The following is a 144,179-nucleotide window of genomic DNA, read 5'->3' on the forward strand; positions in this document are numbered from 1 at the left end:
TTGTATGTTTAAATGCATAATATATAACCAAAATCTTGCATTTATGTGAGTGGAAATTTACTTAGATTTAATTTAGAATCATTTATGTAGGTTTTTCTAAGGTTAGGACTAGTGGGTTCTTACATTTTGGTATCAGATTCATAGGTTTGAACTCTAGGGCGTTGTGTCCTCTACACTGATACTTAGTTTTCTTAACTTTTAAAATAACTAATAGGAAAACATGGTGCAAAAAAGGAACAAAGGTGGATCTAGCAATGATCCTAGTGAGAGGCTGGATCATTTTTTTGAGCTCCTTAGCCATCAAGACACCCAAATGAACATGGAACAATAAATGCAAAGGGTTCTTAATGAGAATTCTAGGAATGAGAAAGTTGCCAATGCACAACCTACTATTGAAGGACCTAGGATGGAAGAGGAATCCAACAAAGGGAGGATATCAAAATAACTAGAAAGGGATCTCAAGAAGGTGATTCCACCAAAATTTGATGAAAAAACCATAGGTGACAGAGCAGAGGCATGGATCATTGAGATGGAGAAGTATTTTGAGCTTAAGAATCTTTTTGATGAGACTAGAGCTATATAGGCTGCCTACCAAATTTCAAGAGAGACATATACTTGGTGGGATAATGAAAGAGCTCAGAACAACTTTCAACCTAGGGAACTCACATGGGACATTTTTCTCCAACTTTTTCAAAAAAGGTGGCTCCCATAATATTTATTTAACAGTAAGATAAACAAATTTCAGAAATTGGCTCAAGGAGACATGACGGTAATTCAATATTGGGAAAAGTTTTCTCACGCGTAAAAGCACAAAACTATGTCACATTTCAGGCCAACTTATCAGCACAATTGAATTTAAGTAATTCTAACTAAAAATTCATTCTATTCAAACATATGGTCTATAGAGATTCATTATAGCTATATTATATATGGGCCACAACTTTTCCCATTGGAATTGTCTACTAAATGTTTATTTTATACCACTTTTGGTCTAATTACCAAAACAAAATTATTTTTGAAAAAATCAATTTTTCAACAACTCCTACTCTTATAAACAATTTTTTTTTTGAAATGTAAAAAGACCCTTTTATAGATCTATAAGTATATTTGACAAAAAATATATCTTTTAATATTTAAATTAATTTTTATTTTATTGAATGTAGGTCATCAGCACTAAAATATAAGGGTGATTATCTTCTAAAGGAAAAATACTTAAATTTATTTAAAATTTTTGAAAAATATAAAAGCACAAAAGAGTCTATGTCAAGATGATATAATTGTTTTCTAATTTGGATAAATAATTAAGAAAAAAAGTGACACCAAATAAAAAGAGTTATATTTCAGTACACACAACTTTTCAAATTTATTGAAAAATATATAAATCATAAAAAATAGTTAAAAATATATTTTTGCACTAAAGTTTCAATTTGAAGAGAAAAAGGTAAAATTTACTATATAAAATGTGATGCCTCGTGTAACTTCAATTTAAGTATTTTATCAACAACTAAATTATAATGTTTACTTTATAAGAAAGTATATTCAAATATTTTTAAATTTTTTAAAAAAATTACGAGCATAAAATACACAAAAATATACATTTTATTAGTTTACATCATTTAAAAAGTCGAAACATATATTTCAGTTTTTAATGATTCAATTTAAAAAGTTGAATTAGCATTGGCCATTTTTTTATAAAAGTGTGACACGGCTTTGTTATTTTACCCTCGCCTACTGAAGTAGGTGCCACAATATCAAATGGATGAGAATTTCACGGTCTGCAAGTTCATATTGGGACTGAAACCAAAAATAGGAGTAGAGTTTGAAATGAATAGTCCTAAAACCATGGCAGCAAAACTTGAGAAGGCCATAATGCAAGAACGGAAATTGAAACAGATATATGAAGCTAGGAACAAAAACTCAGAATTCTAGAAGAGGAAGTTTCAAAACAACAATAATAAGGGTGGAACTCAACATATCAGGAACTTCAACAAGATCAACAATAGAGGAATTAATAATTACAGCAATAACAAGTACAACAACCAGAACAACAATGAGAAGGATAAGTCAAAATTTAAGCAAGGACCTAAAGGTGGATGCTTTTTATATGGAGGAAATCATTATGTCAATCAATGTGATCAATGCAAAACTGAAACAGGAGGGAAGAGGCAACCGCAACATCAAATTCATGCTGCAGTTGACAACCGTCAAGCAAACTTTCAATCTTCACCTATTCAATTTAATGGTAAACTTTTTGGTCATAAAGTCTCTATTCTCATAGATACAAGTGCTACTGAATTTTTTGTTGATCCTCATATTGTATCTAAGTTGAATATTAAGCCTAGTTATATGTCTAAACCTTGGAATGTTCAATATGGAAACCGGGTAGAGCGAAGAGTAGATCAATGTTTGGCATGCAGTAAATTACAACTTCCTAATAGAAATGAATCTCTATGTATCTCCTTTAAGAAGTTATGATGTCATTCTAGGAATCAATTGGTTGATTGAGCATAAGGCCACAATGAATTGTGAAGACAAACTTGTAACATGCCTTGATGATGTAGGCAACCAAGTGGAGATACAAGGAGTTAAGAAGCCTTTACAAATTAGGCAAATTAATGCAATGCAACTTAAGAGGGCACAAAGGAAGAGTTGTGAAATCTACACAGTGCACATCAAGGACTTGGAGGATGATAAAAAAATGGAGTTGATGCACATCCTATCCTCTGAGAGTATCAAGATGTCTTTCCTGAAGAATTGTCATGATTACCTCCCAAGAGGGAATTTTATTTTACTACTGAACTGCATCCAAGGACCGAACCTCAATCCAAGACACCTTATAGAATGGCAACCACTGAATTATATGAGTTAAAGGTACAATTACAAGAGTTAATGGATAAGAGCCTAATCAGACGAAGTGTATCACTATGGGGAGCACTAGTAATCTTTGTCAAGAAAAAGGATGGCACAATTTTCTTATACATTCATTACAAAATGTTGAACAAAGTCACCATCAAGAATAAGTACCCACTCCCTAGAATTGATGAGTTATTTGATCAGATGAAAGATGCAACAATATTCTCAAAAATTGATCTTAGATCAGGATATCCCCAACTTAGAATAAAAGATGAAGATATACACAAAACTGCCTTTCAAACTCACTATGGACATTATGATTTCGTAGTGTTTCTTTTCAGATTGACAAATGCACTAGCATCTTTCATGAACCTTATGAACAATATCTTTATGGATTGTTTGGATGACTTCGTCCTAATTTTTATATATGATATCCTCATTTACTCAAAATCTATAAAGGAGCATGAGAAGCACTTAAGCCTAGTTCTATAATGATTAAGGGAACATAAGCTCTATAGTAAATTGTCCAAGTGTACATTTTTCCAAAGCTTCGAAGACCCATTACCTAGGACATATCATTTCTGAAGATGGAGTTTTTGTTGATCTAGAAAAAATCAAGGCAATCATGGAATGGCCAGCTCTTTGAAATGTTTCTGAAGTCCGTAGCTTTATGGGGTTAGCTGGATATTATAGAAAATTTGTAGAAGGGTTCTCTAAAAATGTAGGTCCTATAACCGCACTTCAAAGAAAGGGAAGGAAATTCAATTGGATAGAAGAATGTGAGCAAGATTTCAACTTACTAAAACAAAAGTTGACCTCCTCACCTATATTCACTATACCTTATCCAAATGGACCATTCATAGTTATCACTAATGCCTCAGGAGAAGGAATAGGAGGAGTATTAATGTAGAATGCACAAGTGGTATCTTATGAGTCCATAAAATTGAAGCAACATGAAGTTATTTATGCACCACATGACTTGGAATTAGTTGCTATTGTCCATACTCTCCAAATATGGAGATACCATCTCTTGGGCAAGCCATTTGAGTAAAAGACTGACCATCATGGGTTGAGGTACATCTTTACCCAACCTAATCTAAATGCAAGGTAGAGAAGGTGGCTAGAATTTTTAAGTGAGTATGATTTTGGGATAAATTACATCAAGGGAAAAGAAAATTGATTGGTGGATGCCTTAAGCAGAAGTAAGCACTTAGCTGTAATAGCAACTACGAGAACTACCTTAAGACAACAGGTATTGAATAATCTCCACTAGGATGAATATTATGACTTAGTCAAGAGTGCCTTAGAAACTGATCCTTTCGACCATCATTTTGATGGATACACTTTTGAGCCAAATGGGCTCCTTATATACACGAGGAGGATGTATGTTCCTAACCAAGGAGGGTTAAGGTATTTGATCATGGAAGAAATGCACAATATTTCTTATTCTAGACACCCTGATGCAAATGAGATGGTTGAAAATATGGAACCCTTATATTTTTTGTCGAGACTTAAGAAGGATGTAATAGCCTATGTGAGGCAATGTTTTGAATACCAATGAGTCAAGGTTGAGCATATGCATCCGGTAGGGTTGTTGTTTCTGCATCATGTGCCAAATTACAAATGGCAAGCGATAAGTATAGATTTTATTCAGGGATTACCTATGTCCAAGAATAAGCATGACATGATACTAGTTGTAGTAGACAAATTGAATAAAGTAGCTCATTTTATACCCGATAACCTTAAGGATGGATTAGTAGCTTTGGCACATAAATTTGTTAAGAAAATATTATGATTACATGGAGTACCTGAGACAATAATTTTAGATAGGGATGTGAGAATGACTTCCCAATTTTGGAACACTTTGAATGCAGCCTTAGGAATAAGGTTGAACTTTAGCATAGCCTACCATCCTCAAACAGATGGTCACACTGAAAGAGTAAATCAAGTAGTAGAGGACTTATTGAGGATGTACTATATGAATCAAAAGTGCAAGGATTTTCTTGCTTTAGTTAAGTTTGCATACAACAACTTCTATCACTCCTCTATAGGCATGTCACTGTGTGAATCTCTCTATGGGCGTAAGTGCAAAACACTTGTCAATTGGGATAGAGTGGAAGGCAGTTTTAGTTGGTCTTGAGTTGCTCAAGGAAATGAAAGAACAAATGGTTTCAGTAAAGGCTAGACTTAAAGAAGTAATTGATAGATAGAAGAGTTATGCAGATAAGAACATGACATTCCAATAGTTTTTCAGAAGGGGACAAAGTCTTTTTGAGGGTGAGACCTCGGAACAGTTCCATTTCTTTTGGGAAGTCCTCAAAATTGGCAGCTAGATATGTTGGACCTTTTGAAATTATGGAAGTAGTTAATCTTGTTGCTTACCGACTTGCCCTACCACCTGCTCTTGTCCGAATTCACAATATTTTTCATGTTTCTTTGCTTAAGCCCTATCATCCAAATTTTTCTCATATCCTTGATTGGTGTGCACTAACGACACAGAACCTTGGGGTGGTACTAGTGGACCCCACTCAGATTATTGATAGGCACGCTATTAAGTTACACAAGAGAGGGATCTTGCAATATAAGGTCCAGTGGGATCAATATTTAGAGGACAATGCTACATGGTAAGAAACAACTAGTTTGACTCTACTCCCAAAAACTCACATGTTTTTATTTTAAATCTTAATATTAAGTCTTTAAATTAATATTTTAAATTCATTTCTTGAAATGTCTTATTTAACATTTAAATTTAATATTTTATGTTTCAATTATCTAGTATTTTATGAATTTAAAATATTAATTTAATGACTAGTGCTTTGGGAAGCCAATTTGCAGCAACAAGCCACGCCTACCCTTTCTTTGTTATGTAGTTAGGATGGCCAGAAAAGGAGCATGATTTTTGTCTGAGGAAAGCCACCCATTCTCCTTTCCTCTCCTCTCTGTTTCAGACTCCCTTCACCAACTTGGCTTGACTGCAAGGTAATTTAGATAATTTTTTGTTTCTTATTCCCTTATTTCTCAAAGTCCTTTTCCTTTTATGGGATGCTATGTTGGCTAATCAATTATGTCATTACTTGATGGCTTACATAGTTTTTGCAAAGGAGTCAATTTTGGCAAAGACGAACTTGAATGCAAATAGAAAGCACTATGTCACCCCTATACAAATCTGGTGCAACCATGATCTGGTGGGTCCTCAAAGAGAACTGACCAAGTCATGCAGCAAGAGTAACATAACAGAAGAAACAATAAAACATTGAATGATTATAGAATCAGATTATATTATCATCATACATTCATCATAGAACATCTGGTACTCAACTGGTTACATGCAGGATAACATGTCAGATTGCAATCCACCTGAAACTCTCAGAGTCATATGGATCTCTAATCATGAATCTAGAATCTCATACTCATTGACTGCATACAAATGATCACATAAAACCATATATATACCCTCCAGAACATATCCGGGTCAGCCACAAAATATTATATTTACCAAGACAAGAAAATGAAACGTGTAAATAGGTTGGCCCCAAGAATGAAAGGAAATTCTTTGAAAAAGAACCACCAAGAAGTGCAGATCAACAGGTCAGTCGACCAAGGAGTTAGGAACATCTAGCAAGACCCAAAATAGATCTGCACACCAAGAAACCACTCTGGAAAAGAAGAAATCGCCAACTAGTAAGCCCAAAACCACTCCAGAACCTAGAAACAGTCAAACCGGAAGCAATATCTTGCCAGAAAAGAATCCAAATGGACTGAGAATTTGGAATTTAGCACAAGAACCAACCTAGAAACCGAAAATATAATTTTCAATGAAAAGAAAGAAACTACCAGAACATACTGACAGGAACACACAAAACTGCACATTGAACTGAACAAGAACTAAGCTAAAAGGAAATATTTTTGGTTGATGCAGGACTGCTCATAGACCGGGGATGCTCCTACATCAAAATCTAACACCCCAACCTTTCTTCATTTTTATTTACAATTTGGTTGAATTGGTCTATTATAACCATGCCTCCTTAATTTATAGAATTAACATGGTTTAATTTGTTAATTGTTGATTCATAGCTTATTATATTGATATGTAGGCTAAATCAATTTTCTAGCAGGAAAATTTAGTTTTGAATCTCTTCTTTTGGCAGTCATTTTTATGGATCAATTTGCACTAACGATGGGTGTCCAATCATTGTTTGTTGACATATTTCCTTATTTGATTCCATTCTTTGGAGTTTTAATGATAGGTTTATGCAGGACCTACTTTCAAGAAGGAGAGGTTATCGACCCTCTCATACTTGCCTAGGCCAATTTTATTCATGTCACCATTTTGGTACTTTTAGCCTTTAATTATCAATATGACTAACAATAATCAATTGGTTTAATATGAATATATTTATATTTAAATATGTGCGTTGTGATTATAAATTTTACATTCAGGGGGGATATGTCCCTATCTCCATCAATAAATCTGATTTTGTTTCTCATCAATTCTTAGATATAAGTACATAAGACTGTGGTTATTTATTTTAGACTCTTGGCATTAAATAATTTTCTATAACTGGGTATGATCAAGAAGTCATATATATATAAATGAATATCCTTGATTTATTTGGTCAATAGGACTAGTTTTCTACCAAAAACTAATTGGTCAGGTTATATATATATATATATATATCGTGATTATAAAATTTTATTATTACCTTATTTTCTAAGGAGTAGTATTATTGTATATCCAAGTTAAGTAATCATTCAATCGACTCTATATACATAAGATGTGTTTTCAAATGAATGAAATCTAATTTCCATAAATGGGTGTAAGTGAAAGAGAAGTAGAAAACATGATATAATAAAACATAAATTGCAAATATAATATATATATATATACCTAGGAGGGGTAATTTTTATCTTTGTCTATGAGGGATGTATTATGGACAAGGTGCTTGATTTTGGGTCAAACGGGGAAGGGTGTTTACACCTACCCCAAAAGGGTTAAAACTTGGCCAAGTTATTTATTTATCCATGCCATATTAGATGTAGATAAGTTCAACTAATTAGGTTGTTAGATGCCATGTCCAATTCTCAAAATTTGATGTCAGCTTGCTAGGACACTCTATCATGAGGGACAAGAGCTTGTCATGAGCACCAGGAAGTACAAGCTTCAATTGGTTGGGTAGATACAACGTCTGGGTTATTTATCTATCTTCCAGATCGCAGAAGGAGGTGAGTCTGAGGGAGAAGAAGACACTACATCCGAAGATAGAGTATTATGTATATCATTGTAAAATCTTATGTAAAATTGTATGATGTATTAATTTTTTCTTGTAATAGACCAATTTGGTCTCATAACTAAGCTAAGTAAGCTTTGTATGATCAAGTTGTGAAAGCTATGTAAAGGGGTCTATAAGGCCTACTGTCAAAAATGCGATAGGAAGTCACCAAGAAGATGTAACTAATGAAAGTAAGGAAAACTACTAACCAATAACCACTAACATGTGTCCTACTTGTGTAAGATTGTAGAATGTGTGTTTTCATGCTTAGTCTTCTTTCATTTCATGAATATTTTGTTGGGAAAATGGTGTCTCAACCTTGAATTTACATGAGGTTACTATTTATAGTAAGTTTTTATTTGAGCATGAAATGGTGTGAAATTCTCCCCGAAGCTTTTGGTTGGCTAGATAAGCATTTTGGTAAAGTTATGTCGCAAGATCACAACTAGTTTTGAAGATATTAAATTTTCTGTTGTGGATGGGTCTAATGAAAGGTTTAAATTTTATTTTGAGGACTTTAGAGGCCCCAAAAAACTTATAAAAGTGGGCGTAAATGGCGTATCAGTTGATGAGGCAATAGAGAACTTCACAAGCTTTTCGACGCTTCAAACGATTCGTCAATAAGATACGGTTCTCAAGTTATGGCCTCCAAAAGTTTGTACTCCTGAAATAGGAAATATAAAATGCAACAGACACATAAATGAGCTGCAAAAAGGGAGGGAAGTGTCAAGGGGCATCTAGAAGGGATATAAGGTCGGCTACACTTTATTGGGTGGTTTTAGCCCATGGTTTTGTAATACCATTTGACGGTTTCTTGTAATGTATCTCCTATAAATGAGGTGCATGAGATAGAGGTTGTGTGTAAGAGTCTTGTAGCTATTGAGTTACCTCTAAATCTTTGATTAGTGGTACTCATGCAAGGATCTTTCTCTGCAAGTATATTGTAATTTGTTTTGATTGCGGAATAATATATTGGACGGCTTTTGGAGTGTGGGGTTTTTCTCCCAAAAGGGTTTTCCCCATGTAAATCAATATGTTATGGTTTGAATTTTCTTATATCTATTTCTATTTTTTGTAATTGTTGTGATGATTTGTAAAAGGTTTTGCATTACCCTCCTCTCAAGGTTAGTGTAGGAAGTTGTTCCACTACTTAACTTCCTTACACGTTTCTTTAGGTTTGATGCATACTTTAAGTTCGCATTTATTATACGTATGAACCATTACATAAGCATTTCTCTTTGATGAGTTTCTTTGAAAGCATAATGCTCGGATTAGATGCTTGTCATATTTCATAGTTTTTCATATGCATTTCCTCCCTTTGGGGTGTTTTGTAGCGGATTATTTTGAAATTGTGACTAGTGGACCCCTTAAGTTAGCTAGATGGAAGTCGATTGATTTCTTAGATGTTGATCAAAGCATGAAATTAGATTTTGAGAATATTTTGGGGGATAGAATTGCATTTCTTTCTAATTCTAAGGATGAACTTTTTTGGACAAAGAATATTTCTGGTAAGTACACTGTTAAAGATTGTTACAACTCTCTTATGGTTGCTAAAGATTTATCATCTTGGCCTTATAATTTGTTTTGGCATTCAGCTTGTCTTCCTAAAGCTAGAGCCTTTGCTTGGTTGGCAGTTTAGGATAGAGTCCTTACAGGTATGAGACTAGACAGGCTTGGTATTACTGTTGTTTTCCCTTGTGTCCTTTGTAACAAAAATTTGGAATCTTCTTCACACCTATTCCTACATTGTGATTATGCTTATGAATGTTGGCAGTGGTTGTTTGAGAAGTTAAATATATCATTTGTTATTGATAAGGATCTCATTTCCCATTTTAGATTTTGGCCCTTTATGTTTGCCTCATCTTTTTATGCATGCCTTTGGATCATATCTCCATCTATTGTGATTTGGAATGTTTGGCTAGAGAGAAACAACAGGATATTTAAAAAAACAAGATCTCCTGTGTCTGAGGTTCTATTAAAAATTGAGTCTTCAATCTCTGAGGCTGCTTTGTAATTTATTTATAAGAATTTGGAAAATCTTACTTCTTTTTCGCACTGGGATAGTAGAGTTACTAGAGTTTGGAAGATGTTGTCATTTTTACCCTCTCATGGTTCAATTTTAAAAAAGAATGATGTAATAGGTAAGAGATGCTCTACTATATGGAAACCTCCTCCACAGGGGCACTTTAAACTGAATTTTGATGGGGCCTCTCGTTGTAACCCTGGGTCGGCTGGGGTAGGCATCATAATTTATGATCACGATGCAAATTTTATTCGAGCTAAGTGTCATGCTATTGGTTTTAAAACTAACAATTATGTAGAATTTCATGCTTTGTCTTTTGGATTGGATATGGCAATCTCTTTGGAAATTAAGGACTTAATAATTGAAGGTGATTCTATGGTGATTATTCAATGTGTTATGAAAAATTGAATTGTTGGAATTTGCAGTATATACTTGATCCCATTTTACAAAAATTAGAATTTTTTGAATCTTTCTTGGTATCCCATTGTTACAGAGAAGTTAATAAGATTGCGGATTATTTGACAAATTTAGCCATTGATAGCAATTCTAATCAGCGAGAGGTGGGTTTTGAGGAAATTCCTTCTAGGGGATGGGAAGGTTTGCAGCAATAGTTATATGATTTTCTTGAGTAATGTTGATGTAAAATTTTATGATGATAATTATTCCCACTTTCCCCTTTCATTTTAAGTATTCATGTTCATTGTCTGGAGGAGAGTTCGAGCTCATGGTATTTGATACAATAGTGTTTTTCCAAAGGTTTTTTGATACTTTCTTTTTTGGCAGGAAGGTTTTTGGCTCATGGGATTTGACATAGGGCTTTGGAAAATTTTGTCTTCTTCTATTGATAGCAGCTGTGGAGTCTACATTTGAAAATTATCTGATGGGTTTTTTGGCAAATTGTCATATGGGCTCTATGCAAAACTGATATTATATGTGTTGTGACCGCATTTTGTATGTGGTTTTGGGCGGGGTGCATAAACTGATCCGTTAGATACTATAGGTTTATTTTATGAGCTATGACCGGAGGTTTTCTTCCCAGGGTTCTTTCCTTTGGTACGCTGGAATAATCCACTTTTATTAAAAAATATATATATATGTGGTTATCTTTATTTTAACTTGTTTGTATTTATCTAAGTTGTCATTCCTTATTCATAACTTATGGATCTTACTTTGTATCATTCTTTCTATGAATGCACTCATATTAATGTCAGTTATTATTCGTATGTTTAAATGCATAATAGATAAGCAAAATCTTGCATTTATGTAAATAGAAATTTACTTAGATTTAATTTAGAATCATTTATGTAGGTTTTTCTAAGGTTAGGACTCGCGGGTCCTTGCACATAGATAGATGATAAATTATTTATCTATGAAATATAAAGGCAATTAAAGTTGCATCAGTAAATTCAAAAAATTATCCTTAGCTTTATTTGAAGATCAAAGAGATCTATTGTTTTATTTTGTATTTGATTCATTTTTTAATCTTACTATTATAAATAAAATTGTAGACACCTAAAAATGTCTCATCATTAACATGCTAATTATTCCTCTTTATTGATTAAATAATTCTTTAATTATTTAATTAATCTAATGTTTATTCTTCTAAACTAATTTAATCACCACATTTCATCATATCCTAATTATTCGATTTCTATCTTAATCAATTAATCATTTTACCCCCTTTCTTATAATTAAGTAAATATTTTATTTAATTAATTTTGAATTAATAATTTTAATTAAATAATCTTTATTATTTAATTAATTCAATTTCCTATAATTAAATAATTTCTTTAAGTTATTTAATTATCTAATTCATTCTTTACTAATTTAAAAATTCAAACATTCAAAAATCCCCAAATGCTAATTTTACTTAATTTCAATAAAATGTGCATTTCATTTCATTTTTTTGAAAATCCAAATTCAAATCAAATATAATTGAAATTTGAATTTCAAGTCAATTTCCTACAGCACATGTCAAAATCCTAACTAGCACTGACTTTCAGTTCAATTGTCAATCACCTTTTCTGACTAAGCAATCAAATCAATCGACTCCTCAGTTAATGAGCATTTAACTCCTCAATCAACTTTTCTAACTCCTTAATCATCTTTTTTGAACAAACTCGTCTATTCAGTTCACTACTCAATCTATCCAATTCACTGATCAATCAATTCAATCAACTCATCAATCAAATGAGTTCAACTCCCAATCAATTTTGTCTCTACGGATCTCAACTGTTGATCGATTTTGTTCTCAAATGCATCTCAACTATTCAATTCTTCTATGCAAAATCTACAAATTCGGTGTCATTCTCCCATTTTCAATATCCATTATCTTTGAAATTATTTTGTCCTTCTTATGTAGCATTCCCAGTGCAATAGTGAGAGCTAATCAACCATAATGATTGAGAAGAGAAATAGAAATCATAAATGGAATCAATGAGGGGGTTTTCAGATTAATTTCTATGTTTCATTGATTTTTGTTATTTATTTCATTGTCATTGTGAATTTAGTAATTAGATTTGAGTCTTGGTGGTTAACTCATTTGATCTAGTTTATTTATGCCTAATTTTCTTGTGATACATTTGGTGAACCCGACATGAACCTACAAACTACTAATTTGGTTTCAATTTCTTCCATTTTGTAGGAATTTTGTACGACTTTACGCATTTGTGCGCAAGATTTCGCATTTGAATGAACAATATTTTGCATACGTCCACATATTGTTTCACATTTGTTTAGATGGCATTTCACATTTGTTTGTCATGTGTTTCACATACATGATAGGTAAAAGTGGGTAAGGCCTATCAATCGATTTTTGTTATTTCTATTGTTGCTTGTCAAATGCAGATTTTAAATTATTTCTAGATTTAAGAAATTTTGTAGAATAGGTCAAGAAATAAATTTACAATTTCTTTAATCATATGGCCCGTAAAGTAAATATTAAGGTTGCAGGATCGTGACAATGAGAAGAACGCAGACAACTACAGAGATAATTTTAAAAAACCTTGTGAGAAAACCAATTGGTCAACGAATTGGATGAAGAAATCAAACACTTTCAATATATAAAATGTTCCTTCACATAAATTCAGAAGTATAAGATGATACCGGGCACATAATTAAGATTTTAACAAAAAACTATGAAAAATTAATCATCTATTTTGCAAGTTTTAAGTTACAAATTCTCATACAAGAAGCGATTTCACATCCATTTAGTCTCTATTTTGGATTCGTTCAAATAGTGTTTTGCATACGATCAGGTAGTATTTCACATAAGTTTAGTTAGTGTTTCACATGCATTTAGTTAGTGTTTCACATTTAGCTAGTAATTCTAATTTAGTTTTGTCTCTATTTTTTAGGTTTCTCTATTACTAATTGTCTATCTACAACATGTGGCAAAATTGGAATATAGCAGAGGTGTTTTGATCAGTCAAAAATAAAAATGAAACCTCAAACTATTAATTACTTTCTTGCAAAGGTATATTAAGTGTGTGTTTTCTTTTTTCTAGCATAGACAATCTCTCAATTGGTTCTTAAATTTAATCACTGTCTTTTGTGTCTGGCATGCTTGTGCTCATTAGTAGACCTACTGCTAAAACACACTATCCTCTACCCTTTCTTTCGTGGTCCTAGGTGCAAGAGAAAAGTGTTAGTGATGATCAAGTTTTTATTTTTTATGAGAGTCCACCTTCCAAGAAGCCATTAGGGTTGGTGAGAGGGAACGACCCAAGCAGTATTTCTTCAGCTTACTATATTTATTAACAAGTTAGGTGAAAACTATGACTACTTGGTGACGTTATCTACACCGAAGGTTCCCTCAGTATCCATATTCGTGTAAGATTCATAAAAATACTTTAACAAGGATTGGGAAAGACACTTAAGTGAGTCATCGTTGCATGGGTAGACACCAAATTATGTTGAAGTTCCTCCACTACAAACCAATTGGTTTTAGCAGCCAAAAATCCCTCTATTTTTTAGCAGAATAGGTTAGACCTTTAAAGTCATCCCACAATCTCGCAATTCATAATTGAGAAATAAAATTCCTTGAGATCTTTGGTTCTTTAGGAATTTGATGTTTGGTATGCCTGAGAAGTGAGTTCCATGGTGTGGGAGCTAGTGCTACCAAACTTCTATGCTATCCTGAATAAGTGTGACTCATATTTATTTCCACGGTGGAAATCAACCTTGTCTAGACAGCTTAGATACAATTTTGTGGTTGATTCTAATTCAAAAAATTCTTCGATTTCATCTAATTATGATAATCATACCTATGAGGCCTCACCATCTCTTTCCAATATGGAATCCATTTATGGTCCAAATTTTCACATTTTAGCTAAAAGTGGCTACAATGGGAATGGTTATACCACAAGTGAACAAGGGATTAGAGTTCTTTTATAAAAAAACATACATGAAACCTCATTTAGACTTGGATATAATCCTTCAAATCCCACCAAAGCATCTAAAAGGCTATCTCTCAATGTAAATGCCATATTTAGTAGTGATGAATATGATATGTTAAATGAAGTCCTTAATGATTTCATCTTGATTAGATAATCCTTTACATATCTCAACACTCATCTCACTCATAAGGAAATTGTGATGATTCGTAATTCCCTTTATGAATCTTCTCAAGAGGTTAATACAATTGAAAATCCCATTTATGATGCTTTATCTTCTCTTCATTCCAATACCCTCCCTTATAGAAATGAGGCCCTAATGAATTATATTTTTCCATCTCCTAAGGTTTATTTTATACATGAGGAAGTTTGTGTGCAAGAGGAACAAAACCTAGAGGCCTATTCTTTTCCTAAAGAGTATTTTGTTAATCAAGACATTCTAATACTTGTCATCTTATGCATGTTTTTACTTTCATTTATTTTAGAGCATTTAACATGGCATATTCAACTTCTTCCTCCAGTTTATTATATAATTAAATAACATTAGTGGCTATTATGTTGCTCCCCCTATGTGACATTATTAGCTTACCTATTGGGGGCTCATTGTCATTCATGGCGGTATAATTTCATGTGAAATCATACCTTGGTAGCAACATAAGAGCCTATTTTGTATCTCCTCTTGTTTCTATGTTGGGGAGAAAGAATGGTTTTCAACATCTCTCCTTAAGATTAAAACTTTCCCTTTGTGAAGTAGTGTCTTCTATAAGGATCTCTTATTGATTGTATAGGTGTATATCCATGTTGAGGATCCTCTCCCTCGTATTGGAACAAGTATCCCTGATGAGGATATTATCCTTGCCTTCTAAGTATGTATCCTCAATTGGGACCTCTTCCTTAATATTTTAAATATATAGACATTCATAAAACCCTTTCCATTTATTGAGTTGTATTTATGAACCCTTCTATATTGTGGATGTGAATATCTCTATTGGGATCTCATCCCTCTTGTAAGAAAATAAATCCCTAATGAGGATCACATGAGGATCTTTTCTTTATTTTAGAAGAGTGTTTTTCTTTATTATCTTACTTTGGAGGTTGTGTAATCCTTCCCCTTGTCTCCATACTTGGAGGGCATTTTTATTTTTTCTATCCTTTATAAGTGTCCACTTTTCCTTTGTTGAGTGTTTTTTGCTTACAATATGATGTTATTCCTTGTGTGAATTTTTTTTTTCCTCAAGGATTATCTCTTATGCAAGAGGTGTGCATCCTTGTGTACAACCTCTTCTTCACTTGGTGATGTTTATTTATTATAAACAAAACCCTCACTTTGGGTCAAAAGTGTGTTATCCTTTGTCAAGAATTTATTTCACCTAGCAATAGGGGGAAGGTAGGAATTATTGTTCTCCTTCCTTTTTTTTGGTCAATGATGTTATTTTTGTTCAAAAATCTCCTCTTGGAGGTATATGTCTTTAGAACAAAGATCTCTTCCTCCTTCTCCTAAGGATTCCCTTTACACTTGTTGCAAGATATTTCTTTTACAACTATCTTTTTCTTTCTTATAAGAGTAATGTCTCTTGAGCTTGGGTTTGGTGTTGAAGGTGTGTATTCTTGTTTATATCTTCCTTAAGACATCAACATAGGACTTTTTTGACATCTTAAGGGGGGGTAGGGGTAGGGGGGAGAATTGCATATTGTCCTCTTTATATTACATTTTGGTACTATATTTTGTATGTCTTATATGGGGTGTTCATTCTTGAAATCAGACCAACAAGTCTTATATGAGATGCTTCATGCCTGAAACCAGACATATTTTATCTTATACAAGTTGTTGCATGCTCAAAAGCAGACCAACAAGTCTTATATAAGATGCTTAACTCATAAAACTAGATAGCGGCACTTTAGCAAAATGAGTGGAACTAGCATAGCATAGCTTGTTAGACTATTCCAACTCTTCCTTCCTACATGGATCACCCAACACAATACAACTTTCTATCCCATGGAATCCATGTTTCTACTTTTTCTCCCTTAAAACAATAACATAACATGCTTTGGTAGTGTTGGATCATGGTTTATTGTATTTTCAATTGGTGTACGTCCTTGTTATTTCTATAAGTCCACTTGTGCTCTTGCAATAAAATGTTGAGAATGATATTAGTGGCTAAGACATTTTGATTATCGAAGTCTCTTCAACTAGTTCACTTGGAACTTTGTGTTTTAGTACTAATGTTGTTTGCTTTTTTTTACATTTCAAGGTTACTTACATGGATTGATAGTATTCTATGCTTAGGGGCTTAATCATCCCTCAACATAATCCTATCCCTAGTTTGTCTTGCTCTTAGATTCTCTACCTTTTTATTTCTACTTTACTAAGAGTATGACCATATGATCATACTCTGCTAAAGTGGGGGCTAAATATAGTGTTGTAAATTGTAAACCTTTATTAGTTTATCCAATTTCACTCTCCTAGCACCTATTTTAGTATTTCCCTTTCCTCTATGCATTATGGGACTTTTATTGATTTAAATTAATATTATGGATCTTATTACATCATCACACTCTTATTTGGGCCCTTGATTCTAGGTGTGCCCTTTATCATTTTATCTTGATTTATCCTTAATCTTACCCTAATTTCAACTCTCAAATCATATTTCGCATACCTGTGCATTATGGTTTGAGCCACTAAGTTGGATTCAGCATTGGAATCCCATTATCTCGCATCTCTAGAAATTTGCAAAAGCATTGATAGGACTAAGTTGTTGGGCTATCTAGTCTTGTAGTTTTTTCCCTGAATTTTAGGAGGATAATTTGGCAGTCTAATCTAATTCAAAACCCACTCTGTGCAAAAATATATCAAATCTAAGTCAGCCTAATAATGAATCTAATTATGAAATCCCTATATAAGGCATCTCTCTCAATTAATTTTCAACATTACATCTTATGCTAACACTACCATGAATTCAAGAGCAACTCTTCTTCTTCAAGAGTAGATCTGATTCAAGGAGCAACAATTTACATCAAGGCATCTTCATATTATGTTTCAATTATGATTTCATGATGGATTTTATGTGACTTATTATGTTATTACATCAACACATGGAGGACTTGTCCTGAGATCATTGAATCACCTATTGAAGGTATAATCATTTAGATTCAAGAATTTCAATTCTAGATCTAGCCTTGCCCTCAAAAGGCAAGTTTTCCAATTCAATTTATATTTCAATTAGGGTTAACTCCAAACCTGGGGTTTGACCTAAGGAAAATCCCTATCCACAACACAATTTCCCTTCTTTTGATGTGTAGGTGGGAGATTCAAGAGTTGTGAAGGCAAAAAAGGATAGACGAGATAGAGACAAACTAAAATAGTTTTTGTAGAAATTCTAGAGATCTCTTAGGACCAGGGTGCTCACAGAGGACCGGGGTGAATTTTTCCCTGGTCCTGGGGATTTTTTTGATCACTAGTGATCTCAGTGTGTCTTGCAATTCTCAAAAAGACCTAATTTGTCTATGTTTGCAACTATAGGACTAGGGCGCCCAACTACCCAGTCCCGACAATTTTTCCCAAATTTTCAGGTGCAGGTTTTGATCCTCTTCTTCTTTCTAGATCTTTTTATGTGGCTTTGTGTAATATCTGTAGCATCATGTTTTCATCAATTTACTTCAATTTCTCAAATACTTGCCTAAGATTCAATTTTCATCCTTTCAACCACATTTTCCACTCAAACAAAAGGGCAATATGACTCCAATTATAATTCAACCCTCTTCCTAAAATAATTGAGGTTGGATCTTTTGTGTTCATCAATCTTCCTTGTATTGTTATGCATGTAAAAGTTAGGTCATTTCCTAGTTTACAAAGTATGACTTATGAAACCCTAATTTTTCCCTTCATTGCAAAGGTTTAAAGACCATCTGAGGGCCTATCCAAGTTTGGATCCCAAGAAACCAAACCAAGTTTCTTGTACCCTATCTATCATTTTTAAACTCCATGTCTATTAACATATATAGTGGATCTAAGTTTTGTAAGCACCATGATGTTCAATAGGATGATTTTTTCTAAAATTTTCAAATATAATATTTGAGTGTTAAGGGCGTACTATACCAGTCACTATTCTAAAAGTATGATCTCAATTCTAGTCATAAGGCCACTTCTATTGATACATATTTCAATGGCTATATGTCACATTTCTTGTCCCATGCACTTTAGAATTTTTGCATCGGGTTACTATCATGTTGTCATAGTCACAACTGCACAATGATAGCCTTAATAATGACACACCATATTTCTATCCAATATTGGATTTAACACTTTTGTATATAGTCATTTCAGTCTTTTACCACTTCTATTAGCCTATTATACTCCAACTAATGAACTAAGGATAATGTTTCTAACCGTCATTATCATTTTATTAGCTTAGCTAATCTGTAATGCTTAAAATCAACTCTAATATTAATTGGATTAGTATTTACTTTTTTCACAATTATGATTGTGGTCTATATTCCATATGCATAAGAAAAGTAAACAAACTTATTAATTTTAACAATACATATGGTATTTTAAATTCTTTTTGACTATATTCTTTTCTTTAGTATGTTTGATTTGACTATCACATGATCAAGAATCAATTTTAGATGGTATTGCATTCTTTTTGCAGCCCTAACACAATATTTATGAGTTGTTGCCCTAGTTAGTATCCTTGTTCCACCACAGAGGAATATCTCTTGACTCTTTCCTCTATTTTTTTTTAAATTGTAGGAAACACATTCCTATTTTTATGACTATATGATACTACTCATTGTGTAAGTTCTCAAGACAAGACACTCATTGTAAGGGAGCATGTTCCAATAAGCAACATCCATATTGATATATATGCATCATTTTAATTAGTATGAGCAAATAAACTTCCATGTTGATTGTTTGATTTTACTTTGGCATACATTATAAAAATAATTGCAAGCAAGTCAAGTGAGGGCAAATTATAACAGTAAAAATTGTATACCTTGCACTTTCTCCTTTATTTTAGACCATTTCTTGATTATTTCTTATGAAACAATAAAGTGTGGTTATTTCTATTGAAAGTTGGCACATCACCTAAACTTGTACCCATTTCCATTTGTAGTCCCTCCTAGGGGCTAGTCCTAATTATGAAATTTATGCATTCCTCACCTAACATTAGATTTGTGATTTGTTGGTTGCATTATTTGTAGAAATGACCTTATAGCTTGTAGATTTCAAATTAAAACTTAGGATCAACCTAGCCATTCTAGCTAGTCATTGTGTGTTGATTCAAAGCATGTAATATTTCATTTGTATCCTTTGGAGTTGTATTTATGAATGGACCATAGTTCATTTTAACAAACCTAGAATCCCCCATTTTTTTCCCGCCTTCTATCTACAACTCTCCCGCCTGCTTTGCATTTGAACATGTGTCCCTAGATGACCGCCCCCTCTGGGGAGGTCCCCCCTCCCCCACTGGACCCAACTCCCATTCCTACGGTTAGTGCACATGCTGCTGAGCCGGCTGCAGGGTCCCCACGGTCTGTAGACCATACGAAAGAAAATGTCAGCCTTCACACCCCTTCCACTTCACCAAGTCTGACTAAGACTGGCCTGAAAGGGGATGAAAGGAATATACCCCATCCTGAACTAGAAACTTCTATCGGACAAGAGGATGTGGATCTTGTGAAGGAGAATCCCAAGACTAGCTGGAAGAACGCCCTCCTTGGGTCAACAAAGTCGACCCCTGAAGATGTTGTGGCCACCTTCTCCAAAATGGATGACGGAATGGAGATCAAACTCTCAAACAACCTGATGGACAAAATCGCCTCTTCCCTTCACTTGGCAATAGTTTGTCATTTCTTCTCCTTCCGACCTTCTATTGACATGGTCAGGCGATAGGCAAAATCTCATTGGAAGCTTAAAGGAAGCTTGGAGGTTTCAACTATGCCGGGGGGACTCTTTCTATTCAAGTTCAACACTGACGAGGATCTGATCTATGTTCTGTCGGGATCTTGGTCTTATGGAAAGCATTTCCTAACCATGGCTAAATGGAAGCCTAGTTTTGACCCCTCTGTAGAACTAAACCACATGGCTCATGTCTAGGTTAGGCTTCCTGGACTCCCTCTGGAATTCTGGGATGAACAAATCTTCCACTGGATTGGAAACTCGTTTGGCAGCTTTGTTGCAGTGGACTTGATCACTCTCAACAAATCCAGGTTGGTGTATGCTCATTTTTGTGTCAATGTCACTATTAACAAGGCTCTCCCAAACTTTATCTCCCTAAAATCAAAATGGGGAAAATGGTCCCAGGCTATTGTGTACGAAAATGCCACCTTGTATTGCCAGAAATGCAATAACCAGGGGCATTTATATACTAATTGTAAAGCCCCCGTGGTTGCAGAACCCAAGCTCAAAAATAAAGCCATCTGGGCTGAACCCATCAACCCTGGTGACCCATCATCCTCGGCTCCCCTTGAGCTGACTACTGTGAATGAATTTTCTGAAGATTACCCACATAGAGCCAAGATCCTTGAGATCTTAAAATCCCCAGCAGACCCAGTCAAAAACTCAAGCGTTCCCCTAGAAGAGGGGGAGATCCTACAGGTGATAGCCCTCAACTCAGCCTTGGTCAAGCCTCTCTTGACTGAAAATAGCTTACCCACCTCTTCAACCCTTCTCTCCCCTGTAATAGGGGATAGAGATGCACACCCTGGAAACTCCCTGGTAACTCCACTGAAAGTGTCCCCCCTGAGCTCCCACCGAATGGATAATGAAGAATGGATAACCTAGAAGAAGAAAGTCAAGGCCAAGAAAGAAGATGTGGGGGGTAACGAAAAAAAAGTAGGCAGACCCTCAGAAAGAGTCCCGAGGCACAAGGTTATGGCAAGGGACATTGCAAAGGGCAGACAACTGACCCTAGATGGACTTAACAAAAGAAAGAAATGAAGTTCCTCTCTTGGAACATAAGGGGTCTGAACAAACCTCAGAAGTAGTTCGCCATAAAATAACTTATTCTCGAGATGAAAATTGACATTTGCCTCATTCAAGAAGTCAAGATGCCCTTTCAAACTTTTGTTGTGGATGCTGGTAAACTTTGGCCTAGAGTAGACTATCTGTATGTTGATGCCATGGGGGCTTCTGGGGGTATTGCTACCCTCTGGGATCCCATTAAATTGAAAGGCAAACTTTTCGCTAGCTCCCAAAATTTCCTAGCAGTTTCCCTTCATTATGCGGAACAATGGTAGCAGATGTTCAATATCTATGCTCCCAACTCAAGATCAGGGAGATGGCTCCTATGGGAGGAAATTTCTAATATCATTAGGACTAACCAGAAGGACCAGTTTATGCTTGCGGGAGATTTCAACTCCCCCCTCTACCCATCTGAAAAGTGTGGTGGTTTGGAAGATTTCTCTGACAGCATCGGTGACCTAGTCAGTTTAATCAATGCTACAAGCCTTATGGATATTGATCTGCAGGGTGCCCCCTTCACCTGGTCAAATAATAGGAAAGGCAAACATCTGATCCAAGTTAGGTTGGATAGATTCCTGATTTCCTCCAATTCAGACATTGGAAATAGCTCTTACCTAAAAACCCTCCCAAGGACTGCGTCTGACCGCAAACCCCTTCTTCTCCACTAGAATGATAGACCCTACCAAGGTTCCCCCCCCCTTTTGCTATGAGATCATGTGGGCCTCACACCCGGACTTCAGGGAAATGGTAAGATGTTGGTGGACCACCCCAATCCAAGGGACTACTATGTTTATAATTATGGAGAAACTAAAGTTAATTAGCAGGGAAGTCAAAGGGTAGAATAGGACCACTTTTGGAGATATCTTGAAAAGAAAGGAGGACCTGGGAGCCAGACTGGAACATCTTTAGAATAATATGGCTATCGGTAACCCCCAGACCCCATTTAAAAGGAGGAGGAAGATTACTGCAAGAGCTGGAAAGATACTCTCTCTAGGGAAGAAGTGTACTAGAAGCAGAGATCCAAGATCCAGTGGTTGAAAGAAGGGGACAAAAATTTTTCTTTCTTCCATAGATCAGCTTCTACCCACAAGAGGAGAAACTATATCAAAAGTGTTAAGGACGAAACTGGCTAGGAGATCTCTAAGGACTCTCTGCTGGGACAGAGTCCAGTGGACTTTTTCACTAGACTGTATGCGGATGGTGGAAGGGATTCTCCACTCCAAGACTGCCTTGTTAGTAAGCTGTTGATGGCCATCAATGAGGATGACAACCGACAACTTTTGGCTCCCATCTCAACTGATGAAGTTCACAGGGCTGTCTTTGCGATGGGAGCCTACAAGACACCAGGCCTAGATGGTTTCCCCCTGGTGTTCTTCTAGGACTTTTGGGACATTGTTAGTTACGATGTCACCAAAGTTGTTCAAGATTTCTTCAAAATGGGGAGGCTGCTAAAAAAGATCAACAACACCTTCATTGTCCTCATCCCCAAGACCACTACTCCCAGCTGCTTGAAGGAGTATCAGCCCATAAGCCTCTGCAATACCATTTATAAAATTCTCTCCAAGGTCCTTGTGAATAGGATTAAACCCTTCCTGGAAAAAATTATCAGTCTGTCTCAGAAAGGCTTCGTCTCAGGACGCCAAATTTTGGATGTTGCCATTGCAATGTACGTCCTGGAGACAACTGAGAGGGGGGGTGAATCAGTTGTCTAATAAATTCAAACCAAAATCTTATTAACTAACTTAATGCTTAATACCGGTAAGACAGTTAAGTATGCCGGTAAACAGTGTTAACAGAAAATTGCTATACCGGTAAGAATTAATGCATGAAACATAAACATAAAGTCATCCACAACACATGACACCAATATTTGTACGTGGAAACCCTGTAAGAGACCCATGCAGAAAGGCCAACAGCCTAGAGCTCACTGCTCAATCACAAATGGGAGTCACACTGACTACAGTTGGATGGTTAAATCCAATGAGAATGTACTGCACAAAATAGCATCTTCATATGCTGGATTCAGTACCAGTGTAATGCTGATATACTTCTACAAAAATCTAACTTCACCTTCAAATGATGTCTTCGTGTATATTACTACTTGATCTCGCATATACCCTTCCTTAAATCTTTTTCACATTCCACACTTGATCTTAGAAATAAGATCTTACATTTATACCATACCCTAAGACCAATTTTAGTAGGTCGGCTCTACAAGATATTACAATAAAAATATTTTACAAACAATACAATATCCGATGCAATAACCAATTGAACATGTCAGCTTAATGCATTTACAACAATAATAAATCAACTCCATAGTGTGCCATGCTGATCTGGAAAAGATAAACCTGTCGGTGTAACCCTAGATAACCTGGACCTATTTGCTGGTAAAAGCAAATATGCAAATGAGAATATACCAATGATTATTACTTCAAAGTAAAGTGTCCACATGATGTCTTCGACATTACCAAGTGTCTTCCATGTCAATGCAGGTATCGGTGAACATTATATCCTATCGGTTAACCATATACCGGTAACTGTTTGCATAGTTTACTATTTGCTGGTGAATGTTGTTGGATCTCCAAAGTAGGTGTATTTAGCAGGTGTTGACATCAATTACAAAACCCTACCCTATGGCCCCTACTATGCTCTAGACCTTTGTCCCTAATATTGATACTATTGGGTTTTTCTTTGTAAATCATACAGTAAGTCTAAATTATCCTTTGAAGGATGGGGAGGCCTATGGATATTTTAGTCCCTTCTCCAAGGTTACAAACTTCTCTCATTCCTCTTGTGTCCTCCCATGTATCTCCTTTTCCATAAGAGACTTTGCCATAGAAACCCTAAAGTAATTTGGACTGGCCATGTGTAGGAAAACTAAAATTTTGGGCTTTCCACCCCTAATGAAATAATTGACAAGTAACTTGTCTTGAATGTAATCCAAAAACTACAAGAACTCCAAAAACTAACTCTCATGTTGAGCCACTATGAAACCTTATTATGTAAATTGTGAAACTCATCTATGCATCTCTATCAAAAATATTTTGAAATAGAACACACTTTGAAGCACTCCAAAATGGTATCTGGAGAGGGTTTCCAATGTGAGTTGGTGCATTTTATCCTCCCAGTACCACAAGGTGGAAGAAAGTCCTCTAAAAAATTGCATTGAAAATTATGCCTTTAGGTTGCTCACATATAGATGCAGCCCAAAGCATAAGTCCAAGCTAAGTAACCAAGACTTATCCTCAACCCCATTTATGGATCTTAAAAATGTAGAGAATTGGAGATGAAGCAACTCTCGAATATGATCCTTTGGCTAATGATATGTGCTTGCTATAGTCTATACCTCTTATATTTATGCATGATGAGGCTAGGTAATGTGTATTGATCAATATTCTATCTCCTCTATGTGTATTTCCTAAATTCAAGGCTAACTCCTAATAAGCTCCCAAGATGCAAGTATATGCTCCTCTACTACAAGTGGATCCTCATGGCTTGTAAGATTTGAGGTCCATACTCGGGCTACTCATCTTGGTGAAAACTCTCAAAGTGATATGACCCTTCCTTCCATTTCCTACACCCTATTTTATAACCCACACCTCATAACCTTTACCTCACTTCCTATCATTATTACCTTTTATCTACCTTTCATATTCCCTATCTTAACCTCCTCCACTTTCCTACATCATATCCTAAACCTTAACCTCATACACATTTACTTTTACTTCACCTACCTAACCCCATTCCATCCTTCACGTCCTTTTATCTCCCCCCATTCACTTTCCTACCTTCTAAACCCCTAACATATCCTAACTTACTCTTTCACCATTACATCCTTCATCACTTACCTCCCTATCTTATCCTAACCCACACCTCATAACATTATACCTCTCAACTTCCATTTTATACCACCTTCCGAATGGTACACTTATGCTCCCTTCCAAAACACCGACAAAAAATAGCACTCGATCACTACATAGTGCTCTCACAGTTCTGTAGCAAGGATTTTCTATCACAACCATATATACTAGCATCCATAATTAGGATATATTTTTAATTTGGTTAAAAATAATTTTAACCTAAAAATAGATTTCTGGTCAAAAAAATTTCCTTTTAACCTAGGTTTTCAAAAATTATGGGGGAGTTGTTTTGGGAATGGTAAATTTTTGGGGATTCTTGGTTGGAATTTATTCTTGAGCTTGCAGGTTGGGCTCTTCATCAAATCACTTCCAGGATTGCACATGGAGGTAGGATTCTGGTTAATTTCCCTTGTTTTAAAGAAATCTACTAATTTGTTTTGGAAGAAATCTGTATGTGGTTTGGTTTAAAAATCTTTTCTATTTGTGGAATGGCAAGAGTTTAGTTAAATTTCAGAATTAAAACCCTCTTTGATTCCTTTTCCCACTTCCAAATCAGACTCTTATTTTCTCAAATTGATTTCAAAATCAAAATTTGGGGTTGGCTGTTCACAATAAAATTTTGTTAAAATTTCATTTGAATGCATTCAAATTTGAGCATTCTGGGTATGCTAGTAAATTTTTCCCAATTTTAGTTTGTTGGGATTGCTTTTTTTTTTTACAAAAAGATTGCATTATCTTTCTTCCTCTCTATCATATTCTAATTTTATGTTTTTGGGAATTCATTATTTTAACAAAAAAGGAAAAAGAGATATATATTTATAAATAAATCTTTGGTATTCTGGAAATGTATTTCTCAGAATTTTGTCTCAATCTAAGATTGTGTAGTACTTGGGGTTTTCTTTTTAATAAAAAAATAAATAATAAAAAATATATATATTAAATTTGGTTGCGGGGCTGTTTGGGAACCATGGCCCTCGACCCATGGTTGGGGAGATTCATGGCTTCCCTATACCATGGGGATAGGCCATGGCTATGAGGCCATGTCGTGGCCTCCACTCAATTGTGGCTGGGTGGAGACCACGACATGGTCTCCACAACCCTTCCCTTGGGGAAAGGGAGGCCCACGTGGGTGTCCACGTGAGTCTACCCAATATTCTTCTTTTTTTTGTTATTAAACAAAAAAATATATATTATAAATTAAGTTTTTAAATAGCATTTTTTTATCATTAAATTATTAATTAATGTATATATATATAAATATATATTAATTAATATTTAAGTTGTATATTTTTTTTATATATTTGCAAGGAAATATTATTTTGTTCGGAAAAAATGATTATCGATTTTAGTTTCTTTTTAAATTTATATTTCCATATTCTGGAAAGTATATTTTTGTTTTGCAAAAGATGAGATTAGAAAATTTATTTAGAAAAAAAATTGAAATGATGATTTTATTGGAAAAATAAATATCAATTTTAGTTAATAAATATAAATTAAATTATATCTTTGTATGTATAGCATATGAATATAATTATATTAATGGGATTTTGGTTTGAAAATTCATTGTGAAGTATTTATATTATTTTATGATGTAAATTGAATTATAGTTGAATTAGTAAACTGTGGGCGATATGTATCTTAACGAGGTAGAAAAATTGTAATCAATTTAGATCGATTAGAAAACTGGATCGATTTGTATTTTTAAGCGATATGGAAAAATGATTGTCATTTCAGACTTATGTCAATGCATTTTTAATTTTTTGTATTCGCATTTGATTTTAAAAATGGCAAGTCCTTGATTATGAGTATTGGATATGATGGTATGGTTATTTTATATTTGGTTATGTCCTTGATCTCGAGTATTGATTGTTTTCATGTGATTGTTTTGTATCTGGTCATGTCCTTATATGCGAGTGTTGGATGTTGTTATGTGGTTGACTGTAGTTGGTCATGTCTCTAGTTAGAGAATTGTTAGTTATTACACCTCATGTGAGGAATTGTTTGGCCAAGTGCATATTCCTACCATATTGAACTCTGTATCCTAGTCCTTGTGTTTACCTTGGTTTCGAGAGTTCGTTTGATTGTGGTTTAGTGTCATATGGGAGAGTGGCTTTTGAGTGGGGGTCGCGCCCAAAGTGGTAGCAGGGTAACCCATCGAAAGTGTGTCTAAATAAGTTATAACCTAATAGCATATTAGAGAGTTTAATAGATGAAAACACTAAGTAAGATAATTGTGCCTCACACATGGGATGAGTGCTAGTACAGACTCGTAATGCAGTGAGAAGGCCGAAAATGGCAAACCAACAACCTTGTCTTCACAAAAGGATGTGTTGGGTCCACATGAGACTTGGATGGGCTGGAGGTTCGGCAAAGGTTGCCAAGGTAACCCAGTAGATGGGGTTGGGACCTATGGAGGCCTGCTAGGGTGACCATACCAAGCTATGTGATGATACTCGTCCCTTATGTTCACTAGTGTGCAGTTTGTGTTGTCTTTGCTAGGAGCACTATTGTGGAGTCATATCTGGTTCTTTATGCCTTTGAGAGTACCTGATATTCATGATAGACCATGGGTTTCTTATCATGGGTTGCGAGGTCTTAGTCTCGTTGGTGCTCCAGTTGTTCTTTGTATTTGCTCCTTATCATGTTTTAGATGGATCCTTTTCTTCTTCTGGGAGCATTCATGTATCTTTTAACCGGTGTGGTCATATGTATTATTTGTTTATGTACGCCTTATTGGCAAGTTGTAATGGATGTGAACCTTAAGTATTCTTCACCCTATTATTTATTAGAGGGGCCTTGCATTTGAGAAGACCTAGAGATGTAGCCCATAAGGGGTGAACTCCAATATCAATTTGGTGTTATGTGGTGTTTGTGTTTATCTGGATCCTTTTTATTTTGCATGTGTGGAAGACATTATGGTTAAAATGTATAATGTGGATTAGATTATATTAATCTTAAATGTATGCATGAAGTTATTAAATGCAGTAAAATAGATCATGAAGATTGTAGGTTTAGTATAATGCAAGGTATTCATTAGCTTTTAATGGAAATAAAGTATGTATGGAAATTAAATGTATGGCATATCTTTTAATTTAAGAATGGATGTAATGTGTGGTTAAATTGCTATGGATGCACTTAATAAATGTTATCTATATTTTTAACCTATCAAATAAATTTAACCATTGTTTAAATATAATCATGTCATTAAGTTAATCAACTTAATTGGATTAATTAGCGTGAGTTGAGTTAAGTGTTGAACCAAGTAATCACGTTGAGAAATCCTTTAGGTGTTAGTTAAGTCTTCAATTGTGTAATCTAAACTTAATGTTAGCTCAATGTATCATTATTCTATTTTAACTTTTTAAAAAAAAAAATTTCACTCTATTCTTGTTTTTTAGTTTTATCCCTTTGGAGTTTCCTGGCAGGGCATTACAGGTTTTGTTTAAGGTGGTACCCTTTCATGATTACTTTTGCTTGGCTTTGGGTGGCGTGGTTGCTTGAGGTAAGTTGTTGGTATGGGTCATGTGTTGAGGTTCGTATGTCTTTAATGGTTTTTTGGTATTTGGATTTCGATGTGATGGCAGGCTTGTGTTGTTTTAATGATCTCTAGTGGCAAAGAGGTTGGAAAATTATGCTATGTCTTTTCAAATTATTTTTCATGGGCTCCTTGGCTCTATATATTATGAACTGTTATTCATTTTTTGTGGGTCTTTTTGTTTTTTGATGGTTGCTTGTAGTGAAAATTACAGAATCGTCTTGCCCACTAAACCCTATGATTTTTCAGGATAGCCATGCCTTCGATGATGAAAATCTTGGTAGGTTGTTTAATTTGCATCCTTCGAATGTTTCTCTTGCTATTCGTAAGGTGGTGGGCATGCAGTGGTTGGTGGAAAACACAAATGTTTTCTTTCTGAAGTGGCTTCTCGGTTTGTTACTATTTGCATGGATTTGCTTATGGATGTTGCTTTGGTTCGGGCATTATCAGACACATTCTTGCATTCCTCTTTCTATTCTGCTCTTGATTTGGATAGTGCTTTGTCTTCTTATCATTTTGACTTTGGTGACTTTCCTTATGGTGGTTTTTTATCTCTTCACCATCTACTATCTAAAGGTTGGCATGGTGAATTACTTTCTATAATTAGAGGAGGGTTGATTTCGGATAATTATGATGATACCGTGCTTGCATTTGAAGTCTTCTTAGATCATGTGTCGCCGGTTACTTTGTCTGCTGCATTGAATGTTTTTTACAGGATTGCACTTTCTTCTTGAGTCTATGGCTGCAGTTATGTCCCTCCCAAGCATTGTGGATTCTTTGCAGGTGATTACTCCTGACTATCATGGTACAAATGATTCATTTAATGATGTGGTCTCGTCTCCTCCAAATGAGGGACCTAGTGACTGGTTTCTTCGTCCTTGATGGTTTTCTTGCTTGGATCTCTTGATACTACCTGCAGAGGCCTTTTGTTCTTGGCCTCAGATCATTTGTGTATGGATTGGGTTGTGGTATTTTGTATTCAGGCTTGGGATTGGGCGATATTTTGTCTTGTTGGAGGGGTTTGGGGTTGAGTCACATACTCTCCTTCTACCATCATGCTATTATATGTATGGGTGGGTTTGGGTCTCTTGTACTCTTCAAATTGGGTTTTTGCATCTGCCTACAGCGATGTAATTTTGTTTATCTTTGCCTTCTTCTTTCCTATTGGTGCTCTTTGAACCGGGACTGTAAAAATTATATAATTAATAAAATTTAGTGGATTTTTTACCACTTTTATAAAAAAGAAAAAAAAAACATGAATAATTATTGAATGTATAATCGTATCACCATGTAATGAAGGATAAGATATCAAAGGTAAAAACGTCATGGTGTGTATCATTATCACTAGTCATGGAAATGAAATGTTCAAGATGAAGCTCATAAACTCATAAAAAGTGAACATGTTCAAGAAAGAAGGAGAAGCAATAACCAACTTTTTCAATGAAGAAAAATCACATACATGATAGAAAATCATTTCTATAGAGATGATCTCCCATTCATAGGATAAAAGGACACAAGAGCATCAAGGATGGAGAAATTATATGCCACATGTGATAAGAACACATCATAACTAGAAAGGGGTGCTTGAATAGAAGCAAAAGGAAAATATATAGGAGAAGCCATGATAAAATGATAACAATCAGGGAACACTACGGTGGACAAGTAGCAATCAAATATATATTAACAATCAAATACCCAAAACCTAATAAAAAAAAGTTATGAACAACCAACAAAAAGAGGGTTCAAACCCCTAATTAGATCTTTAATAAACAACAAACGATTGGAAAAATCATATTTGAAACCCTAATATAGAAGGAATAAACCCTAAGGCTAAACCTTAAGAAGTGCAATATTTTTAGGCTCACCGAATATGTAAAGAAAATAAAGTAATTTCTTATAACTAAAATTAAGTTTAAGGAATATGATAATCAATACAATTCAATTAACGTAATTTAAAGTTGTGACAAATTATGTTCTAAAATCTAAGAAATTGGAAATGGAATTACTTAACTAGTTATGATGATTGATGATTGATAATGTTTACAAACACCTTTGACGAGCCTACTAGTCATGATGATTCTATGTTGGCCATAGAAGACAATAAACAACTATGCAATTGATGCCTAAGGTGATGCAAGCAAATGAAGCAATTCAATGCTCTAGTTGTTGAATGCTCTATACAGATGCATCATGAATGCCTCTGGATACTCTTTAATGGATAATAATGGATTATGACATGTTCTTAAATAGAATATGCCTTAATATTCTTGTATATGAAATGTTTTGTACTTTAAGTTTAGCATATAATGACTAGTAAGGAGACAACATGGACCTTATTTTAAAATTGAATTTAAAAAGATGAAGATCAATTTCACGACACAAAATCTATCCAAATAATATATATAAATTAAAAATTGAAATTGATTTTAAAAAATATACATACATAGAATAGGATTAATATAAAAAAAACACCACTTATATAGTTATTGTATAAAAACAACCTAAATAAATTAACACAACATAAAAATAGAAAAAATAAAAAGTAAATAATTGTTGATACATAAGTTAGTATATTATATTAGTTTTATTTTTTCTCAAAATTTGTCTAAATTATTGATGTAATTTAGTTGTAGACATTCCATCATATTAATTATTTCAGTTGTAAATTACATCATATTAGATTATATGTATTTTCATATGGAATCTTTTGCTTTCCATAAAACTTACTATATTTTATGAAAAAATTATGTCTAGAGAAAGTCTCATGATTAAAACCCTCCCTCCACTAAGATTTCTTTAAATGCTTAGCATTATTTGATTCTTACTTATATCACCCATCTTTTTAAAAAAGTCCAATTAGATTTGGACAGCGACCCCCAACGAATTCGGTAGGCAACAAAGTCGGGAGGAAATAATTGAAGGCATCCTACCTAGGCCTATATCCTATATCATGTCAATTTGTAATTAATTTGTGTGATTTGATTGAAATAATTGAGGGAGATGAAAATACTTGGAACCGTGATATGTGTGAGTTACGCTGAAAAGGACGTGAGCAGAGAATAATAATAAGAATATGCTTTTGGAGATTCCATAGCGGTGGGGCCCGCCGCCTACCTCCACGCCCACCGTTTCATTTTCAGGAGGATAATTTTTTCCTCTTTTCCACACAAAAATAGGTTAAACTAATTAAGCAATAATGAACAAATCCCTTCCTAAGATATATTTATGTTGACCTAAATGAATCATAATAATGTGTTGAGAAGAAATATCTTTCTTTAATTTTGAGAAATTGAATATGTTTTTAAATAAAAATTTGATTGTATGATTGAGAGTTCATCAATGATCGAGAATATATTTCTCTTTGGTCAAATCCTTAAATCAATGAAAATAACTTTTTGAAAATGTAATAGATAACAAGGAGACATGTAATACACACCTAGATGTTGATGCAAGTAATGTAACAATACTTGATGTGATTATATTGATAAATATATCTTGAATGCTCTCATTAGATGTTCTTTAGGATTCTAGGTTTGTTTTTTATAATAAAAGCAGCCAAAAATGAGGGGGCTGACCCATAGGTACAATTAAGAGAACAGTGGCAGAACCATTGTTCGCATAAAATCAGCAAAGTAGCAGCCTTTTACCTCTATCAAAAACAAAAACCATATTATGAGAGTTTATCAGTGATAAAAAACTACCAATCAGAGTATAATTCGTATGCCATGCAGGGCTAAAAACAACAACATATAAACATAAGCCTAAATAGGGCTTGTCCAGCCCGCAACTACACAACCTAGACAAAAAAATCCTCCACATGCAGACAGTTAATTCTTTTTCCCTTGGCTCTTCTTAAGGAGCAACTTTCTAGCCCATTCCTTCGCGAGGAACTTGAACAGGGCTTTGTAGTCGTCGTCCTCCTTACCTTTCCCTTTGGTCGTGGTATCCTGCAACAGACACAGCGTAGTAGCCGAGCATCTCATGACATTCAGCGCGAACTTGGACACATCGTGCATCTTGGACTCCGTCGCCTCCAGTCTACTGGTAAGCACCTGCACATTATCAGAGAGGGCCTCTATCTTTTTCTCAAGCTCAGCCAGGTTAGGATCTTCTTCCTTCACGCTACTGGCCTCTTCAACAACCAGCATTTTTTCAATCCTGAAGGTCGGGGATGGGAAATTGGTTGGCTCCGGATTCATAAAGGAGACAAGGCTTTCAGAAATCCGGGTGGAGCTCATAGAATGGGGGGTCTGTTTGTGCTGGGTCAGTGGAATTTTGACATTCGAAATGCAGTTGCCCGTGTCATGCGAGGAGGAGGGGTCTCTCAGGGATTTCTCCAAGGGTTTAGAGGCCAATCTGCTAGAGCGACGGGGGGTGTTGGCTTCTTCAGTAATGTCCAAATCAGAGTCAATCTCTTGGATTTTGATTCTTTTAGGGGTTCTGACCTCCTCCAAAGAGTGATTCTTGGTTTTCTTGCTGGAGGATCCAAATTCCGGGCATCGAGGGCTTGAATCATTAATGGTCGGAGGTTGGGTCAAGGGGCTAACATTCTGCACAGAAATGGAATGGGGCGAGTAAAGGGCAAGGTGAAAGTTATATAGGTAGAGCATAAGGCCCTGGTGTAGGATGGAAAAATCTTTCCCTTTCTTCTTAGCTTCGGCTATATCTTTGATGTTAGCATCCATAGAATGCAGTAAAAAGAATAGAATGGAAATGAGGTCTTTGTTCCTCAGATGGTTCAGGAATGGGAGGTGGTAGTAGTAGAAAATGCCATACCTGCCCTCCAACGTAAAATACTTCATCATGATGTAGCAGACTTCATCCCACGAGTGAGGAAGCTCCTCCCTGTTGAAACCTCCAACCCTCTTGACAGGGTTCTCGCCTTTGCGGAAAAATTGGTTGAGGCTGGTAGAATCCGCAATGCGGCTCTGCTTTTTCCATTTTTTGCCTTCCATTGAAAGGCCCGTCGCTTGAGCAATGACCTCTTCGTTGATTTCGAAAGAGATTCCCCCCATGGTCACCCTTCTGTCCTCCCAAGAAGTCACAAATTGTTTGGAGAATCTCTCATCATTGTCCTTCATATTTTCCATGAATTTGTCAATACTGTCTTCAGTGCACACAAACCAAGCCGTCGATTTGGCTTTGAACTCATCCACTTTGTTGGGTTCCAATCTGAGCCTGTCCCCCCCCATTCTTGAATCCTCTAGTTTCACAGTTTGAGAATGACAAAAAACCAGAACACAAAGCCAAAGCAAACTCAAGACGGAATGGTTGAGAAGAGTGTGCCGGACTTGAAATAAATGGTCATAATAATCAGAGTGATTATTATCCCTTAAGATCTCATAGATATCGATGGCTGGAGATCTACTCAGAACATGCGAGCCTTTACTCGAGCCAATGTGAGTGACAGATCCCCAACGTCGCCTTTACCGTCGCCAGTTGGCTCCGTCCAGGTAATAATTAGAGGGTAATCATTCCCGATGTCAATACTTTCATCATAAATCCATCCCAAGTGATAGTGGTGACTCAGCCTGTCCTTGATACGCGGCCGTCTAGGGTAGAAATTGGCGGGATCTCCGCGCCAATTTAAAAATTGCAAAAAGGTTTCCTTTATCATTGAGCGGATGGGACAGTCCTTTCCTGGATAAAGGCCTTTTCCTTTTCCAAGATTTCCTTAATGGTGATTGGCAGTAGATTGGGGTCCCTCCAACATCGTAAGCCATTCTGCAACCTTCCTTCAGCCACCATGGAATCGGCGGCTCTGTTTCCTTCTCTGAAGATGTGGCATATAGTGAAGTCCTCCATTTTGACCAGAAAGCACCTGATGTCCCTCAGAATAGGTTCCACTCTCCATCCCGCTGAAGTGTTTCCTTTGGTAGACTCAATAATGATTTGAGAATCTCCTTTGATTTCTAGGTGTTTTATTCCTATGGAGTTAGCCATTTTCAGGCCCCAAAGGAGGGCCATTCCTTCAGCTTGAGTGATCGTATTATCCCTTAGGTTACCAGCATAGGCTGCAACCATGTTCCCTCGATGATCCTTGATGACTCCACCACCTGCCTGACAGTTGCATTGAGAAGAGCCATCAAAATTCAGTTTAAACCAGTGAAGCCTGGGGGTTGACCATCTAGTCATCCGTCTCTTAATCTTGGTGTTTTTGTTGAAGCGATCAAAGCCAGGGGGGAGCTTCCAGCAAACAGTGATTTTCTTGTTTGCCTCATCAGGAGGATAGGGGGGGGTTTTCCATTTTGTAACTTCAAGATTTTCAGTAATCATCTTAAAGCAAATGTGAGCCACAGAGTCTGGGGGGGTCTCAATGTCTCTAAAAACTCTGTTATTTCTTTCTTTCCACAAGGCCCAGCAGATGTGTGGTGGAATTTGTTTCCAAAGTTGAATGATGAGGGGATGATGGGAGGGAGGAGTCCAATCAAAAGCGAAATTTTTAATATTCTTCTAGAAGACCCAACAGAGACCGCATTTCTGAAGAGTAATAGACCAAATATGAGCTGCAAAGGGGCAGAGAACAAAAAGGTGGTCAATAGGTTCCTCATCAGCTTTACACAAACTGCATCTATTGGGGAGATGGAATCCCCTCTTTTTTAGGTTATCAAGCGTGAGGGTTTTACCATGCATGAGGGCCCACCAGAAGAAATTAATTTTAGGGATTACCTGAGGGTTCTAGATTTTCTTCTAGCATTCTGCGTCCACAGGGTACTTAAGGAGCCGATTGTAAGCAAATTTAACAGAGAAATAGCCCGATTGTGTCTCTTTCCAGATGAAGCTATCTTCATTCGAAGCTAGGGGGATTCTGGTTTTCAACAAAATGAGTTGTAGTTCATGAGTCAGGGGGACCAGATTAGGTCTATTGCTGCAGATGAGAACAATGTCCTTCCAGCCCCTCCCTGGGACCAAATAATCTGTAGCATAATCCCTTAGGATACCTTTAAGGTGAATCATGATTTGATGGAAACGAGTGTTGACCAAAGGCCTGTCCTCCGTCCAAAAATCCTCCCAGAATCTCACCTTTTTACCATCTCCTAGCTACCACTTCAAAAGTTCTCTAACCATCACTCTGTTCTTCAGGATGTTGTTCCACAACTTGGAACCTTGGGGAAGGTTAGTTGTATTCAAATTATAAAAGAAATGCTCTCGGCTCAAGTATTTAGCTTTGATGATGTTGCACCAGTCCGCCTCACCTTTAGCCAAGGTCCATCCAATCTTGGCAATTAGCGTCTTATTAAGGGCATTGATCTTTCTTATACCCAAACCTCCCAGAGATTTGGGTAGACACACAGTATCCCAATTGACCAGCACAAGGCATTTTTTTTCCTCTAAGCCAATATATAAAAAGTTTCTTTGGATTTTTTCAAGTTTTTCTCCCATGGTCCCTGATATTTTAAACATGGAGAGGAAGTACACCAGAATTCCCTGTAGGGAGGTTGCGAGAAGCTGGAGCTTCCTCGCACTACTGAGGAATTTCCCTTTCCATCCCGCAAGTTTTTTCTGCATTCATTCCAAGATAGAGTTCCAGAAGGTGGGGGTGACTTCCTTGACCGTGAGGGGGAGACCTAGGTAGGTCCCCAGGAGAGTTGCCACTTTGCATCTGAGGATGGAGAGAATTTTGAGTTGGAGGTCATTTGGAGTGTTGAAGAAGTAGAGATTACTCTTCTCATAGTTGATGCATTGTCCCGACCCCTTGGCGTAGTCCGCTAGTAGGATCTTCCATCCTTCAGCCTCCATGACAAAAGTCCTACCAAAAAGGAAAGTGTTATCCACGAACTGTTGAATATTTGAAGGGGGGAGCATGGAGGCCACTTTGAATCCTTGAAGCCTACCATTGGTGACCAGATGGGTCACATTTTTGTTTAAGACTTTAACTATCATGATAAACAGATAAGGGGATAAAGGATCACCCTGCTGGATACCTTTCTCAGCTTTGAAGCATCCCCTAGGAGTCCCATTAATCAGAACTGGGAATTGAACCGTGGTCACACATTCTCGAATCATATTCACCATTTTTTGGTTAAAGCCCAGTTTTAGAAGCACTTTGAAAATAAACTCCCAATTAACATTATCATAAGTTTTTGATATATCAAGTTTAAAGGCCATACCTAACAATTTGCTCCTATCCATGGAGTGGATTATCTCATGAGTTGCATGTTGGTATTTTGGTATGGTTTTTTCATTGATGTCAACACCTGCTAAATACACCTACTTTGGAGATCTAGCAACATTCACCGGCAAACAGTAAACTGTGCAAATAGTTACCAGTATATGGTTAACCGACAGGATATAATGTTCACCGGTACCTGCATTGACATGGAAGACACTTGGTAATGTCGAAGACATCATGTGGACACTTTACTTTGAAGTAATAATCATTGGTATATTCTCATTTGCATATTTGCTTTTACCAACAAATAGGTCCAGGTTATCTAGGGTTACATCGGCAGGTTTATCTTTTCCAGATCAGCATGGCACGCTATGGAGTTGATTTATTATTGTTGTAAATGCATTAAGCCGAAATGTTCAATTGGTTATTGCATCAGATATTGTATTGTTTGTAAAATATTTTTATTGTAATATCTTGTAGAGCCGACCTACTAAAATTGGTCTTAGGGTATGGTATAAATGTAAGATCTTATTTGTAAGATCAAGTGTGGAATGCAAAAAAGATTTAAGGAAGGGTATATGCGAGATCAAGCAGTAATATACACGAAGACATCATTTGAAGGTGAAGTTAGGTTTTTGTAGAAGCATATCAGCATTACACCGGTACTGAATCCAGCATATGAAGATGCTATTTTGTGCAGTACATTCTCATTGGATTTAACCATCCAACTGTAGTCAGTGTGACTCCCATTTGTGATTGAGCAGTGGGCTCTAGGCTATTGGCCTTTCTGCACGTGCAGACCCCTCTTTGTACACTTACTATTTGCAGTAGTATCATTTGATTGTGGGTAAGGTTTCCCACCGTGGTTTTTACCCTTACAGGGTTTCCACGTACAAATATTGGTGTCATGTGTTGTGAATGACTTTATGTTTATGTTTCATGCAATAATTCTTACCGGTATAGCAATTTTTTGTTAACATTGTTTACTGACATACTTAACTATCTTACCGGTATTAAGCATTAAGTTAGTTAATAAGATTTTGGTTTGAATTTATTAGACAACTGATTCACCCCCCCCCCCTCTCAGTTGTCTCCATGACCTACAGTTGGTATCAGAGCCTAGACCTCTTTTTGCAGAAGTTTAACAACTTGAGGAGATCCAATGTCTACTAATTATTTCAGAAAGGATAGTCCTAAACTTGATGGAACCAACTATGGGATATGGAAAATCAGAATGGAGACACATTTGAATTGCATTGGTAAAGACATTTGGGAAGTTACTAAGAATGGTTATACTGCTGCTGTAGCTGGTCAGACTGCTCCCATTACTTTAGCTAAAGATGAAGAAAATGATTGCAAAGCAAGAGAAGCACTTTTGAGCACATTATCAGATCAACAAATCATGGGATTATCAGATAGATCCACTGCAAAAGCTATTTGGGATCATTTAGAAACACTAAATGAAGGGGATTCCATATTCAAAATTGCAAAACTTGAAAGCTTCCGAGTCAGGTATGAACATCTGAAAATGGAAGAAGATGAAAGGATTTATGCTTTTATGGAAAGAGTAAATGAAATTCTTTTGGGTATCAAATGTTGTGGAGGAACCTTGAGTGAAGATGAGATTGTTTTAAAAATCTTAAGAGGTTTTCCACCGGCATATAAAATGAAGGTTACTGCTATAAATGAGTTGAGAACAATGCCTAATACATTAGTAACTAGGGATACATTGATTGGAAAACTTTCAGCTTTTGAAATTGAGGAATTTGGTCCTGTTGCTACTATAAAAACTGATTTGGCCTTCAAAGCATCAACATCATCTGCTCCATCTTTTGACAAATCAGACTGGAGAGCCTTTTATGCAAGAGAACTTGAAGAAACCAGGAAGGAGAATGAAGAGCTTGAAGAACTTGAAGCACTATTTGCAAGAAAAATGCCAAAAGGTCCAATTGGAAGTAAGTATGAAGGTAAAGCACCCTTTAAATGTTTCAACTGCAATAAGATTGGTCATATGGCTTCAAGATGCCCTGATAGACATGCTAGACTAAGAGAAGAAGATAGAAAGACATACAAACCTAATCCTGAATATCAGAGATACAGATTTAAGAAAAACAAAGATAAATCTTGTTACATTGTTGATGAAGGTGTGACTGATGATTCTGATGAGGATCCAGTAGACAATGGATGGGTCTTTGTTGCTATAACAGAAGATCAACCAGTACCTATTGCTCAATCGGTAGAACAAGCCCTAATAGCTAAAGTTGAATCAAAGGATGAATGGATTATTGATTCAGGATGCTCACATCACATGACTAGAGACAAAGGTAAATTCTTGAACTTTCAAGAATACAATGGAGGTTTAGTAAGATTCAGAGATGACAAAGCCTATTCAATCAAAGGTAAGGGTTCAATATCTCTTGATGGTAAACATAACATTGACAATGTCTACTATGTTGAAGGATTAAAACATAATCTTTTAAGTGTTGGTCAATTAGTTGAGAAAGGTTTTCAGTTACAATTTAAAAATGGAAAATGCAAAATCATGAATAGAACTGGTTTGGAAATTGCAACTGGTAATCAGACTAGAGGTAATATCTTTCATTTCAATAACAGTGAAAAAGCATGCTTAATTGCACATATAGATGAAAGTTGGCTATGGCATAAAAGACTGTCATGTAAATTTTGATTGCATGGTAAAAATCAATACTTCTAAGGCAGTTAGAGATCTACCTAAAATTGTGAAACCTCAGAATACAATTTGCAAGGAATGTCAATTTGGAAAATAGGTTAGAGCTAGTTTCAAAAGTATTTCAGAAAAATCCAATAATGCTCTTGATTTAATTCACACTGATTTATGTGGTCCAGCTAGAACTAAAAGTTTACAAGGTGATAGATATTTCATGCTAATTATTGATGATTATTCTAGAATGTGTTGGGTTACTTTTCTCAGAGAAAAATCAGAAGCACTTGGGAAGTTCAAGCTATTCAAAGCAATGGTTGAAAATGAAACCGATAAGAAAATTAAATGTTTAAGATCAGATCAAGGAGGAGAATTCACATCTAGAGATTTTAATACATTCTGTGAAGTAAATGGAATCAAAAGATAGTTATCAACACCTCGGACACCACAACAGGATGGAGTTGTTGAAAGGAAAAACAAAACTATTTTGGATGCAGCAAGAAGTATGTTATCAGAAGCAAATCTACCACATGTGTACTGGAGAGAGGTAGTAAGCACTGCTGTCTATACATTCAACAAAGTTCACATCAAAGGTGAAACCGGTAAGACCCCTCATGAACTATGGTTTGGTAATGCTCCTACTCTTAAGTATTTCAGAATTTTTGGAAGTAAATGTTATATTAGAAGAGATGAGTATATTGGCAAGTTTGATCCTAGAAGTGATGAAGGAATATTTCTTGGTTATTCATCTAAGAGTAAAGCTTATAGATGTTTTAATAAAAGATTACAAAAAATTGTTGAGAGTACAAATGTAAAGATTGATGAACAATTCAGAGGAACTTCAAGGTATATAGACTCTGAATCGGTAACAGAAATTATGACAAATGAACCAATAGTAAATCCACTGGTACAGAATGATGATCCAGTTATTCCCGTATCATCAGAGGATTCCACAGTAATTCAAGAACAACAACAGACTAAGACACCCCGGTATGTAAGACTGAATCATTCTGAAGATCAGATAATTGGAAGCAAATTTAAAGGAGTCATGACAAGAGGAAGATTGACGAATGAAGAGGTATGTCTTATTTCTCAAATTGAACCATTATCTATCAATGAGGCATGTGAAGATAAATTTTGGATTAAAGCTATGGAAGAAGAACTAGGACAAATTGAGAAAAATAATACTTGGACATTAGTTCCCCGACCTGAAAATAAAAATGTAATTGGAACCAAATGGGTATATAGAAACAAACTCAATGAAGATGGTAAGGTTGTCAGAAATAAAGCAAGACTAGTGTGTAAGGGATATTCTCAGAAAGAAGGAGTTGATTACAATGAAACCTTTGCACCGGTAACTAGAATTGAGGCAGTTAGATTATTCTTGGCCTTTGTAGCTCACAAGGATTACAAAGTTTATCAAATGGATATTAAATGTGCATTTTTGAATGGAGATCTTGAAGAGGAAGTCTATATTGAACAACCTAATGGATTTTCCTTGACAGATGACAATGATATGGTTTGTAGATTAAGAAAAGCTCTGTATGGATTAAAACAAGCTCCAAGAGCTTGGTATGCAAGATTGGATAAGTATCTTTTAAAGATTGGTTTTACTAAAGGAAATGTAGATAGCAATTTATATTACAAAGTAACTAATGATGACATCTTGATTATGGAAGTATTTGTTGATGATATAATCTTTGGAGGAGAAGATGGATTATGCAAAGAATTTTCTCTTAAAATGCAACATGAATTTGAAATGTCTATGATTGGAGAAATAAATTTTTTTTTAGGATTGTAGATTTTACAGACTGATAAAGGCATATTTTTGAGTCAATCTAAGTACTCGAAAGAACTACTCAAGAAATTTGGGATGGAGAACTCTAAACCGGTAAGCACACCTATGACTACAAATGACAAATTATCTCAAAGGGATGAATCTACACCTATTAATCCAACTAGATACAAATCTATGATAGGAGGTTTACTGTATTTGACACAAACCAGACCTGATATTATGAATGCAGTATGTATAGTTTCTAGATTTCAGAGTAATCCTAAGGAAAATCATGAATCAATAGTAAAAAGGATTTTCTGGTACTTACAAGGCACAACAAATCTTGGATTATGGTATCCTAAAGATGAAAATTTTGATCTATATGCATACACAGATGCAAATTGGGCAGGAGATGTGGATGATAGAAAAAGCACCACTGGAGGAGCATTCTTTCTTGGAAAGAGATTAGTTTCTTGGTTAAGTAAGAAACAGAGTTGTACATCTTCATCAACAGCAGAATCAGAATATGTTGCAGCAGCAACAAACTGTACACAGGTACTTTGGCTTAAGCAAATGTTGAAAGACATAAAGGTAAAATGCAAGGAACCTATTACTATATATCGTGATAACACTGCAGCAATTGATATATCTAAGAATCCAGTATTACATTCTAAAACAAAACATGTTTCTATCAAACTGAATTTTCTAAGGGAAAAAGTTGAAGAAAAGGAGATAAAACTAGGTTTATGTGAATACTAAAGAATAGCTTGCAGATATTTTCACAAAACCTTTGCCTAAGGAAAGTTTTGAGTATCTCAGAGATCAGCTTGGAGTCTTACCTCCACCGGTAGAGACTTAAACAGTTGATGATTGTCATCAACCGGTAGAATTAAATGGACAAATCTTTTATTCCTGTATTTGATGAGGAAGCTACTTCTCAGGGGGAGTAGTTGGTATATTGAATTGGTTGGTATTTTGTATGAACTTGACTTTTTGTGACTTTGGCATTTGATGTCAAAGGGGGAGAGATATATGGAAAAACATTAGGGAAAGATATATGGAAAAATGCATTATCTTTTTGAGGAGAGATTGGTATGAGAGTTTGGTACAAACACATATTACTCCCAGGGGGAGAAATGGAGATTGTTGATTTTTGTACTTGGCATTTCTATTTTGGCACTTTGATGGTTTTTCCATCTTGTGTTGCCATCAATGCCAAAGGGGGAGATTGTTGGTATTTTGGTAGTCACATGTGACCATCATTGACACAAGGATATTTTAGGTATGAGAGACTATAGGGCTATCAAGCTAGGTCTTCTTAAACATTAATTATGATGATAGTGTACCTCCTTAAACATTCCACCAACACCTAACTCAATACCAAACTCTTTCCCAATCTCGTTAATGGACTAATTAACTCAACTCACTGTGAAATTGTGATGGTCAATGCAAGGTTTAGGACATTAGTAATTAGGATCTTCCAATTATGGTGGGGCCTAGCCAACATAGGGTTATATGAGATAGGTGTAAGTTCAACAGTGATGTGTATTAGATTGTCATCAAAGTTTCCTGCTAGTGTTACTTTGTATCAGTATTAACCACTTATTGTCATGGGAATCAACTTATAGGCAACATAGATATTTATCATCAACCTCCTTTTTTTCACCAAAGGGATAAAAAATTATTAAACACAATGAGAATTACAGAGCAAGAAAGTAGATACATAACCTAATCTATTGTACATGTTAGAGGAGTGCCATCCCGTGAATATTAGGCCTTTTACATTCATGTAATGACCATTCTCATTGTAAATCAACTAAATCAAATTCCAAATTGCACAAATCTGTTAGAATAGTCAATGCAACTAGTCTAAAGTCTGAGACAAATGGAGTATCAGTACATCTTCCCTACAAATAAGATGTTCAAGGTCTCTTCAATACATTAGGAATTCAAATACACACTCAAGACAAAGTTACCATAAGCCAAAACACCAAAAAATTTCAAGAAAACAAAAATTTGTTGTTATTGCTTGTCCTAGTTCGTACACCAGCATTCTCTACCATACAAAGCATTACATCAACCATTTGATAAAAAACTCTTAATTTCTGACACACAAGGTCATGAAATTATTTATTGAACTTGCCTAAACTCTTGTAGTCTCCCTAAGCCATAAATTCCTATTACATCTTTTTGTTGGTCCTAAGGTCCTTACCATGCCCTTTAGGACAAATTACAAACTTATTACAATTTTCATCATTAAAGGCCATAATGGACCTTAAGACATTATAATTGATTGGCTCTTCACTCCTAAGAACTTCAAAAGTATTTAATGGTTTCATTGAGTCCTTTGGTCTTCCAAATGCACTTGCACCAACTTGAATTCTCCTTCAATACTTGATTGCTTGTTCACTTGGAATTGAATTGATTTTATAATTAAGAGATCACTTGAATTGTAGGTAGACCCCTCCAAATGACAGGGTAGGCTTCCTTTTATACCTAATATATGTCTTGAAAGCATTTTATCTCGATGTTATTAAATTAAAGTACTTTTTCTTCTATCTGGTATTGGTGGAGCAAAGGTTGCATTGCATTGACCTATGATACATATTTCTGTAGATACAACACAAGTTAAATGTATCCTAGGTCGATGCAAAGCAACCTCTACTCCAGAGATCACCAGAATATAGAGAAAGAACTTTAATTTAATGCCATCAAGATAAAAGGCTTTCAAGATAGATAAAATTTGAGTTTGATTGTCATCATTTACTTTGCCAAATTCTTCACACGTAACTCCTGAATCAATTTCCTACACACAAAATGACAAAAATATGTTTGTTGATGGGGGATTTCCTAGGTCAAATAGGTTTGAATATACCTTGAAGTGTGCAATATGGAAGGTTTGTATTCTTAATCTCCTGCCCATTTCTTAATTTAAAAGATTATATCTTTATTAAATATCTCCTCTATTTTTGGAGGTAGACATCTTTACGAAAAGATCTCTTCCTCCCTCTTTAAAATGATCCCTTTAGATCTAATATAAAAATGCTTAAAATTGAACATGATACCTAATCATACATAAAGTTTTTGAATTTTTTCTCACACATGAGGCAAGAAATGAGGGGTCATATTTTGGGTCCCAATCCCGAGTCTTGTCAATTTAGGATGTGACATGCTAAAGTGGGCATCAATGTCTCAAGATCAGATGGACCTTAAGTGATTGTCTCCCTTGCATATGATTTGTTTGGGTGATAAACTTCACCATTCTACTCACAAGAATTTTATTGTCTCAACTATAGGGAAACAAAAGGCTTCAAATAAAAAAATTGTACATGCAACTAAATCCATTGACTAATCAGAAGAACAAAATTAAGAAACGGTTCGATCATCTGAGAGATGTTGTAGACTTGCAACTCACCAGCTACTTAGTTTTTGTGGTTAAGAATTTTTTTTGTTTTGGTTATGGTTGTGGTGTTTGTAGGGAGACATTTACAAATTTATATCTATTTTCACTATTTAATGGTTTATGGGTTTGTAATGGTAATTTAATGTTCTTTCATATTTTTGTATATATTCTTTATAATAGCCTATTATATTGATTTGTTCTATTATGGATAATGGTGTGAGTCAGACGGCTTTGCCATCGATGCATGAAAGCATTGAACGAGTTCTACTTTTAAAAACTACATGAAACATTTTTAATTTATTTGTTTCAATGTTATTTGCAAAAAAGTTTATCAATGATGTTTCCTTTCTCCAAGAATTGTCTAGGATCTTTCCGTCAGATAATATGTAACATCGAATGACTAAATCTTTTCTTTAAAAATGCTTATTTTATTTAATTATTATCTGAGCGTGAATTAAAATTTATATCTGTACGAAAGCAAAACATACAAGCTGAAGAGTCATGTGCAAGCAAATTTCGTAAAAGAAAGCAAGCAGACATTATCTTGAATGACATGGAAACAAGTTCATCAGCTGCCTAGAAGAGAGCAATTGGAGAAAAGTAGAGCAAAGTGTTAAAGGGTCATAAATACATAGAGAGTATGCAATACAAACAAACAATGTCTAGAGTGTGTGATGTGATGTCTCTAATTTATGTCCGGAGGGGCTAACTAGTTTTGGAGTTCTTGTGAAACCTATTGGGCCATGCTTGGAGGAAATCAATGTGTTCATGCAAGGAGCACCTTTTTTCTATTTTGAGAATGATTTTTTTGCATCGAAGGATATTTGGAAGTCAATATCCAAAAATTTCTATAGTGCGGAACCAGTGTTGGCGGACTCGAAGTAATTTTTCAGCTTTCAAAAGACCAAGAGGTTATGTACACAATCTCCCAATAGAAGGGCAATTTCAAGCATTACCTCTCCCTCCCATGACTATTCAGGAAGAACTTCCTTAGACAAAGGACTATTGGTCTCCATGGGATCAAAGAAAAAAATTGAAGCATAGACTCTAGACGATGTGGTGCTGTCCTTCGTGAAGAACTCTGCACTATAATTGAATATTCATGAGGGAAACTACAAGATAGTGAAGAGAAATACATTCTTGAAAAGTGGGAAGAATGGATCTTGGTTTGGGTGGGGCCATGTCAGGTAGCTCCTCTAGAGGTTGACGAGATAGAAATCATATTAGGATTTGAAAAAGATCACACTCGTGGAACTTCGTGTGTGACTGATCGATTGTGCTGTTTGGGTAATGCATTCCAAATAGATATAGTTGCATACCATTTATCTATCTTGATTAAATACTTTTATCCTGATGGCATTAAATTAAAGTTCTTTCTCTTCTATCTGGTATTCATGGAGAAGAGGTTGATTTGCATCGACCTGACCTACCACCTATTGACCTCTTCTCCACCAATACTAGATAGAAGAGAAAGTACTTTAATTTAATGCCATCAGGATAAAAGGATTTAATCAAGACATATAAATGGTATGCAACTATATCTATTTGGAATGCATTACCCAAACAGTGCAATTGATTAGTCGCACACGAAATTCCACGAGTGTGATCTTTTTCAAATCATAATATGATTTCTATCTCATCAACCTCTAGAGGAGCCACCTAACTTGGGCCCACCCAAACCAAGATCCATTCTTCCCACTTTTCAAGAATGTATTTCTCTTCACTATCTAGCAGTTTCCCTCATGAATTTTCAATTATAGTGCAGAGTTCTTCACGAAGGACACCACCACATCATCTAGAGTCTATGCTTCAATTTTTTTATTTGATCCCATGGAGGCCAATAGTCCTTTTTCTGAGGAAGTGATTCCTAAATAGTCATGGGGGGGAGAGGTAATTCTTGAAATCGCCCTTCTATTGGGAGATTGTGTACATAACCTCTTGGTCTTCTGAAAGTTGAAAATTACTTTGAGTCTGCCAATTCTAGTTCCACACTATAGAAATTTTTGGATATTGACTTCCAAATATCCTTCGGTGCAAAAGCATCATTCTCATAATAGAAAAAAAGTGCTCCTTGCATGAACACATTGATTTCCTCCAAGCATGGCCCAATAGGTTTCACAGGAACTCCAAAACTAGTTAGTCCCTCCGGACATAAATTAGAGATGTCACATCACACACTCCACACATTGTTTGTTTGTATTGCATACTCTATGTATTTATCACCCTTTAACACTTTCCTCTAATTTTCTCCAATTGCTCTCTTCTAGGTAGCTGATGAGCTTGTTTCCATGTCATTCAAGATAATGCCTGCTTGCTTTCTTTTATGAAATTTGCTTGCACATGACTCTTCAGCTTGTATGTTTTGCTTCCATACAGATATAAATTTTAATTCACACTCAGATAATAATTAAATAAAATAAGCATTTGTAAAGAAAATCTTTAGTCATTTGATGCTACATATTATCTGATGGAAAGATCATAGACAATTATTGGAGACAGGAAACATCATTGATAATCATTTTTTGCAAATAACACTGAATCAAATAAATAGTAAATTTTTTATGCAATTTTTAAAAGTAGAACTCGTGCAATGCTTTCATGCACCGACGACAAAGCCATTTGATCCACATCATCTCTCACTATTGGAATTCTGACGACAACTAATGAAACATCCAAGAAGGATGCTGTATATTCGACATCACTTCCATGTCGGATAGTCGTCCAGGAGAAAACATAGCATCCGTCAGAATTCCGATGGTAATCCGCTGAAATTTGTGGCTAGGGGAGCAAATATAGCCATCGTCGGAGGAGTTCATAACACTGTTGGATGACCGACGCAAATGGCATCATTGGGAAGCCCGACGATGATTTTTCGACGATAAAGTTGGTCGGAAGTTTGATGTAGTGTCGTCGCAAGTCCGACAATTAGCCATCGAAAATTACGCCCAAATGTACAAGTGGGGTAAATTTGCTTCCTCTCGAACCTCTTCTATTTGATCAACTAGATTCCTTAGGAAAGAGGTCTCCATAGTTGAAGTAGGGTCTTGTACTTCATGATGAGGAGATTCAATGAGGATTGAAGGCGACATAGTTTGTATACCTTCATCAAGCCTTGGATCATCCCAGACGTCTACTGAATCTTCATCTTTCTCTTCTCTGGAAGTAGATTCTTCTTCTTTGTCCTTTGATCTTGATTTCTTCTTCCTTTGCCTGGGATCATCTCCGCATGTATTTTGAAGATTATTTCTTCTTGGAGGATCTTCTTCTCTACCACTTCCTTGAGTTTTCTGGTGAGAAGTAATATCTACAAATGGTGTTTGAGAAGGAACTGATGAAGTAGAACTATCTTGATGGTCACTTCTCCTTGGTGTCTCCTTTCGACTTGTTGGCTTTGTAGCAGTTATTTACGCTATCCTTTTTCTGACCCAAGCTTCTGACTTTTTAATCACAAAACTGGTTCTTTCTCTGATGTCTCTAACTTTGGGACCTGCCCAATTAATAGCACAAAGAGGTTGATCCTGGATCTTCTCAAAATAAAAGGGATCAATTAGATTCTATTCATCATCTTCTATGCCTTCAATAATCCATTCCATCTTGAAATCACAATTTGTTTCAAGGTGAATCTTGTCCAATCTCTTTTTCTAACTACAAATTCATCCTTGCAATCTTCCCATAAGTCTTCAATATTTGGGAAATGGAGGTATCATGGACCAAGTCTCAAACTATTCTTGATATATCCTTTACTATCAAAGGAAAATATCATCTGGTAGGTGTACAAATTGATTTTGGCTAGAGCCCTTTCCACCTACTCTGCTTTTGAGCTATACTTGCATTTATAATGACCAAGGCAAATCAGGAAAGTAACTCCTTTTTTCTTCCTATTTTTGCATTTCTTCTAGACTAACATCAGTTGTCTACAAAGCTTGATCAAGAAGAGCTTATCATCCACATACCTTGGTAACCTATAAGGATAGCCATCGAATCCTCCTACTCAGAGGTAGGTGAATCTTGGAAATTGAATGAAGCAAGTTTCGTACTTCTTTATCAGTGTTATTGATTCTTTTGATATCCTCATAGTTGTATTTCCTTGAAGTAGCCTCATTGATAGCATTGTAAAGGCATCATTCACTTGTCTAAAATGCATGAAGCTCTCCTCCAACTGCAACTGCTCGTAGTAGTCATAAATGTGTGTTTCCGGATTAATAATACTAGTTGTACTTAAACCTGGCCATGATCTGAAATTAGCAATTACATATACCAAATAAGAAAACATGTGAAAGCATTGACTTGTCTTAAAATGGATCAATTGATTGTGTATGTAATCACTAATAAGATGACCCCAGTCAATGAATTGTTTTCCTGCAGATATGTCTGTAATGAAAAGGTACATCCGCATTTTGAATTCAGTATAATAAGGTTGCCTGTTACTCTTTGAAGTAGGACTATCAGATGAAAGATCTCTTTAATAAAAAGAGAGTGATGAAGTGTCTTAGGCAGCTGAGATTGTCCTCCTCATGATGTTACCATCCATTCTCTGGCTAAGTTATTCAAATATTTGCTTCTATTGTCACTGAAATATTGGTATGCCTTTTGCTTATCGATGCAACTGAATTTTTCCTTGTATGGTAATCGGAGAACAATGGCAATGGAAATTCCATATAACTTAGCCATCAGATGTCCATCAGTAGTCCTTATGTATCTGGCATCAAGATTATATCCTCTTGCACATTCTTCTGCTAGTTGTGAACATTGCATTGCTATGGCAAAACAAGTTGCATCCACCAATCCAGTGTCAGCTATCTTGCAGTATAATTTTGATCTATCTCCTTTTGTTAGTGATTTTTAGATGTCCTGCAAGTTGATATGTCCTATTTTGGTGTCGAGAACTTGTGGAAGCATAGTGTCAATCATTGGAGCATATTCATAATCCTAATCTTTATACTTCATGAATTGAAAACACTTTTACTTCAATAAGATGTGCTTATGAGGAAATTTCTAAAGCCTTTTTGGTCCTCCTACAACCATCACAATTTTGGGCATATTTCATATATTCTTAAGATTTTATACTTCATTGTGTGTACATTACATGATTCAGTGCATAAGCATGATCACAAGAAACTAACATGAATATCTAAGATGAGACTTTGTGTTTGTTCAGAGCAGAATTTGGAAAACTTCACAAGGCATTTCTATGCTTCTATATTCAGTATGAAAATATACAGAGCACTTCTAACTATAGAAATTAATAGAATTCCTTCTTCATCATGCTCTAATGTGAATCAATGTGCTGGTTATATACTGCAGGTAATTTGAAATCTACATGTAGGAAAACCATTCTCCTTCATAATCTGGATGGACCAAGATCTAAGTCTTTGCCTTGTCTATCACAGCAGGCCGATGTTTCATTATTTATGCTTCAAACCATCACAGAGGTCAATGGCAGAGCTCATTCAACTACTTCTCACATGAGCCATGATTGAGTCTTGACCCAAGTGATAGAACAAGGTCACTCTAAGACCAAAGGAGAAGTTGTCGAATACCTTACAGATTACATTTAACCAAGCTTGCATCAAATAAAACCTTGAAGCACCGAGAGAAGATGTAAACACATCGACTGCAACTTCAAATCTGTAATGATTTTGTTTGCTTGAGAATTATGTCAAATCATTCAAGTGCATCTTGCATGGTTACACATTGTGCATGGATATCCATGGAGTAAACCAACTTTAGTGTTTGAACAAAAACACCTCACCATTACGTTGTTGGTTATAAACTCCCATTTTGGCCAGAGTAGAATGCTGGTAAAGGTTGTGGAACTCAGCTATGCATCTACAAATCTCATTTGCTTGAAGGTTTATGATTTTGTATGTCAACTACATTCATTTCATTTCATTCTTTGTGATAAAATCTTTGATGCCTTCTGTCAAACCATTGCACGAGTTATCAACTCCATATGTCTTTTATTGGTGTATAGCCTATAGTCTTTTTAGTGAAATCATTTCATGTTTTCCTTCAACAATACATGTACCATATCTACATCTCTATTTTAGCACAAACTGGAAGAATCTAAGAAACCTGCATGTTTCTCTCAGTCAAAAACATCGACATAAGCTGTTTAGAATCCAGAAAGAGCTAGATAGAGGAGCTTCGAAGCTATTTGGGAGTAGGTATAAAAACTAACTTCACATTAATGACTTCCTTATCACTTTCCACTTATCAAATCATCGATGCCAAGTGGAACTCAAACAAGCTGTTATCTCTTGAATTTTACCTAAGTTATCAAAGAAGACATAAATCAAGTGTATCGACTTCTTTATCAACCTAACCAACTTACCGATGAGTTTGGGTATATGCTCCAACTAGCTGCATAGAGATTTGGACATCTTAGAGTTTATTCTTGCTGATATGATATGACTGCAGCTTGAATAATTGACTTTCCTAAAATGTTGAATGAGAAGTTAGTTATAAAACTAACTCTGTATTTACTCTCCTTCCATCATGGTCCACATGCTATTTGCAATTCCAAATGGAGGTTAAGGCGAAACCAACGGAGGAGATTCCATTTTTCAAAAACTCTTTCAAGTTATTGATTACTTTATTACTTTGACCAACCGACCAATAACTAATAATTTTGCCATTATCCTTGATGAGTCGGTTAGAACTAGTCATTATTTGAGTTACTTGATCCATCAATGGTTTAGGGAGAAGCCACAAGTTTCCGGTGGAAACAAAAGAAAATATCTGGGCTACTTTTCATCAACTTGGTCAGCTTACTGATAAGATCGATTATATTCGCCAACTAGCATTGTCCACATCGACCCACCAAGAAATTTGCCGATTAAAGTGGATAATGGGATAATTGGAGTGTTTTAAACTAAGATCAACTTCATCATTATCATCTTGGAGATTGGTATGTTTATTGCAACTACCGGTTTGAGTGAAGAGATCTTTTAGCTAAATGGAACATTGGATACTAACTATACATATTGGCGAAAGTTCAACACTTTGCAAATTTAATAAGGCGCTAAGTGAGAAAAAGACATATCACCACTGTTTCTTGCAACTTCATATCGTCCCCTTTTTCCACTTTGGAACTTGTCAACTATGAGATTGATGAACACTCAAACACTTAAAATGTATCTGAAAAGAGCCTATCTCTAGTTCGTCAACCTTTACTTTATTCAAAACTAGTGTTAAACATTCATGAAGAATCAACCAACTGGTATATTTGAACAAAACATCTCGACTACTTTCCCTTAATCAATCATGATTTAAAAATGATACTCATGCAGTATTTATAACTTCACAATGACTTAAAATTTTAATTGTCGGACTCATGGGGCGAACAATTCAACATTGGAGGACAACTAAAATTTGTATGTAGGAGACTCTTATTAGGAGAAATACAAAACTTAAATTTCTCAAATTTTGCTATCGAGGTCAACAAGTTGCAACAAAATTCTATCTAGCCAATATTGTAGATGCCAAGAATGACAAGTTCTATTAGCATAAAAAACCACCATCGAATCTCCTTCAATCACAACATCTCTAATATTCAAGGAAATCAACAAGTCTAGACCAAAACAAAGTGCATGAAACTCTACAACATCATTTGTCCCATCTAGAATACATTTGCACCTAGCCTTGATAATTTTGAGACCATCATCAGTAACAACCGCACCAATGCTAGATTTACCTAGATTACCTCTCGAGGCACCATTGAAATTCAACTTGTACATAGATCTAGGGGGTGGCAACCATTTAGCCTCGTTTCTTTTTTTTTTAGAAACCACACTCCTAGAAATGGCACCCTGAGAGGGGAGTAAATGAAAAGCCTGCTAATGCCTCATAAGTCAGTTGTCCCAAGAGGAAAAATAACACTGATAATCCAATCCTTTATAAATATAAGACAATGTAATTTTTGAGATGAATTTTTCTATATGAAAAAGAACATCAACCAAGGAGGAAGATTTATTCCTAAAAAATCTATTCTTCCTCTCAAGCCAAACATTCCAAATCAGAATATGCCACGAACCATATTTATCTATAATTATTTAATTAGGAAAATAATACTTATTTTTCATTTATTAAATTGAGATGAAATGGAAATGGAATTTTAAGTAAAATTGGATGATAATGAAATGGAGATTTAAATGCAATGCAATGACTTAAATTGTTTCCCTTTTTGAAATGTAAATGCAATTGAATGATCAGTGTTATTTTTATTATTAAATTGGGGGTCATCATTGCTAATGAGCAATTGAGTGCAAGTGAAAGTAGGAATAGGTGAACACAAATGAAGATGAGAACATGGTTAGGTAGAGTTGCTTTAGCTCATGGACTTCGCTAGAGTAGATGGAATCTCACACACCACTTTAGAATAAATAGATATATCTATTGCATGATTTGATTTGATGATTTAATAAAATCTGAATTTTCACAAATGGCTACAAAAATGATATGTTTTATTTTAAAGTAAGTTTTACTTTTAAAGTATTAGATTTAATATGATTATTGATTGTATGTTTTTGTGTGCAGATATGTGTGAATGGATGAAATAATGTACTTATTTGTTTACTTGTATATATATATATAAATAATTATATGTGTGTGTGTGATTTTGAATATTGAGACGATCATATATATATATCTTAATCATGAAAGTTTATATATTATTTTATGTATTTATGTATTTATATACACACACACATATACATATATATATGTATATACATATATTGTATATGTATATATGTATATATATATATATATGTATATGTATACATATATACATATATATGTATACATATAAGTATATATATGTATACACACACACACACACACACACACACACACATGTTGGCAAATGCACACTCCAATGAGAAATTGTAGGTGATTGTAAGGTTGCCATCAATGACAATACCTTCAATCACCTACAATTTGTCATTGGTGTGTGCATTTGCCAACAATCTCCCCCTTTGGCATTGATGGCAATACTCGTGAGCAAAATCAAAACTATATATCCCCACCTCTTTCTGATACTCCACCAGTAGAAACCATTGACACACAACTAGCAATAGAGAGTATGGAGGCTCCTCATGAGGATACAAATCCTGAGTTTGAAATTTTGTACACTATGAACATAGACACCCAAGAGGTAAATATTGTGGTAGATAAGGAATCAACTAAAAAGATAGATGTGGAAATAGAGCCACTAGCTGAAAATGTTGAAATTGATAACATTAGAATTGGGGAACACCAACAAATGGAAGAATCAAATGATCCCCTGGACACTAGGAAGAAAAAGACCTTAGACGTGCATAATGTTGCACCTACTGAGCCACCGACAACTATAGAAACTGAAAAACCAACCGAGTCACCGACAGTAGACAGTGCAGAGGTGAATACAGAGAAACCGACAGTGCATATTGAGACTACATAAAAAAAACTGGCAGTTGAGAGCACAAAGAAACCCACTGAGGCATAGGTTGAGAAACAGGAACAAAAATAGTTAGAGTCACAAGTTCAAAAAGAGACAGTGCCCAAAGTGGAAATGCAAACTCAAACAGATCCTCCTGAAAAAGAGGAAAGCAAAGCTATCACTACAACCAATGGACAATAGATTGTAAAGTCAGTTGGACAGTCATCCGACACATCAATGGCTGAATTCCAACCAACAAATGTGATAGAGGTACTCTTGGACTAAATAAAGAAAATAATAGAGTGTAATGCACAAGCTTACAAAGATATAGATGACACATTACCAATTTTGAAAATGATAGCTCCAAAGTGTAACATAGATAATAAATATTCTTTGAAGCAATTAGACACGTTGTTTAAATATATAACCGACAATCTAGCTAATTACACTAGACCAAATAAATGAAGACACATTCAAAGAGTAAATGAATAAGGAGAAAGAAAAATTCTTTGAGGAAATAGTGAAGAAGAATAAGGAACAAATGGGAACCTTATTACTGGCATTAGGAGAAACAATTTTGGATTTCAAGAAACTGTACAAAGATACCTGCAAAACTGATATTTTGATAGAGGACATAGATTTGGAGATCAACAAAGCATAATAAGAAATTAACAATATTGCTGACAATTTAATAGGAACATCAGATCCATTTCTAGAAATTGAAAAGAACATTCTAGATCTTGAGGAAAAAATTGAGAAGTTAGAAAAAGGTAAAGAAAAGATAAAGGTTAAGGCAAAGGATTTAAAATGTAAACTAGGTCCTAAACTAGATTACCTCATTTCTTTGAGAAAAGAAATTTCTGAGGCTCTGGTTCCCAGACTTAAGACAAGACACCATAAGAGAAAATGCATATACTCACTAGTACAGTTTAGAGAACACAAGCGACATTAAAGGACAACAAAAGGTTCAGTGACAGTCAAAATTTTGCATTGGTAGACATCTATCAGATTGTAACCCACTGGTTACAAGGATCTAGGCAGGGACCACACTCCACTAACAGTGAATGACAACCTTTGTCATTGATTTCAAAGGGGGAGTAGTGGAGATGAGAAAAATGATCAGAAGAAAGATATCATCAGCTTAGGGGGAGCACACTTTTTGATAACACAGTCTTGGTAAGACAATTTTGGCAAATCATTTTTGGATAACATTTTTTTGATATACAGTTTTGATTTTTCTCATGAGTGTTGCCATCAATTCCAAAGGGGGAGATTGTTGGAAAATGTACACTCCAATGAGAAATTGTAGGTGATTGAAGGTATTGTCATTGATGGGAACCTTACAATCATATGATACTGGTAGGCCCCGACACCGACATCGAAAAGAAAGATTACCGACACCATGGCTGATAGGAATTTTGTATAAATGTATTTTGTATTTAATTGTAAAGACTTTTGTAAGTCGACTTGGCAGATTGTAATATGACTCATACTAATATGAGATCATTTAGAAGTACATAGAAGAAAAGGATTAATGCAGACCTAATATGCGAATTGTAAGGCAGATATTGGATAAGGGTTTATGTATATTGCAGAGCTTAAACCGGTACTGAATCTGGCATAGTAGATTCTGATCTAAAGCAATACAAGATATTGGATTTGTATAATCTATTTTGTAAGTCAGTGAGACTTCTTTTGTAATTGAGTAGTGAGCTCTAGGCACTTGGCCTTCCTGCATGTGCAGGACCCTATTGTAAACAGTAATATTCCCTTATTGGCCAGTAAGCGAATATTGTGGGTCACAAATCCCATCGAGGTTTTTCCCACACTAGATTTCCTCGTTAAAATATTGTATTATGGTGTGTCTTTCATGTTGTGGTTGTTATTCTTATTTATTGCATTAATTTTGATTTATCGATACACAGTTTTAGAATGCTTTTCATGTTATAATTCAAGAAAGTTCTTTTACCGGTCAGATACTGATTCAGCCCCCCCTCTCAGTATCTTTGGGAATCCTAACAATATACATATAATATATATTAATGGTAGCAAACTTATTAATAAGCTTATTTTTATAGAAAACAAACCGCATTGATAGCAGTGGGAGTTGATAGTAATATCAACTGCCCATGTAGAAAAAAGACATGTGAATGTAGGTGAATACCCCGTGTAACTTGTGCATGAATAAATGTAGTGGGAGTCAATGTGTAAGATCAACTAAGCATTTGCCTATCCTGTCGAATTCATGGAGTTCGAAGAAAATTATGACTGTATTGTTAACTAAGCCCATGTGGTAGGATTGAATACCCCATGCTATACAAATGCTTTGGGACTATTAGACGTGTTGCCCTGGTGGTATAACTAACAGTTGGAATAAGCACAAATCAAGGAAATTGTAGTTGGGAAATATAGCATAAATAATATTTTTGAGTTAAACACACAGAACGATGGTATTCAAATTTGGTTAGGAAGAAAGGTATAAAAAGGTATTCAGAAAGTGATATTTTTGGGCAGAGAAAGGCATCGAATTCATAGAACCAGAAGGAAATAGTGGTTTGTAGCAAAGGATAGGGTTGGAATACTGCAATATGCACCAGGAAATTGTACGATAATCACATGTTGGTCGTAATGAATTTCTGGTTTTGCAAATAAGTAATCTTGATTTTCAAAACATAGGTATTCTGTTGGTCAAATATGTATTTTCTGAGTGCAGTCGAATGATTCTGCATATATTATGAACGCATATAGATATATATATATATACATACATATATCAATATCTATAGACATATATATATCTATATACATATATGTATGTATGTACATATATATATGTATGTAGATATATGTACATGTATATGTATATACATATACATATATATATATTTAAATGTATATATACACACACACACACATATATATTCATTCTACTACACTCAAAAAATACATGTATATATATGTATATGTATATGTATGTTATATGTATATATACATATATATGTTTGTATATATATATGTATATGTATATATATATGTATATGCATACATATATATATATATACATGTATATGCATACATATATATATACATGTATATATATGTATATGTATATGCATATATATATGTTTGTATATATATATATATATGTATATATATACATGTATATATATGTATGTATATGTATATACATATACACACACATATGTATATATATACGTATATAGATACACACACACATATATATATACATACATATATATATGTATATACATATATATATGTATATACATATATATACATACATATATGTATATATATATATGTACATATATGTACATACATATATGTATATATATATATGTACATATATGTATATATATATATGTATATATATACATACATATATATATATCCAAATATATATATGTATATGTATATATATATACATATACATACATATATACATATATATATATACATACATATATACATATATATGTATATATATATACATATACATATATATATTTGGATATATATATATATGTATGTATATATATAAATCTATGTATATACATATATGTATATACATATATATACATATATGTATATACATATATATACATATATGTATGTATATATATATATACATATATGTATGTATATATATGTATATATATACATATGTATATATATATGTATATATATATATATATATATATATATATATATATATATATATATATATATATATATATAACCAGAAGACAACTGAGAAGGAGGGGTGAATCAGTTGTCAGAGATTACCAGAACATTTAGCAATTAAAACTTTAATACCAGAACCAAAAACATTAATACCAGAATGCTTAAACTAAATACCGAAATAGCAGGTTAACCAATTAAGCATAAACAATAATCAGAAAATAAATACCATCCACATCACATCGAGAATTATACATGGAAAACCTTGTAAAGGGAAAAACCACGGTGGGAAGCCTACCCACAATTATATAATACTTTTTTAGTAAGTATATGAATTAAAATTGAGGGGCTTGCACTTGCAGGAAGGCCAACAGCCTAGAACACACTTCTCATCACAAAAGGAGTCTCACTGACTACATAGAAATCCAGACTACAATTCGGAAGAATGAATGAGTTGCAAAGATAATATCTCCTATACCTGAGTATAGTTCTAGTTAAGCTCAATACCAGAGGACTAAATCCTCTTACATAAATCTAACTTGATCTCCAATGATCGACCAAATCCTCTGCCTAAATGGTATTACATTATTCACACATTACATCCCTTTGACCATAACCATGATGATCTACAATGAGATCTTACATCATACATATACAAACCCTTGACCATAAATAATTAGGTCGGCCACCAGACAATAAACCAATTACATAATTACAAAACATGTCAGCCTTAGACCAAACAAACAATATTCAACACATAAGACATCCCAAAAACACATCAAGAGGTCCTATCCACATGTTACCTTAAGCCAGTCCATAACCTAGATCAACCGAGACCCAACAAAAGGTCCACATGCTAAAGCAATAATCCAAATCTGCCAAGTCTCAACCATGATCACCAACAACATCCTGAATCTCCACTAGAAGCTGCACAAACACCACTTATGCATATCATCAAAGATCTTCATCAAATCTCTACTAGGATTAATTGATGACTGAGAGGGGGAGGTGAATCAATCAAAACAATTTATACACAATTCAAACATTCAAGCTGACCGGTCTACGTCTATCCTTCAAAATTAACTTAAGCATTGCATAAAACATGAAAGCAGAGAACATCAAAGAAAATAGATTTGCATGCACATATTGTTAGGCCCAATATGGAAAGCTAATGTACTGAGAGGGGAGGGGTGAATCAATACTTCAAATCTTTTCTTCAACAATAACTTTAATGTTAAGCATAAACTGAAAACTGTTGTAACATAGTATAATGCTAAAACAAATAAATAACAATCATACATGATTCACTCCACAACACATATATTTTGGTTACACAGAAACTCTTGGTTAGAGAGAAAAAATGCTGTGGGGATGACACCCACAACTTCACTACTGCAATAATAAAGGTTGCTCGATTAGAGCCACATGTTTAGCTATTTCTGATAGCTTACCTTGTTAGGAGTATCAAGATCTTTAGATCTACCTTGCTAAAGTATTTTACAACATTCTAAATGTTGCACCTGGTTAAAGGCTTTACAATTAATAGACTTTCTTAGAGTCTTTTACCCTATTAAAGGTTTCTCTTACAACTCAAAATATTACAATCAAAATCTTACAAAATATCTGCAACTTCACATCTGAAATGTTATAGCAGATTCTATGTGCTCAAAATGAAATTACCTTGCTTATAGCATACCTTGGTAAATCATAAATTAACTCGATAAACCTTTCTATTTACTCTGTTCCTTGATTGTTCTCTCAAATCCTTCTTAGTGACCTCTGTGTATCTCTATCAATCGTAACAGTCATAATATTCAGTTCTTTCCCATGATTTTTCTTTTCACATATGTCTTGCTTCACACACATATATTCTTGATCTTCAATTCATGCTATATAAATAGATCTCTTGTAACGGTGATCTTGTTCATGCTTCGATCTTACAAACATGATTCATTAAATGAATAACCATAGAAAATTATTTCATTGGATAGATGTCCTCAAAATCATACAAAATCTTAAGGTACAATTTCCTATGTGATAATGGTTCCCTGTTCCTCGATCTTGTAACACGTTTCCACATATGTGTCCAGGTTCAATGAATCTGGTAACACATTTTACTCGGTGTGTATTAACTCGGTATACCATCTTTGCTGCTTGGTAGTCATAGAACGTTACTCGGTAGACAGCTCGGTGTATACTAAACTTTGTGACTTGTAACTTCTGTAACCAACTGCTCTGTGCTTACCGACTGAATATTTCGGTAGTAATAACTGACTAGAGTATATAGAATGACTTTGGACATAAAACTAATGACAACTTAGTAAATAGTAACAATCTCCCCTTTTGACATTAGTTTTGAAATGTTTGACAAAACATCTTTCAAAGTCATAACTCAAAAATCTATGTACTTACAAAATTTGACTAAACTGACAATATATACAATTGTCAATAAAATAGTATACTCAGATATACTCCCCTTATCACTATACTGTACATAACTCTGATTATGCATGCGCTATGATCAATATTCTGTATTCACTGCTCAGTTCACTCCTCGGTGATCACTACTCCCCCTATCAAAATTATCTATATACTTGAATATGCTGATCTGCTCGGTATACTCCTCTTGTATATACTATACTCCCCCTTTTTGACAAACATCAAAACTAGTTAGCATTCAGTGGAGGCAATTGGTCAAAAATGGATTTATACTTTGTTCTTGCATCGGTGAGAGCGGCAGAGAGTGCATCCTTGACACTATCCATGAGTGAATTTTGAGATGTAATATCAACTAATAGTGAAATCAGACCATATAAAGCGCTCCCCTCTGGCTAAGTGGATAAGGAGGTAGCCTTGTTGATCTGTTCTTGGACAGAGGACAAGTGTGGAATGAATAAGGTTTGAAGAGTCATAATGTCCATCCGTATTTTATGCTCTTCATTCCTAAGTTCCAATTGTTGAGCCATAAGAGTTTGTAACTTGGTATAGAAATTTTGAATAGAATTTGGCTTAGTGGTCAATTTATTGGAGAGATCAGTGATCTCTTTCTCAATCACTTCTATTTTATTCTTGATATCTTTAATAAATAAAGAAAATGTACAGAGTTTCTGAAATAAATAAAGAATGTGCTTGATTTGAGGGGACAACTCAACAATAAATTTGACAAATTTTACTTTACCAATAGCAATGGCTTTCTGTACCTCTTCAATCATTTTTGCAGTGAGCTCTTTGTCCTTCAATTTGCTCAGGTATTCAAATGCGTCTACTCTAGATGCTTCTATTTTAGTGAGGAGTTCATCCAGTTGAATATGGATGGCTGCATCTTTTGTCACTGTAGCTTCAGGTAGCATTTCTGTTAATAGTGCTTTGACCTTCTGCAGTACTCTGTTTTTCTTTTGTATAGCCATTTGTTTCTCTTATTCTGCTTTGGCTTTGCATAGTTCACCGAATTCAATAAGTGCTTGCCCTTTTAATTTGGATATGTCTACATTCGGCAATACAATTGGTTTTGACAAATCTAACTTGAAACTATGCTTTTTCATATTTTTTTTCTTTAGAGGAGGAGGCTTTCACCGGTTGAACTAATACAATGGCTTGGGAGGCTTGTTCACCCTCGGTAGGTTGCTCGGTAGAGGCAACACTTTTGTCAATTTCTTTAGCCTCAGATGTAGCCTTCGGTGAATCCTTGCTCGAGATCTCAATTGTAACATTGTCAGTACTTGAAGGGGCTTGAGAAGTCTATTCCCCAGTGGTATGAGAAGTAGCTTCTCCTTTTGTAGACTAGTGACCCTCTTTTCCTTGTTTAGTATCCTGAGGTATCTCGGTTGAAACATGTTGACTTACTGGATGATAGGACTTGACTTGATCCAAAACTAACTCACTTGATACCAGTTTGGCATAAGCATTCCCTTCTATCATTTCCTGTTCCTGTACCTTGGTATCTATGACATATTCGTCAGGTTGTATAGTGTCAGCAGGATCTTGCTCGGTGATATCCACTATTTCAACTTCACTTTGCTCATCAGCACTCTTGATTCAAAAAAATTCTTGCCATTTTTCTTTTGTCTCTTTCTCTACTTCAAGATAAAGGCCATTCATCAGTTTCAAGGCTCTTTGCTTGACTAGGAAGTTTGTCTGGTAGTTTTTTAGATGTTCACTTATCTCATCTACTGACATGTCTGGAAAGAGATGTACCAGACTTCTTTCTCTCATCTTCTTTTATGAGTCCATAGCATATTTCCACTTGTTAGCAATGTGTAAGTACAATGCTTTCGGAAGAGAATTAGTTACTTCCAATGGGACTAATTGGAATTTAAGAAGTGTACATACAACTGACTCTTCTATTTGCCTCTTTTCTTCTTCTTCTGTTTGAGAGTCATATTTGACATACCTAAATGCTCCAAATCCACCATATTGTTTCAAATTGGCACAAAAACTATCAACACTATGTACATCTTCCTTTTTGCTTTTGACAATCTGAAATTTATTTTTGTCTTCAGATTCGGTGTCACTTGACTCTTTATTTAAAATGAGTCTCCGAGTAGACTTCTTATAAGTTTTTGTTACCTTGGGAACTGCAACATTTTTTCTGCTTCTTACTCGGTGATACTGCAGATGATCTAGTATTGGGGCGCTTCACTGGAGGAGTCGGTGATACCTGTGATGTATCTTGTTTCTTCCTTTCCAAAATTTTCCCTTTTGGCAACTCGGTGCTCAATGTAATAGCTACTTCTTGGGCTTCAGATTCCTCCTCGGTGATGACATGAACGCTCTTGTCAGGAGTGGAGGAAGAACCTTCTCCAAATTTCTCAGTTAATGCTTTAATCATTTTTGTTGCTTTCCTTGTAGCCTTTGGTACTACAATGCTCATTTTGACTTTTTCTTTAACTTCATCATATGTACCGTATCTGATCTTGGTAGCATGCCTTGGCAGTGCAAGAAAGGCATCTATCTACTACTGTGTAATGTCAAAATCAATCTCATAACCCATAGGCAACAAAGATTGAGTTCTCAGTTCTACCGCATTAACATAGCAGTAGTCGATGTCCACTTAAAAACATATATTGTCCTTATATTTTTCCACTAACTGGGGTGGTATCCCGTACCTGTTATGCATCTTTTCCTGAAACTTGCTAAAATAATCATCCATAATCTCATTGAAGTTATCACCTAGCTGTTTGATGAAGTCATTGATTTGATGGGTGATTGGTCGGTGTAGCTCCCAAACTACATTATCGACTAATGGAAAGAAATTCTCAAAATAGAAAAACATGCATACCAAAAGTGATCCAAACTTCAGTGTGTTTGCCGAGTTGTTCTTCTTCGGCTTCCTTATGGTGTTGAGATTTTCAAACAGATTTTTCAACAACACTTCGCATAGATCAATCTTCATACCTTTCTTCACAATTTTATAGGCTAAATCAACAACAACATAGGGTACACTATTTTCCCTTGCCGATTGAAAGAAACAATAACCTATGACTCTAATTGCAAACTTCAGCTCTGCATCTGTGACATTGTTCAGTTTCAGACCTCTGCAATCAGATTCAACTCTAGTTAAAGTGATCAATTCCTTCTATGAAATAATTTTCAGAGCTCGGGCATGGTCAAAAATAGGGTAACCGGTGATCAAGTGGATGATTTCCTTGGTGATCTTGAATGGTTGCTCCTCTAACCACATAAAGTCATCATGAACTCTGCTCAAAACAAATTTAACCCATTGGGGTTTGAAGACTCGTGGGTAGGTTAGGGCTTTGGTCAATCCATTGATTTTAATATGTTCAAACTTGCTATCCAGTTTTCCATCGGTACACAATTCATCATACGTGTCCTTGATCTCTGTGTGACCTAGTTCCTCAACATGACACTTAGTGAAGAATCTAACATCCTCAACTAATAAAACCCTATCTGGAATGAGTGAAAATGCAGTTTTATCATCCGGTTTAGATGCTACTTTGGGAGGTAGTGAGTATTTCAGTGAGGGCTTCTCAATGTTCTCAACAACAATGAGTTTTTGAATCTTAGGAGCCATTTCAAACTTTGGATAATCACTAACAAAAGAGCCTTAGGGTTTGAAAACTTTTCAACAGCAGACGCTTTCCACTTAGTAAATATAAAATAGATATTCACAACTGATATGATCAGTTAACTTGCTTGACAATGCGTTGTGATTGATATAAATACCTTGAATTTTTATTCGGAAGAGATTTGATCGCCTTTGAATCGCTTCACTCTACTTTCTGAAAACTTGGTAAGTGTAAAATGACCATGCAAAAGCTTTAAGTACACATTTTACCTTATTAGGCTCTGTACAGTTAGGTCAGAAAACATTAAATGCACATGGTTCCACTAAACCGATTTACCTTTTTTTTTGCTTTTACCGAGTAGCCAGACTTCCTGCATTTACCAACTTGACAGGCTTCCTGCATTTACCGACTTGACAGGCTTCCTGCATTTACCGACTTGACTAGTGCTCCAAAAGACTTGATAAAATTTCAAACTTGCTAATGCATCTTAGCTATGCAGATTTTGAATTAAGTACATGATAAAATAGGAACTGTTAAGATTTTAACCTTGAGAGAATGCAGTCCCTTCATACCTTTACTAATTAATTTGGAATAGATGCACCTAACTCGGTAGGTAAGGTGCTTTCTTCATTTGACACAATTTCCTTCTTTTTCCAAATCATCTGGAATTTGGTTTTTATTTCTTCAATATCTCCCCTAGGTTGATCTCTGCAATCTCTAGCCAAGTCTCCAACTTTGTGACAATGAAAACATGCCATACCAAGATTTCTCCATGATCTTTGGTTGTTCACTCCAAACCTTATAAAGCAGTTGACACTTATATGTCCATATCTTCCACAACATTCACACCATATCCTTTTATTAGAATCCCATGGTACTGTAGTATACTATCGGTTAAGATCTGCGTGAGTTCGGTAGCCTCTAGTATTTGCTCGGTGTGCAGACCACATATAGTTCTTCTACTTAAACCAACACTTCTTTGTACTATGTCCATATCTATTGCAGTTTTTACAAAACCCTTTGAATTTTGCCTTTTGATAGTTGCTAGCAGACTTTGTCCTACATTGGTTAGAAGTGTGACCATATTTATTGCAATTGTAACAATAACCATTGGACCTAGTGACATTTGGTTGCTTACCTTTTCTGATTTGGCACATGTTGGCAGTATGTCCTTGTTTTCCACAGTAGTTGCAAATAGGCTTATTTCCTTTGATGTTCTTCTTGCTTCCATCTTGTTTTGATGATTCTCCTCTCTCGGTAGTGTGGATTCCCTTCTTGGTAGAGTATTTTCCTTTGTAACCGAGTCCTGCATCTTTGTTGGGTCTTCTTGTAGTTAGTTGCTCATCCAACATCTTTGATGCTTCATAACTTTTTTTCAGTGTTTCTTTGGATTTCTTCTCTGTTTCAAGTTCATCGGTCAACCTTGATATTTCAAGTTTCAATGTTTGATTCTCATTTTCCTTTAGATTTGATTCATGATGTGCATAACCTAATTGATCAGATAGATTGTGTTGAATTCCAGTCATCCTTGTGATTTCATCATTCTTTTTAGACACTAATGCTTCAAGCTGTTGTTTTTCTCTTTCTGTATCTCTTATGTTATCCTCGATTGTCCTCAATGCATCAAGATTTTCAGTCATCTGTGTGCTGAAATGTTCATGTTCTCTTTTCATTTCTTTTAGCTGATCAGTCAGTGCTTTGTTCTTTTCTTTCAATGCTCCAATCATTTCTTCAGTCTCTTTAGATATACTGTTCTCAGATGATGTCTCAATTTGTTCCACCAGCTCTTGAGAGTCCTACAAATCATCAGACAATCTTCTTCTAACTTTCAATGATCTTTGCATTTGTTTCTGCATGTCTGCAATCACTTGATTAGCATGATCCAATTCATTTTGAAGATTCACAATTCTCTGAGATTTTTTGTAGCCTTCCATTGATAAGATCTTTCTCTTTAGGTAGTTGAACCCTTTTCCAAGATTAAAGCTCTGATACCAATTGTTAGGCCCAATATGGAAAGCTAATGTACTGAGAGGGGAGGGGTGAATCAATACTTCAAATATTTTCTTCAACAATAACTTTATTGTTAATCATAAACCGAAAACTGCTATAACATAATATAACGCTAAAACAAATAAATAAAAATCATACATGATTCACTCCATAACACATATATTTTGGTTACGTAGAAACTCTTGGTTAGAGAGAAAAACTATGGTGGGGATGACACCCACAACTTCACTACTACAATAATAAAGGTTGCTTGATTAGAGCTACATGTTTAGCTATTTCTGATAGCTTACCCTGTTAGGAGTATTAAGATCTTTAGATCTACCTTGCTAAAGGATTTTACAACACTTATTCTAAATGTTGCACCTGGTTAAAGGCTTTACAATTTATAGACTTTCTTAGAGTCTTTTACCCTATTAAAGTTTTCTCTTACAACTCAAAATATTACAATCAAAATCTTACAAAATATTTGCAACTTCACATCTGAAATGTTTTAGCAGATTCTATGTGCTCAAAATGAAATTACCTTGCTTATAGCATACCTCGGTAAATCATAAATTAACTCGGTAAACCTTTCTGTTTGATTTGTTCCTTGACTATTCTCTGAAATCCTTCTCGGTGACCTCTGTGTATCTCTATCAATCATAACAGTCATAACATTCAGTGCTTTCCCATGATTTTTCTTTTCACATATGTCTTGCTTCACACACATATATTCTTGATCCTCAATTCATTTTGTATAAATAGATCTCTTGTAACGGTGATCTTGTTCATGCTTTGATCTTACAAACATGATTCATTAAATGAATAACCATAGAAAATTATTTCATTGGATAGATGTCCTCAAAATCATACAAAATCTTAAGGTGCAATTTCCTATGTGATAATGGTTCCCTATTCCTCGATCTTGTAACACATTTCCACATATGTGTCCAGGTTCAATGAATCTGGTAATACATTTTACTCGGTGTGTATTAACTCAGTATACCATCTTTGCTGCTCGGTAGTCATATAACATTACTCGGTAGACAACTCGATGTATACTAAACTTTGTGACTTGTAACTTCTGTAACCGACTGCTCTGTGCTTACCGACTGAATATTTCGGTAGTAATAACCAACTAGAGTATATAGAATGACTTTGGACATAAAACTAATGACAACTTAGTAAATAGTAACACAAATAAGCATCACATAACACTAGCAATTATATGTGGAAACCCTCAGTTAGAGAGATAAAAGCATGGTGGGGATAACCAACAACCTCTTTTACTGTTGTGAAAAAGAGTGCCCTATTAAGAGCTTGCAACCAGTTCTTTCTGAGAAAATCACCCTGTTAGAAGTGATTGGTATTTGGTTAAGAATGCCTTAGAACCTATTAAAATTCACCTTGCTAGAGGATTTTATAACTTCATATCTGAAGTGACTCAGTTAAGAGATTTGCATAAAGAGTCGGTTAAGGTCCACCTTGTTAAGGGATTTACAATACTACAATTGTTAGAAGGCAACAAAGATGAATGATTTGTCTCATGACACTACCTCTATCTCATAGATCCGCTTTGCATACTCTGTTCAACTTATCAGTGTCGGCTTCACCGATTCATACCTGTATCTTCTATACTCTATTTTGCTCCCCCTATTTACATTCACACAAATCTTTTTCACTTTGACAATAACATAATCAGAATGAATTATGTGAATATATTAGCCTTTAGTTCTGTCGCCAAATTTGCCTCCAAAAATCAGATTCAAAATTATGTTACCGCGCCTTAAATTACTCTCATTCCAGGAATATTGGTCAAGACAGTCGTTCATGTAGATAAGTCTATTGATTGAAAAGAGAAGACTGTCGGTTCAACTAGATGTTATTTGGGTCTATCAGTTGAGACTCCTATATTGCTAGTTGTCGCTTATGTACTGGTCAAATTCTACTTAACCAGTTACCTCATGTATATCGGTCTACTCACTACTTAGTTAGTTACCTCTTGTATACCAGTCTACTTACTGCTTAGCCAATTAATAGCCGGTTAACCTTTTTATACCATTCTAGTCACTACTTAGCCGGTTAACCCTTATATACTGGTCTACTCATTGCCGATAGGAATAATGACTCTTGTTCTTCACCGGTTATGCTTTACTTCTTTACCAATGAATTGTGGGGACTTAGAAGATGATGTTGCCAACAATGACAACCATTTCACCGGTCATACAAAATGCATCATAATGTCAACAAGATCTGCCGGTGAAACCCTCGCCGATACCACAAGCCAAGCTTCCAAGAAAACATGATAGCATCCGATCGCCAGAGTAAAACCAACTTATTGAATATGAACATGAGTATCAAGAATAAGACAATTGCATAACCAAACTATACTAGAGCATACCGGATCGTGTTAGAACCAAACCAACTAGAAATCACTCATCCTACCGAGACTAGAAGGGTGCTAGTAAAGCATCCAAAATAGCTAGTGTTGACATCAATGACAAAACATCAATGCAACACATAATCAATTCCTCCAAATGGCCAACAATCTCCCCCTTTGGCATTGATAGAAACACTAGATGTGAAAAACATCTAAGTACTAAGAAATTCCAAATAAGTCTCCCCTAATGGAAGACAACCAACAATCTCCCACATAAAGATATAGCAATGAAGTTCTGAAACAAAGACCAAACTACCCTTGTGAATGATATCTCAATAAAGCTCTAAATTACACATATATCTCTCCCCCTAATGTATACAACTCCCTTTTTCTTTTTCACATCAGTATCTCTCCCCCTTTGACATCAATGCTAGAAATATGACATAAATATCAAAGTAAAAACATAAACCACTAAAACACGAAGCTGACTACTCCCCCTGAGCAGTAGCGTCCCCACATTAGTGTCGAAATGAAAAATATCTCCAATAATATATACCGTACTGATGCCAAAAAGAATTAATTAGTTCTCTGCCAGAGGGGCGAAAACCCCTAACCTGTCTCTCAGGTACTCAAAAGGTTATTTAGGCAAAGGTTTAGTGAATATATCCACAATCTGCTCTTTAGTGTTCACATAAACCAATGCGACTTCATTTTCTTCCACCTTCTCCTTCAAAATGTTATACTTGATAGATATGTGCTTTGTCTTAGAATAAAATATCAAATTATTTGATTTGTCAATAGTAGTAGAGTTATAACAATGAATAACTACCAGTCCAATGCAATGCACTTTGATATCCTTCAACACTTGCTTCATCCATAAAACTTGTGTACAGTTAGTAGCAGCAACAACATACTCAGCTTCAACAGTAGATAAAGAAGTACATGACTATTTCTTGCTGATCCATGAAACTAACTTCTTTCCAAGAAAGAAAGCTCCACCAGAAGTAATTTTCTAGTCATCAACATCTCTAGCCCAATCAACATCTGTATATGCACATAAAGTAAAGTCATCATCCTTAGGGTACCACAAATGATATTCTGATGTACCTTGCAAGTATCTAAAAATCCTTTTCACCGCACTTTCATGATTTTATCTAGGATCACTTGGAAATCTATATGGAATACAAACAACATTCATTATGTCAGGCCTAGTTCGAGTCAAGTAAAGCAGACCACCAATCATAGATTTGTATCTAGTAGGATTTACCAGTGCAGAAGCATCTTTTCTTGTTAATTTCTCACTTGTAATCATAGGAGTACTTACTGGTTTAGAATCTCGCATACCATATTTCTTCAACAATACCGTAGCATACTTAGTTTGATAGATGAAAATACCTTTGTCAGTCTGAGTAATCTGTAAACCTTAGAAAAATTTCATTTCTCCAATCATAGACATTTCAAATTCTTTCTCCATATTCTTAGAAAATTCCATACACAACTGATCTTCACCTCCAAAAATAATGTCATCAACAAATACTTCAAGAATTAGTATATCATCACCAGTGATCTTATAATATAAATTACAGTCAGCATTATCCTTAGTAGAGCCAAGATTCAAAATATATTTATCCAACCTTGCATACCAAGCTCTAGGTGCATGTTTCAATCCATATAAAGCTTTCCTTAACCTACAAACCATGTTTGTATCATCTGAAAGTGAAAAACCATCAGGTTTCTCAATATAAACTTCCCCATCAAGATCCCCATTAAAAAATGCACACTTAAATCCATCTGATAAACCTTGTAGTTCTTATGGGTAGCATAGGCAGTAAATAATCTTACAGCTTCAATCCTAGCTACGAGTGCAAAAGTTTCTCCATAATCAATTCCTTCCTTCTGAGAATATCCTTTACAAACCAATCTAGTCTTATTCCTTACAACTTGACCATCCTCATTTAATTTATTCCTAAAAAACCATTTAGTTCCAATAACATTCTTATTTTTAGGCTGAGGAACCAAAGTCCATGTGTTATTCTTCTCAATCTGATCTAATTCTTATTCCATAGCTTTCAACCAATATTTATCTTTAAATGCTTCAATCACTGATACTGGTTCAACTTGAGAAATTAAACATTCCTCATTAGTTTCTAGTCTTGTTCTTGTCATCACTCCATTGTTCTTATCCCCAATGATATGATCTACTGAATGAATTAATCTCACATACCTAGGAGTCCTCTAAATCCTTGTTCCTCTTCCCAGTTCTTCAGTTACTGTTGAATTTTTTGAAACTGCTGGAGTAACTGGTTCAACACTCTATTCTGGTAAAGGTGCTACCGGTTCATATATAATCATTTCCACCACTGATTCCTTCTCATAAACTCTAATTTGACCTCTATTCAACACATCCACCTTGACATTAGCACTCTCCACAATTTTGTGCAATCTCTTGTTATAACATCTATATGCTTTCTTTTCATTAGAATAACCAAGAAATATGCCTTCATCACATCTAGGAATAAATTTGCCAATAATATCATCTCTCCTGATATAACATTTACTACCAAATATTTTGAAATACTTAACTGTAGGTGTATTGCTAAACCATAATTCATAAGGTGTCTTACCGATTTCTCCTTTGATATGTACTTTGTCGAATGTATAAATCGTTGTGCTCACTACTTCTCTCTAGTAGATATGAGGTAGACTAGCTTCCATCATCATTGTTCTAGCAGCATCCAAGATAGTTCTATTCTTCCTTTCCACAACTCCATTCTATTGAGGTGTCCGAGGAGTAGAAAATTGTCTCCTTATACCATGCTTCTCACAAAAGTTATTAAACTCACCGGATGTGAATTATCCACCATGATCTGACCTCAAACATTTAATCTTCAATTATGTCTCAGTTTCCACTTTAGCTTTAAAGATTCAAAAAATTTCAAAAGCCTCAAATTTCTCCCTTAGAAAAGTAACCCACATCATTCTAGAATAATCATCAATGATTAGCATGAAATATCTATCACCTTGAAAACTTTTAATTGTAATAGGGCCACACAAATCAGTATGAATAAGATCAAGAACATTATTAGATTTATCTTGTATACTCCCAAAAGAGGTTCTGACCTATTTACCCATTTGACATTCTTTACATACCGGATTATAGGGCTTCACAATCTTAGGTATATCTCTAACTACCTTAGTTGAACTAATATTTAAAATGCAATCAAAATTCACATGACATAACCTCTTATGCCATAGCCAACTTTCATCAATTTGTGCAATCAAACATTTCTTCTCACCAAAATTCAAATGATATATTACCTTTTGTCTATGTACTGGTTGCAATCTCCAAACCAGATTTGTTAATGATTTTGCATTTTCTATCCTTGAACTATAATTGAAATCCCTTATCCACAAATTGTCCTACACTCAAAAGATTATGCTTCAAACCTTCAACAAAATAAACATTGTCAGTATTATTCTTACCATCCAATGATATAGTTCCTTTTCCTTTGATCGTACATGCTTTATCATCTCCAAATCTAACCAAACCACCATCAAATTCTTGCAAAGATAAAAAATTCCCTTTATCTCTAGTCATATGATGTGAACATCCACTGTCAATTACCCATTCATCATTGTCTTCAATTTTAGCAGTAAGTGCCTTCTCTTTAGGTACATTGATATGGAGAATGCTAGGGAAGTGCTCAAAAGGCCAATTTTGGTCAAGAGGTTCAATTTGTTACCCAAAAACTTGTTTGAGTCTACTATATGTGTTTACAAAATCATTCTTGTGGTTATAGTGCCAAGCACTTCATGTATCACTTCCCTAACAACCTCCCCTTTTGGTGATGGCTCACACCCATGCTCAAATCTACTCAAATCTCTCACTCCACCCATCTACACATTCTCAATCTCTATTCTTTGGGCATTCAAACCTCTATTTTAGAGTGAATTAGGAGTGTTCTACATGGACAAGTAGGGGCAGCAAGGTTTTATTCAATTTTTAATGCTCACAATTTAGTTTAAGGTCCATAGCCTTGGCTTACTCAACTCACCAACCAAGGGTCAAAGGGGATACACACTATCCAAGGACCTATATGCCATTAGTTTCACTATTATAGGTTGCTCTCACAAAGTTCCAAGGGTCCCCAAGTCCTCTTTGCAATCGGGTTCATAAAATTTGTGTGTTATGCAGTCAAAGGGCTACTAGCCTGTGGAGGGTTAATTGCCACTTTTTTGCTTGTCTTGCTTAATGATGGTTAAAGCCTTCCACAAACTTGGTTTGGATAGTGGTTTGGAGGTATTTTCCAACATATTTTCATGGTTTAGGCCTCTGTTAGTGCAAAATGAGGATTGTCCACTATTTGTGGCATAATTGTAGGGTTTTGGAGGGTTTTGAAGTGTAATCACTGGGTTTGCATTCTTATGCACCACTACAAGTGCCTAGATCTTCATAAGACCTCTGACATGTCTTCAACATGTTTCCCCTACCTCTTCCATACAATCATTTTTCCAAACACTTGGCAAACAAGTGAAAAATTAGTAAAATTGTCACTGTCACAGTGAAAACTGTCCCTTTACCAGTCAATCTGCTGCTACCTCTTTGGTCCTGCATGACAAGGAGTTTGAACTGGAAAGTATAATTCCATGAGGTCTATAAAACATTGATTAACTCTCCTATTACATAGCCTTCATAGTTACAAGGCTTGGATCATGCTTTGAAGCATTCCATGAGCATTTTGACAAATATAATTCACAAAAACAGTGAACTCATTGTTTTGCTTACAAGAAGAGAATGAATAAATGGAAAAATCTATTCTAACACATAAAGATGATGTTTAACATCCTTGGCCATATTTCCATACCTCTATCCCATTCATTTGTTCACTCCAAATTGCTTTTGGGTGCAAATCTTGAGTTTTTATTCATGCTACTAGGTAAGCAATCAACACTTGCCTAGTATTCGCTCAAGTCCTTCTTCCAACCACACTTTTGGCACAAAAATAGAGAATATGTATAGTATATACATGAATTCCAACTTTACTGAATCCATTATGTGGGATCCCAGACCTGGATGAGTCAAGTGGTGGCATTTTGGAACTCCAAACCCCTGGCAGGGCAGTGAGCACACAGAAGTAAAACTATTTTGTGCAAACCAATTACCAAAGGAAACCAATACAAAAATAAACTAGAGATAATTATAAAACTATTATGCACACTTCCCAAAGGTATAGTATGGACTATGGAGCTACAGTACTGACTGTTTCACAAAGGAAGGAAAAACTAGTCATAAAAGCCAAAATTTCATGATTTTATTAAAAAGCTCTTGCTCATAAATTCACCAACCCTTCCTAAGGAAAAGGGAGGCCTTTTATAGTTTCTCTAGTTGGTTATCAAGCCTTAGTATGGACATGAGGCTTCCATGACTTCATTTTGCAAGAAAAACCCAAAAATGATAACTTTGACAACTTTTCAAACCAAATGACAACATTTCTTGCTCAATGAGGCATTTTGACAATCTAACCTTTTCAACTTGTCTAAATAACTTTGAAATGCCTAAAAACACTTATCAAACATGTTTCAATGCTTTGGAAAGCATTAGAAGACCTTTTTGGCAATTTTGGACATTTTTGCCAAAAATTGTCAATTCAAAGCCTAAAAGGCAACACTTGATCTCTTGAGCCAAAAATGAAATCAAAACCACACAACAAGATACATAACAACCTAAAATAGCATTATCAAATTGAAACAAGACATTACAAACATGGAATAATAAAATACTCAAAAAGGAGAGTTTGACTCCACTAGGTGCTCTTGCACCATACATTCTCTTCCAATGCTGTAACATCTTCCTTGATAGCCAAGAAAACCCATTCCTTTCCATTGCTGGAACCACTAGTAGAGTCTTTTGTCGGTTCATCATTAGAGTCAGTAATACCTTCCTGATCTGCTATGGAACATGAGTTGTCTATGTCCTTCTTGTACTTGTACTTGTACTTATTCTGATATCTAGGGTTGAGCTTAAAAGAACTTCTAACTCTTTCTTCAAATCTTGAATTCCTTTCAGGAAATCTAGATGCAAAATGACCAATCTTATTACATGCAAAACATTTAAAAGGTTCTTTTCCTTCATACTTATTTCCTATCGGTCCTTTAGGTACTCTTCTAGCAAATAGTGCTTCAATTTTCTCAAACTCATCATCTTCTCTCTTCATATCATCCAATTCCTTTGCATATAAAGCTTTCCAATCTTGCTAACCGATTGTTGATGCAGATGCATGAAAAATAGTTTAAGTCTTCATAGCTTGAGAAGGTCCAAATTATTCAAGCTCAAAAGAAGATAATTTCCCAACCAAGGTATCTCTGTTGACAGATGTATTAGCCATTGTTCTCAACTCATTAATAACAGTAGCCTTCATCTTGTAAGCCAATGGTAGGGCTCTCAGAACTTCAAAAACAATTTCATCTTCACTCAAAGTTCCACCACAACATTGAATTCCCATAAAAATCTCATTTACCCTTTCCATGAATACAATAATCCTTTCATCTTCTTCCATTTTCAAGTTTTCATATCTCACCCAGTAACCATCAAGTTTAGCAATCTTCACTGTAGGGTCACCTTCATTAAGAGTCTCCAACTTATCCCATATAGCCTTTCTAGATGATTTGTCAGTTAATCTCATTATTTTCTAATCAAAAATTTCACACAAGAGGGCTTCTATTGCTCTGCAATCATTCTCAAGCTCCTTATCTAGGTTTGCCGAAGCAGGTGTGGTGGTGCGAAAAGCGAGATCGGGTGATTAGGACCTAATCCCACTTTTGCCAACACATTGGGAATATGAAAGAGCCTACGGAGATAGATCACTTTGGCTACTTCTTGTGTGAGAGAGAGATCCAAGGATTATCTCTTAGGGTTTCTATTCCTCTTGTTGCAAATGATGAGAAAAACTAGGGTTTGAATGATCAACTAGACTAGGAGATAAAGAATGAAGCACACATGAAATCAGAATTGCATAAACTTGCAGATCTGAAACTGAGATACTAAAAGCATGAAAGGGGGAGGATTATGGATGTGTACCTAATGTTTTAAATTGAACAAAATTGACCTGAACTAGGGTGCCATGCCACTGTCCTATTTCTGCAGGCAGGAGGCTGTAACTGAAAAACAACAAATCTGATGACCTAAAGCGACAACTTGCTAAAAATCACTAAAAAGAAGAGGGACCATGGCACCACGCCACTGTCCTAGGTAGGACCAAGGTTCCACGTCTGTGTCCTAGGCAGATTAGAATAGATCTAATGATTCTGGGTGGTTCCTGTGCCTTTTGTTGAGCTGAAAGTGCCTCAAGGTACCTGTTTCTGCACCTCCAATTGAAAAGGGAAGGTTTGGGTGGCTATATGGGGTTTTTACTTAGTCAAACCCCTGTGTTGGTGATTTAAAACTCCACAAATACCTGATAATATACTAAAAATGTGTGTGCTAGAACCTTGTGTGTATGCAAGATCCTAAATGATAAGAAACTAGAGCTACCCAAGCGCATGAGAGTAAACCCTAAATGTAAATGTGAATGTAAATAATAATGCTTCAAAACAAATATTCTAAATTATCTAAAGCATGAAGGTAAATATGCAAATTTATCTAAAGAAGCTCATACAAAGACATGAAAATAACATGAAATCATACCAATCCCTAAGGGAGAGATATTGCCACTAGATCTCCTATTACTCTTCAATGTCTTCAAGGCTCTTAATTGATGATGAATACTTGACAAATGCTTGATGATTGTTGATTAATGTTGTTGAAGACTCCACATAGGCTTCTCTTTCACTACATAGAAGGCTCCTTATGCTTTCTTTGTTGAAAAACTCCCTTAGATTAGATAGATCTTCATTGCCTTCAAATGAAGAAAGAGAGCTCTTATGTATGAAACCCTAGATCTTAATTTTGACTTAATTCTATCTCTAGGCCGACCTAGGAATTGAATTTCCCACCAATCTTTTGGGTTAAGCATTATAATATCATAGAATTGAGCTCCCAAATTTTCGAGAAAAAAGGCGAGGACTGTGGCGGGAATGCACATGGTCTGACCAACTTTTCACCAAATTTTCAGGGCCATTAGATATGATGATTTTAGAGTGAACCCCAAAGTTACAACTGATTTCAAGGTGTTTTGATATGCAAAATTGGGCCTTGAAGGTCAAAATTGGACATAATTAGGGTTTATGAATAAATGATTTATTGGAGGAATAAAATAAAAAGGGGCACACTTAGGGTAAAGGGCCCAATTTTATAATGTGAGGAGTGATGAAATATGACTTTAGATTTAATTAAATTAATTCATTAAATGCTTAAAGGGAAATAATAATGCAAGATGCAAACACACTAAAGCAGGTGCTAACCTAAGTGTGAAATTGTACCACCCTTGCAAGGGTGTATAATTTACAACACTACAGGAGGATTGCCAGATGCTGGATTATAAGGTGTAACACCATTATGCGTGATCTCCCAAATCTCTTTGCCAAGACATCTCAAATGAGTCTCCATGTGAATCTTCCATACTGTGTAATTTTTTCCATCAAGCCTAGGAATAATCTCTCTGAAAGATAGCTCCAGATGAACTAGATGAACTTGAACTATTAGTCACCATAGGATCTTCCTCAAGCAGTTAAGATTTATACAGAGAGGACCAAAGCTCTGATACCAATTGTTAGACAATTCAAATAATTGGAAGACAACTAAGGGGGGGGTTAGTTTTCATAGATTACCCAGAACATTTAGCAATTAAAACTTTAATATTGGAACCCAAAACATTAATACCAGAACCCTTAAACCAAATACCAGAATAGCAATTAAACCAATTAAGCATAAACAATAATCAGAGAATAAATACCATCCACATGACACCAAGATTTATATGTGGAAAACTTGGTAAAGGGAAAAACCATGGTGGGAAGCCTACCCATAGTCAGATAATACTTCTGTAGTAAGTATGTTAATTACAATTGAGGGGCTTGTACTTGCAGGAAGGCCAATAGCCTAGAGAGCACTGCTCATCACATAATGAGTCTCACTGACTACATATAAATCCAGACTATAATCGGGAAGAATGAATGAACTGCAAAGATAACATCTCCTATGCCTGAGTACAGTTCCGGTTAAGCTTAATATTGGGGGGATAAATCCTCTTACACAAACCCAAATCGATCTCCAATGATCGACCAAATCCTCTGCCTAAATGATATTAAATTATTCGCACATTACATCCCTTTGACCATAACCCTGATGATCTACAATGAGATCTTACATCATATATATACAAAACCTCGACCATAAACAATCAGGTCGGCCACTAGATAATAAACCAATTACATAATTACAAAACATGTCGGCCTTAGACCAAACAAACAATATTCAACATATAAGACATCCCAAAAACACATCGAGAGGTCCTATCCACACGTTGCATTAAGCCACTCCATAACCTAGATCAACTAGGACCCAATATAGGTCCACACGCTAAAGAAATAATCCAAATCCGCCAAGTCTCAAACATGATCACCAACAACATCCTGAATCTCCACCAGAAGCTGCACAAACACCACTTATGCATATCATCAAAGATCTTCATCAAAGATCTATCGGTGAACCCCTCATTGATACCACAAGTCAAGCTTCCAAGAAAACAAGATAGCATCTGATCGCCAGACCAAAACCAACTTATTGAATATGATCACGAGTATCAAGAATAAGCCAATTCCATAACCAAACTATACCGGATCATGTCGGAACCAAACCAACTAGAAACCACTCATCCTATCGGGACCAGAAGGTTTCTAGTAAAGCATCCAAAACAACTAGTGTTGACATCAATAACAAAACATCAATGCAACATATAATCAATTTCTCTAAATGGCCAACAATATGCATGTTCATAATCATATGCAGAAAGCTATTCAGTAAATTTGTTTATCTATACACACAAATAGATGTATTTATATGCAAAAAATCTTTGTGTAAAAACAATTTTCACTATATATATACTTATACATGTTCATAATCATATAAAGAAAGCTATTCAGTAAATTTGTTTATCTATACATATGAATAGATGTATTTATATGCAGAAATCTCTATGTAAAAATAGAGTTTTCACTGTGAATAAAATTTAAAAGGGACTTATATATACATATTTATATAATGTCAGATTGTAGAAAAACATGAAACTGAGGATAAGTATTTTCAGACTTATGCAAATAAATAACTTTTCCAGAATATACTTACTGTAACTTTTCTTGTTCAATTTACCTTTGAAAGATGAATGATCATAGCCTAATTGTCTTTATTTTATGATGAAATTCACAGTGTTACAACATGATATGTATATAAAAATTTGTACATATACATATAGATATGAAAATATATTCCTTATACTATATGAAATGGATCTCTTGTACGATGTTTATATGTTATTAGACTTTAAACTAAAAAGAGAACAACTTCTAAAACTTTGTGAGAATTAGACTATTTTTGGAATCCTATGATAAACACAAAGAAACAAAAAAAAAATAGCTTTCACATTAATTATATTCATTTGTATAACAAACTTAGAAACGGATTACGGATTTGACTTTCTTTAAAATAAAAAAACTGAACATAGAAGATATTGATAAACTCGGAGTATTTGCATGATAAACATACACTCATAATTCTTATGAAATTATATGATTTTAAAGAATGTGTGCTCATATTGTTTTTTTTATAATCTGTTTATATGAAAAATGTGCATACATGTATTACAACTTCTAATTTTAAATTCTTTCCCTTGTATTACTTGAAAAGATAGAAGCGGAAGATTGTTTTCTTATTAGATATAATTGGGTTTTTTAATGAAAGATTGTTTCTTCTATATCTATTTAACAAAATATTGTCTTCTTTATATTCATTTTTGGATATCATACAAACATTAGGAAATATAGGTATGTTTGTGTTGTGGGGAAAGCTACCTTCTGGGATGGGTGCCGAATGTGGAATTATAGAAAGAATAGTTTGCTTTTCCAAACTATATTTTATTGCTATGCATGGCATTATACTCGGTCGAGTAACTTATTGACCATTGAAATAGATGGATATATTTATTTACACTCTCTACCATATCCTTGATTGATCTTGCTTGTTTCTTAATGGAATTAGAAAATTGAAAATGCATGTATCATTCTAGGCATGCACTAGATTCCATCTTGTCTATTGAATTCTTTTTGCTAAGCAATTCGTGGAGGGTCAGGTATTCTAAATTGATTAGGAATTTTGGGGAAGTGTAAGCTTCAAGGTTGGGTGGAAAAAGCACCTGAATCTTGTTCTCATCTTCATTCTAAGGATTGAATTGAAGATAGCTTTGCATTGAATATCAACGGATGCATCTCATTCTTTACTTTGTATTATTCTTGATTTTTGAACTTAAGGCATTTGAAAGGCCTAAGTATTGTATGTAGATTTGAATGATGCATAGAATGAATGAAATATAATGAATGACTATTTGTAGAAATAATTTATATTTTCTTATTGAATAAATAATCTTTATCTCTTTATAGAAATCTCGTGTTTATTGTGATATCATTGGAATGATAATTTAGAGTTAAGGATGGAATAGTGGAAGTAAATAGACTTATTAAGGGGATTATGAGTTTATTTAAGAATAAAGAGTATTTCATGTTATTATTGAATTTAGAATGTTTTATGTCTTTACATTTTGGTATCAGAGCTCTAGGTTGATAACACTAGGGCCTATGAGCCACTTCACAAATTAAAACTTGAGCATAACAACTTTTTTGTTGAAATTCATAGAAATTGTGCGAACAAAGAAAATGACTCACAAATCCTTTGCAGGAAATGCACAATACCTATGAGTCAAGAAGGATCCCGTAGATTTTTCAAGATTTGTTGATGGTAACCACTCTAGAGGAGGAGGATGGTAAAGTGAGGAGAAAATTTTCCCTCCTATAAAGGAACAAGATCATGACATTTCAAATGAAGGGAAAAAGAAACCAACTCCTGAACCAAAGAGGAAAGAAATAACTAATCATGCTGATAAGGGAAAGCGAATCTCACCTACTGAATTTCATGGAAACAAGACTAGTCTTACTATCCCTATCAAGGAGATGAAAGAAAATGAAGAATATCTATATGAGAATCTTCCTTTTGAGTCGATTGTAATTAGTTCAGATGAGTCAAAAGGATGTACCACATTGACTCCATGAGTAGAGATATAAATTTATGTGATATCATTTATGAACAATCGATAATTAAAGTCATTATTTTATAAATAAGCATGGTGGTATAATAGGTGGAAGAAGAGTATCCCTTAGACTTAGTGCTTTTGATAAAATGGACACATACCTTGAATGATAGTCCCCTGAGTGGGAGATGACCACTTCTAAGTATGTTTCTTATAAAAACATAGCTATAGTTGAGACCTTATTGATATAACAATGATAGCTATCATAAGAACCTAGATGCATTGGATGCTTGATTTATTAAACTATGTTCCTAGACTAGTATTATTATAACTTGTTTCTTGTGAAAAATATGAATACTATTCTATTATACTCTATGTCTATAGTAGGTGTTATATGGAAATATTATATGGATAGAAATTATTGATATTATGGAGGAAACCTTCATAGGACTTTGTCTTCTTTTCTGTGCTCAGGTTTTGTGGTCCTTGTTGACACAGTTGTGAAACCATTGGTAGTATGTTTGATATTCTCTCTATCACACTTTGGAAAGGATACCCCAAGGTGTTGTGACACTCTCTCAAATGTGCCTACTCTTAGTCACACAGTTCATGTGATATGTATCTAGTTTGATGCTTTATTTGGTTATTGACGAATTCTTTGATTTTTTATTTTTGGGATTGGCTTTGACTTCTTAAGCCAATCATATTTTTTTTTGTAAGAAGACGAGTCACCAATTTTCTATCTCTATTTTGTGGCCCTTGGTCACACTTGACTTATTGTTTCATTATGCGCATTTTATAATTTACCATTGAAATTGATCATTTTTTTTTCTTAATCCTTATGGTGGCTAACCTAATGTTTATAATTCTTAGTGTTTTCCGATTTGCATATTGCATTAATTCCCTATCATATTCATAGTGAACCCCTGATAGAATGTACAAGGGAGTTGAAGTCAGAGAGTGTGTCAAGAATAGTTGCCTGTGTTAGTTAGAACAAAAATACCATGTATGTTTATAACTTCTACTTTGAGTGACTTCAATATGTGAAACAAAGTGTAGGCCTCACAAACGTATGCATATAATATATATATATATATATATATATATATATATATATATATATATATATGATGGCCAAATTTGTTTTAGTTCATAAAATTATGTGTTCTTACTTTCCTTGGTTTTACTATCAAGATCATATGATCTTGTATTTGCATCATTTTGTTAATTAAATAAGAGTTGGTGGTGGAGTCTTGAACATCAAAGTACATGTGATTTTTGGCATGAAGGCACACTTTGAGTAGTTGAGTATAAGGTTGTGCTAGTAATTGTACGACACATGTTATTGTGTTAAGATTCTATATTATTATGATTTCCTTGTTAATTAAAGGTGTACTTAGTAGTTTCAAAATCTTTACGGGTTGTTAAAAGTCAAGGACTGAAGCAGAGTTAGTAGGTTGGAATATTTGGAATTAGAAGAAAGTTGAATGATAGATTCTCTTAGACAATATTTATCTACCATAGTTAATTTAAGGTCAAACTTGAGATATCAATTGTCGCAGAATCCCTTGGAAGAGAAAAATTACCTAAGGGTAAAGTAAGCCTTGGAGTTAGATTTTTTAGATCATTAGTTTGATGGATATGAGTTGGAACTTGATGGTACTTTGAGATACCAAAGGAGGATTCGCATTCCTGAAGGCATAAATTTGAGGAAGTTAAAATTGCATAAGGTACACAATGCACCTAATTCAGAACATTCGGGAGTGACAAAGATGGTAGCTGAATTGAGAATTTTTTATTTTGGCCTAAAACTTAGGAAAGAAGTGATTGATTATGTGGCACAGTGTTTGCAATATCAACGAGTGAAAGCTGAGCATGTTCATCCAACAAGAATTTTGTATCAACATCACATACCTGAGCATAAGTGGTAAGAAATCAATATGGATTTTATCCAAGGATTGCCTTTGAGTAAGAACAAGCACGATACCATTTTGGTTATTTTTGTTAGATTGACAAAAGTTGCACATTTTGTTAGGATTCCTAAAGATACTGAGCGGGGGAGGGGTGAATCAGTATCTTGCACGGTTAACAGATTTTCTGACCTTATTAAATAAATTGCATTCCAAAACAGTGTACCGGTAAACAATAATTAATGCAGTAAATAGGAACACTAAGCACAACATAGAAATCACACCATAACACAATATTTTTAATGAGGAAACCCAGTGTGGGAAAAACCTTGGTGGGATTTGTGACCCACAAAATTCACTCACTAGCCAATGAATGGATATTACTTACAATAGGGTCTTGCACATGCAGGAAAACCAACTGCCTAAAGCTCACTGCTTAATTACAAAAAGAAGTCACACTGACTTACAAAATGGATTATGCAAATCCAATATAATGTACTGCTTTAGTTCAGCATCTGCTATGCCAGGTTTAGTACCGGTTTAAGCTCATACAATAACCATAAACCTTACTCCAAAATCTACCTTAGTATTCGCATGTTACTTCTGTAATATGTCCACACCTATAGATGATCTACAAGATATCATGCTTATATATGAGTCTTATTACAATATGCCTTGTCGACTTACAAACAGATATTACAAATAAATACAATATGCAATAAACAAAATCCTGTTGGCCAGGGTGTCGGTAATCATCTTTGCCACTGTCGGTGAACTATCTGCTAGTGTCGGTGCCTGCCGGTGCCATAGGATTGCAGGGTTGTCATCAATGACAATACCTTCAATCACCTACAATTTATCATTGGAGTGTGTAATGCCAACAATCTCCCCCTTTGGCATTGATGGCAACACCCATGAGAAAAAATAAAAAATGTATCCAGAATTTGAAGTCAAATTTTTTTACCAGAACTGTGTGCTCCCCCTGAGCAGATGATCTCTTTTGTCCATCATTTTTCTCATCTCTACTACTCCCCCTTTGACATCAATGACAAAGGTTGTCAAAAATGTCAAATGAGTGTAGTTCTCAGCTAGAACCCTATAATTGGTTGGTTACAATCTGAAAAAGTTCTGCTAGTACAAAATTTAGGTTCTCAGTGAACCTTTCACTATCCTTCAATGCTGCTTCTATCCTTTGAATTGTACCAGTGAGTATGTGCATTTTCTCTTCTGGTGTCTTTAGTCCTGGAACAAGTGCCTCTGAAATCTCTTTCTCAAAGAGATGAGGATGTCAAGTTTCAGACCAAGTCTGCATTTCAGTTTCTTAGCCTTGAACTTTATTCTTTCCTTCTCTTTTTCAAAATTTTCAATTTTCTCCTCAAAACCTACTATTTCCTATTCTATAACTGATATGGGTTCTGATGAACTGATGAGATTATTAGCTATATCATTTATTTATTTTTGTACTTTACTGATTTTCTTGTCTATATCCACTGTCAAAATATCAGTCTTGCATGTGTCCCTGTACAACTCTTTGAATTCCATTATTGTTTTGCTAAGTGCCGGTAACAGGGTGTCTATGTGTCCCATGCCTTCTTTATTGACTCATCAAAGAATTTTTCTTTTTCTTTATTCATTTTCTCACTGAATGTTTCCTCATTAATCTGATCAACTGTCAAAAGGTTACGATGATAAATTTAGATAATGTGTTTAATTGGCTCAAAGAATCTTTATTGTCCACATTGCACTTGGGTGCAATCAATTTCAATAAAGGAATTGTGTCATCAATAGCCTTGTATGCAAGTGCATTGCAATCTGTTATTTTTTTGATGGAATCCAATAATACCTTTGTCACATTTGTCGGTCCGAATTCTGTTAAGGAGGAACTAGATGATTGTCCAACTGCCTTAACAATATGCATTCTGCTAGTGTGAGTGACCTCTTTGCTTATGTTGACCTCTGGTAGGTCAGTCTGAGTTTGCATCTCAGCTAGCAAAGGCTTGGGTTTCTCAGTTGTTGCCAGTAGCACTGTCTCTGTTTGAAGCTTTACCTCAACCTTTTTCTCTTCTGGTTTCTCAATGTGTTTCTCTGTGCTTTCTATTGCCAATTTTTTTTATGAAGTCTTAGTATATACTCCCAGTTTCTTAGTATGCACCTCTGAACTATCCACTGCTAGTATCTCTAATCTTGTGGGTTTTTCAGTGTGTGCACCAGTTACCATTCCAGTACCAAGGGGATCAACTAATTGTTCAGTATGTGTTTTAACCCTAATCTCAATATTTCCAACTGTATGCTCAACATTTGTTTCCATTTCAATATTCTCAGCCAGTAGCTTAGTTGCCACACCTTTCTTCTTAGTGGTTTCCTTATCAACCACAATGTTTACCTCTTGTGTATCAATGTCCATTGTATATAACACTTTAGAATTAGGATTGGTGTCTTCATGTGTCAACTCAACATTATCAGTTGCCGGTGGTGTATCAACAGTCTCAACTGGTGGAGTATTAGAAGGAGGTGGGGGCAAATTAGCTGTTACTTTTATGCTTGGAGGTCCTCCTACCTTTCCTTTACCTTTGTCCTTATCTTTTTGATAGACTCTGAAAGTTTTGGGTCCTTTGAGTTCTTCTTGTTTTTCTTTCTCCACAAAGAAGATATCCCATTTGTCCGTTGTCTCTTTAGATATTTCATTCACTCTGCCAACCATTAAAGCTACATGTCGGTGACCAGTGGAAAATACAGTCCTGTTTGCCTCACTTATCGGTTCATCAATTTCTTCTGCTGATTTCATTGGGTGAACTGCAAGCAGTTTTTCTATCTTTATCTTCTTATCCAGTTCCACAATGGCTAATCTCTTTGCATCTAGTCTTCTATACAAGTCACTTGGTAAATCATCTAAAACTTCTATAAAAAATTTCTTATATATGTCTAAGTGTAGAATGACATTGTTTTCTATGCTTTCCTTTTCTTCATTGGTAAAAGTATTATACAATTTGTTGACATTAGACAAGTTTCCTTCTTCAGTTATTTCATTCAAAAGATTGTCTAAAGGAGGAATAACCTATTTTTCCTTCTTCTTCCTTGGTGTCATTTTCTTTGCTGAGGGCCTTACTACCTGTTGTTTTCTTCTCTTTGGTGTAGGAGAGGGTGTCGATGAAGGTTTTATTTTCCTTTCTACTCTCTGAAACTCAACTGGGATTTCACTGTCAGATGAAGTTCCAACCGTTGAAAGATGAGCTTCCGGTTGTATCCCTTCCAGGTCACTTTCCTTAATACTAGTGATATTCAATATGTTTTTCTTAATCTCTTTGGCCTATTTTGTTGCTTTTTTGATAGATTGTTCTCTTTTCTTCCTTCATTTAAGGGTCTATACATCACTCTCAATGGTTTCAACATTTTGAAATATTTCCTCTTCAGGTTCTCTAGGGGCTTCAAGTAGGGCTTTAGCATATGTCTCAATTATGTTTTCATCTACCTCATAACCCATTTCTATCACCCAAACAGTTCTAGGAACCACTGCTTCCATCCAGATTTCATCTTTCTTTATAACCAAACATATCTCTTTTTGATATTTGTCACTATGATTTGAGATAACCTTTCCCTTGTTTTCATTCTAGCCTTAAATGCTTGGAAATGTTCAATTGTGTTGTTTTCCCTGTCATCTCCCATGTTGGTAAAGATATCCAAAAGTTGTTTGCCTACTGGTATGTCAAAACCAAATTATTTTCTACCTATACCAGGAACTTCCTTAGTAATGTATAGCATTAGGCATACAAGTAAGTTGCCAAATCTGAAAGTACCTTTCTTGTCACCCTTAATTTTCTTCAGGTTGTCAATTATTTCATCCTTTAACCATTCACATATGTCAATCTTAGTGTTACTGTTCACCATGTCATAAGCACTCTTGATACATAAACTAGAAACAAAGTTTAATCTGTTAGCATGTGTAGTTTTGTATCCTAGTATCATGCTCATGAATCTGACATTTATATCTTTGCCATCATTCACTCTCAAGGATTTGCTATCATGGGTTGCACCGGTTAGGGTCATCACAGTGTTGTTTGGAACCTTTTTAGTTTTCTCAGGCCTGCTACTGGTGGAAGGTAAGACAGTCACTGCCCTAACTGCTTCTTTTGTGATCTTGTGGATGGAGTCAAGCCAAAATAATTCCCCATGAACTCTGCTAAGCACAATTATCACAACTTCCTTGGGAAAAATCAGGAATGCTAAGTATCTCCACAAAACCTAGGGTTTCAATTATCTTGTGTTCCGGTTTCACAATACCATTCTCATCACAAATTACAGTCCTATACATGTTCATGATTTCATCAGCACCCCAAGTTCCTCAATGTGAAAATTTATGTATATCCTAGGGTCTTTTGCATATGCAACTCCTTTGGGTATTTTAGAGAATGCACCTAGGGTATCATCCTGCTTCACTACTTCGGGTACGATCTTAAATACGGGCCTAGGGCATTTAACCACTTCAACAACAATAGGGTTTGCAATGAATTCAAGTGCAGAGGAGGAAGCCATTTGATAAATACCTTAATCTTCCTTTAGGTTTGAATGCTTGATAGATTTTTCTTCACTTCTCGTTGTGGATGCCTTCGCTCGGGTTTTTCGTTCTCTTAGGAATTTGAATGCTTGGGGAGTGAAAAAGAGTGAAAAACACTTTCTTTGTAATGTCATTTCCTTCAACTACCATAATAAATGCCTGTCGGTTAAGTGAAAACTTAACTCATCTACCGGTAAAGAAGCATTTCATCTTCTTACCATCAACCGAGGGTAAACTAGCATGATTTTCAATTAGTTGCTGTACCCCCAAAATATTTCTTTTCAGTTAAATGAAGAATCTTCTGCCGGTAGAGTGATACTTTGTTCTATTGGTGAAGGAATATCCTCATCAACATTCTGATATGTCTTTCTAATCCATTAGTTTGAAAATTCTTGCTTTACCTCGTCAACCTTCTCTTTACCTTTCAAGTTGGGTCGTTTGTTATTTACAGGTGATGCCTTACTTCTACAAAATTTTGCAATATGTCCAATCTTGTTACAAGCATAACAAGTCACATTATTTTTCTGAATAGGTTTTCCATATCCTATGCCGGTATGTGTTCTGCATTGATTAGATAAGTGTCCAAATCTTCCACAAACATAACATCTTACATTCATTTTGGAATTTTCTGAGTTATGACCAATTTTGTTGTATTTAGAACATTGACCGGTGGGTGCATTAGTGTTCTGATAGTTTCTAGATCTACACTGAATTTCTCTATGACCATACTTGTTATAGTTAAAGCATTTCCCATTAAATTTGTAGGCATTAGGTTGTCTTACCGGTTTACTGTGATCATGATTGTTTGCAATACTAGAGCTTTCACCAACTTCAAAGCCAAGTCCATTAGTATCTCATTTAGGTTTCTGATTTTTTAGCATATCATCAAGTTCTTCTGAACTTTTCTTGAATTTCTCTTTATGTTGATTTGCAGTAGCCAATTCATTTTCCAAGAAATCCTTTTGTCTCATGAGTTCAGTTTTATCATGTTCCAAGTGAATCAGATTTGTCTTTAACATATAATTTTCATGACTAAGTCTTAGATTTTCATTTCCATCATCATTGATTCTCCTAGCCAAGTCATCTTCATTTTTCTTTCTATTTTCAGTGTCTTTATAGAATCTCATAGTCATATCTTGCATCTCATTCCTCAAGGTCATGTTTCCTTGCTTCATCTTGCTTACAAGATCATTAAGAGTTTCCTTTTCATCATCATCATTCTATATCTTCTCATGAAGTTCTCTTATTTTGTTTCTAGTAATAGTTAGATTCTCCCGAAGTCCTTGAATGATTTCCTATGTAGCCTTCAGATCATCTTCAAGTTTGATATTCTTCAACTTTTCTGCATCATAATTTGCAAGAGCTATTTCCAATTGCTTTCTCAAGTTATCCATCTATACCGGTGTCAGAATCTCCCTCAAGTTGTTAGGCTTTTGAAAAAGAAGGACCAGGTTCTGATACCAATTTTTAGGATTCCCAAAGGTGCTGAGAGGGGGGGTGAATCAGTATCTTGCTGGTTAACAAATTTTTTGACCTTATTAAATAAATTGCATTCCAAAATAGTGTACCGGTAAACAAGAATTAATGCAGTAAATAGGAACAATAAGCACAACATAGAAATCACACCATAACACAAGATTTTTAATGAGGAAACATGGTGTGGGAAAAACCTCGGTGGTATTTGTGACCCACAATATTCACTCATTGGCCAATGAATGGATATTACTTACAATAGGGGCCTACACATGTAGGAAGGCCAACTGCCTAAAGCTCACTTCTTAATTACAAAAAGAAGTCACACTGACTTACAAAATGGATTATGCAAATCCAATATAATGTACTGCTTTAGTTCAGCATCTGCTATGCCAGGTTCAGTACCGGTTTAAGCTCATATAATAACCATAACCCTTACTCCAAAATCTGCCTTAATATTTGCATGTTACTTCTGTAATATGTCCACACCTATAGATGATCTACAAGATCTCATACTTATATATGAGTCTTATTACAATATGCCTCATCGTCTTACAAAAAGATATTACAAATAAATACAATATGCAATAAACAAAATCCTGTCGGCCAGGGTGTCAGTAATCATCTTTGCCACTGCTAGTGTCGGTGCTTGCCGGTGCCATAGGATTGCAAGGTTTCCGTCAATGACAATACCTTCAATCACCTACAATTTCTCAATGGAGTGTCTAATACCAACACATTTTGTACCTGTAAATCTTAAGGATAGATCATTGATTCTTGCAAAAAAAAATTGTGCAAGAGATATTCTGATTGCATGGTCTAGCAGAAACCCTTATTTTAGATAGGGATACCAGGATGACATCTAGATTTTGGACAACATTGAATGCAACTTTGGGAACTAGACTGAACTTTAGTTCCGCATATCATCCTTAGAGTGATGGCCAAATAGAAAGGGTTAATCAGATAGTGGAGGATCTTCTACGGATGTATTGCATGGACCAACAATATAAGTGGGAGGAGTATTTTCCTTTGGTTGAGTTTGTATATAACAACCCCTTTCATGCATCTTTAGGGATGACACCTTTTGAGTCACTTTATGGACAAAAGTGTTGCACACCCATTAGTTGGGATAGAATGGAAGATAGGATCATTATTGGTCCTGATTTTCTCAAAGAAATGGATGAGAAGATGAAGTTGATCAAGACAAGATTGAAAGAGGCAACCGTTAGATAGAAAAGCTATGTTGATAGAAACAAGACTTTCAGACAATTTACTACAAGACATAGTATTTTTGAAGGTCAAGCCTCATAAGAGCTCTATCTCATTTGGGAAATCATCAAAGTTGGCACCAAGATATGTGGGACCCTTTGATGTGCTAGAAGTTATTAATCCAACCACATATAGATTAGCTTTACCACATGCTCTAGCTTGAATCCATAATGTCTTCCATGTTTCTTTGTTGAATCCTTATCATCCTGATGCATCTCATATTCTTGATTAGCAATCATTATAGGTATAGGATCTGGGGGTGGTGCTAGTGGAGACCACTCGAATCCTAGATCAACATAGCATAAAGCTACATAGTAGAGATTTCACTCAGTATAAGGTCCAGTGGGACCAATATTCTAAGGATAGTGATACATGGGAGGATGTTGAGACAATTAACCATCATTTTCCTCATTTACTTTCTTAGAGTAGTATTTTCTTATTGCACAAGATACCTTGATACTCTTTTGATTTACATTTTGTGAACTTGGATAGCATGGATGCTACTGTTATTGTTTATGTTTTGATTTGACACTATGATGTGTGGTTGTTATTTCATGATGTTTGAGATACTATTTGCTTTGATGTTTAAAAAGACATCGACATGATGTCTCTTCCAAGTGGGGAAGGATGTCACAGACCATATTTATCTATAATTATTTAATTAGGAAAATAATGCTTATTTTTCATTTATGAAATTCAGATGAAATGAAAATGGAATTTTAAGTAAAATTGGATGATAATAAAATGGAGATTTAAATGTAATGGAATGACTTGAATTGTTTCCCTTTTTAAAATGTAAATGAAATTGAATGATCAATATTATTAAATTATTATGAAATTGGGGTTCGTCATTGCTAATGAGAAATTGAGTGCAAGTGAATGCAGGAATAAGTGACCGTGAATGAAGACAAGAACATGGTTTAGGTAGAGATGCTTTAGCTCATGGACTTCGCTAGAGTAGATGGAATCTCACACACCACTTTAGAATAGATATATGTATCTATTGCATGATTCGATTTGATGATTTAATTAAATCTTAATTTTCATGAGTGATTGCAAAAATGATATGTTTTAATTTAAAGTAAGTTTTACTTTTAAAGTATTATATTTTGTATGATTATTGATTGTGTATATATATATATATATATATCTTTTAATCATGAAAGTTTATATATTATTTTATGTATTTATTATCTTTGAAGTGTACCTATACCTGCAACCACAATGCACTCAATAAATCATTATAAGAAATGGTTAGTAAATTGAATCAATGAAATGAAAAACCATAGCTAATCGACTTATTGCCTCCTAATAAATGCGAGTATGAAAAATGCTCTCAGATTGGATTATGCAAAATTTAGTGACTTGACTACACTTAGATGGAGGATTTGAATGATGCAAATGCATTATCTTAGCAAGAATAGCATGATTTAACTATATGAATGATTGATCTAGCATGATTAAGCTAAGATTTAAGCTAAAATTGAGCATGATAACATTGCTAAAACTGATAAACTATAAGCTAGATGCCTATAATAACAATGCATAAGATGAGAATGAGATGGATCCACATTGCTCAAAATGAGGTCTATTTATAGGATTTTCCAAGGCTAGGGGTGAGTTGGCAAGAATCAACGGTTGTGATTGATCCGAAGATATCAATGGTTAAATTGGAAAAGGGAGTCTTGAGCAGAAAGTTATGCCTCTTTGAAGTTAGGCTAAAATTTCATATAGTTTTTTTCTAAAAATTTCGTAGTTCGTGTTGTTCACCAAAAGTGATAACCCAAGACACCTACAAATCTATCTATGAGATAGCTGATCTCAATCAATGAAACACCTCAAGGCTTGGACAACATAACATAGGATCCTAATGATCCTCCTGCACTTCAGGTTCTGCTAGACCTAGGGGGGGACACCCTTTTAATGCATTGAATACAACAATCACAAACATAAGACTGCATCAACAATGAGCAGACAAACCATTCCACAAGCTCACCAAATTAGGTAACGTGTACAGATGGGCTAGATCTTATACAAATAATAGGTGAAATAGCTTTGGAAGGATAGAACATTAACCCCTAAACATAAAGGGAAATAGATTTGTCTTTTAAAATGTATATCTGAGACCATTCCCAAATCTGTCAAAGACTAGTGCCTTGTTCATTGGGCAGCAGAGTCACTCACAGAACTACAAATATGAATCATAGATGCAAGTTTGTTTTCCTTAAACAAGATATTCATGCATCAATACCTTATATTAATGCACTATTTGATTCATTCACAAATTCATCAGATCTAGATACATATTTCATTATTTATGACTGACTATAGAATTTAAACTCTTCATTGAAGAATGCCTACAAACAATCATACAATCTCCTTGAGATGACAAATTTCATCCTCCTTGAGGATTGAATTCATAATAATGAAAAAAATATATATCACAGAGACAATCTTGTGGGAAATTACTCATGCCTGACACCAATAAGACCTGCAATTAAAACCATATTTACAACACTGCACTGCAATCTCTATACCTTGAAACCAAACAGAAGCATTTACAAACTTGGGTCAAGATCTTCAGAAAATGGAAGCCATCAAATCTGGAGCATTTTACAAATTTCTGGAACCCTTACAACTAAGAAGAATTGGGAATTAAAGGGAGAGGGAACCAAATCAAATCTGCAACTGAATTGCCAAGTGTCTCCCTGCGTGGTGTGAGATGGGAAAAGCATTAATCAAACAGCAAATGCATATTGGCATATGCATTGCCTCCTCCCCATTGTGCTTCTGTTAGCAAACCTCCCCCCACGTATGACATTTGGAGCAGCCACAGGAAAACTTAAGGCTGCAAGTGAAGGAGGTGCTTGGTCTGCGTGGATGCTGGGCACTAAAAAAAAAACTTTCAAATAAATCTCCTGGCAGGTGTAATGCCATTCAAACCCCTCTCACGTGCCTTTTTCATCCTCCCTTGCAGTGTGGCGTGGTTGGAAAGACCATTGACTTCCAAGCAAAATCTGGAAATCACCATTAAAACTCAGAGAGAAGCTCCAAAGTGCAGCTACAGGCAAATAGCTTTATCCCACATTGACTAGGAAAGGGACGTTTTTAATGTTTATATGCAAATCCTTACTGTAGTAATATGTCTAAGCCATAAAGGCTTTTGACGGATGGTGCCTATGGGTGCCCAAGGCGGGCCCATGCGCGAGCAAGCTTCCCAAGGTGACAAAGGAGATGACTGAGCGGCGACCAGGTGGACCCCACGTGGGCACTCTTCTCGAGGTAGATAGGTGAAATTTTGCAGAGGAAGGTCGGGTTAATGAGTGAGCAAGCTCGAAAGAGATCAACGGCTCGCGCTATTTCGTGAAAGGAAGATGCACGTAGTTTAAAACCAGCGAAGTTGTGAAAGCCAGGTGGCGAGTACAGTCAGCGGTCCAGCAAGCGAGTTCCGGTGAGGTGGCAGTGATGTGGCACACAGTTGGCACATAGGTGGTAGTCCAGTGGTGATGACGTGGTGATGAAGTGGCGTACAAGCAAGCAGCCTAGTGGTGGTGATGTGGCCGACAGGTGGCAAAAGATGAGGTGTCATCCCAGGTGGCATCCAGTCAACCCCATCGACGAATTGGAGGCCACCACGTGGCAAGGCATCAGAGCACATTAGAGGCAAAAAATTAAAATTAAAATTGTTTATTATATAGTTCAAACTATATTAATAAATAAAAAATTTAAATGATGGTGCACATTGGGGAATTAATTCGCCCAGGACTCAATTTTTGGCCAAGGTATAAAGTGTTATATATTTTCGGAAAGCTCTCGGAATGAGGAATCTGATTATGAAGTTAATTTTGACAAATGTGGGATATTTTGGAAGCATTTTGGCCGGAAGTAAAATTCAGTTAGAGAGAAGATATTTGATATTTTCAGTTACAGATTTGATTTTCTTCCCTCCTCTTCTTATTCCCCATTCTTCTCAGTTGTAGGGGTTCCAGTTTTTGAGAGATTTGCTCCAAGGGAGAAATCCGAAATTGCAGGTTCCAGTGATGGCATACTTATATCAATGCAAATGATAGTGTGTTCGTCTATGTTTTCATTGTTGTCTTTACTGTAGGTTTAGTTTCAGTTTGCAGGTTCACACATATGCAAGGCATGTGTGAGTTTCCATGAAATTGTCTCCAAAATGTACTCAGATTCATATAATTTCATATTATCAAGGATAATTTGAGTTGTCTCTTTTAGATTCCTCTAAGAGTGTAATGTTGTCTTTTGGGTATTCTTCAAGGAAGGATTTAAATCCTAAAACCCAGCATTAATGATTTTGAATGCATATTGGATATCTACATATAAGTACGGTTTTGTGATAGAGCAAAGGATTGTATTAATGTAAGGCATTGATACATAAAAATTTAATGTTGAAAAGAACTTGCATCTGAGATTTCTCATCCAGTTTTATGCATGACTCTGTGGCCTGGATAAGGCACCGGTCTCTTGTAATATTGAAAGGTTGTCAAAACACCATTTAAAAATCCAAAATCAGAATATCTTTTATATTTTATGTTATGTGGAAGTGTCCCTCCATCTCATGATTCAAAATGTTGAGTTGCAAGTGTGGATCTAGCCCATTTGTAGTTATCTCTTAGTTTTTGAACCTTTTGAGATCCATCTGCTTTTGATTGATGAAGTCTTGTGTGTAATAGGTCTAATTAAATGCATCAAAGGTATACCCGCCTAGGTTTTGCAAAGCCTGAAGAGTAGAAGGATTCATATCCTTGTCATGTTGTCCAAGCCCTGAGGTGTTTCATTGATTGAGATTGACTATCTCATAGATAGATTTGCAGGTATACTTGGGTTATCACTTTTGGTGAACAACACAAATGGTGACTCTGCTAGGGATGGTTGATTGCAAGATCAACACAAGAATCCAGATATCTTTGGTTAAGCAGACCACGCAAAAGCTAGGTCATTCTTCTCTCAATTCTTCTCTTCTCAAAATAGGGCTTCCTTATGCAACCCAAACAACAGGGCACTTTATTGAAAACCACACAACTGAAGCAAGGCGACTGTACAAAATATACAAACATGATGACAACAGATTACAAACTTCTCAAACAATCATCAACATTTACCTCTGTCAAAAATCTAATTTTCATCACTTGATACCATGATCCAAACAAAGGCACCTTTCATTAATAGGTGAGCATAACTTTTATAATCAACCTTTGTTGTCTCATTACTGTAACAAGTGTGCTTACCTCTTGTCTGATTCTGAACTTTGTAACCACGCACTACTTCAACACAAGTAAAATTATGAGACAAATCACCATAGAGGCATTCCCACAAGCTGACATACCTTTCACTGTCCCAATCAATTCTACCATTTGCAAGGACATCATCATGTTGAACTTGAAAAATAAAACACTCATTCTCAACATTGCAATTCCTATCAGCACATGTCTTATTACCATTTAAATTAATAGAACGAGGGACACTACTAACCAGCTGATGCAAACAAGGAACATGAACATTACAATCCGGATGTGATACTTCACTATGCAGATCACACCTCATACAATCCTTGCTTATCAAACTGAAAACCTCTGCATTCTCAACATCCCATTCATGGAAAAGAATGCATACCTCTAGCTGAAGCAAATCCTCAGCTGAATCTTTTTCATCCAAACTTATATCCATCTGAAACACTTTTATTTGTGGTTTTAAACGATCATCACATAATCCATGCCTCTTACTTTCATCATGAAATAATTTTTTACAACCCATGCTATTGTTGTTCAGAGTTTCATCAGTATTATGGACTGGTTCATCATCTATAACATCTGGTTGATCAGTTATCTCTTCATACAAAGGGTTAGAAACAAAATGAAGAATCCCCTCATGAACATTATGACACTGAAGTGGCTGGTCCGTATCTATATCAGCATTGAATAGAACATTAGCAAAATTGCTAAAGACACCATCCATTCGATCATCATAATCGTCTTCATCAGACAAAGAAGAAATTGAAACTTGGCTGGAACAATCCTCAGTGTTCCATGTTTCACATTCATGAGATTTTATCCTATGACCATCATTCTGAAAATCAAGATAATCATACTTATCTTGGCACAACTAATCTTCTTCACCAATAGAATACTCGTCATCAGCCAAAGAATGAAAATGAACATCGCTGCAATTTACTTCATCAGATGAGTTTTCAGCATGTTCACTAAAATTTTCTGTCATAAAACCATCTGTTAGATCAGCATGTTCATCAAGTATACAAGCATTCAATTCACAGTCCTTTTCCGAAGAATTCCCTTCACTATATTGTAGAAGGTCTTCATCAACAGCTCGAAGGCTTTCCAACATCTGAACCTTCTTATCCACAACTTCAAGAGCTTTCTTAAGTTCTGCAATCTTCTGGACTTGCATTGCACCTTTTTGTTCCATGTGAGATTCCATAAAATTTTCTCCATCCATGTGTGCTATATCTTCATTGCAATCATGCATACCATCACAATTTTCTGAATTTACTTTGTGCATAACTTTCAAAATAGAAAGATTATCAACATGATTACAAGAAGTGAAATCTGAAAATAGATTTACTTCATCCTCAACACAATTAAGATTATCAATATCTAAGTGAGGATCAACTATTGTTTGCACTAAACAATTCTGATTTTCATCATATTGCACACTTTCACTCGCACAAACAGCAACACTTAGTAATCCCTCTGTATTTGGTATTTCAACATCAAATACATCAGAAGCATGTAAAGATTGATGGTCATCACCATCATTATTTTCACCAATATTATCCTGGAGAGATGCATGATTCACTTGGTAACTGGCAGTCACATAATCAGTATAACCGGCATACAAATCAAATGGTACATATCCCTTGTATATATCTGTCTCTGTATCAACATTTTCACAATGCTTCCCACTGATCATTCCATCACTATTGCGAGAGACAACCGACATTAACGGAAAAGGTTCTTGACTCTCATTCAAATCTGAAACACATGCATCATAAAAGCCATTTGGAACTGCAGAGCTTGATTCACCTAGACAAGGAATGATTTGCTCAACTTCATATGGTATTCCACCATTGAAGGTGCTTTGGTATGAAACAACAGCAGATACGAATCTCTTCGAGATTCCAAAATTCAAGTTATTTTCCATATCCCTAGCTGTGTTAAAGGCTTCATACAAGGTTTTGGGTTCTTTGTTTCTCAATAGGAAACCCATCTTCTCATCAAATGCACTCATATAAACATCCAGACATACTTTATCATCAAGTTTATACCTTCTGGAAATTTTGGACAGAGCTTGTGAAAATCTAATGTTAAATGTGGGTACCAATTCATCTTCCCTGATTTGTATATAAGTGAACTCTTTCAACAAGTCGGAATCACTCACCTTCTCATCGAATTGATCCATGAAATCTGAAACCAATTCTTCCCATGAGGTAATAGAATTCACTGACAAATAAGAGAACCAATCTCTTGCATCCTCTTTCAATGACTGAACAAACAATTTCATGCATATATCTTCTTGACAAATTTCAAACTCTCCTATCAAATCTGAAAATCTTTTCAAATGTTGACATGTTGATTTTGATTTCTTCCCACTGAATATGGGCAAATACTTTCTAATTTCTGTGGGTATGGGATTTGGGTAACCCGGAATTCCTTCAAAGTTTAGAGCAGGATAATGGTTCATGATGAAACTTCTCCTAGTATATGGTTGTGACACTTCACCGGGCATGGCTCTATGTGGAAATACACAAGGTTGACAATCTTTACTATTCATTTTCCTTACTCCCACAAATGATTATACAATCTTGGATAAAGAATGAAACATTTCAAGCACAAATCCTTATACTGAAACTGTTTATAACATTTCTTGACCCAGAACTTTTCCAAATTTGCATACTATAACAGAAGAACATATACTCTGGAAATTTAAGTAGAATAAATATGCAAATGGATTTTGAGATTCTCTTTTTCCCTCTAGACTAGTGCTGTTCACTAAATGGGAAAACTATTTTAGTAATTCAAATTTTCAGAGGAAATTGTTTTGCATTTGAAACCTCTGAAAATACTTGGAGATCTGCAGCTGTAAGACTTGTAGATCTGGAGATTTACTTCACACTTTAGCACTGTCTTTTACATCAGAGTCACCACCTCTTGCACAGAGGATATTTTGAACAGCAGAATGCAACTCAACACTTATTCAATTCTTTGTTACTCCTTCAATCTCGCTACAATCAACACTCTTCCAAGCTTTTTAACACTGGTATGAACCACAGAGTCGCCAAATAAGGAATTGGGAAAAATTCACATATAGCTGAAAGAACGTCTCACAACTTTCAACCATGCATTCATTGTTACTCCTTCATAAAATATGATATGAAACACATATAATTTTGCAGATCCATAACAAGGAGCACTTTCTAACTCTGCAAAATCAACTTACGCACTCTGTGCATACACAATGGACAAACTAATTGGATGAATTTAGGCAATTTCCATTTTCATTTCCCCAGTCAGAGCCATTGTTGGGACTAATTAAAACTGAGTCAAGTTTATAGGCCCATTTCAAAAATTTGCCCGGCATTTCCGAATGATTAAAATAAGTCAGTTTGAATGGCCTAGTTAGCAAGGGGGTAAAATGGAGCCAGTTGATTTTCAGAGGGTAAGGCTCGGGATTCATGTCCCACACCTTTCATTTGGCCTATTCAGTGAGGTACAACTTTTAGAATTCAATTTGGAGAATTTTATGAGGTACCCAGTTTGAGGGGTGAGCTGAAAGTGCATTTTAGGCACAAATACAGTTTTTATTGATTAGCCTACTTTGAGCGATTACATCTTTTGCCCTGTTGATCGTCATGAATAAATTCAAAATGGATTCAATTCTATGAATAAATGTGAGTCAGCCTACAAAATTTCAGGTCTTGATGAATCCATTTGCTCAGTTTTCATAGCCAATTCCGTTTGCAGTTTGTGTGTGTTGGCGAGTCCCTGTTTCGACAGCTAGTCGGAGCCCTGTTTCGCATAAGTGTAAAAGTTTCCTTAGTAAGTGTCATGCCATAATGTTTGTTCCGGGCTGATGTTGGTATAAATGATGAGCTATGTTTCAAATTTCAAGCCTCTACCAATCCGTTTGATCGGTTTTCAAAAGAGCTCATTTTGCCATCAAATTCAGTTATCCGCACTCCAGTGTTAGATCAGTTAATGTAGCCATTTTTGTGTGCGTGCCATTTGCATCTTGTCAGTCTGGTGATCGAGCTAAGAATTCAAAGATTTAATATGTACTTAAAGGTGCCTATGTTCCAAATTTGAGGACCTGCGGAGGTCGTTTGATATTTTTGAGAAAGGCGTCATGTGTTGCCAGGACATTGACTTCGTCAGGTCCGCAGTGTCGACAAAGCCAGTTGGCCGTTTTCGGAAATTAATATCTCTTTGCTCGGGAATCATCTTGAGAAACTGTTTGGTAGAAGTCATCCTTGTATATCAGAGTACACGCCTGTCAGATGGCGAGCTCCAAAAAGGTGTTTTGACAGGTTTGAAAATTACGTCTTTGCGATTAAATGCGAAAATTGTGGCGTAATTGCCTGAAAGTTGTAAATTTCAGTCTGATGATCCGAAAATGATGCTGATCATTTTCAGAGGTATGTTTGAGGTCCGTGAAGCATTCCAGGGGTCAGTTGCATGAAAACGAAATTTTTTTTAGTCAGACCCACTTTGGGGCCCGACCTGGCTCATGCCCGCGGATTTATTTTATTGGCGACTTTGTTCACTGAGAGATTTTTAGAATATTATGAATGATGGATTGTAATCACAAAACATGTCATGCGAGTTGAAAAGACTGTAGACCTCCAGGAAAATTCCGATTGGTGATTTTAATACCAAATCCTCCTTCAGCGACAGAGAAGAGACATTTTCAAAAAATCTTCTTGGCAGATGGCATCTAATCTTTAGCAAATGCTATTTGGGGATTTTCAGAATGTAGTGTATTGGCAAGCATGCTCACGTGGAGTTGAAGAAGGTTGCGCAATTGGTGAGTGTTTAAACCAAATTCAACAGCAAATAATGAAGTTTTTAAACAAATAAAATTGGCTAGGCTTGCATAGTGTTTAGTGAAGGCCATTAAATATTTTTAAATCAAATTGGTGAGCAGCAGGCAACGTGGTCTTAATATTAACCCATTGGTAACAAGTGAAGAGGCTGCAACAACTTCAGAGAATGTAATGTGGATAATGGAAATGACATATAAAACATCTACCAAATCCAACGTTTGCCAACATCCTTTCATCCTACGTGGAAAGCAATGTAAGTGTTTGAAGTTACCAGCAATCTCAGAAGATGCTATGGCAGATCACGTGGCATGTAGTATGTTTTTTAAATGCAGAAATTTTTTAAACAAAAGATCTCCCATTCCTTCCTCCACATGATGGGTAAGCTGCAGAGCATGCTAATGTTGAGTTTGGGAAGCAAGAACAAAATCAAAACAGCAGCAACATAAGCTTTCAAACAAATGTTAAAAGAGTTCATGGTGAATGTTCAAAGGTCTTCAAGCAATAGCTGTTGGCAAGTGTAATTGAAACCTTCAGCAAATTAAACAAATAGCAAGATGTCATTGGCCATTGTAAAGCCCAAATTCTACAACCTTTGCCAGGTCTCCCTGCGTGGTGTGAGATGGGAAAAGCATTAATCAAATAGCAAATGCATATTGGCATATGCATTGCCTCCTCCCCATTGTGCTTCTGTTAGCAAACCTCCCCCCACGTATGGCATTTGGAGAAGCCACAGGAAAACTTAAGGCTACAAGTGAAGGAGGTGCTTGGTCTGCGTGGGTGCTGGGCACTAAAAAAAAAACTTTCAAAGAAATCTCCTGGCAGGTGTAATGCCATTCAAACCCCTCTCACGTGCCTTTTTCATCCTCCCTTACAGTGTGGCGTGGTTGGAAAGACCATTGACTTCCAAGCAAAATCTGGAAATCACCATTAAAAATCAGAGAGAAGCTCCAAAGTGCAGCTACAGGCAAATAGCTTTATCCCACATTGACTGGGAAAGGGACGTTTTTAATGTTTATATGCAAATCCTTACTGTAGTAATATGTTTAAGCCATAAAGGCTTTTGACGGATGGTGCCTATGGGTGCCCAAGGCGGGCCCACGCGTGAGCATGCTTCTCGAGGCGACTGAGGAGATGAATGAGTGGTGACCAGATGGACCCCACACAGGCACGCTTCTTGAGGCAGATAGGTGAAATTTTGCAGAGGAAGGTCGGGTTAACGAGTGAGAAAGTTCGAAAGAGATCAACGGCTCGCGCTATTTCGCGAAAGGAAGATGCACGTAGTTTAAAACCAGCGAAGTTGCGAAAGCCTGGTGGCGAGTATAGTCAGCGGTCCAGCAAGCGGGTTCCGGTGAGGTGGCAGTGACGTGGCACACAGTTGGTGCATAGGTGGCAGTCCAGTGGCGATGACGTGGCGATGAAGTGGCGTACAAGCAAGCAGCCTAGTGGCGGTGACATGGCTGACAGGTGGCAAAAGATGAGGTGTCATCCCAGGTGGCGTCCGGTCAACCCCATCGACGAATTGGAGACCGCCACGTGGAAAGGCGTCAGAGCACATCAGAGGCAAAAAATTAAAATTAAAATTGTTTATTATATAGTTTAAACTATATTAATAAATAAAAAATTTAAATGATGGTGCACATTGGGGAATTAATTCGCCCAGGACTCAATTTTTGGCCAAGGTATAAAGTGTTATATATTTTCGGAAAGCTCTCGGAATGAGGAATCTGATTATGAAGTTAATTTTGACAAATGTGGGATATTTTGGAAGCAGTTTGGCCGGGAGTAAAATTCAGTTAGAGAGAAGATATTTGATATTTTCAGTTACAGATTTGATTTTCTTCCCTCCTCTTCTTATTCCCCATTCTTCTCAATTGTAGGGGTTCCAGTTTTTGAGAGATTTGCTCCAAGGGAGAAATCTGAAATTGCAGGTTCCAGTGATGGCATCCTTTTATCAATGCAAATGACAGTGTGTTCGTCTATGTTTTCATTGTTGTCTTTACTGTAGGTTTAGTTTCAGTTTGCAGGTTCACACATATGCAAGGCATGTGTGAGTTTCCATGAAATTGTCTCCAAAATGTACTCAGATTCATATAATTTCATATTATCAAGGATAATTTGAATTGTCTCTTTTAGATTCCTCTAAGAGTGTAATGTTGTCTTTTGGGTATTCTTCAAGGAAGGATTTAAATCCTAAAACCCAGCATTAATGATTTTGAATGCATATTGGATATCTACATATAAGTATGGTTTTGTGACAGAGCAGAGGATTGTATTAATGTAAGGCATTGATACATAAAAATTTAATGTTGAAAAGAACTTGCATATGAGATTTCTCATCCAGTTTTATGCATGACTCTGTGGCCTGGATAAGGCACTGGTCTCTTGTAATATTGAAAGGTTGTCAAAACACCATTTAAAACTCCAAAATTAGAATATCTTTTATATTTTATGTTATGTGGAAGTGTCCCTCCATCTCATGATTCAAAATGTTGAGTTGCAAGTGTGGATCCAGCCCATCTATAGTTATCTCTTAGTTTTTGAACCTTTTGAGATCCATCTGATTTTGATTGATGAAGTCTTGTGTGTAATAGGTCTGATTAAATGCATCAAAGGTATACCCGCTTAGGTTTTGCAGAGCCTAAAGAGTAGAAGGATTCATATCCTTGTCATGTTGTCCAAGCCCTGAGGTATTTCATTGATTGAGATTGGCTATCTCATAGATAGATTTGCAGGTATACTTGGGTTATCACTTTTGGTGAACAATAGTTCGGATCACTAATGCTAATCTTGTTATGTCTATGACATGTTTGCAGCCTAACTCTTTTATGCAAGATGCTTATCAAAGATACGTTTGTCAAAGACAAATTCAAAACACAATCATGACTACTAATGGATCTATTTTGCAGGTTGCCTAAGGATTCAACAAAAACTTTGTGTATTCTTTAAGATGTTTAGGCACACTTCAATTTGGGGCTTAAAGAAATGAACTATCATGTCTTATGTGTCTTTGATGATAGGCGAGTATGCTCTCACCTTTCTTAGGTGATCAAAAAGCTAGACTCATCTTTTTTCTTTCATTAGTGCATCTCTTTAGCAAGCCTGCCCTCCCAAGGAGTTATTAACTCTTAGCCTTTAAGGCCGGTGAGAGGGGAACGACCTAAGTGAGAATGGCTAACGCCAAGTAATCCAACCCACTATAAAATAAATGTGTTTTTGATGAAAATCAAAGCAACGAAAGTGCTCGGGAATAGCTCTCTTTCGTACCTTTGGGTATATCAAACCTTGGTTTTCAAGGCTGGGAGACCTCTTAATTGAGTTTATACCCCAATGTGCTGAACGGATCCCTTACTAGTACCGGTTAAAATAGAAGCTACCTAATTCACCTCCGAAAGGGTGATAATATTTGTGCAAGAGAGATAGTAACTCTCCCAAGACACTTGCCATATCGTGCCCCCATTAGCATTTGGATTCGGATAATATAGCATTGAGAATCCATTGCGTGAGACTCAGCGACCATATTCTGATTAGCTATTGGGTGTGTACCTAAGTCAACAAGCAAAGTTTTTCATTCTCAGCCAACTTCCTTAGGGTTTAGCTTGATTGAGAGTCATGTATCACATCATGTGTTTGTTGTGTATTCATCCCTAAATTCAAAAATCAGACAATTAAACTAGAAAACCAAAGTAAAACATCAAAATTCAATGATCAAAACTCAAACAAGCACTTTTTACACCTGTTAAAATACCTGTCGTACGAGTCAAGATATTCTATTGTACCGCTTGATCTTCTATCGTACGAGTCAAGGTTATATGTCGTACGAAACACTTCTTTACACATGAAATCACTAGTCTATCATTCTGTCTTGTATCTCTTGTCGTTCTATGCTGCATAATCTGTCGTAAGAAACTCTGCATCTGTCAGTCCAGAACTGTCTTACATGCCTATTTCAGATTTATCATTTCTAGCTAGTCAATTTGCAGTAAGCATAAACACCTGTTATCTGTCAATTTGTGCTTAGATTGTCTGCTTGGTTTGCTTGGTCAAGTTATCATCCGTCAAAATCAGACTTTAGAAGATAAACACCTCAAGATTTTCAAGTGCTCACCCCCAACAATTTCAAAATCTAAACATCTCAAAGTGCATTATCACCCTCTTTAATAAACTGATCACTCAAACATAGTTTCTCATCAGGATCAATCATCCTTTATCATGAAACTAAAATGTTTGGTCAGGATAACCTTGTCCCACATCATAGGATAGATCGTTCCTACTGGACCTAGTTCTTATCAAATCATCACCATTGCACTCTTAAACCAAAGATTGAAAAACTTGCAAACTTTTAAACACTTGAATTCTCTTTTAGTTTCATATCACTCTATTTCCTTGAAATTGACCATTGATTACTTACCCAAAACAACCTTTTGGACAATCGAATCCTAAGCAAAATAACACACGTGTATGCTCGTTCTAACTAGAGCTTAGAGACGAAGGATCGCAGAGACTGAAATTGAAACATTAAAAACATTCGAAGAGCATATAACCATGGAAAATGAAGATGAAATAAAAGTTGAAGGAGAAATAATAGAACAAAACATCAGATACATCAAGAAAGATCCCCAATTCGATAAATTTATGTAGAGATTATTGGAGGAAGACAAAGAAAAATACTTTCTAATGCTACCCAAATCTAGTGCTACACTTCCCCAAGATTTTGATGTGAATAAATTGACACAAAAGAAAAGTGACCCTCCTCCAAATAACAAACAATATGAGGACATCTTTGGTCTCTGCATGAATGACACATCAATTCCTAATACCACTAGGACCAATGAAGAAACCGACATACCTAGAAGAGATGAAGTAGAAATCCTTAATAATATTCAATTCAATGAGGATACAAGAAGAGCTAGAGATGAAACAAGAAGAGATCCCAATCCTCCTATAATACAAAATCATGGTCATGCAAGAACAAATCATGTTGATAATCCTATCATGACTCTCACACAATAACTACAAGCAATGCAAACACAAATCCAAGATATGCAAAGAGGAAATGTTAGACGATACTCACTTGAAGAAATTTGTCCTTATCCTTTCAACATAAATCTAAACATGATACCATTTCCTATAGGTTTTGAAACCTTGAGATATGAAAAATATGATGGAAGCACTAACCCTCAATATCATATAAGAGAATTTTGTACAATGAGTATGGAGTTCTCACATGAGGATACCTACTTAATGAGACTATTTCCAAAAAGCTTAACTGGATTAGCTATGGAATGGTTCTCCAAACTTACACCTGGAATCATATCATTTTCAGAGTTGGTAGATAAGTTTGTTTCACAATACTCCTATAACATACAACATGAAGTAACCATGCTAGACCTATGTAACACTAAACAAAAGATTGGAGAACCCTTCATGATGTTCTTACAATGATGGAGACGCCTAGCATTGCGGTATCCTCATACATTGCCAGAGAATGAAAAAATGGACATATTCATTGACAACTTAAGTGATCAAATGAGCTATTACTTTAAAATGCAAGGAAATCAAAACTTTGGAAAAATGGTTGATAATGGAATCAGAATGGAGGAAGCTATGATAAAGAAAGGTGAGTTGAAAATATGCAAAGAAGGAGTCCATCCTCCTAACAACAATAATAACAACAATCACAATGATAAACCAAAGTTTTGGAATAGAAATTGAAATGTCGTCAATGATGGAATAGTAGATAACAACAATGTGAAACCAAAACAACTGATTTTCAATTTATCTACTCACTCAACATCAGCACAACAAAACAACAATCAACAAAGACCAACTATCAAAACTTTCTTTCGAAGACAATTCACAAACATTGGTGAACCCCTTGGATCAGCACTAAAGACACTTCTTGCAAATAAATTGATCACTTTACCAGAAGAAAGGAACTACGAACCTCAAATCAAACCACCTTGGTGGAACAATAATCAGTATTGCAATTTCCATCGAAACGAAGGACATCTCACAGATAATTGTCAAAAGTTGAAACATGTTATACAAGACTTAATTGATAATGGTGTAATAACTATGGATGGACATACAACAAATGAATCTCATACCACCTTTAAAACTCTACTTCCAAACTATGAGAAAGGTGAGTCATCAACAACAAACAATGGTAAGGGTAAAGAAAAGGTAAACTACACGCATACATATGACAATGTGGTGAATGTAATTGTAGTTAAAGAAAAACAAAATCAAGAACATGCTCAGGCTATCGCAAGAAGAAAAGCCAAAGTTGTTTTGCTGGGTCCTACAACAAACACATCATCCACTACAACAAAACAATACAATCTAGTGGAACAATTGCAGAAAACACCTATCCAAATATCAATCTTGGAACTTTTAAAACTTTCACCTACACACAAGGAGATTCTTGAACAAGCATTAGTAGATACAACCATATCCAAAGATCTTGATATTGATCAATTCCAAACTATGGTGGGACACCTCACAACCCCTCATTGCTTATCATTCACTGATGAAGACGACATGTCCTTGCAACAACCTCACAATGCTCCCTTACATATTGAAGTCCTTATTCACAAAACACAAGTCAAGCGTGTTCTAATAGATGGTGGAGCTGGCCTAAATATTTGCTCATTAAGTCTTGTTCATGCCTTAGGATATTCAGAAGATGCAGTTGATTTACAGAAAAGGATCACTATAAAAGCCTATGATGAAGAAGAATGTTCCTCCAAGGGAATTGTGATACTACCAATTAGAGTGGGACCTCTACAAAAAGACACAACATGCCAAGTTCTAGACTTGGACCTATCATATAATGTGCTCCTAGGGAGACCATGGATACATGACTTGCAAGTTGTCCCATCAACCTATCATCAATGTGTAAAATTTCCCTACGAAGGACAAGAAATCACAATATTTGCAGATGCAAATCCATTCCAATATTGTAGCAATCTAAAAATGGGTCAAGAAGTAATTGTTCCATATAACAAGGAGGTAACATCTTCGAGCACACAATCCAAGGAAAATTCATTCGCATCTATTCTATCAAGTATGGAAAAACAAATGCAGCTAAGAGATTGAGGGAATGGAGAATATTCAATATCACAATTACCACTTTCTCCTAAATCCTTGGGAAAACCATTAAGCTCTAAACAACAACCAATTGTGAAACATATTCTGATATTTGATGGAGCATTTATTAGTGCTGGAACCTTATTAGAGGAAACAAAAGATAAAGATGTATTGCAATGGCTATACAAAGATGAAGAAGTTCAACAAAAGGTCAACAATGTCTAAATACCTATAGAAAAATATTGAAAAGGATTCAACATTCTTCGAAGGATGGGATACACTGGGATAGGCCCTATTGAAAAAAGAAAGGAAGGTATCTCAGAACCTATTCAACCTCATACTCAGTAGACTACAGACAAAGTAGGTTTAGGGTATGGACAAGTCACTATACTAGAAGACACATCTTTTAGTCAACAACAAGAGGAATATGAAAATAGACAAGAACAACTGTCAATTGAAAGGGAAGAAAAATCAGTTAAGCAACAAGCACAAACAAACACAAAATGGCAAAAGAAGCAAGCTTCAAATCAACAAGAGAAACAAACTAAAAACATCTCTCAAGCAACATTAAATATCAATCAAAACAAGGAAGAAGCTAATATAAGTTCAAGAGAACTCATAGAAAAGTTGACAAAACTCAATCTTAGTCCTGAAGAAGTTGAATATGAAAGAAGGAAAAGTATAGCCAGAAAAGCAGAAGAAATGCTATATGACCAAATCTATACACTACAAGCTACAAGTGATACAGATTCTAATGAATGGGAATGGGATTCCTATCACTCTGAAGAATCAACTGAAGAAAAATACTTTGAAGGAGATATAGAAGTCGATATAGTTCACACGTATGCAGGACAAATGTCAGGAACTAGTTCACTTGAATTAGAATCACATTTGGCTAACTTGGACTTAACCGAGGACAATCGGGAACTTCTTACATGAGATCATTCGAATGAGAGTACCATTCTAGACATCGACACACATATTGAAAACTTTGATACCTCCATCATGACCCTTGAAACCCTTGAAACATACCAACCTGAAGATCCCTTACCTCTAATCCACCCTGAGCTTATTGATTGGGAAAATGAAGGACATACCACCATTGATACCTTTCCAAACGACCATGCCATATCTATATATCTTAAAACAATCAAACCCGTAACAATTCTCACTAGGAATTTCAGCAACGCATCTTCCAGTCAAGTGGGTGCCAAATCTCCTAGTTGCAAAAGTAAAAATAAAGAAAACAATATCAGGTCTAATGCTGAAAACCATTTATTGGCAACATTAGACCAGGAAAAAGTAAAAACAAAGGACGCATCTAATGGTGAAAACCTCCTCGAGGCACTGGAAGATGGGATATTTGACACTTTACCTGAGCACTATCAAGAAAGATCATCCATTTTGATCGAACTAACAGAGGCAGTTAACAATGGCACAATAGAGCAACCAAAGATTCTTCATCCGGCAACATGTCTATCAGAGGTAGAAATGCAACAATATGTGGAATTCTTCAAATGACGACAAATCAATTTTTCCTGGTCATATGCAGACATGCCAGGGTTAGATCCAGAGCTTATTATGCATCACTTGAATGTTAATCCAAGAGATAAACCAGTCAAACAGAAATTAAGAAAAATGCATCCTCATATTTCTCTTCTAGTCAAAGAAGAACTAAAGAAATTACTGGATGTTGGATTCATCAGACCTATAGCATATCCTCAATGGATATCTAACATTGTTCCTATTTCAAAACTAGATAAAAGCATCAGAATATGCATAGACTTTAGAGATCTTAATAACGCATGTCCAAAGGATGACTTTCCTTTACCTAACATCGACATCATTGTAGATTTAACTGCATAGCACTCCATGTTTTCGCTAATGGATGGTTTCTCTGGATACAATCAGATCAAAATAGCACCCGAAGATCAAGAAAAGACAACTTTTACATGCCCATGGGGTACTTTCTGCTGGAACACCATGCCTTTTGGATTAAAGAACACAGGTGCTACATTTCAAAGAGCTATGACAACTATATTTCATAACATGATGCAGACATTCATGGAAGACTATGTGGATGACATATTAGCTAAATCCTACAACAGAGAAGAACATATAGACATACTGGAAAAGATCTTTGACAAGTTAGAACAATACAAGGTAAGGCTAAATCCTAAGAAATGTGCCTTTGGTGTTACTTTAGGAAAGCTATCGAGATACATTGTTTCAGCAAGAGGAATCAAAGTAGATCCAGCTAAGGTAAAAGCAATCATGGAAATGGCTTCTCCCAAGAATATCAGTCAACTAAGATCACTACAAGGAAGACTCCAGTCAATCAGAAGATTTGTGGCTCAATTAATAGATAAATGTCAACCATTTACTCACCTATTGCACAAACATGTTAATTTCAAATGGGACCATCAATGTGAAGAAGCATTCAACAAGATCAAGGCATATCTCATGCAACCACCTGTTCTAATGTCACCAATTCCAGGAAAACCATTATTACTCTATGTATCAACTATCGAAGCATCATTGGGAGTTTTGCTCGCACAAGAGGATAAGGAAGGAAAAGAACGAGCCATCTACTACATCAATAGAACACTAGTGGGATATGAAATTAACTATTCATCAACAGAAAAAGCATGCTTGGTAGTAGTTTTTGCTTCTCAAAAACTATGACACTATCTACTATCTCACTCCATCAAGTTGATAGCTAAAATCGATCCTCTGAAGTATTTTCTTAGCAAAGCCACATTGACAGGACAACTAGCAAAATGGATCATGATTCTAAGCGAGTTTGATATCAAATATGTTGACAGAAAATCTATCAAGGGACAAGTCATCACAGATCAACTAGCAGAGACACCACTTCAAGATAATCATCCTCTACAGATTGAATTTCCTGATGCTGATATCTTAACAGTTTCAACAAAAGCATGGCAACTATACTTTGATGGTTCATATACACAACATGGATCAGGAGCATGAATTCTTTTCATCACACCACAAGGGCATACAATCCCGAAAGCATACAAATTAATCTTTCCGTGTACAAACAATATATAAGAGTATGAAGCATTGGTAACAGGTATCAAAATGGCTGTAGAATAGAATATTAAACAACTTCAAGTCTTTGGAGACTCTCAGCTTGTCATCAATCAGATCAATGATAACTATCAAACAAAAGATGACAAACTCATGCCTTATAAAAAGATGGTGGATGATTTCAAGAAGTACTTTGTAGAAATAACTTTTGAACAGAAACCCATAAATGATAACAAAGTAGCAGACGCCATGGCTACACTTGCTTCTCTATTGCAGACACAGGAAAATCAACAACGTTATGAATTCTTGATTGAAGAGTTGTTTCATCCCACCTATAATTGTCCTGATTCCCAAACCATTTGTCAACTTATTGGACATGATTCCTCCTGCTATGGCCAAACTTACACATACCTGAAAGACAATATCTTACCTCTTGACTTATCGAAGAACCAAAAGAGAAACTTTATTCACCAATCATCTCATTTTACTCTTGTCGCAGATACCTTGTACAAATGAGGTCTAGACGGTACTGTAATGCCCCACCAGGAACCCTAAAGGAAAACAACACAACTAGGCAACTAAAGGGTGAAATAATTTTTTTTTTGTTAAAGACTAAGTGCACTAACTAAAACCATTGCACGTTGAATAACACAACGAAAGTCTATCATATGTTTTCCTAAGGGTAACCAACGAAGATTAATTTCGTAGATTATATTAACACCACAGTTAATCCATTTAATTAGATAAATTGAATACTTAAGTTTAAAATTACACATACATACAAATTTCACAATAAAGAAATAAAAGTATTCCAATGTATCCAATTTCCATAAACCATTTAAACATAAGATCAAAACAATAACATTCATTCCACTGACATAATAATATTACAATATCAAGGTTACATAAAAGTCTGATACAATGACCACAAGGTCTCAACTGAACAATGATCTCGAACAAGAGCTGGTACATAAACCATGTTCCAAGAAACACCAACAAAGCCTTTCCTCACCTGAAGATACAATCCAGAACATCCGATGGGAAGTGGCACTACCACCAACCATGTGATCTCGAAATGGAACCACCCCACCGTGCTAGGAGATAGTAGAAAACCCTCAAGAAAGCAAAGTAAGACAAGTACAAAAGGACTACAAGACTCTGCAAACATCCATGTAACACAACTCACAAAACACTAGTGACTCTAAGAAGAGTGTCATCACATAGCTTGATGGTTACCATGGTACAACCTCTATAGGTCCCGACCCCCATACTCGGGTTTCTCTTGGTAACCTCTCCCAAGCCTCCGCTTCCAACTAAGTCTCATGCAGACCCTACCAATCCTTTCATGAAGACAAGGTGGTAAGTTTGCCATTCCAGGCCTTCTCATAACATTATGAGCCTTGTACAAGCACTCACCTATGTACGAGGTACATTTATCTTAATTAATATTTAATCTACCCACCCCCTAATCAATTATTAGGTTATCACTTTTTAACTAACTTTCGACAGGTTATCCTGTCATCCACTTCGGGCACGGCTCCCGCTCGAAAGCCACTCTCTCTCCTAGGACACTAACAGGAAATGTTTCTCTCTATGAGAACTCTATGGCAAAATAGGCAACCATAAACAATCCTGACAAGCACAGGTGAAGGATACACAAATACCAACCCAAGATTGACCATTCGAAAAAAAACACACAATGGCTCATATCAAATAGGTTATACAACAACACCTGGTCTAGGAGAAATAATAACATAGGACACAATGACAATTTAACCAAAATTGCAATGAAATAAAGCTTGACTGAGAACACAATATATGCAAGATCCTATTACAGGCAATCATTCCTTAAAAACAACAAAAAGCATAAATAACATGCAATTAACGAATTTCCAGATAACAAGAATTTACAACTATTTAATACCAAAAACATCCATCTTGTCATTTTTCCAAAAAGATTTTAAAATAAAAATAATTCTCCTAATGTATTTTCAACATATTCATAGAAATTAACATTCCAAACTATAATTAAATAATATTTAAAATATTATAATAACTACCAAAAGAAAACATATTTAATATATATAAATATATATATAAACACATATATGAATATACATATATTTATTTATATACATATATAATATAACACATAATAAATTTAATTTATCTAACCCCTGGGTACGAAACCCGAAACAATCATACCGTAGTATGCACAGGGTTTAGAAATTAATTTAAAAAAATTAAAACCACTTAAAAAATTTGTAAAGGCCCTTATCACGGTAGCCTAAGCTACTGCGGGTAGCTAGTACTACCATCCGGTAGCACTGCTACCGTCCGGTAGCACTACTACCGTCCGGTAGCACTACTACTGTAGGTAGCTGCTACCGCCGGTAGCACTGCTACAGTCCGTAGTACTGTGTACTACCGCCGGTAGCGGATGCTACCGTAGGTACTATTTTTTTAAAATTTATTTATTTATTTTTTTATAATTATTATTTTTTATATATTTTTTTAACAGAACAATAAAAACAATACTTTTTCAATAATTTCATTTTAATAAAATTTTAACAGTAATAATAAAATAACAATATTTTTCCAATAATTCCATTTTCACAAAATCTAATCCTTCTTCATATATATATATTTTTTAAAATTTAATTAACCCAAATAAATTTAATGTGTAATTAAATTTATTTTCTTAAGGTAATTAAAACCATTTCTCAGGTAAATATCCTTTCTCACAAATCTTGCAAATTTCCATGCATCCTAAAATCTGACAGTTTTTCTATAATAATTTATCTTAATTTTCTCAAAAATTACATACTTCCCATAAATTAGAAATACACATCAGGCATGGATTTTAAAACAAAACTCGAATTCACCAGAAGAGGGTTTTGGATTTGACAATTATTTTACACACACATCAAGCAGAGAAAAATAGAAATATTTTTAATAAAACACACAACTAAGAAATCATCCAACCTGGTATAGCTTTCCTGGAAGAATTCTGTAGAAGAGCCCTAATCCTTTCAATAAACTTCCAATAAATTTCTTCACCTAAAATTCTTGACCTGTTCCTGTGTGTAACTAAAATAAAGACCTAACCCCTATTTAAACTAAAATTCTAGGTTCAATAGCCTTTTTCACAAAAAAAACTAAATTTAGAATAATAGTAATTTTTATTTTATTTTCTAAATTTATCACATGCAATAATTAAAAAACATTATTCTTTCTTTTCTTTTCTCATGCACATTAATTAATTTTCTAAATAAAGAATTAAAACAATATTTTAATTCTAATTAATCCTTTTATTCATTTATTTATTTAAAATTCAAGGAAACAATAAATATAATTAATCTAATTTATTTAAATAAAAATATATTTCAAATACCATGTAGCTTGCAACTTAATAATTTCTTTAATTAACTAAATTTATAATCTCAATGCATAAACAATACAATAATGGGATAATTTCATAAACTTAATTAATTAATTAATTAATTAAATCCACTAAAACACTCAAATTAAACAAATCTCAAGCAATTACCCATAAAAGATAAAATGACAAAATACGAAGACTGAATTAACTAACAAGATGACCAACTGACGACGCTCATACGAGTGTAACTGAGTGAAAATAGGGTCAACTACTATCTCCTCCACTTCCATCGGAAAATATAAGGCACACTCAGACCTGTGAAGCTAGGTGGAGACGATACCCCGTACCTACCCGGTACTTGTACCTACAATATCTTGCATCACCGAACCACACATGCATATATATACCATATAGAAAACACGGTATACACACCGATGAAGGAGAATCACGACGTTCCCTATCTCACCGAAATGAGTGAAGGAAAATCGTCTCCTTACATCCAATACACTCGCAAACACACAACATATAATTTCACATTGCATAGGTAAAGTAAAATGTTAGTACATAGCAATAATCCATAAAATGCCATAAATCACAAGTACTGAAATACTGCAAATAAATTATACATCTCATCTCCAGATAAAGCATAATGTCATAAAAATCTGAATAATATATCATGGTAATGTATCCACTGAAAAACAACCAATAATAGAATATGAGTCTAATGAGTTCAAACTAGTAGGGGTACTACAGGTACTCTCTTAAGATGTCTTGAACAAGAAGAATTTGAGAAGGCCTTACATAAAGTTCAGAATGGCATTTGTGGCACTCATTCAAGTGGTCTTACCCTTTCGAAAAAACTCATACGCTTGGGCTACTATTGGTCAACTATGGAATGGGATTCTTTCAAGATAGCAAGAACATGCAAACAATGTCAGATCCATGGGAATTTGATTCATGCACCAGCACAAGAACTACATGCTTTAGCAACATCTTGGCCTTTCTGTCAATGGGGTTTGGATCTGGTAGGAAAGATAAATCCTTCCTCATCTAATGGACACAAATTCATTCTTGTAGCTACTAAATATTTTACAAAATGGATTGAGGTAGTACCTCTCATAAACATCATAGGAAAACAAATTGTTGTATTTATCTTGAACTATATCATATGTCGCTATGGGATACCAATGACCATTATCACTGATAATGAGTGACCATTCAAGAATCAAGATGTACAAGAGCTATACGAGAAGTTCAAAATCTAGCATAGATTCTCCACACCATATTATCCACAGGGAAATGGGCAAGCAGAAGCATCTAACAAAACTATTTTGAAAATCCTCAAAAAGATAGTGACTGATGCTGGGACAGATTGGCATATTCAACTGAACCCTACTCTATGGGCCTACTGCACCAGTATCTGCACACCGAAAGGTGCCACACCTTTCTCTCTTGTATATGGATCAGAAGACATATTGCCAATCAAAGTAGAGATACCTTCTCTATGTGTATCACTAAAAGGTCTCATCCCAGATGAAGAACAACGAGTATCTAGACTGTAATAGTTAGAACTGATCTAGGAATGAAGACAAAATGCCTTTGATCATCTAAAGGTATATCAACAAAGAATGTGTCAGAGCTATAGTCACAAGGTCAAACCAAGAATGTTTCAAGTAGGAGAACTAGTGCTAAAGGAAAATCCACACAACTAGGCAGATCGAGAGAAGAAAGGAAAGTTTGAACCAAACTAGTTAGGTCCATTTGTGGTCACAATAGTATTTGGATCAGGAGCATATCAACTATCAACATAGGATGGAGATCATCTCAAGGAACCTATCAATAGCATGCACTTGAAGAAGTTCTATGTCTGAAAAAAAAAAAAAAAAAAAAAAAAAACAATGAAAAATCAGTAAAAATCAAAAACAGTGAAAAATAAGAAAAAATCATAAAAATCCTAAAAAGTGAAAAAGCAGAAACAAAAGTCCAAAAAAATCAAATATAAAAAAAAAGTGCAATAAAAACAGATAGTGAAAACCTAGCAAACAGGCGCTATCTGTCCTCTAGCTCTTCCATCTATTAGTTCATGCATTCATTTTTCCATCAGCACTGACTATCCTAAGCCTTTATACATACACAAACTTCCCAAGTGGCTTCTTTCCATGGTTTGGATCATTGGATATATCATAACGACTTTATTTCTAAGCTTGGGGCAAAATCCTGCACTTAGATGGGGGCAAAATTATTGATCATTTTGAGCTTAATCAAACAAGTAGAACAAAAAGTTAGACAATTCTTATCAAGCAAAAACTGAGGCACATCGAACATTGAACACAAGATCAAACTATCAACTATCAAGATATCACCAAATCAATCTACGCACATCACATACTTTTCAGTATATAATATCTTTTTGGATAATGATTGTAACATGATTGTTCAACTTTTCTATATTGATTTTCGCTATCATGATTTCTGAGTGACTCTAGGATGTCATTAACTAGAGGAACAAGGAAGAAACATGATATTTTTCTTGTGTGCTGTCTAAAAATTAATCATTAATATGTGCAAATTTGTCTCGGGACATGATCATCAGAATATCATTAAAGACATTTCCGATTTGCGTATTGAAATGATTGATACTGCCTGTTTTATGCAAACAACACTTTGGTCATCTCGGTTCAATTATACCTTGATGCTTGTGTTAACTTGCTATATCAAAATTGAGGAAAGTAATGCTCAAGTCATCATGGTTTAATTATACCATCGATGTTTGCACTTACTTCCCACATTTCAAAAGCTCAATGATGACAAAAATGCAAAAAATAATCCAGTGACTGGTCCGGTCATAGTTTGCATCTCCATTGCATTTCATTTGCATTTTAGCTTGCATTTCATTCTTTCATGGGATCCACCAAGCTCCTTTTATCCAAGGTTAAATCTAGCATAGGAATCATCCAAGAATCATCACAAGTGTATACACAATCAGGCGAATGACACCTATCTCTCATGATATTATCGACCTAGCAAAAATCTTATGCTATCTCTCTCAACAGAATTAACAATCAGCATATCCAAAAATTTCTACAACTTGCTATCAACAAATTGTTAGTTCTTTATCTAATCAACATTATCAAATCAAATCAATCAATCAAACCTAATCAGTTCTATCACGTCTTATACAGGATGAATCCTTCCTGAAACCAGACGATTTGATTCTGATTCATGTCTTATACAGGATGTATCCTTCTTGAAACCAGACGTTCTAATCTTTTCTTATACAGGATGAATCCTTCCTGAAACCAGAAGCTTCTCTTATATAGGATGAATCCTTCCTGAAACCAGACTGAATCTAATCAATCAAGATTTTTCAATCTTATCAATCTAAGCAATCAAGCTAATCAAAGAACTCACATTTTCATCAAACACAGTTGTAGAAATCAAATCAAATCTATCGGGATATCAATCTCGCAAAAACTCCAAAGATCAATTATCTCAATTGATCTCCCGAGGGGGCATCATCATACCGTGATTTAGCAATCAAGAGTTGGGGCATCCTATCAAATCAATACCATCATCAAAATGAGATTATTCTTTGAATCAACGTGTCATCACACCTTGCTTCAAAGAGGGGCAAAAGGTATACACCTAAAAATGGTCTGAAAATAATTGATTAAATCCTTCCTTTTCATCTACTTATTAATAAATCTAAGGATTTATTTAATAGGTTCATTTCATCTCTTTAATTAATTAATTCAAATTAATTAATTCCCCTCATCCAAAATCATTGCTTCTAAATCCTAATTAATTAAAACAAATCAATCATGAGTTGTTGAGATTAATTATCCTTTTCCTATTATTTGAATTTTTAAATTCAAATTCTCCTAACTTCTACCACTCCTAAACATAACCATTCCTAAACCTAACCCATTCTACCTACCCACATGTCCCCTTTCATCCAACATCTTCTAGAACCTTGTGACACTTGTCACTAAGTATTCCCTTTCATCTAACTCCTTCTAGAAGCCTCTTGACACTTGTCACCATAGAGATGACAAATGTTCCCTTTAATCCAACTCCCTTTGCCAATCTCCTAAAATTTAACCATTGATATCTTCAGATCAATCTCAACCATTGATTCTTGCCAACTCACCCCTAGCCTTGGAAAATCCTATAAATAGACCTCATTTTGAGCAATATGGATCCCATCTCATTCTCATCTTATGCATTGTTATTATAGGCATCGAGCTTATAGTTTATCAGTTTTAGCAATGTTATCATGCTCAATTTTAGCTTAAATCTTAGCTTAATCATGCAAGATCAATCATTCATATAGTTAAATCATGCTATTCTTGCTAAGATCATGCATTTGCATCATTCAAATCCTCCATCTAAGTGTAGTCAAGTCACTGAATTTTGCATAATCCAATCTGAGAGCATTTTTCATACTTGCATTTATTAGGAGGCAATAAGTCGATTAGCTATGGTTTTTCATTTCATTGATTCAATTTACTAACCATTGCTTATAATGATTTATTGAGTGCATTGTGGTTGTAGGTACAGGTACACTTCACAAACAATAAATACATAAAATAATATATAAGCTTTCATGATTAAAAGAAAGATATATATATATATATATATATATATATATATATATATATATATATATATATATATATATATATATATAAAATTATATATACATCTTAATTTTCACGAGTGATTGCAAAAATGATATGTTTTAATTTAAAGTAAGTTTTACTTTTAAAGTATTATATTTCGTATGATTATTGATTGTATATTTATATGTTTTTTGTGGAGATATGTGTGAATGGATAAAATAATTTACTTATTTGTTTACTTGTGTATATATATAAATAATTATATATACATATGTATATGAGTTCGAATATTGAGACGATCATATATATATGTATACATATATATATATATATATATACATATATATATATATATATATATATATATATATGTATACATATATATATATATGTATACACATATATATGTATATGTATATGTATGTATATATGTATATACATACATATACATATGTATATGTATGTATATATGTATATATATTATATATATATATATATACATATTGTATGCGGGAAAAGTGGGCTGATAAAACTAAATATGTGAAAATATTTCAAAATACTAGTCCACACACACACACAGGACTTCTTGATGCAAGCTATGGAGTAACGTAGTGTTACTCAGCTTCCCAAGGAGGGTCCCATGGTTCTCTATCTCACAATGTCCCTCAAACCAACGTTTTTGCTCTCAAATCACTGAGCAAAATAGTTTAGGGATGGCAAATATGAGAACGAGAGATGCTTTTAATTGATTTTAGTATGAGATGTGTTGTAAGCTATGTATGATACTAAAAATGCAATAAACTAGATGATAAGATGATGAGGTTAGTATCAATACTATCCTAGCATACTATATTTAGTCTATGATTGAGCTAAAATGATAAATAAAGTACTCTAGCATGCATATTTAGTCTAATTTCTATTCTAAAAGAGGCTAAATGGGGAGCATATATGAAATGAGAGCTTTGAAAGAATTTGAGCATAAGTGTGATGCTTCAAATTTGAAAGATGATTGTTAAGAATGGAGGAATGAGGGCTCTATTTATAGCACAAACAGGGCAATGGATGGTCAGGATTGAAAGGTTTAATCAAGGGCCAGGTTTGAAAGTTGGGGATCCATGTGCACAATTGGCACCAATGAAATGGTGACAAGTGTCAACATAGGGTTGGGTTGAGAGAAGAGGTTGGAGGCATTAAAGGCCTGAGAAGACCTCATGGTTATCTAAAGGCTAAGGGTCAAGTCTAAGTTAGGCTTACCCACTAGATTAAGAGTTAATCCAAGGATAAACCTTTGTGCAAATGATTAAGAGATAATCATGGTCAAAGCATTAATGACCTGATGAGACCCTTGGGTTGGATAGAGGTTGAGTCAAAACAAATGTTTTAACCATGTGGGAAGGTTTGAATTAACCATTAATGGTTATTGGAGACTTTAGGGATTAAGTGGTTGAAGGTTGGAAGCCTTTAATGGTTTTCAAAGACTTTGAGACATTTAGTGGTTGAAGGTTGAAAACCTTCAATGGTTATCAAAGACTTTAAGGTTTTTGAGAAGTGACTTCCCTTTGCTTAGGGATGTGACAAAATTTAGAGGAGGGTTAGGTTAATTAGAAGCGATTAGAAGATTCTAGAAGGGTTTAGAAAGGGTTTTGGGATTTTGCAAGTGGATGGAGAGATAATAGGATTTAATTGAATTAAATGATTTTCATTCAATTTGGTTGTAATTAAATAAATTTGATTTATTCAATTTGGGATAACTATTTAATTAAATTTGGATTTAATTAAAAGTGGATAGGGGGGAGTTAATTGAATAAAATGATTTATTCATTAAATGGATATAGTGAATTTTATTTAAATAAATTGAGTAATTTATTTAATAAAATAGAGGAATGTGGATAATTTAATTAAATTGGATTTAATCAAATAGAGAAATGAACATAAAATATTCATTTAGGAATATGGTCATTTTTATATGTCTACATTTTGCCCCTCTTTGAAGTGACGTGTGTGCACATGTTATTTCAAAGAAAATGATGTGTTTTTGTGATTTATGATCAAATGCAATTTTTGTGTCACTCTTTTGATTTGCCAGTTGTGCCCCAGATTCGATGTGATGCCCCAGATTCGATATTTGATGTGATGCCCGATTTGATATTTGATGGTAATGCCCCAGATTTGATTTGATGTGTAATGCCCCAGATTCGATATTTGTGTCGTGTTGTCATGATTTTATGTAGTTGTCGAATATGAGTGTCGGTATAACTTGTTTTGATGTGAGATATTTCAAGTTATGTAGATATCAATGTGTTGTTCTGATCAAAATATGATTTATTTGCGTGTTCTATTTCAAGTTCGATGTGGGAAGCCTGATGTGTATTACAAGCCGATATGGGTTGGAAACTTGAGTTGTGTTACAAGCTGATATGGGTGGGAAACTTGAGTTGTGTTACAAGTTTATGTGATTTTGGTACTTGAGTTGTTTTACAAGTTTTGATATGGTTTTTGAGAACTTGAGTTGTGTTACAAGTTGATATGAAATGATAGGTTTTTGAACTTGATGTAGATGAGCAAATTTGTTTCATGTTGTTGATGTAAGTTTGATTTTGATATCTTTGTTTTGATGTGGAAACTGATATTGGATTTGTTTTGAGATTTGATATAATAATGCCCCCTCGGGAGATCGTTCGTGCACACAGAGCATGAATGATCTCTCGAAAGAAGAAGAATTTTTTTTTGAAAGATGGAAGAGTAGATAGTGATGGCATGCATGGGTTTGATAAGATTGATTAGATTGATTGGAATGAGAGCAAGTCTTGTTTCAGGTATGACACCTCCTGTATAAGACATGGATGATTGAGCATCTGGTTTCAAGAATGATACTGCCTGTATAAGACATGGATGATTGAGCATCTGGTTTCAAGAATGATACCGCCTGTATAAGAGCTGATCAAAACATCTGGTTTCAGGAACGATATATCTTGTATAAGACATGATAGAAGATAGTTTGGAAGAATGATGAAGATAGTTTAGAAGAATGATAGAAGATATGAAAGCGAAGAAAGATTCCATGATGATGTGATAGATATGCATGCGAGGGATGCAATGATGAATGATGAATGATATTTTGAAAATGAGATGTATGATATGATATGCAACTAATTGTAAAATGATATGCAACTATGTTAAAATGATATGCAACTAATGCTTTTCTTTTTTTTTTTTTTTGGAGCATCCTTGTCCTGCATTTGCCATCCGATATAGCCATTTGTTTGCTTTCTTTGTAGATATCATCATTGAGCATTGATTTGTTTAGGATATGTTGAAAATTTATACAAGCATAATGGTATAATTGAACCATAATGACCTGAGAAAAATTTACATGATATTTGATTTTGCAAGATAGCACAAGCGTCAAGGTATAATTGAACCAGGATGACCTGAGTGCGTATTGCGTAAACATACAAGAGTTAACCTTTGTCCCATACAAATCTGAAATGTCCTCAGCGATATGCCACCGGATTTCTTCATAGGACAAATTTGCATGGTAAAAGACTTCACTCATAGATAGAAGACAAATAAAACATCACATTCCTTCCTTGCTTCTCTAGTCGTAAGACATCCTGGAGGTGCTCAAGAGATATGATAAGCAAAAATTAACAACCATAAGTAATCATGCATGCTATTGGAAATGTATTCTTGTCAATTAAAACATCTTGCAAAATAGATCTTTGTTCAGTTGAAATCAGTTCAAGTTCGTGATGTTTAGCCTTCTTGCATTGTCATTTGTCATTTGTTGGTTGTTTTGATCCTTGTTGTCTTGCTACGTTTTTGGTCTGATGTTGAAAATCTTGAAGGCGAAATGCCCCAAGCGAGGTCAGGATTTTGCCCCTTGTCGTTGATACTACTTTGATATGGATATGTATACTAATCACCAAGCCATGGTGGGATATTATTTGGATAATTGTTTCAGATAAACCAAGGACAGTGACTACACTAAGTATGTCCAAGATTGATAAGCATTTGTGAATTTCTGGTGATGTCTCAGATGGGTGGATATGATATGTACAATATGATTTGTCAAACATGTATTTCCATCAATTGATAAAGATAAGGCTAACTATAATAAAATCCAGCAGTCATACTGATTGATGTCATTGTTATGATTTGGTTGATGATTGATGTATAAAAACTTATTTCTCTTGATGAATTTGGAAAAACTAGGTTGTTGTTTCTTCAACGTGATGTTACGATAAAGGTTCTTTCTTCTCAGAATAAGGTGATTAGTCATGCATGAGTGATCAATGATTTCCTTTGATTTGTTTGGATTTAGTTGATTCTTGTTTTTGAAAATTTCAAATCTTACTTTATCAGAGTGAAGGTTTAGCTGTCCCTTCACGACAAAGTGTGTCAAATGATATGGATAAAAGCTTCCCGATCTGGAAACTGGATTTGACGATTTGAGAATTTTAAACAAGTGTTTTGAGATAGAAATCCGTAAGATGGTAAAGGATTTTGTTGATACTGATGATGAAATTTCCCAGATTATGATAGGAGAGACGTCCTTTATCGTGCGATTTGTTTAGGATTCTGACAACTTTTGTTTTAGCACAAATTTAGCTCGAGAAATAGTTTTAATGGTTTGTTTGTCACTCTGCTTTGATGAAAAATGATGTTTGATGGATGGATTGATTATCAAGACTTGATGATTGATAGAAATGTCTAGTTTCAAAGAGTGAGTACCTGGTATAAGACCGATCTGTCTGGTTTCGAGTGTACCTATCCCTGTATAAGACATGTTTGATGTTGATGTTGATTTCGAGTAATGAATTGATTAACAAGACATGTGATAAGTTTCATTGCAGACTTTGAGAGTTGTCCTGTTGTTGATCTGATTTGATGGATGGTCCATGTGTTCATGCTTTGATTTTTATTTTTATTTTTTATTTTTTATTTTTTATTTTTGTCGATTTTTAGTTTTTGGATATTTTGATTTTTTTTTTTAGTTTTTGGATATTTTGATTTTTTTGAGTTTTTGGATATTTTGATTTTTTTGAGTTTTTGGATATTTTGATTTTTTTGAGTTTTGGGTATTTTGATTTTTTTGATTTTTTTGGATATTTTGATTTTTTTGATTTTTTTTTTTTTGGATATTTTGATTTTTTTGGTTTTTTGGATTAGAAGAAAGATGTATTTGGTATCCCCAATGTATATCAAGACAAGGAATGGATGAATGGATGACTGAACCATTGAGGTGGAAATAGATTTGTTGTCCATAGTTTTGATCAAGATCAAGGATGAAAAAGGGGATATGGATAGAGATAGGATATAGATAGCACTGGATGATGGAAGCAATGAATAGATAGGATAGATAGATATGAATTAGAGTGAAGCAAGATTGTAGAAAGAATTAGATGATAGAAGAAATGAATAGATAGGATAGATAGATATAAATTAGAGTGAAGCAAGATTGTAGAAATAATTGGAGGATAGAAGAAATGAATATATAGGATAAGGGATATGGATTAGAGGATTTGGGAGATATGGTAGGAAGAATAGAGTAGATGAACTTTGCCCCCAAGCATAGAGGTTTCCATTTGCAAAAAGGTGATATGTAAGATTGTCATAGTATTTAGCACCATCTGAATAAGTGTTCTCGAACTTTTCAAAGATAGAGACCCAACCCATACTTAGAACCTCTGGAAAATTCAATTGAACATTTCTAGCAACTAGGAAGTAGACTCAAAAGGGAAGAAGAATCCCAAACTGGATCAAGGTACTTAGTTCTTTGATTACCCATGTGTGTGCAAGTGGGTCCATTCTGGCTCATATGATCATTGTAATCTTCAGAATCCAACATGGCTAGCTACATGAGTTACCTTAACTTCAAAAGCATCCTGGATAGAGCCTCGCTGCCAGCGAGCGTCCATAGCCCCGACGAGGTTATCGCTGTAATCTCACAAATATTGCTCCATTGCCAGCCAGGAGTCCATAGCCCCGATGGAGTTACTTGCATGTTCCCATAGCCAATCATTTTGATATTGCATTTCATTGCATTTTGCTTTTCTTGATATTCATTTTCTTGCTCATGCTTTTGATATTTCTTTTTTTCTCTTTATTTTTCTTGCATTGGCTTGTAAGTGATGAAACTTACATGGGTGTGATAATTATAGTGGCGCTGAAGCAAGATTTTAGATTTTTCACTAGCCATGTCTTCAATTTAAGAGATCACTATGATTTTTAGAGCAATTGATTAAGTGTATGAGATATAGTAATCAAAAGATGTCAGTACCAAGATACGATAAGTGGTTCTTTTCTGGATTGAGTGTGTATCCCAACCAAAAGAAAATGTTAAAGAGGAACAACCTCGGATTCTAAAGCATTTCATGAATAGATATCTAGGAAAAGGACTGAACATGAGATTCGAGCATGGGCAAGTATGTGACAAAATGACACGAACACCTATCTCATAGATGAAGGATGTTATGCGAAGGATTGAATGAAAGGGATGGAAGGATAGAAAAGAGGTGTTGGATAATAGATAGAATGTTTGAAGATTTGTGCAAGGATAGATAGAAATGTTTTCAGGATGAGTGTTGGTACTTGAGAAGTGATGAAGAGATGGAGGAAAATTGAATTTTGGGACAGAAGGACCCAAAATAGATAGAGGAAATGATAGAAGAAGTTTTGGAAAGATGTTTAGATAGAGGATTGAAAGAATTTCAAAGATGTGCTCCTCATTGATCTTTCTTATGGATCATTTGAGGTGATGGATTTGTGGATGGAGGGAAGTAAGGACCCAAGATGGATGGAAGGGATGGAGAATTCGATTGTGGAATGAAAGGACCTAAGATAGATTTAGAGGATGAAGAGATTCCTTGATCTTGATCTTGACTTGGAGTAGGATCATTTGAGTTTGTGCTTTTCTCTTGATTTTGAATTAGGATAGTGGAGGATATGGAAGGAATATCTCAAAAGATGTTTTGTTGGATATGGAAATCTTCTCCACTTTATGATTTTTCCTTGTTTGAACTGACTTTTGAGTTTGATTGTTGGATACTTTGCAAGATATTTTAACATTTGTGACAAGAATACATAGCACACATGAAGACAATGATCATCCTAATGCTAAACATTGAGTGTATATTCTTTTGAGGATGTGTTCAAATCCTCGATGTTATCACTGGTTTGATTTACAACGAAAGACACATCAGATAGACTCTTTATTCAAAGGTCATTGACAATATCATAGCCCACTAGTCTCGATACTCCGTCAGCTCAAACAGCCTTGTCACCCCCTAGAGGGTGCCCGTTTTTTTGCCTTTTGCCAGAAATTAACTCAAAGTGAATTGCTTCACAATTGAGTAGTTATCTTGGGAGATATATGGTGAGTAATCTTGGGGGCAGATTCTTCCCCACCCTTGCACTATGATATTGCCAATGTTTGGCGACTGACTCGGTTCAAGGTTTCTATTTCTAAGGTTCATAATCAGGCTTCCTGTTTGGCCGTCAGTGATAAACTCCCTCAGGAGGCTTCCCAACCTTTAGAAAAAAGGCTTTACGTATCGTAAAGATACTGGGGGAAGGCTAATCGCTACACATAACCATTGAAAGGGACTTTCGTCACCCTTCACTTTTGATTATAGTGGGTTGGAACATTTGGCATTAAAGTCGTTCCCCACTTAGGTCATTCCCTTCACACCGGCCAAAGAATGGCTTTAAGAGTTTTTCAACCCCTCGGGAAGGCAGGCCTACTAAAGGATTTAAATGCTTGAAGTACAGAAAGCTTAAGAGTGGCTTGGCTTTTTGGTCACCCAGTTATGGGGAGAGCATATACCTTCCACTTTCGAGACAAGGCAATCAATTTGTTCTTTTTAGCCTCCAAGACAATGATTTGCTAACTTCGATTTGGAGATGTTGCTCCAACAAGCATGATGTTCTTTTTAACCTTTCATAGCAAAGTGTGTATTTCCAAAACTTTAGTAAAACAAGCCTGGTCAACAAAAGTAAATCGTGATTTTTGGTCAACAAAATTAAAGTCGATAGGGGAAAACTTTCCCTCTTTGCCTTGCACAAAATGAAGATGAAGTTTTTTTACTTTGCAAAATGAAGTGAATCCTTTTAAACACCAAAGGATGGTGAGGTTCTTTTTAAAACTTTTGCCAAAGTAAAGATTGTTGGTGCTTTTTACAGCTTCCAAAATGAAGTGTTTTTCCTAACTTGCAAGAAAGCAAATATGAAGTTTGTTGTTCTTTTTACCATGCAATAAAGAAAGATGAATTTTCTTTTAAAACACCAAAAAGGAAGGCATGAAGTTCATTTTATGCATCCAAATGAAATGATGAGGTTTATTTTAATTTGTGCAAAAAATGAGAGTGAGTTCTTTTTAACCAACTTTTGTTGAAAGAAAGTAAAAAAAGAGACTTAAACCCTCTAAACTAACTCCTTCCCCTGCACAAAAAAGATTAGAACCTGCACATAGTCAGTGATCAAATGTTAGTGTGGGCTTACACAAGCCTAAATTCTGACCTTGGTTACAAATTTTACAATTCTGATCCTGAAATGCCCTGAAATTTGTCTAAGTCTGAATTTTGGAGGATCTTCCAAAAACTAGATTTTGTATTACAACTCCTAGAGGTCTGAAACCCCTCTCAAACATCCTGAAAGTATATATGGAATATAACTTTTATACTTAAATGTTATATTCCATATATATTATGCCTCCTACAAGCCTAATTTTTGTCTCTGTCATAAATTTTTGGCTCTGCCAATGCTATGCGCTAAACTATTGCACGGATGCGCTAAGAAAAAGCACCCACGCGCTATTATGTGCCCCCAATGCGCTAAGCTATTTTCCTAATGCGCTACACTGTTCAATGAATGCGCTATTCTGCAAGTTAGAAGCGTTCTGTGGTTTTGCTGAGACCTGCAGGAAAATTTTGAATTTGATGCGCTAATGTTTGAACCGCACGCCCTAGATGATGGTCTCCACACGCTGAACAGTGGATTGGATGCGCTACTCTATTTACTAAATGCGCTAAACAGTGTTTTACCCGCGTCGAGACCTACAAGAAAAGTGTTACAGGGAGTTATGCGCTATAAAAATGTTTCCACGCGCTAGTTTGTAGACTGTAAGCGCTAAACAGGGAGCTGGATGCGCTATTATGTTTCTTTGATGCGCTAAACAATGAGTTGAAAGCGGTAATTCATTTTTCCCGCATCGAGACCTATAGGAAATTTTTTTTTTTAAACAAAATCATGCGCTAAGAAATGGTTTTCACGCGCTAAAGCAGAGAGCCCACGCGCTAAACAGTAGGCTAGAAGCGCTAGACTGTTAGGCGGATGCGCTAATGTATGCTTTCGACGCGCTGATTCCTATTTCCCACGGACCTGCAAAAGTGATTAATTTGAAAAACCGATTTGTTATTTGGGGTTGGGCCCCACGGTGGGCGCCAGAAATGCATGCGGGAAAAGTGGGCTGATAAAACTAAATATGTGAAAATATTTCAAAATACTAGTCCACACACACACACAGGACTTCTTGATGCAAGCTATGGAGTAACGTAGTGTTACTCAGCTTCCCAAGGAGGGTCCCATGGTTCTCTATCTCACAATGTCCCTCAAACCAACGTTTTTGCTCTCAGATCACTGAGCAAAATGGTTTAGGGATGGCAAATATGAGAACGAGAGATGCTTTTAATTGATTTTAGTATGAGATGTGTTGTAAGCTACGTATGATGCTAAAAATGCAATAAACTAGATGATAAGATGACGAGGTTAGTATGAATACTATCCTAGCATACTATATTTAGTCTATGATTGAGCTAAAATGATAAATAAAGTACTCTAGCATGCATATTTAGTCTAATTTCTATTCTAAAAGAGGCTAAATGGGGAGCATATATGAAATGAGAGCTTTGAAAGAATTTGAGCATAAGTGTGATGCTTCAAATTTGAAAGATGATTGTTAAGAATGGAGGAATGAGGGCTCTATTTATAGCACAAACAGGGCAATGGATGGTCAGGATTGAAAGGTTTAATCAAGGGCCAGGTTTGAAAGTTGGGGATCCATGTGCACAATTGGCACCAATGAAATGGTGACAAGTGTCAACATAGGGTTGGGTTGAGAGAAGAGGTTGGAGGCATTAAAGGCCTGAGAAGACCTCATGGTTATCTAAAGGCTAAGGGTCAAGTCTAAGTTAGGCTTACCCACTAGATTAAGAGTTAATCCAAGGATAAACCTTTGTGCAAATGATTAAGAGATGATCATGGTCAAAGCATTAATGACCTGATGAGACCCTTGGGTTGGATAGAGGTTGAGTCAAAACAAATGTTTTAACCATGTGGGAAGGTTTGAATTAACCATTAATGGTTATTGGAGACTTTAGGGATTAAGTGTTTGAAGGTTGGAAGCCTTTAATGGTTTTCAAAGACTTTGAGACATTTAGTGGTTGAAGGTTGAAAACCTTCAATGGTTATCAAAGACTTTAAGGTTTTTGAGAAGTGACTTCCCTTTGCTTAGGGATGTGACAAAATTTAGAGGAGGGTTAGGTTAATTAGAAGCGATTAGAAGATTCTAGAAGGTTTTAGAAAGGGTTTTGGGATTTTGCAAGTGGATGGAGAGATAATAGGATTTAATTGAATTAAATGATTTTCATTCAATTTGGTTGTAATTAAATAAATTTGATTTATTCAATTTGGGATAACTATTTAATTAAATTTGGATTTAATTAAAAGTGGATAGGGGGGAGTTAATTGAATAAAATGATTTATTCATTAAATGGATATAGTGAATTTTATTTAAATAAATTGAGTAATTTATTTAATAAAATAGAGGAATGTGAATAATTTAATTAAATTGGATTTAATCAAATAGAGAAATGAACATAAAATATTCATTTAGGAATATGGTCATTTTTATATGTCTACACATATATATGTATATATGTATATATATAAATATGTATATACATATATATATATATATATATATATACATATATATATATATACATATATACATACATATACATATGTATATGTATATGTATGTATATATGTATATATATAATATATATATACATATATATATATATATATACATATATATATATACATATACATATATATGTATATATATATATATATGTATATATATATATATGTATATATATATATGATCGTCTCAATATGCGAACTCATATACATATGTATATATAATTATTTATATATATACACAAGTAAACAAATAAGTACATTATTTTATCCATTCACACATATCTGCACAAAAAACATATAAATATACAATCAATAATCATACGAAATATAATACTTTAAAAGTAAAACTTACTTTAAATTAAAACATATCATTTTTGCAATCACTCATGAAAATTAAGATTTAATTAAATCATCAAATCGAATCATGCAATAGATACATATATTTATTCTAAAGTGGTGTGTGAGATTCCATCTACTCTAGCGAAGTCCATGAGCTAAAGCATCTCTACCTAAACCATGTTCTTGTCTTCATTCACAGTCACTTGTTCCTGCATTCACTTGCACTCAATTTCTCATTAGCAATGACGAACCCCAATTTCATAATAATTTAATAATATTGATCATTCAATTTCATTTACATTTAAAAAAGGGAAACAATTTAAGTCATTCCATTACATTTAAATCTCCATTTTATTACCATCCAATTTTACTTAAAATTCCATTTCCATTTCATCTCAATTTCATAAATGAAAAATAAGCATTATTTTCCTAATTAAATAATTATAGATAAATATGGTTCATGACATCCTTCCCCACTTGGAAGAGACATCATGTCGATGTATTTTTAAAACTCAAAGCAAATAATATCTCAAACATCATGAAATAACAACCACACATCATAGTCTCAAATCAAAACATAAACAATAATAGTAGCATCCATGCTATCCAAGTTCACAAAATGTAAATCAAATCAGAGTATCAAGGTATCTTGTGCAATAAGAAAATACTACTCTAAGAAAGTAAATGAGGAAAATGATGGTTAATTGTCTCAGCATCCTCCCATGTATCACTATCCTTAGAATATTGGTCCCACTAGACCTTATACTAAGTGAAATCTCTGCTACGTAGCTTACGCTATGTTGATCTAGGATTCAGATGGGCTCCACTAGCACCACCCCAGGATCATATACCTATAAAGATTGCCAATCAAGAATCTGGAAATTATGTTCAGCAATCCTCGTCATAGTTAATTCCATCTTGTCGACTTGATTGATCAGGTTGTTTATGGTAGTTTCTAGCCTGTTCGCCTCTCTATTCCCTTCAATTTCCTTAACCTTCTTTTCTATTTTAAGAATTTTACCAACCATGGCCTCAATAGCTTCAACATTGTTGATCACAACCACTAATTCTTTAACATTTTCAGAAAGAGGCTTCTCGCCTATCGTAGCATTTTTAATAACATTAATATCATTCTCTAGGTTGCTGATATCTTTCACAATTTTGCTAATAGTATCACAAAATCCCTTAATACTATAATTATCCCCATGACAGTCACTAGGATTCCCCCTTTTATTCTCTTGGCCCTCATTTTGCAATCCTTGAGTACTCATGTCCTCATCATGAACCACATCCAGAATCTCATCCTCCTCCTTGCCCTTCATATTGTCAATTTTTTCCTCATCAGAAGCTATCAAAATTTGTTTTTTTACCTTATTACCTCCCCTAATGGTATTCTTGTTCCTCTGGGTTTGTTTTCTCATTCCCTTTCCTTTCTTGCTTATGATGAATTTCTCCTCAAAGGACTCATCCTCAGAGTTTGAGAGATTAGAATCAACAACAATCCTCTTTCTTTTCCCCTTAGTCCTCCCCTTTTTGCTAAGATCCTCCGACTCACCTTCAATTTCTAAGTCAAAGTTGAAACCACTATACTCATTTTCCATGTCATCATCCCTAGTATTTTTACCTTTAATTGGTTTCTCTATGGATTTCCCTTTCAATAATTTGTAAACTAAAACCATAAGACCCTGATGAAGAGCATGGTCCCCCTCAGGGTCTTTCTACATTTCTTTAATGGTGTGATCCATCGAACAAGCTAAATAATAGGGCAGGCTTACCTTTTCACCATGGCGGAAGTGGTTGAACAAACTGAAATGGTGCCCATAAGCCCTCGTGAATCTTCCATCCAAAGTAATGTAGGTTATGGTAGCAAACAACATGAACCTCCATGTCCTACATATACACTTGGGGGAGTGGTAGGAGTTATCCACCTTCACCATTTTCTTCTTTTCGCCATTCGTGATAGGAAATCTATCTGTTGCCTTATCAAAGACACTTCAATCTCTATAGAACTTAATACCATGTTTCACCATCCTTGTAGCTTCTGCAATGATATCTTCATCCACCATAATCATCTGCATGCCCACCAAAACTTTGCCATTCTTCCAATTATTTATAAAATGCTTGGTAACTATTGGGTCTTTACCATAAAGCCTCTCCATGAAAACACTTAAGCCCCCCTCTTGTAGAATCTACCAAACCTCTTTGTTCTTCTTCCAATTTGAACATGAAGTTGGTTCAAACCTCTTTTTGTTCCCTCCCATTTTTCCCTCAAATTTATTGGAATTCCTAATCTCTGCTCTGATATTTCCTCTTTGGTTTCTATTATTGCTCTAAAAAAGAAACCCAGAATCCGTGCCCTGTTAATATGATAAGACTATTAAATAAATATGCATCATTGCTGTTGTAAACCTTCATCGAAAAAAGGGGGAAAAGCATTAGGAATTATGATTAATGATGGTACGTTGCCTCATCTAGATACGGTCCAATTCGAACAAGTATTTTGCCTCACATGCAAGTTTACTCTCTCCATTAATGGTAATGATTTTCTCAGATCGATAGACCAGGTTCGCTGCCCAGTCATCACACAAGTTAGCTTCCTTGTAAACATGTGTGAAAACACACATATCGAAGATTTCACTTATTTCCTTTGCAACTTTAATAGCATTGTTTATAGACCAAGAGGGCGGGAACACCTTATTCAAATAGTATATGATATTCAAAGAGTCACTTTCACACCATACTCTGGTACAATTGGCTTCCTTTGCTAGCACCATACCATGATAAGCATCCATGGCCTCAACAAAATGATTATTTTGACTACCAATAGGGATACATTTAATGGTTTCACATTTTCCCCATTCATCCCTTAAAACCACACCACACCCCACATTTCCAGGGTTACCCTTTGAAGAGCCATCAAAGTTGATTTTCATCTAGCCATGAGGAGGGCTTTCCCATTTCACACCTTCTCTAGGATTAGCTTGAAAGATGTCACTTCCCTTTAATCTCCAATTCTTGAAAATAATATGATCATCTCGATCTTTGGGGTTGGCTATTCCACCCATGATGTTGATATTCTCCACTATATTTCATTTGATTTTCTCAAAAATTATTTGAGCCTTAGATGCCTTCTCTCTGAAAACTCTTTCATTTCTCTCTTTTCATAATCCCCAACAAATATGAGGTAAAGCCAATCTCCATAAAAAAATTATAGAATTATTCCTTGAGGGGTGATGCCATGAATTAAAAACCTCTTGGGCAGATTCTGGAAAGACCCAACTAATATTGAAGTAATCCAAACATCTAGCCCAAATGTCAGTAGAGAAGGGACAGTGGAAGAACAAGTGGTTAATGGTTTCCTCATTATGCATACAAAGAAGACAAACACTAGGCATACAAAATCCTCTAATTTTGAGGTTATCAATAGTCAAAATTTTATTTTGAAGGACAGTCCAGAAAAAATATGAATTTTGGGAATTAGGCCTTTCACCTGAGCTTTCACCCAGCAAGGACTCTCCAAATTAGAAAACTGTTGATTATAGAGAGAGGCAATAAAAAATTAACCATTTGGTGTAAGTTTCTAGATTAGCTGGTCATTGTCATCCACCACCACCATGGAATTCATAATTTTATTCAAATTACAAAGGGATGGATCAACTGGGGATAATTCCTTTCACTGTCCATCATTCCAGTAGTCACCCACCATAGTGCCATATTTTTCCTTACACTAATCCTAAAATTTACCCCAATCAGGGCTATCACTCAATGGGGAGTCAAGCAACCAAGAGTCTTCCTAGAATTTAATAAAATTACCTTTCCCCACCTTCCATTTCACACCTTTGGCAATTAGGTCTCTAGTTATTGTAACATTTTTTCAGATATTGGAGCCAATCAGGATATCTTCAGCATTGAGGAAACTTTGAAGGGTAGGGAATTGTCTTTTATACTTGTTGTCCCATATCAATTTCCATTCTCCTTGAGTGTTATAACCTCTCCATATCTTCTTAGCCATGAGAAACTAATTCATGTCTCTGATTCTTCTAAGGCCAAGAGCTGCCTTTCTTATAGGTTTACAAACCTTATTCCACGCAATCAGATTCATTCTTTTCTTTTCCTCAACCCTTGTCCATAGAAAAGTTCTTTGCATTTTTTCAATAGCCTCCACAAACTTGGCTAGAATTCTAAAAAGGCTGATGGCATAAAGTGGAATACTCTGAAAAGTAGATTTCAAAAGCTGGACCTTACCAGCTTGGCTGAGCAGAGAGCCTTTCCATCCAACTAACTTATTAAATTTATCCACAAGAGCACCCCAAAAAGTATCAGGTGGGACTTCACATAAAGGGAACCTGAGATAGGAAGCAAGAAAATTCCCCAATTGACATCCCAAAATGTTACTAATTTTTATCTATCTTCTTTCTAGAGTGTTGATGAAATAGATAAAACTTTTAGACCAATTTATCAATTGACTGGTAGCTATCCCATAATAGTCCAAAGCTTTCTTTAAACTCCTATAATCTTTCAATGAAGCATTCCCCATAATAATAGAGTCATCCAAAAATTGCTAATGGGAGAAAACTTGGTCCACCAAAGAAGGTTTCAGCCCACAAAAGTCTCCCTTCTCAACAAGTTTACCAATTAATCTTCCCAAACATTCCACCATGATAATGAAGAGAATCGGGGATATAAGATCCCCCTGTCTGAGACCCCTTGAGGATTTGAAAAAGGGGGAAGGAGAACCATTGATTAAAATAGAAAAAGAAGAAGAGGATACCAATTGCAAAATAAGACGGATACTTCTATAGCAGAAACCAAAAGCAAAGAGAACATCCATCATAAATCCCCAGTCAACTCTATAATAGGCTTTAGATAAGTCAAGCTTCAAAAGAAAGCCTTGTTTTTTAGCACTAGAGAGTGAATGTTTTCATGGACCGTTATTATCTAATCCAAAATTTGTCTCCCAGGGACAAAGCCACTTTTCTAGGGAGAAATGATAGAGGGGAGAAAAGCCAAGATTCTAGAGGTCAAAACCTTAGAGATGATCTTGTACAAAGAGTTGCATAGGCTGATAGGTCTAAATAGATCCATGGAATCAACACCCATATTTTTTGTGAATAAGGGCAATGAAAGTGCCATTCAGTTCTTTAAAAATTCTTCTTGCACCAAAGAATTATTTCACAGCACTGGAAACATCACCTCCAACAATATGCCAATACATTTGAAAAAATAACATAGGGAAACCATCCGGGCCCAGGGCCTTGTTACCTTCAAAGGAATTGACAGCTTTCAAAATCTCATCATTGGATGGAATAGCAATGAGATATGAATTCTGATCCACATCCAAGATAAAGGGGATATAGTCTATAAGGTCCTTTTGAGCCTACAAGTCCAAGTTCTGATCCTTAGTCAAGAGGTTGGAGAATAACTCCAGGGTTATGTTCCTCATAGACTCTTCATCTTCAACAATTCTACCATTGACTTTAAGTTGAGATATCCTATTGATGGCCTTGTGTTTCAAAGTGGACATATGGAAGTATTTGGTATTTCTATCCACTTTCTTAAACCAAATATTTCTTGACCTCTGTTTCCAGAAAGTTTTTTCTTTTTCTATTATGTCATGATATTTCATGAGAATCTCATCTTCAACCTTTCTAGAGACCTTGGTATAGCCAATATTTTGAATCTCATCCTGGATATCTTTTAGATCTAAGAGAATGTTAGCTTTGGAAGCAAAGATGTTCCCAAAGGACTCCTTATTCTATCTTTTAACATTATCTGTCACAAACTTCAACTTTTTACCACCTTATACATAGCATTTCCTTCAATTCTAACCTGCCACAATTCCTTGATTTTGCTTTCCATATCTGGGTGTTTTGTCCATATTCTCTCAAATATATAAGGGAAGTGTCCTCTTCCCTTCTTGGCATCAACCATAAAGGATATAGGATAATGATTCGACCCGACCCTGATATGAGCTGATAAAGAACATAAATGAGAATTAAACCATTCCAGAGAAATTAAAGCTCTGTCGAGCCTGACCTGAATTAAGTCTTCACCACTCCTTCTATTGGTCCAGGTATATTTAACCTCTTGCAAATCCAGATCATGGAGAGCATGATTATTGATTAACTCCATCAAATCCAATCTGCTGTCCAGATTGGTTTGGCTCCCTCCCTTTTTCTCATTTTCCCTCAAAGGGGTATTGAAATCCCCCATAATAATCTAGCAATCTTCAGCAAACTTACTTCTAAATAAGGATAAGCTTTTCCAGAAATCATTTCTACCAGTCTTGGTGTTTGGGGTATACACATTAGTCAAGACCAATGAAGTACCCTCTTTCAAATGCTCAAATCTAATGCAGGCCAAATTGTTGTCTTGAATCAACACTTCTCCTTTTACATTATTTTTATTCTAGAAAGTAGAAATACCTCTTGATGCCCCTTCTGAACTACCACCACTAACTCCTCATTTACTAAACATTTTCAAACATTCAACCTTATCCTTATTCATTTTGGTTTCTTGAATAAAAAAAATATCCGGGTTTTTGTCTCTAATCATACTTTTTATTAAATCATGTTTGTGAGGATTATTCAATCCTCAAATGTTCCATGAGATAATATTCATGACTTTTTAGAAATACGTGCCTCAAAGATGGTTCTTTGAGTCTCATCTACTAGATTCTTGCTTGTTTCCATGGTCCTATTCTTTGCATTTGAATATCTTCCAGGTGATGTATGCTGAGCTCCCACATCCCTTAGTCTGCTTCTGGTATTTCTGGTGGTTGTATTATTGTTATTGCTATTATTATTCTTTTTTTTGTTCTTGTTCTTTCTTTTATCCTCCATTAATTCTTCTTCCTCCTGCTTTGTCCCACTCTTTCCCAGAGCCTTTTTTATATCTTCTTCATCTCCCCATATTGGTTCATTTTCCTCCGAGAAAGTAAATTTGACTTCGGCCAGGGAGATTAATGATATCTTCGAGAGCCTTTGCTCAAAGATATTGTCAGGTTGAGCATCTTGGATCTAGCTTGCTCCATTTTTTGACTCAAAAATTTTTCTTATTGATTTAAAATTGTCTCCCTCTTCCTTGTTATCTTTGGATTGACTATCTCCCTTATCCATCTGACTACTATCCCTTTTTCTCACTCTGAGCTAAATTTTGTTCTGTCATATCCTTTTTATTGTTTTGACTGTTGACTTGTGATATTCTTTCTCCATCCTTGGAATCCTTTCCACTGTTCTCCTACTCCTTTTCCTACTAGGAGATCTTATCATGCTCTTCTTTCTTTGTTTCATTTCCCAATTTCTTTACTAATATCTCCTCAGTCCTTCCTACCTGGGACTATTTTGATTAAGTGAAAATAGGTTTTTGAAAGGAACCAAAACCTTTTACATAATAGGAAATAGATAAAACATTAAAGTAGAATAGAACCGTGCCTGATCACCCTAACAAAAAATAGTTCCCAACCCAACTAAAAGGGGACTCAAAACACATAGAGCCACAAAAAGATAGCAAAAGGATAACAAAAGGAAAACAAAAAGACAAAGACCGATACAACTAAATATTTTCATGATATCTTCTGCATGAACCACCATCTGCTTCATGTTGTCCATAGAGGTCTTCAAATCATCCATCTTGCATCCCTTGATATCACCCCGGTTCTTGGTGTTGGCTCTAGTTCTCTTCTCATGACCTTTTTTCTCCATTTGGTCCTTGTCACCCTCTTTGTCTTTGATGTTATCAAACCTACTAATCAGAATATTCATGTTGTCCACAGAGGCCTTAAGAATCTGGAAATTTTATTCAGCAATCCTCTTCACAGTTAATTTCATCTTGTTGACTCTATTGACCAGGTTTTTCATGGTAGTTTCTAGCCCATTCGCCTCTCTATTCCCTTCCATTTCCTTAACCTTCTTTTTTAGTATCAAGAATTTTAGCCACCATAACTTCAATAGCTTCATCATTATTGATCGCAACCACTAATTCTTTAACATTTTCAGAAAGAGGCTTCTCGCCTATCGTTGCATTTTTTATAACATTAATATCATTCTTCAGGTTGCTGATATCTTTCACAATTTTATTGATAGTATCATAAAATCCCTTAATACTATTATTATCCCCATGACAGTCACTAGGATTTCCCCTTTGATTCTATTGGTCCTCATTCTACAATCCTTGAGTACTCATATCCTCACCACAACCCACATCCGGAGTCTCCTCCTCCTCCTTACCCTTCACATTGTCATTTTTTTCCTCTGCATCCTCATTAGAAACTATCAAAACCTATTTTTTAGCCTTGTTGGCTCCCTTGTTGGTATTCTTGTTCCTCTGGGTTTGTTTACCGATTCCCTTTCCTTTGTTACTTTTGATGAATTTTTCCTCAAAGGACTCATCCTTGGAGTCTGAGAGATCAGAATCAACCACAATCCTCTTTCCTTTCCCCTTATTCCTCTGCTTTTTTCTAATATCCTCTGATTCTCCTTCAATTTCCGAATCAAAGTTGAAACCACTATCCTCACTTTCCTTGTCATCATCCTTGGTATTTTTACCTCTAATTGGTTTCTCTATGGTTTTCCCTTTTAGTAATTTGTAAACTAAAACCATAAGTCCTTGATGAAGAGCATCATCCCCTTGAGTGTCTTTCTACATTTCTTTGATGGTGTGATCCATGGAACAAGCTAAATAATAGGGCAGGCTTACCTTTTCACCATGGCGGAAATGGTTGAGTAGCACGAAATGGTGCATGTATGCCCTCGCAAATCTTCCATCCAGTGTAATGTAGGTTATGGTAGAAAACAAAACGAACCTCCATGGCCTACAGATGCGCTTGGGGGAGTGGTAGGAGTTATCCACTTTCACCATTTTCTTCTTTTCGCCATCCGTGATAGGAAATCTCTTCGTTGCCTTATTAGAGACACTACGATCTCTATAGAACTTAATGCCATCTTTCACCATCCCTGTAGCTTCTGCAATGATGTCTTCATCCACCATCATCATCTGGGTGCCCACCAAAACTTTGCCATTTTTCCAATTCTTTACAAAATGTTTGGTAATTGTTGGGTCTTTAACATAGAGCTTCTCCATGAAAACACTTAAGCCCCCCTCTTGTAGAATCTCCCAAACCTCTTTGTTCTTCTTCCAATCCTAACATGAGGTTGGTTCAAATATATTTTTGTTCCCTCCCATTTTTCCTTCAAAATCACAGGAATTCCTAATCTTTACTCTGATATTTCTTCTCTGGTTTCTTTTCTTGCTCTAAAAAACAACCTAGAATCCGTGCCATGTTAATATGATAAGACTATTAAATAAATGCTCATCACCGCTGTTGTGAACCTTCATCAAAAAAAGGGGGAAAAGCATTAGGAATTATGATTGATGATGCCAAGTTGTCTCATCTGGATACAGTCCAGTTCGAACAAGGATTTCGCCTCACATGCAAGTTTACTCTCCCCATTAATAGTAATGATTTTCTCTGATCGGCAAGCCAGGTTGGCTGCCCAGTCAGCACATGAGTTAGCTTCCTTGTAAACATGTGTTAAAACACACATATCGAAGGTTTCACTTATTTTCTTCACTTCTTTATTAGCATTGTTTATAGACCATGAGGGTGGGAACACCTTATTCAAACAATTTATGATATTCAATGAGTCACCTTCACATCATACTTTGGTACAACTAGCTTCCTTTGCAAGTGCCATCCCATGATAAGCCACCATGGCTTCAAAAAAATGATTAGTTTGACTGCCAATAGGAATACATTTAATGGATGTGCATTTTCCCCATTCATCCCTTAAAACCACACCACACCCTGCATTGCCAGGGTTACCCTTTGAAGAGCTATCAAAGTTGATTTTCATCTAGCCCTATGGAGGACTTTCCTATGTCACACCTTCTCTAGGATTAGCCTGAAAGATGTCTCTTCCCTTTAATCTCCAATTCTTGAAGATAATATGATCATCCTGATCTTTGGGGTTGGCTATTCCACCCATGATATTGATATTCTCCACTGCATTTCATTTGATTTTGTTAAAAATTATTTGAGCCTTAGACGCCTTCTCTCTGAACACTCTTTCATTTCTCTCATTCCACATTCCTCGACAAATATGAGGTAAAACCAATCTCCATAACAAAATTATAGACTTATTCCTTGAGGGATGATGCCAAGAATTAAAACCTCTTGGACAGATTCTGGAAAGACCCAACTAATATTGAAGTAGTCCAGACATCTAGCCTAGATATCAGTAGAGAAGGGACAACGGATGAACAAGTGGTTGATGGTTTCCTCATTCTGCATGCAAAGAAGACAAACACTAGGCATACAAAATACTCTAATTTTGAGGTTATCAAGAGTCAAAATTTTATTTTCAAGGACAGTCTAGAAAAAAATATTTATTTTGGGAATTAGGCCTTTCACCCAAGCCTTAGCTCAGCAAGGACTCTCCAAGTTAGAAAACTGTTGATTATAGAGAGAGGCAATAGAGAATTTACCATTTACAGTGAGTTTCTAGATTAGCTTATCATCATCATCCACCACCACCATGGAATTCATAATTTTATTCAGATTACCAAGGGATGGATCAATTGGGGATAGTTCCTTCCACTATCCATCATTCTAATAGTCACCTACCATAGTGCCATATTTTTCCTTACACTAATTCTAAAATTTTCCCCAGTCAGGACTATCACTCAATGGGGAGTCAAGCAATCAAGAATCTTCCCAGAATTTAATGGGATTACCTTTGTCCACCTTCCATTTCACACCTTTGGCAATTAGATCTCTAGTTCTAGTAACATTTTTCCAGATATTAGAGCCAATCGGGATATCTTTAGCATTGAGTAAATTTTGAAGGGTAGGATATTGTCTTTTGTACTTGTTGTGCCATATCATTTTCCATTCTCCCTGAGTGTTATAAACTCTCCATATCTTCTTATCCATTAGAAACTCATTCATGTCTCTGATTCTTCTAAGGCCAAGACCTCCCTTTCTTATAGGTTTACAAACCTTATCCCACGCAATCAGATTCATTCTCTTCTTCTCCTCAACTCCTGTCCACAGAAAATTTATTTGAATTTTTTCAATGGCCTCCGCAAACTTGGCTGGATTTCTAAAAAGGCTCATGTCATAAAGAGGAATACTCTGAAGAGTAGATTTCAAAAGTTGGACCTTACCAGCTTGGCAGAGCAGAGAGCCTTTCCATCCAGCTAACTTCCTATGAAATTTATCTACAAGAGCTCCCAAAAAAGTATCAAGAGGGGCTTGACATCCCAAACTGTTACTAATTTTTATCTGTCTTCTTTCTGAAGTGTTGATGAAATAGACAAAACTTTTAGACCAATTTATCAATTGACCGGTAGCTGTCCCATAATTGTCTAGTGCTTTCGTTAAGCTCCTAGAGTCTTTCATTGAAGCATTCCCCATAATAATAGAGTCATCCACAAATTGCTAATGGAAGGAAACTTGGTTTTTCGAAGAAAGTTTCAACCCACAAAACTCTCCCTTCTGAACAAGATTATCAATTAATCTTCCCAAACACTCCGCCATGATAATGAAAAGAATCGAGGATAGAGGATCCCCCTGTTTGAGACCCCTTGAGGATTTGAAAAGGAGGAAGGAGATCCATTGATTAAAATAGAAAAAGAAGCAAAAGAAACCAATTGCAAAATAAGACTGATACTTCTAGAGCATAACCCAAAAGCAGAGAGAACATCCATCATAAATCCCCAATCCACTCTATCATAAGCTTTGGATAAGTCAAGCTTCAAAAGAAAACCCTTATTTTTAGCACTAGAGAGAGAGTGAATATTTTTATGGACCAAAATGATCTAATCTAAAATTTGTCTCCTAGGGACAAAGCCACTTTGCTGGGGAGATATGATAGATGGGAGCAAGGTCAAGATTTTAGAGGTCAAAACCTTATAGATAATCTTATACAAAGAGTTGCATAGGCTGATAGGTCTTAAACAATCCATGGAATCAGCACCCATCCTTTTGGGAATAAGGGAAATGGAAGTACCATTCAGTTCTTTCAAAATTCTTCTTGCACCAAAGAATTCTTTCACAACACTGGAAACATCACCTCCAACAATATGCCAATACATTTGAAAAAAGAACATCAGGAAACCATCTGGGCCCGGGTCCTTGTTACCTTCAAAGGAATTGACAGCTTTCAGAATCTCATCATTGGACAGAATAGCATTTAGATATGAATTCTGATCCACATCCAAGATAGAGGGGATATAGTTCGTAAGGTTCTCCTGAGCCTGCAAATCCAAGTTATGTTCCATAGTCAAGAGGTTGGAGAAAAACTCCAGAGTTGTCTTCCTCATAGACTCTTCATCTTCAATAGTTCTTCCATTGTCTTTGAGCTAAGATATCCTATTGATGGCCTTGTGTTTCAAAGTGGACATATTAAAGTATTTGGTATTTCTATCTCCTTCCTTCAGCCAAATATTTCTTGACCTCTATTTCCAGAAAGTTTCTTCTTTGGCTATGATGTCATGATATTTCATGATAATCTCGTATTCAACTTCTCTAGAGACCTTGGTATAGCCACTATTCTAAATCTATTCCTAAATATCCTTCAGATCTAAGAGAATGGTAGCTTTGGAAGAAAAGATGTTCCCAAAGGATTCCTTATTCCATTTTTTAACATTATCTTTCATAAATTTCAACTTTTTGACCACCTTATACATAACATTATCTTTCACAAATTCTTCTCTTTACTTTTTGGCATTGTTGTCAAAGGGGGAGAAGACTGGAGAAGAAGATTGAAAATACTAGAGAAGACTGGAGAAAAGAGGAGAAGTCTAATGTATGGGGGAGAATTCTGATGACAGAAGGAGAGCATTTCAGCACAACAATCCGAATCAATTAGGTCAAATCAATTGGTTTTTCCATCAATGCCAAAGGGGGAGATTGTTGGCATTTGGCATTATAACAGACAATGGGAGATTGTTGGCATTTCAATAAGGATATTGAGAAGGTTGTTGATGATTATGGATATAACTGATTAAGGATGATTTACTATCTTAATATTATTATTTTGTCATTGATATCAAGAAATTGATTTTCTAATTCAGTATGATGTTGCCATATCTTGAGAAGTATGATTTGATGAGTATAAAGATGTCGGTAAAAGACACAGAAAGAATATGATGAATAAGGTATTCAATGGGCAACTATTACCGAGTTAGACAATGATGAGATCATAATGTTTAGATTGTTTTAACATCATACATATGTTGTAAATTGTAAGGTTAATACTATACTATGTTATCGAGCAAAGAACCTAGTCGGTAAACCCTAAGGTTATTGCTATCAGTTAATGAAGGCGGAATGTCTATCGAGTAAAGTTTAGTATTCATCAAGTTGTTACCAAGTTATAACCGAGTTGTAATAGAATACATTAAATGGTTACATGCGTTATTTAATGAAGGAAGCTGATGAGTTGGAACTGATTAAATGATTGGTATGCCGTGCATGAAGTTTGTTAATGAATCTGTGGCAAAGGAAAATTGGCATGAAGATCTACAATTCAGATTGAACCGCATTACCCTAGCACAAGTTCCAAGAAATGTATGCAAGTTCCAAGGCAGGGTAAAACATTTTCAGATCGAAGGATACATTGAACCTGGTCAAAGTTTGAAGATTTAATGGCTATGATTGATCATGGGAAATGTGATCAAAGAGATTAAGCAGTTAGCTAATTGTTTATAAATAGGGAGCTGTTGATAAACAATCTATGCGGGCAAATGTATGCACACGGATGCTACATAGTGATTACCGAGCACAAAAGCTTGAAGACCTGCTTGAATAAAAGAGTATAGAAGCCCAACAGATGGACAAGATTAGTTCTATGTCTAGATTGTATTGAGCAAATAAGAATCTGCTTTAGCATTTTAGATGTGAAGTTGTAGATAGATTTTTATTACTGTTATTTTGTGAAAGTGATAGAAAATCTCTTAACCGAGTGGTCTTAACAGTTTTATTTGTAAAACCCTCTAGCAAGGTGACATTCTGATTGAGTGTTTGAAATCCTTTAACAAGGTCACTTCTAACAAAGTGAAGATACTAACAGATCCAAGGGAAATCCCTTAACCGGGTCACATCTAGCAATGTGTTTGTAATATTTAACAGGATTTTCTTTTAACTGAGCATACTCTAGAAGAGTATATTTCTTAGTGGGTCCAAAATCCCACAGTGGTTTTTCCCTATTTGGGTTTCCATGATAAATCTGGTGTTATGAGGTTTATGATGTTTATATGCTTTTGAGTTTGCATGTTTAGCAGTTTTGGTTATATTACTAAAGTATATGTTACCGAGGTTGAATCTGATGTTTTTATGGAAGATTAGGTTTGTATGATTCACCCCCCCTCTCATCTTGTTGGCTATTGGATCTGTACTTATCTTTAAGTATCGGAACTATCAATTGGTATCAGAGCTTTGGACTCCGGAAGAAAAAGTTTAAAGGTACTTGAGGCAAAGATCCAAAAATGTATAAGAGGGATGCACCGAAGTTGAACAAGTCAAGTTTCTCTACATGGCAAAAAGGATGAAGCTGCACCTATCAAGAGTTGGAGAATATGCTGTATATTATCTAGAGAATGATTTCATCACACCGAACACCTATCCATTGACTATGGATGAAATAAAGGCAAAGCAAGAACATATCTAAGCAATGATTGAAATAACATTTGCATTGACCGACTCAGAGTTTAATGATCTAGAAGGCTACAATGATGCAAAGGCTATGTGGGATAAGCTCGTATCAATGTATGGAGGAGATGAACATGTTCAAAGAG

Source organism: Cryptomeria japonica, chromosome 2 (genome assembly GCF_030272615.1).
Source record: "Cryptomeria japonica chromosome 2, Sugi_1.0, whole genome shotgun sequence".
Taxonomy (NCBI): Eukaryota; Viridiplantae; Streptophyta; class Pinopsida; order Cupressales; family Cupressaceae; genus Cryptomeria; species Cryptomeria japonica.